The sequence below is a fragment of the Saccopteryx bilineata genome, chromosome 4 (assembly GCF_036850765.1).
Source record: "Saccopteryx bilineata isolate mSacBil1 chromosome 4, mSacBil1_pri_phased_curated, whole genome shotgun sequence".
In the NCBI taxonomy this organism is placed as follows: domain Eukaryota; kingdom Metazoa; phylum Chordata; class Mammalia; order Chiroptera; family Emballonuridae; genus Saccopteryx; species Saccopteryx bilineata.
In genome coordinates, this window is record NC_089493.1 from 255,328,953 (window position 1) to 255,473,131 (window position 144,179).

The 144,179-nt window shown below is 43.4% G+C and overlaps 1 protein-coding gene across 1 annotated transcript; it reads left to right on the plus strand.

Annotated features, from left to right (window-relative positions):
• Positions 1-2,024: 2,024 nt before the first annotated feature.
• Positions 2,025-108,275, plus strand: PRDM6 (PR/SET domain 6). The gene is made up of 8 exons (XM_066277950.1): positions 2,025-2,083; positions 2,569-3,166; positions 12,136-12,443; positions 73,081-73,208; positions 76,681-76,805; positions 90,184-90,526; positions 100,103-100,279; positions 107,444-108,275. The coding sequence occupies exons 2-8, from the start codon at positions 2,584-2,586 to the stop codon at positions 107,556-107,558; spliced, it is 1,779 nt and encodes a 592-aa protein (XP_066134047.1). The 5' UTR covers positions 2,025-2,083; positions 2,569-2,583; the 3' UTR covers positions 107,559-108,275.
• The last annotated feature ends 35,904 nt before the right edge of the window (positions 108,276-144,179 follow it).

A 144,179-nucleotide genomic window follows, 5' to 3' on the forward strand; every position in this document is an offset into this window, starting at 1 on the left:
TCTCACATTTCCGAGATTTTCAAGTGTGTTTTGGGGACGGCCAGTCCTGTGGGCCCAGCGTCGCAGTCGGATTGGGGAGAAACAACAAGGCCCGGAGCCGCGGCCGCAGCGTGTGGGCTCCCGTCCCGGTGCTCGGATCTTTCCCTGGGAACGGAAAAGTCTCTTCGTTTCTTAGCATTGAACCTGGAGAGTGTGAGAAATAGTGGCCCGACAGCCACTATTTGGCGGTTCTGCGAGCAGATGAACTGAAACGGGCCTGGAACTTCATCTCGTCCTTCCAATGAAGTTGCTCAAAGCCCGCGGAGCTTGCCTGGTTCGCCTCGGTGTCCACAGTACCGTGGGTTTTCTCTCGTGGTGTCTGCCTTTAACTTGGGTACTATCAATCTATCCAGGGATGACTGATGACCTTGTCACAACGACGCCAGTCAAAATATTTTCGGTCCAACCCTGTCCCAAACAGCATTGGGGCATCTCGCGTGAGACCCGGACAAAGTCTAAACAGCGAATTTCCCATACTCAGACGAAATTAATGGTGGCGGGAAAACAGAAACAAGCAAAAATCAGTAAAGTGTGGCTAGTAATTGCTCAGAGTGGCGTGTGCTAATAAGTTGTTTTGTTTGGGCAAAGATAAATGCCATTTCTTTGAGGTGTGGACAGAACACCCAACTAGGAGAATGTGCCTAAGTGGGTCCGTTTCACAGACCGTGTTCGTGCCCTCCCCCACCGAGTGCCTAATTTTTGGAAGTGAGACAGCGCAGGGAAGGGCGGGCGCGGCCCTAGGCGCAGGAGTGGACAAGGTGGTGGGTGGGGCCGCGCTCCCACCTTGCTCCTTGAATGCTAGGTTTTGGGGCGAGAAACCTATATCCGTGACCACCCAGGGCAGTCCCAGGCAGCCAAAGGCAAGCCTCGCCCGTGTCTGGCAGCAGTCGTACTACTAGACGTAGCTCTGGATACTTGCCTCGGATGCCAACAAGAAGGCGCGAGTCCCCTAGGAACACAACTCGAGAGGGAGCAGGCTGAGCGCAGGGTGGTGTGGGACTCCATTGCAACCGCCGTCCAGCCCAGCGGCCAGGCTCGAGTCCTGCCTAGACCCATCGCCCTTTAGAGATCCGCGGTCTCTCGTCTTCCCAGCGTAACAAAGCCTGCCTCCCCTCTGAGGACTGAGGCTTTCAATCCAGCGTGCCTTCGCCCCGCCCCCAACTCCCCGCTTCTTATCCCCCCCACCCCTGCATTTTTTGCTAGAAGTTGCGTGGCGGGCTAGGCGAATCTGGCACCCAGCAATACTTCTGGAAAAACTGAGACGGGCAAAAGCTCAAATCCGGTCCCGGGACTTGGCCCACTCGCCGGGTCGCACGCGCCTGCCCGGATGCGGACAGCGGAGCGTGAGAGGATGTGCATTCCGGTGTCCGCGTTTCCACTGCTTTCAGGCTCAGGGCAGTGAGCTGGCACCTAGAAAAGACACATCATGGGCAGAAAGAGACAACTGGCGCGCGGGAGACGTCACGCCAAAAAAAAAAAAAAAAAAAAGTCGGGGGTGGGACGGCTGAGGAGGTGCCTGTGCGGGAGAGGCGCACGGGCAGTTTGCGGATCCAGCCGAGTTAGAACTTCCTTCTTCCCTCTCCCCTCCCCTTCGTTCATCTGGCCGGCCTCCCACCTCCCCCACCCCTTACATCTCTCTCTCTCTCTCTCTCTCTCTCTCTCTCTCTCTCTCTCTCTCTCTCTCTCACACACACACACACACACACACACACGCACACACCACTCGTATTTTGTGCTGTCGTAAAACCCACGTGTCCAGCCGAGAGGCTGCCAGAGCGTGGAGCCGAAGAGCCGGGACGCGGCGGCGGCCGAGCGCAACCACACACAGCGACCCCGTCCCACGCCCGGTCCGCCCGCGCTCTCGGCAGCGCTGCTCTCGTGCCCTCCGCGGGCCCCCGCAGCCCCTGCTCGCCGCGGGATCTCTAGGTCTGCCTCCCGCGCTGCTAGGGGCATGTAGCACAGCCGAAGTGCACACGCTCCCGCACCCTCCCCGAGACACACGCACGCACGCACGCACCCGCCGGCGGCGGCTCCGAGTTTTCAGGTAAGGCGAGGCTCCTCTGGGGCTGCGGGTCTTGGGCCCGGGGATAGGAGGCTGGAGGTCCTGGGCTTGGCGGGGGTGGGTGGGGACGAGGCTGACCCGCCTCCTAGCGCCGGAGGCCAGCGCGACTCGGGCGCTGCGCCACTCCGGCTGGGGTCGGCGCCGGCCGAGGGCGGGGGCTGCGTCTGCAGCCGAGTTCTGCGGGGAGCGCCTTCGCTCCGGCTTCCACCGTGCACGGTCGGAGCTGGGCGCCCCGCGCTGCGAGGCGAGGCAGCGTGCACAGCTCCCACCGCGCTGTGCGGCGGCTTCAGAGTAAACTTTGCGCCCCAGCGGAGTTGGGAGGAAGGAGCCACCGAACCGGGCTGCCGCCGCAAAGCCAAGGGCTCTAGCTCCGGCTCCAGGGTCTCGGCCGCCGTCCTGCCCACCCCTCTCGCACCAAACCCCGGGCCCGGCTCACGCGCACCCTCCTCTCTGTCCTCTGCCCCCAGCGTGAGGCATCGGACATGCTGAAGCCCGGAGACCCTGGCGGCTCGGCCTTCCTCAAAGTGGACCCAGCCTATCTGCAGCACTGGCAGCAACTCTTCCCGCACGGCGGCGGCGGCGGCCCGCTCAAGGGCGGCGGTGCCGCGGGGCCCCTGGGCGCGCCTCAGCCTCTCCAGCCGCCGCCGCCGCCGCCGCCGCCGCCGCCCCCTGAGCGCGCAGAGCCGCCGCCGGACAGCCTGCGCCCGCGGCCCGCCTCGCTCTCCTCCGCCTCCTCCACCCCGGCTTCCTCCTCCACCTCTGTCTCCTCCGCCTCCTCCTGCGCCGCCGCTGCCGCCGCGCTGGCGGGTCTCTCGGCCCTGCCCGTGGCGCAGCTGCCGGTGTTCGCGCCTCTGGCCGCTGCCGTCGCCGCGGAGCCGCTGCCCCCCAAGGACTTGTGTCTCGGCGCCGCCTCGGGGCCGGGGCCCTCCAAGTGCGGCGGCGGCGGGGACGGCCGGGGCGGCCCGCGCTTCCGCTGCAGCGCGGAGGAGCTGGACTATTACCTGTACGGCCAGCAGCGCATGGAGATCATCCCGCTCAACCAGCACACCAGCGACCCCAACAACCGTACGTAGCCGCAGCCGGCGCTCTCTCCCGTGGCGCTGGCGCCGTCCAGGGCGGGCGCCCGTCGGGGAGGCGGGTCGGACGAGCGGGACCCCGGGTGGCGGACTGGTCCAGGCAGCGGCCCGCACTTCCCAGAGCGCAGTGGCAAAAGTTTTCTGTTGTTAGAGAAGGAAGTAGAACGGATGGGGTGTCCGGGTGGCACCTGGGGGTTACCTCTTTCCCTCCTCTCATCTTCTGCTTCGCAGCCCCAAGTCTGTGGGACTCCAGTCGCTCGCCGGCCGGGGGCTTTCAGATCTGTGCCCTCCCGGGGGGGACAGAGCCTGGGCAAGGTCGGCTACTGGCAGCGCGTGATGGGGAGTCCCGAGAAAACACTACAGGGGCCCAGAATTTCTGGGGAGCACGGATTCCAGGGCTGGGTTCTCCTCTCGACCTTACTTGAGCAGTTAACTGAGTCCGTTCGTTCTCGGGCCGCGGGACTGTCTAGGCTAGGGGAGCGGCCAGGAGCTGCGGGCCGGCCGGGCCTCACGGGAGTGGGAGTTTGGGACGGTAACTCTTTGGTCAGTTTCTCTCTGCAGGCAGGCATTATTTTTAGGTCTACCATTTATTTAGAAAAGAAAAAGAAAAAGTCAGCTGCTTAGTTAGAAGATTTCTGTCTCCAGGATAGGGTTGTTCCCTGCGGATCCCACATTCTCCTTGCACCCTCGACCCTGCAAACGTTCGCAAGTTCGCCATTCGTAGCCAGGCTTACTTATTTGTACAATTTGGGTGACAGTCATTTAGTTTAAGGAGCTTACTCTTCTTGTCTCCCAAGTAAATAGCAAATGCCTAATCAAACACCAGGTTTTATCCAACGTTGGTTCCTGTATTCCTACTTTTGAACGCTCATCACTAGCTAGTACGGTTCCATTTTGAGATTTTTGGAACAAGAGTCTCAATGAAGACCAGAAATGTACGTATATTGCTTTACACCCGATTCTTTTTTGGTAATTTCAAAAGTTATGATATGTTTACACATAATGTGTTGGGTTAAGTGCTAGATATACTTCCAGAGACCTCTGGAGAGAACATTAAATCGGGTTAAGAGAGTCAGGTTGAAAGCAATACAGGATTTGAAAGATCAGCACTCATCATTTTCTTCCTCTTATTTCTTCATCTAGCTTCTGCGTGTAGATCATAAACATTTTTATTATTCTATTTAGAATATGTCCCTTCTTGCAGAATGTCTACCACTCCATGAACTTTTCAATTCGTTGTAAAACCAAAATACCTTCAGGTTATAGTTATTGGAAGGGCTCTCCAAGTCATTACTTTGATGAAACCACTGGACATGAACCTAGTGGTTAAGCTGCCTTAATCTTTTCATAATAGTGGGAGATAATTGTTCTAATGGAGATAATTATTATTAATAAAAAAGGACAGTTGTATTTACTTTGTTCCTTTTGACTCTGGAGGTTAAGGACTGGTTTAAAACAAGGGTTTCCACTCAAGTTCTGCAGTTAAGACACTTGTATTTCAGAGTGTCAGAAAAAATTAAAAAATTATATTGCCTTAATGGAGTGCAAAAATACTAACTCCTACTGAATTTCTTGTATTGTTGCTTTCAAAGCAATTCTTTTAAAATGTGAAATGAAAAAGGTAAATGCTTGGAAAAGGCTTTTTTTTTTTTTTACTGTTAAGTATAAGTGTAGTCACTGTGCGCTGAGAATGCTTCATCAAGCTTGCAGTTTCTCTTCTGAATTGAATCAGTGCAGAACAAGACACCAGCAGTGTACCCCAAAGCCCTATACTGTTTATACAATGTAGTTTTGAGATTCAATATCGTCTGTCTCACCAGAGAAGAACCTAGACTAATCAGCAAAAGAACTGGGATAGATTCTGAATTAATACATGGCTCTCTGAACCAGTTTATTGCCCAGGTGACTTTTTTCTTCTGGCTGGAGGAAATGAAGTATGATTTATTTAAATTATTTCTATTGGGTTAGTCTTTTGGTATCTCCTTTTGAGTTGAGTAGATTGCTTCAATATACAAAGTACAGGAGAAAAGACAAGGGAAAGGAAGTCAGACTGTCCTATTAGTTACACTTTACGTTTCTCCCTAATTAAAGGGCAATTGAAAAAGAAAATAGAAAGCAGGGGTAGCTCTGTAATGCTGAGAGACCAGGTCTCCCGTTCCTTTAGGAACTTCTCTGGGCAAGCATGGACACTCATATCAAACCAAGGGATTGTATTACAAAGATGAAGTGAGAGGTGATTGAGTTTAATCTAACTAAGGGCTTAAAAGAAATCAGAAATGCAAAGGATGGGAAACTGGTTTCCCTGGGCCGGGGAAGTTGGTGTATTTGTCACTTGAAAGAAGGTGGAAATCAGAGCTCTCCTCCTTCCCAAGTCGTAGTTGGGTGTGTAGGGGGGAGGGTGTGAGAGGCAGGCAGAAGGAAAGCACTTATTTATGATATAAAGATTTCCCTAGTTTTCCTTTCAGTCTTTGGCCATCTTCCTCTAAAAGAACTATTGAGACCACTGAGAGTGCTTTATTTTGTTACTTAGTATTTAGTCATTTTCTCTTTTTCTTACAAGGCAAAGAAAGGGCCTCCTCACTTCCCTATATTCTACAGAAGAGTAGCATTTTGCTTGGGATCAGCAATGGAGTGACACTTGTGAATCAGTAACAGTAATCTCACCTTGAAACTTTATTGGCATCTGTGGTAATACCATGGTGAAAGGTCTTTTAACTCTCTTTCCCACAAAAAAAGATTTAAAAACAGCAGAAACCATACAAGCTAGCTGAGTGGGCTTTTCTATTATATGTTATCTTAACTGCATGTATTCAATTCATTCTATGATTGAAGTACATATTCCACTGAAACCCTGAATGTTTAGCTGCCTCTTCTTTCATCTCTTTAAAGCCTGGTGGGTGGGGCAGACTTTAAGATAATTGGGGGATGGACCCTTTCTTCCTCTTGTATAATTTTACTGCCCTCATTGCTGCTGGGTTGCCTGAAGCCATTGATACTGTTGGGCTCCGTGGCAGCGGCCCCTTCTCAGGTTCTGCTGTGTTCTTTGAGACCCTGTCACTACTCTTGAAAGGTAGTAAGAGGCAGCCATGGGCGTGCCTGGCATTTGTGTTTATACAGAAAGGGCTGAGCCAATTAGCTTTTCATACCTTAAAAAAATTTTTTGTGCAGCTGTTCCCCCAGTATCTTGCAGAGAGGTGAGAGGTAAGTAAGCCCTCACTGAGTCTCCCTGCCGAGTTCAGGACCTTCTGCAACTCTCCCAGCTGAAGGTCTCTCTTCCAGTGTTAGGGGAGCTCTGCTGCGGAGGGAGCAGCACCAGGAACAGCGAGGGCTCTAGTCTGTCCAGTTGGTAGTTACCACCCTTTCCAAGAGTTTGGAGACAGTGGCCAGGAGAGAGAGAAAAATCTGGGCCTAGCACTATTTTTTCCCGGTTGGGACTCAGGGAAAGAGATAAAGGAGAGTATTTTCTGACATTCCCCAATCTCTTCCAACCCAGTTGGAAAACAGGTCCTGTTTGGGAAGCTCCGGAGTCCAGTCACCCACCAGCAGGCTTTCCTGCCGCGGGAGGCACACAGGCCGCAGACCCCTGCCCAGCATCAGGGCTGTCAGTGGCCAGCTAGTGACTTTGACTTCAGACCTGGTCCCTGGTGGCAGGGAGGCCGGGCGTCAGTGTGTGGGCTTTTGTGTTGTTCTATTTTTCTTTTCTGTTTTTTCTCTTTTTGTGTGCGGGCCCAGCCCCATCCCATAACACACATGATTTAGTTATTTTACATCATTCGTTATCCTGCGCCTTGAAACTGAACATAGAGCCATATATTAGATTGAGGTTAGAAGAGGTGGCGACTGTTTATTTAAGGTGATAAAATGGTCCATCAGCAGTAATCTCCATCGATATGTGCCACCAGGAGATGAAGGATGAGGGGACAAGCCACAATTAATTGCCCTATAGTTTTGTAGGAGCGAGTGGAGCCAGCCCAGACCCGCTTCGATCTCTCCTCGCGCCTCCTATTCATCATCTCCGCGTTGTATATGGCCGCTTCGCAGGGGCAGGGCCAGCGAGGTTTATCTCCACGCAGTATTCCCTCCCCGCACACACGGCACTCCCATCTAATTTATTAATGCAGTCATCGGGAGACAAATAAAAATCTGCATTTCCTCCCCCCACTCTTTCTTTTCCTCCCCCTTTTTGTCTCTCCGGCTTAGCCCCAGGGCCCAGCCGGCAGCCTGACGGAGTGTGGAAAACCCACGCCTCCGAGATGGGCCAGGAGCTTTAAACTCGCCTAGGGAGAACCCTCCAGAAGGTTCTGCGCCAGCTGGGTCTCCAGTGGGGCCCGACCCAATCGGCTACCTTTCCTGGTGGCCTGGCTGATTTCTCCCCTTTTGCTCCTAGACCTTATCCTCAGAGCCTAGAAGACCCTTGCTGGGTAGAAGGAGAGGACCTGGTGGGTGGTGAGGCCTATGGGGTCTCCGGATTTCTGTGGCAGCAGCCACGTCTGGCCTTGCAAGCAAGGCCTACGCTGGCAGGAAAGGGGGTGAGGTGTTCCAAATGCAGACTAGTTTGGGGGCCCTCCAGCCCACAGCCTGACTGCTCACTGCAGGCGCCGTCCATCGCCACCCCTCCTAGCCAGCTGAGCCACCGAGAGGGCTAGGGGAGAGGGCTGGCTGGAGAAGGAGGGAAGAGGGAGGGCGTGAACCCTGGTGCAGGAGGCTTCCAGCTGCCCTTGCCCCAGCGGCCGGCCCCCTTCCAGAGCGCAGGAGGAGCTGCCGGCAGGCGGCACTCCTGGGGCAGCGTTACCCGGCCAGGATCGATGGGCGCCGCCCCATCGGGCTCAGCCTGCGAGACTGAGGGCTGCGACCTCAGCGGTGGTTGGGGAGGATTTATAGCCCTGCGGCTACCTCTGCCCAGGCGGGGCGGCAGGCTTTTCAGCTGCTCCTTCGTTCTGTTTCCCGAGGACTGGGGAGGGCAAGCGAAAGCTGCGAGAGGCGTTTCGGACCCAGGCCTGTCGTTCCCGGCCTGGTGCTTCCCATGGGTCCAAGTTCTGCCTGCACCCACACATGCCTCCGGGCCTCTCCAGACACCAGAAAAGCCCCTAAACGTTTTATATTTCCACCTTTCCTAGAATGCCAAATGAAAGTACCAGGAAAAACAAAACAAAACAAAAAAATAAACAAACACCTGGCCTGTTTTGCCCCCTTTACCTTAAAATAGATCTATTTTCAATTACAAAAGTAATGGATGTATGTGTACAAACATTCAAACAGTACAAAGGCTATGAAATGAAGAGTGAAAGTCTGCTCTTCGCTCCTCTTGGCCTGGTGTTGAAGTCAGTAGGTGAAAGCCTGGAACTTAATGATAACTCCTGCCCTTATTCTGGGACCCATAAACAGGAGCATGAACAGATCTACTCAGGGTAGGAAAGGGAACATGATTTCTTATATAACCCAATGCTAAAATGGCATTTCAAAGTATCTTGCTTGGAGAATATCATAATATTTGTCACAGATAGAGAAAACCCTTTATGAATAATAATTATGAACTTCTGTAAAAACTTCACCTGATTTTAAGAGAAAGTAGAGACATTCATTTACCTCCTTTTTATGATTACAGATAGACTTGTGGTATGTATTGCTTGGTATGGAATGCTGTGTGTAATATATGGATTTTATATGTGTGTGTCTAATCTTTTCATGTAGGTGTTTATGGCTTGCTGTCTAGAAAATACTCTGCTGGAGTGTTTGTCTACTTGTGCCGCATTTGTCAACCTCGAGTAATCAGTTTCTTGTTTTAGACATCCTCAGGCCTCTTTGGGACTCCCAAGACATAAGTCAGAAGCCAAATGTTCTCAGTGGTAGAGCTTTGTATATTAAAAAAAAATACAAAACAACAACCTAGCAACGTTAGGATATAACATGTATTTTGATGTAATTGGTCAACTTTTCTGACAGAATATTTTGATATACCGTGAAGTGGGTTATAAATTGGGAAGACTCATTTTGGGTGGACTAATTAAAGTGGGTTGTCCTTGCCTACTCAGCTGTGGACCTAACATGCATGTTGTCTCCTAAATATTGGAAGAGACCCAGCTTTTCACTCTGCAAAATCCTGCTAAGCTTTTTTCAACATCACATGGAAACAGATGAAACTTAAGTTGAAGAGAGCTTTAGAGAACGTCTTGGAGAAAGGACTAGCCATAATGTTATTATGAATAACAAATACCAAAAGTGTGCTTGCTCTCTGTGGGGTGGTGGCTAAGGTTGGTAATTGGGTTCCTTTATTACTGATATAGTTGGTGTGATGGTCCATGTCGTGGAGATTTTGGAAGTTGACAGAATCTCTGATATGTACTGTTAGGGGAGTGAATACTAAAGGCTTTTGCTTCTCACCCTTTGTCTCATTGAGCCAACCAGTAAGGGACAGTCAGTTAATCAAAAACCTGGGGTGATTTATTTTTACGGGGATATTGCCTTTGCTTATTGTCATTTGTTTTAAGCTATTTTTGTTGAGGTGCTGAAAGGTCATCTCTAAAGTTAGGCACTAAAGTTCAAAATTATGGACAATATTTACTTTTCAATATATTTTCTTACTTTAACTCCAGTTCAAGAGTGTGAGAAAGAACAAGAGAAATCTCTGTAATTCAGTCATACTGCAGCAATTTTTGTGCCCCCCTCCAAGTAGTGATTTCAGTGAAATATTTCAGTTCTATAGATTGAGTTATGAGTTTCGATATAAGAATATCCCAGCTTTCGTTAGTCTTCCTGGATCTCTAGGTTTGGAGGGTTTGAAGTCAGGCAGATCTGACTGTGAATCTTTCTCTACCAGTGTCGTTTCTGGTCTGTGGTCAAGTTATATTGCTCATAAAGTCTCGGTCACCCATCTGCAGAATGGGGATCATGACACTTAGATATAGTATGGTGATTGTTTGGGTCAAGATACTGGCACATAGTTGGCACTTGGTAAGAATGAGTTTTGGTCTTTCTTTCCATTCCCCCTTTATCTTGAAGTTTTTACTTTTACAGTCAGAAGCTCGAGAGGGTGTTGTGAAGTATATGTGTTCTGGAAGGGCTGACATGTTGGGAAGGGTGAGAATACATTCCAGCTAGGTCCTAAGGTCAAAAGCAGAGCCTGACATAGTTTTTCATTAGTTTGTGTTGCTGGAAGAGGGGCCCTTTTTGTGATGGAGGTTCAGAGGCATGGACCCGTCACTACCTGCAGAAACTGGTTTTTGCTTTTCACTTGAGACGCTTGAGGACCCCTGCGAGGAGTTGCAGTCAGAAGGCCCCCTCATTTCCTGGGTTCTCTTGGAAGGAATGGAGAAGTAGCTGACCCTGGAGAGGCAGAGCTGACTGGAGCCTTTCCCTGAGATGGGATGCTCAGATAGTAAACCCTCAGCTCCCCGTGAAGCAGATAGCGAAGCGAGGGGTCGCCCACCATGCTGGGTTTTGATAAAGCGTTCCTTGGGTGAGGATTCTTCACTGACTCACTTTGTCACAAGTTCCTTGGGCATTTTGTCTGCTTCAGCATGAAGAGGGCACACCCGGTACGATCCGCCAGGATTGGCTTCGACCAAGACCTGGGGACACGGAGGCCCCAAGGCTGACCCACACTCAGCACTGGCGCACACGCTGGTGCTCCGGCTCTCGCCATCTACTCTTGCTGGGACTCGCTCACTATCAGGCTCAGTGCCACGGGGCTCTGTTGCTCCAGGGAGCCGCTGCTCCCCAGGGAGGCTGGGCCAGGGAGGCCGGGTTGCGCCGGCGGGCGCCGAGGCTGTCTCCCCGAGGCAGGTCTGCAGGCCCCGGGCGCAGACACGGCGGCTCCGCCAGGCCCATTAATAACCCGGAGGGCGCTGCGATCCGACAGCGCGGTCGCCGCAGACCCTGTCTCCCGCGGCCGCCTGGCCTCTTCCCTCGGGTTTGAGTCGAGGGACGCTGGGTGTCTACAGCCCGGCCTCGAGGGTGGGAGGTCGCCTCCAGCTCTGGCTGCTCTGGGGAACGTCGGGTGAGACAGCTTCACAACTCTCAGTTTGTAACGCCAGATAATAGCATGCAGCCTGGGGAATCAGACGTCTGGGCAGGAGAAGGAGCCCCTGCCATTGAACCCTCCTGATCATTAGAGACCCATCACCCCAATCGTTAAATTTGCTCTTCGTTTCTTTTTGGTTTCTGGGGAGACCTGGCCCTCAAGCAGAGACACCTCTAACCCTCCAGGACAGCCCTCCTTTTCTCGCCAGTCTCCACCTTGCTGCAATGCCCAGCGCGGGCCCTGCCCGAGGCGCTCGAGGGACCCCCGGCGCTGCCCGGGTGGCCAATGTCTGGGGCTGCAGCTCTGCTCTGTGGCAGGGGCTCTGGGGGGCGTGGGTCCAGAGGAGTGGGGACAGCGCTCCCCAACCGACAGCTCGCCCACCTGCCCGGGTGATTTATAAAGTGCCTTCTATAATTGCAAAAAGGGGCTAACCAAATATCATGTATCTATCTGGGCGAGCAGTGTAGAGTCTCTTAAAGGTATCGTGTAGGCAAGAGGCAGGCCTTCTTGTCGGGCGTCCTTCGTGGCACTCCGATAAACCCCCTTTGAGACGCCAGGTGGAGGGAGAGCCCTCGGGAACCCGGGGAGAGGATGGGGGAGAGGGAGCGGTGGACAGAGAGAAACCGGGAGGAGAAGCCGCGAGCCGTCGGTTCCTGGAGACGCAACGCCAGCCGCACCCAGCTCGGGAGGCTTTGTGGGGCGCCCAGGGTCCCGACCCGGTACCAGGCGGATTGGGGAGCTGCAAGTTCCGAGGGGGCGGTTCAGGCTCACCTCTCCTGCTCCCAGTAGCCTCGGCGCCCTCGCGGCGTCCTCTCCCTTGCAGGTGGCTTAACGGGGCGGGGGGATAACGCTGTCGTCTCCGGGGTTTACCCGAGGGTGGGCCCACGGAACTGCGGAGTTAACCTCTCCCTCCCCTCCCTCCCGCGTGTCCCCGGCAGGTTGCGACATGTGCGCGGACAACCGCCATGGAGAGTGCCCCATGCACGGGCCGCTGCACTCGCTGCGCAGGCTGGTGAGCACGGGCAGCGCCGCGGCCGCCGCGCCCCCGCCGGAGCTGCCGGAGTGGCTGCGGGACCTGCCGCGGGAGGTGTGCCTGTGCACCAGCACCGTGCCCGGCCTGGCCTACGGCATTTGTGCGGCGCAGAGGATCCAGCAGGGCACCTGGATTGGGCCCTTCCAGGGGGTACTCCTGCCCCCAGAGAAGGTGCAGGCCGGCGCCGTGAGAAACACGCAGCATCTCTGGGAGGTAAGTTGCCAGCCGCCCAACACCTTGCCACTGGAGCCAAAGCCTTGGCCCTCAAAAAGCCTGGCCTTTGGAGGGTGTCAACTTCAGAGAGAGCCTCCAGTGTTTCCCAGAGAGTAACAGTGGAGAATAGATTCCTCTGGTCATGCAAATACTGGTGTCTGCCCCCACCTGCAATAAAGAGATGCAGAGCCCCACCTAGAAGACAGGGCCTGCAGGTTTCTACAGGTGGAATCACCTCAACATGTCTCTATTCCAGCTGGGATGGATTTGATCTTTGATCTCCAGGGATCTTGAGAGAAAGAAAAACCTGCTGAGGAGATGGAGCAGAGAGCTTGGGCATTAAAGGATTGAGCTAGGTGAACTCTGTGTCCCTTCTAAGCTCTTCGAAGTATTTCTGTGCACTGAGCAAGAAGGAGCACCAGCATGAATAGGAAGAAAAAGAGTCAGGCTCCTTTTGTCAGATAAAAACTTTTTGTAAACACTGAATCTGAAAGACTGCAGTATGTTTAATTCATAACTGTCAAAGTTCCTGAAGTAAGCAAATTATATATATATTATATATATTACATATATATATTATAATATATATATGGTATTATGAAGCAGAAATCACAAATCCTGGTTGTTCTCTGTTGTCCTTTTGTAGTACAGTGATGCAATCTTCAAAAAGATAGAAAATCAAAACATAGAGTAACTTTGAGTGCTTTGGTAAAACCCAATTGAGGACAGTGCTTTAATAGCACAATCTTACCTGAAGTTATTATTTAAAAATAACCTCTTTGAAAAATGTTAACCTGAGCTTTCTCCCAAAGCTTCATGGCTGATTATTGAGGTCCATCCCTGAAGAGACAGACCTTTAGCCTGTAGGTAAACCCTCACTATGTAGCCACCTCCTAACCATGGAGTTATTTATGAAATACAAGATGCTAGAAGTCTTACCTTTAAGGGGAATATGTAAATCCTACTGAGGCCAGGCAATAATATCGAGTGGGAATAGCCAGAAGAGAAAGTGTACTTAGAGGTCTATTAATGGGTCATTTTTACTGCAGTTGGTCCCTCACACTTGGCTCAGTGGCCTGTCAAGATGACTATTTTCACTGTGAGCTGCCTCAATATTCAGTCACTAAAACTCATGGGACTTGATAATTCACTCATATTTTTGCTGAACACTCATTCTGCTCAGCACTAGGTTAGGTCCTGGAGATACAGTGTTGTGGGAAACAGATCGGTCTCCAGAACTCTTAAGAGACTGTTGGCAATTGTGTTGTGGCCTGTGTTGCAAAGCCTCCTTTGATGGAGGAGGAGCTAAGAGTATGAGCTCACATCACAGCCCAAGAAGACTACATGGGGGACATGGACTACATACCCTACAGTTATCCTCTGGTGCCCTGTGCCTGGCACCCTGGTTCCATTTCACTTTAAAACTATTGCTGGAAGATGATACATTTTTAGTTTTTCTGGGTAGGATCCTTGAATGAAGGGAAGAAAGAATTGTGCATATTTATTTTACCAAATAGTGCTTTTTATTTTTTAACAGAAATATTTATAGGAACAGAGGACAGGAGAAAATGGCTTAGTATATAGAGGCAGGTTAGAAGTTAGAGCCTGTGGATAGAAAAAAAATGACAACTGGGAAATAAAGCGTCTGGTTTTGAAATACTTCCCGGTTGGTTTTTGTTTCTGACTAATTAGTTGTAACCTCCAATGTGGTTTAAAGTTTATAAAACACTTCTAGGCAGTTTTCATGTTCCAGCAGGGTTATTAGGAACTCGAATACCATACAGTTAAAGGCCTGCCAATACTTTTCGGAGGAAATTGTAAAATGGTTGTTCAGTGGTACGATTTGCTCTATCTGTAACTATTCAAACAGAACACTATTTTCCTCCGATGACTTGGGGAGAAAAAGCCATAAACATGAAAAAATCCTTTAGTGTATTGTTTTTCACCCTAAATGTCTTTGGATGGTTGGGATGTTGTCAGGTGACCATTACACATATAGAATATGATTGACATACTGGTATATTAATACTGAAAGTATGGAGACTTTTTCTTATACCTTTACTTGTGCTTGATGAAGTTTAAAAGCTGTTGTAGTAAAGAGACTAGGAAATTTAATTGGTTTGTTGTTGTTGGTACTTCTGTAGACATAAAGTGAGTTTTACCTGTTGTTTTGTATGTGAGTTGAGTGTGTGTGGGGGGGTGGTGGTGCATAGACTTGGTTCTGTGTTATAAAGAGTTGCTGAGTGTATGCTTGAATGATCTACAGGTTCCTTCTCCTAATCAGGACAGTCTATTTTTTATCATCTGTAGGAACAGTTAACATAATGCACAGTTTGGAGATTGAAGGGATATTAAAATGCAGCAATGCAAAATCTATCAGTCTCCTGAGAGATCATGTAAAATGTAACTGACTAGGGCCAGGTAACTTTGAGTCAATGTCTATTTGTAAGATAAAACACTCACTTTGATAGGTTTCAGGTTTTATTAGTATAATTTTTAAAATATGAAATGAGTTTATTTTTAAGCATTATGATTTATTATTTTTATGAAATGTGGCTGTTTGAATTGTTATATTTATAACAGAAGATTCTAAATGTTGGATTGTTCCTTACATTTTATCCTTTCTTTTCAAGCCTAAATTCAACTGTGAAAATTTTTTGAATCATTTTATTATTTACATTAGAATCAGTAATTGGAATATAGACTCTACGTCTATATAGGAAACTTTTGGCAATAATTATTTAATGACTCATGTAAAAATTATCCACTTTAAAAACATACTCTTTTAGCTATCTTCCAGTATATCAGATTGACATAAAGCAGATCTTTAAAAAAAATTAAAAGCAGTTGAATCATGACTATTTTATTTTAAAAGTCAACCAGAATCGTTTTTCTTCTCACATTTTTTTTCAAGTCACTTGCTGATGAAGAAATGTCTTTATATTTAGAGTTCAATACTCGGGTCCTGATGGATCTTACCAGGGTTACTTATCTTTATTTCAGTACAATAAATGGATTGCTAATCTTTTCCCGTTACTGTTTCCAAGTAGATGATGGATTTCTGTTTCAGTTTACAGTTCATTGTTTTTAGGATGGTTGTACTTTATTATACACATGAAAGCTTATTATAGAAAAATCAGATTCACCTTAGTTACTCCTTTTGTTTAAAAATTAGAAGCTCTATTTTATTTGTAGAAAAATGACTTTTTAATATTTAACATATGTCAGCTATAAAGAGCTTATCTGAGTGATTGGTTTGTAAGCATGCTATCATCTTTTAGTTAATATTTTCTTTGTGTATAATCCTGGTTCTTAAAAATACAGCAATTTAATGAAAGTTAAATATCATTCTATTACCTTCAATATGTTTTGACCCTTTTGGGTATTTATGAGAAGTTCTAAGAGGTTTTTTTCTTTCTTTCTTTTTTCTTTTTTTTCTTTCTATTTTTTAGCAATAAGTGAAGGTGATGTTTTTGTAGTTTAATAAGGAGGTTAATAAGCTGAAAGCCAAATTATTAGTCTCTTTTTGGCCAGTTTCTTTTAGTATCAGAATTTTAATGTGTCCTGAAAAATTATTAATTCAGATAGTATGAAACAAAAACATTACAGTGTGGATTAAATAATCACTTGCCTTGCTTACATACATTTATTCCAACAAGACTTGGATGCATGATATATTTCTAGCTCTTTGGACGTAATGGGAAAATTTTTTCGGAATGTTTTGCAAAGAAAACATAGTCTTTCTCAGCAATTAGGTCTTATTGATGAGAGTGAGATAATTTTATCCTAATGTGTTTTCTAATAAAGAAGTGAAAAGGCACATTTGATTCCAACATTTATGAAAACATTATCTCAATTATTAATGTGCTCTTTTCCCTTGAGATAAATTAATCTAGTTGCACATGGTTTCCCCTTTCTGCTTAACATCAGAATTTAATATGACTGGACCTGAGGAATGTACACAGTGTATACTTAAAATTCTACTGGAATAAAATACGGAAGTTTAAAATAAAGTTACAGTTTAAGATAGGCTAGAATTACTCAGTCCTTTCAACTCAGAAGTCTGATTTGACAAGAAATGTTAGCAATGGTGACAAAATAAATTGTACTTATTTTCACCTTAAAAAATTATTCTGCTAATTGAAATAATGTAGTGACTTGTTAGGATTATAGTCAGGGTACTAGAAAAGGATTTTATTTTACTGAACCTGTCTTCTCTTTGCCTGAGTAAAGTTGAGTGTCTCATTTTCATTTGTACTATGTGGAAACCTTCATTATTTTTCTTCAGAAAATCAAGGGGAATAACATAATATGGTTCTTTCTGTGGTTTGATTTTGTGCCATAATATTTTAGATTTAATAAGAGTTTTGCTTTTAAGCAGATGGTCTATTTTTCATTACTATTTAGCTCTAGTCAAAAGACATTAATGAAAGCCAATATTAAAAATATATTACATGTTGCTACATGTTTATATTTGAGAACCATCATAGGTTATTGGTACTAGAAGGAAATGAATTGATTTTATATTTTAAATGTATCTTGTATGTTTCTATAAATGACCCCAATTCCATTTATAATACCCAATTGTATATATTTAGATAAATTAAAATAATATTTAAATTAAAATTGTTTAAATATTGGTTCCAGTGATAGTACTGTAATTATAGACTCCATATTTTACTGTATAGACTTTGGCTCATTTTGGCTTGACTCATCAAAACACTAGAGGCTAGAATGACATGACTGTCACAGTTACAGTGAAGGAAAAATTGTGTTTCATAGTAATTTATCATTTAATACACTAGACTGCTTGTCAGCTTGGTTTTGAATATGTCAGTTTCATGAAATCCAAATTTCTCCTTAAAAATAAACCATAGTAATGTTATTATTATGTTTTAAATTATGTGGGGCAACAGCTGGTGTATCTCTTTGGTTTTACCTCATTTGATTTGAAGATATCTTTTACAGTGGTGCCCATTTGATAGAGTGTGAGCATTTTGTAGTTTTACATAAACTGTAAAACCATCTGCTGCCTCTTGGAATCGCTTCCAGTATTGTGTTAAATGTCAAAACTTAGTACTTAAAATTGGCTTCAAAGAAGTCTGTTTAAAGCTCTGGTCCTTTTGGCTTATGCATCCCTCTGGACAGTGCCACCTTGATTTTCTAAGTCCAGAATGACTCTGCTTAAAAAACAATTATAACAGCCATTTGGAAATTCTTATGTTAGTGCGGTTTAATCCAGATATGCATGTGACTCTGTGGTGCCTCAGTTGCAAATACTTTATAAATAGAGTGATGTGTTCTGTATCAGCAGGAGTATTTTTCTCATATCACTTCAGTATATCTGTTGTTTACAGACTTCTTTTATTGATAGCATGTGTCCATGTAAAGAAAATAATTCAGAGTATTTCTTGGTCCGTAACGGCATGTTTTCATACAGCATATAATTTTCTTTTATTTTTTTCATACTGTCTTAAAAGTGGGGTAGAGAGCAAGTCAAATCAGAATCTCAGGGGTTCCTGGACAGATGAAATCCCACCCCTCCCCTCCAATTACCGCATGGCAGCAAGCAATCTGACAAAAATGTGACTATGGTGACCCCGGGCCTGAGAAACCTGAGGGGGAGCCTTTGTATTTCAGTGTGTCAATTAAGGCAGTTTTAATTATTTGAGTAAATTTATTGTGTTGTCCAGAAATCACTTATAGTTGAAGTATATAATATTATGGGTTTTAAAAATTGAATATGTAAACTGCCTGTTTAGCTGAGGAATTATGTCCACAATATCAAAGTTCTCTTTTCTCAGAGAATGGTGGTGATAATGTTGGTTGTGTGGGGAAAATGTTTTACCATTTTAAAGAATGCTTGGGCACAGAACCACTTTGAGACTGCCTTGCTCTGTCTTCTCCTTTCTTTCTTTTAAAGAATTGTATATACTCCATGATTTCATGAGTTCAGACATTCCTTGTGTATTTACACAAGAAATACAGACTCTGGTATAACTACTTAGCATAAAAGCCAGAGAAGCCAGAACAGAATATACTTTTCCTTGTAAGCATTTGCCACCTCACTCAGATAAGTTACAGAATTCCATTATCCAAATTGTTACACATGTGTGACAGAGGTTGACCTTTCGTCATGTCAATCCTTTTTGTGTAGGCCCCAGGCTCCAGCCTAATGGCTCAAACCCTGATTTACTCACTGTAATAAGGGCAGGAGGTCGAGCAATTGTCAGGCTGCCTGTTCGTACTCTTCTTGGAGCCTGGTTGAAGGCTGTTAACACAAAGCTTTTCAAAGTGAATTTACAACCAGCACCACTGACAGAGGCCAATCAGTGCACCATAAATGTCAGGTTAGTGAGATTGAGCAGTAAGTAAAGTACTGACAGCACACTATTGGCTGGAATCAATTGGCCAAGGTTTAACTGAGAAGAGCAATCTACGTGCGGCGGGCTGAGGAAAAGAGCTCAGTGTGCAGCCTCAGTTTCCAGGGATGGCCTGTAGATTTACCTGTTAGTAGGAGCGGAAGGGTTGGACCGTCACCCATTTGCCTCAGTGCATCCAGAATCATCGTGTTGATGTGCTTCATGATCTGGAAGTTGAGAGTGGCCGAGCCTGCTGACTCTGAGGCTTGGTGGTAAAAAATAGCCCGGGATTAGGTAGAAAGGAAAAAAAGAAAAACTATGACAGTATGGGGCTGTCAGGACTGGGGACACATTCAGTGTCTTACAGTTCAGTGGAAGGTGATTTATTCAAATTCCGAAACTTATACAGATATTTATAGGAAAATGCAGACACAAATAAGCTTGGTCTTTTGCTCTTCCTAAGACTTAGCAGTATGAAACTTTCATAGTAGTCACTAATGAGTGATTATGGGTTGAGGGTCTGAATATCCATGAGATGTGGTTTCCCCACCAGACGGAATGTTTTTATCATTTTGTGCAATGACAGCCTGGACAACAATTCATTTAGCTCTGAAGGCATCAGCATTAAAATGGAAGAATCCATTAAGATGCTGTATGCAAGGATTTATAAATTAGGCAATTTCCTTGATTATTGCAATCATTTACAAAATTGATTGTTCCAGTGTGGTATAGACAGATTTCAGCAACGATCATTGACAACAAGCACATTCTCTGATATCTATAGCTTCTGGTCACTAAACCAGGTCACTGTTCCTCATCCCCCCTGCTGTTCTTGGTCTCAAGGTCAGGCAGACTTTCAAAGAAGCTTATAATCATGATGTTTCATTTATCTTCAGAGAAGACCCACCAGGCTATAAGGATAGGTGCAGGTGGTTCTAAAAGTTGTAGCATTTATTTTTCTCTTTTAATCTTAATTTTGGAAGAGGGTATTGAGAATCCTGATATGGTTCAGATCAGTAGCACAGATTTTGAGACAATGCCAACTTAAAAGGAATTAATTTTTATAAATTGCAGCTATAAATATTTGTTTGATTGAAGATCTAAAAGTCAATAATGTGTTTTATTTGTTGGTCCTTAGAGTTCTAATTATCCAATAGATATATCTTGGAGTTGCTTGATTTTAGGTCAATTAATTTTGGATGGCATAATAAAGACATTGTTACAAGTGTGAAACTCTCAAAGTGCTGCAGGTTTTCCTATACAAGAACACCCAGGACAAGTTCACTTGGTTCTTAATCACTAACCACAAACCACAAAGTTGCCTCTATTCCTGAAATAGCAGAGATGTGCATGCCAAATGTGTGTACAGAATTCTATCCAATGACAGCTAGCCATGCAGCTTATGCTTGGTACAAAATAACTGACTTTAGGCATTTACTTTTAATCTTCATTTTGTTTTTATTGTAAGTTTCTGTTTCTGCATCTCTGATACAGACGAGCTTGAAAATTTAGAAAATCACTTAATACTGTTGGGAAGGCCAAAAATTTTTAGTTTGTCCTGATTTATATGTATAATAATTTGATCTCAAGGTAGTTCTTTGGTCAAAAGGGGAAATGTTATGTTTCAGGAAGTACTGTGGCTCAGAGGCACCTTGCATTTTTATATGACTGTGTTTGCTTAATATAGTTGCTCAGTTCACTCTCATTTTTAATTAGTTGTAAAATTTGCTGCTTAAAAATTCAGTGAAAAGGCATTATTTTCAATTGTCTTGATATTAACTCATTAAAAAATTTTTTGTAGTATTTTTGGTTTCTCTTAAGACTTAAGTGCCATGTGACTAGATTTGTTTTGAGTGAACTATGAATGAGGCACTCAATATTATGTATGTTTTTGCCAGCGCCCTTTAACATTTATTTAATGCACCAAAATCTACTGCTTGCAACTGTGAAATAATGGTATGGGATTAAGCCCATTTTATTAAAATGAACAGTGTTTTTCACTCTCTGTGATCATTTTAAATGGAAGCTGTCTCAGATAATGAAGTGTTTTCTATAGAAACATTCAGTGTAATCTAATTCAGCAGAAACTTCTTAAGTGTTTTTTAATTGGAATCAAATGAAATGTAATCAGGTCATGTTTTCAGTGTCTTGTAAAGTACCAAGATCTAAGTGTTGTTAGCACATTGGGAATATTAATGTTTACCACAGAAGTAACAGTATTAAATTCTCAGATATTCATGCAAACTCCAAAGTGGTAGATCACCCATAAATAAATTCCAGATTCAAGTACAGTGCTTTTAGAATTTCTTATGTTTGTCCCAAACTAATATTAAACCTCATTTGTGATATAAAAAATGCACAGATAGTTCCTGGAAAATATTGGGCTACTGAGGAAAGCACTTAATTTTAATTTATTGCAATTAATTGCAATTTAAAATTTGACCTGAATAATCTACGAAGTGGAAAAGCTAATTATTAAGCTTTAAAGTGTTGGAAAATGAACTTTGCTATTAAAATTAATTAATGCTCATCATAAGAAATTCAAACTAGTATATAAAAATATAGACCAGTGGTAACCATTGTTGATGATTTTCATAATGGTCTTAGAGAGATGACTAAGTAATATAGTATACATTTATTTTGTCGAGTCACAGTTTTGGTAAAAGATATTTGCACTAACTCCTTCACACTGCAGAACACATTTTTAAAGCAGCAACCAATGAGACTATTTTCATAGGGTCTCTTGCAAGATCAGTAGCAAAGTTTAAAGTAGGTAAAGTTTAAGTTTGGCTCACCCATGAATAGGTTTTGATTTTGTGTCTAGTCCTGTTCTTCCCTCTCTTTATCTTTCCTGGTGGGAAATTTTATTTCATTAATAGTCCGTGGAGCCTACTGATATTATAGAAACACTTCTCCAATATTTTTGTATGTTTTATAGCATGTCTTTAATAAGACTAGAGAGCCTTTCTGGGGTCCATAGGGAGAGTTTAATGGTCCTCAGAGAGAAAGGAGAAAATTTCTGTTTTCCTTTTTTGAACATAAAGGAGTTAGGAAAAGAGGATCAATCTCTTTGAAATGCTTTTCTAAGTAGGAAGACTCATTAATTTACCCAGTTGTGAGTCTTCAGTGAAACTCCTTAATGTCTTTGCACCTCTATTTCTCCATGTGTGAAAGGGAGTCATACTGAACTGTTATGCAGATTAGACAATATTAATGACTTTTGTGTAACTAAAGAGACTTTTCCTTTTTCAACTGGGATTTTAATGGTAATTTTTTTTTTTTTAGATTTTTTTTTCTTTTTTGTGGCAGAGATAGAGTCAGAGAGAAGCATCAATGAGTCAGAGAGATGAGAAGCATCAATTCTTTGTTGCGGCACCTTAGTTGTTCATTGATTGCTTTCTCATATGTGCCTTGACCGGGGGTCTACAGCAGACCAAGTGACCCCTTGCTCAAGCCAGCAACCTTGAGCTCAAGCTAGTGAGCCTGGCTCAAACCCGATGAGCACGTGCTCAAGCTGGCAACCTTGGGATCTTGAACCTTGGTCCTCCACATCCCAGTCCAACGCTCTATCCACTGCGCCACTGCCTGGTAAGGCTTTAATAGTAATTTTTAAAGTCTCTAGCGGACTGTGCACATAGTTACAAAGAACCTCATTTGTCTGTTAAAACAAAATTATCTGCAGTAGACCATAACACCCAGTTTGGATTTAATCACCACAGAATCAGGCTTAAATAATATTTAAATGCATATTTCTTTAGCACTGCTTGTAAGTACAAAAAATTATGTGTTAAAGGGATACCACTTAAGATGGATGTAAAAAAAATGGATGGCTTTAATTTCTAAAACTGTATTTCTAATGGAGGGCAACAAGGGCAAGTACAGATATTGGGCACATGAAGAACCCTTCTTCCTAGAGGTACATGATTTCCGGAAGTGAAATCACAATCCTCACACGAGAGAACTGATTTCAAAATGAAGATGTAAGGGAAATGAGAAAAATCATGAGGAAGCTCTAAACCTGAAGGGGTTTGGACCATGGGCCTCAGATCAGGAGCATTTCATTAGGTAGGCTTGACACCAGCTATTGAATTCCGAATAGAAAATCATCTCAGTGCCTAGCACATTGCGGCTTGTCAATAAATATTAAACGACAACAACTCAACATAATGGCACATTTGCCAGTGTCCATAAAGAAGTGTGTGCAGCTGTGTACCAGTGAATACCCATGTAGCCGTACATCATACAAATTCTGAGTGTGTCAGCACTGACCCCATGAGAAACAAGCATTCCACGCGACAGTCTGCATTTAGAACATTTTAGATGAAAAAAGTTAACGTAAATACCAAAATATATTATAAAGAAGAAAAATTTAGACTAAAATGAATATTTTCCCTAATATATATTTATTTCATATTATAATAATTTCTATTATGGTATCTGGAATTTTTACTTAGATGGTAATCCAAGCAGGGGTGGTATCCAAATATTCAACGAAGAGTTCGTCTTATTCCTGCACCGTACGTTTGGATGCCTGCAGTCCTATCTGCAGTCCTAACCTTCACAGGTTACTTGTCAGCTCCAAATCTAGAGTAGCTAGTTGAGCTTTGGCAAAGCTATCAAACAGTAAGAACAATGGGTATAATAATAATAATAATCTAATATAGGTATAAAGTTTCAGTTTTGCAAGATAAAAGAGTTCTGGAGATGGGTTGCACAACTGTATAAATATACTTAACACTACTAAACTATGCACATAAAAATGGTTAAAATAGTCAATTTTATGTGTATTTAATCACAATTTTAAAAAAGAACGGTAATTTATTTTTTCAGTAATTTTTTTTCCTCTAGCTTAGCAATTTTTTTTTAAGTGAAGACAGAGAGATAGAGACAGATAGGGATGGACAGGCAGGTTAGGGAGAAAGATGTGAAGCATCAATTCTTCATTGTGGCACCTTAGTTGTTCATTGATTGCTTTCTCATATGTGCCTTGATGGGGGGGGGGCTCCAGCTGAGCCAGTGACCCCTTGCTCAAGCCAGTGACCTTGGGCTCAAGCCAGCGACCTTGGGTTTCAAAGCCAGCAACCTTTGGGCTCAAGCCAGCAACCATAGGGTCATGTCTGTGATCCCACACTCAAGCCAGCGACCCTGCACTCAAGCTGGTGAGCCTACGCTCAGGCCGGTGACCTTGGGGTTTTGAACCTGGGTCTTCTGCATCCCAGGCTGACGCTCTATCCACTGCACCACCACCTGGTCAGGCTAGCTCAGTAATTCTTAAAGTCTAGCATACAGGCACAGAGAGGTCAGTAAAATTTAATCTGGGGACTTGCCCCTAAAAGAATTCTGATTCAGTAGAACTGCATTGGGACTCAGGAACCGATTATTTTAACAGATGTCCATTGTGGTCCTGGAACTACACTTTAAGAAGCAAATGCCAGGCCCTGTCATTTTCTACCCTCCTCCTGTGGTTCTTGGCATCCATTCCCCACCACTCTCCTTGTCCTTGCTACTCTTGAGTTCACCTGGCCTCTCTTCTACTTCAGTTCCATACCTGGCCTAGTCTTGTTTGTGTGTTAATTCTAATCACAACCTTGCTTTTATTACGGCTATAATAAAAGGACATTTCCTTGGCTAATCTTAGGACATTTCCATTTTCTTCCCTTACTATCCACGCCAGAGAGCTAGGTAGGTAGATTTAAAGATAGATATAAATATTAAAGAACTATTAAGAGGTCCCGGTTGGTGGCTCAGTGCATAGAGTGTCAGTATGGCGTAAGGACCTCCTGGGCTTGATTGCTGGTCAGGGCACACAAGAGAAGTGACCATCTGTTTCTCTTCCCCTCCCTCTACCCGTTCTCTCCTCCTTTCCTCCTTCTTTCTCTCTGGCATCCAGTGGCTCAGTTGGTTCACCCTGGGCACTGATGATAGCGCCATTGGAGCATATCAGCCTCAGGTGCTAAAAATACCGTGATACTTGAGCATTGGTCCCAGATGAGGTTGCCAGGTGAATCCCAGTTGGGGCGCATGTGGGATTCTGCCTCACTATCTCCCTTCCTTTCATCTTTAAAAGAAAACTACTAAAAGACAACAAAATTGAGCCTATGACTTTCATCTTTTATTTATTTCAGAAGTTTACCTGGCCAGGTACAAGGAAGCAGCCAAAAAGGCAGCAAACTGTATGCTGCGTGTGAACTGCAGTGTATACTTAGCTCCTCAGTAAGGAAGGTGTGCTTGAGGAGGAGGTGGCCGACTGGAAAGCGTTGGGTAGTGCTCACCGGGCCTGAGTTCCGGCGCTCAGCGGGCCTGAGCGATGTGACTCCGAGCTGATACCTTAACCCCCTGGGCCCTAACCAGCTCTACATCCACCTGCGTAGTCCTCTCTACTTCCCCTGCAGTCCCTTATCACAGCGAGTTTCAACCAGTGTGCCACAAGAATTTTAAAAACATGCAATATCTGACTATTTAGTCAGGGCCACTGACTTCTTTTTCTTATATTGTCCAAGGAAAAAAAGACAGTAGCGAAGCACAATAGCCACTGGTGTGAATGAATCAAAATTATACCTAGTGTTTTTGCTTTGTTTTTTCTCTCTCTTTTTTTTTTTTTTTTTTTTGTCAAAAGTTGGCAAAAAAGATTTTTTTTGGTGTGCTGCAGAATTTTGGTAATTAGTTGTGTGTGCCATGAGATGAAAAATGTCGAAAATCCCTGCAATATCATATGGAGAGGCCATGTATGCTCCTTGCATGACATTTGCAATTTGCAGTCTCTGAATTTTTCACGATCCAATATTAGCTGCAGACTTCCTGATCCTTTTCTGTCCTCCTCCTCGGCTCCCCATTTCTGCCGGTGACGGGATGGTCTGCGAGCGAGCGTGCCACAGCCTGTTTTCTGATCTTCCTTTCTCACACCCAGACAGCTCCCCCGTTCTCACTGTTTCCCTGGCTCCCTATGAGGGATGGCTCTCAGACTCCATAGCCGGCACTGATCTCCAATTCTGTATCCTCAGTTGTCTGTGGGACATCTCTATTTTCATATCCTGACATTGTATCAAGTTGATTGTCTGAACTGCCCTGCCCTTTCCAACCCTGCCCATTTTCTCAGATGGTGTGCCTTTATCCTTAACTTAGGGTGCTCTCATAGTCCTTTTTGGCCAATGAGCTTAACATTTTGGAGTTAACTATAATGGCTTTTTAATATATTTGTATCCTAGCAACTAACAGTGTCTAGCACACAAAAGGCACTTAATAAAATAAACACTGTTGATCTGATAGCAATAAAGAGAGCTAACACAATTAAGTTGAGACCATGTGCCAGGCACTCTTCTAAGAGCTTTACAGGGGTTATCTTAATTCATCTTCAGAATAACCCAACGAGATAAAGACTATTGTAGTCATTTTTCAGATAAAGGAACTTTTCAGATGAAGGCACAGAGAAGTTAAGTAACTTGCCCAAGATTGTACGCGGTAAGGGGAGGATTTCCACTGAGGCGTTGTGGCTGCAGAGTCCTCACTCTTTTTTTTTTTTTTTTTGTATTTTTCTGAAGCTGGAAACGGGGAGAGACAGTCAGACCCCCACATGCGCCCGACCGGGATCCACCCGGCACACCCACCAGGGGCGATGCTCTGCCCACCATGGGGCGATGCTCTGCCCCTCCAGGGGGTCGCCCTGCAGTGACCAGAGCCACTCTAGCGTCTGGGGCAGAGGCCAAGGAGCCATCCCCAGCGTCCAGGCCATCCTTGCTCCAACGGGAGGGGAAGAGAGAGACAGAGAGGAAGGGGAGGGTGGAGAGCAAATGGGCACTTCTCCTATGTGCCCTGGCCGGGAATCGAACCCGGGTCCCCCGCACGCCAGGCCCAGGCAACGCTCTACCGCTGAGCCAACCGGCCAGAGCCCAGAGTCCTCACTCTTAACTAGTCTGTAGCTATGCTGCCTGCCCTCCCTCTATCAGCCCTGAGCTCCTATTATGTTACAGGGCCCCAGTCTCTGCCACAGCGCCCCGGCCTCTGCACCCGGGGGTGAGCTCTCCCTCCTTGGTGGACACTGCCTGGTTTCTCAGACACAGCCCCACCAGAGCTGGTGGGATCCTGTAGCTCAGGCCCTTGACGTGATCAGTCCACATGCGTTCTAGGACCCTGGGCTCCATATTCATTATCCCAGAATATCTCAACTCCCCAGCATTCAGAGACACACATTTATTAAGAAACTACTGTGCATGAGACGCCTTGCAGGTCACAGAGATGGACAAGGCCAGCTCTGACCTCAAAGACTATAGAGTAGCAGGACTGTGAGTAATTCCAGTTGGAAATTGTGTGCAAAAAATTGCTTTTTGTGGTGCACAGAAAAAAGAGGCGACCTTCTCCTGGGAAGACTAGGGAAGGAGGAGGACTTGAACCTGGGGACTGAAACGGTTAATACCCCAGGAGTGAGCTTGGGAGGAGAGATGCCCCTGGGGGAAGATCAGCCCCTCAGCAATGGAGCTCCACCGCCCTTCCAGGCCCTGCTATGCCTGTCTGCTCCTTCCCTCTGCGAACTGCTTCCTGCTCTTGACTAGCTCTCACTGACTTCCAGTGCTGTGATTTAGCCAGAGCTGTTTCTTTATCCAGAAGGCTCTCCTTTCTTCTTGTCAATCTATATCTTTGCTTTTTTCAAGTCACATCTCCCAATATTCATTTTGAGCCAATCCCGTTTTCACAACCCTTCCCACATTTTCTTCAACCAGCCTCCCGACAGTTGTGAAAGTTTTTGCTTTTTCACCTGATGTCGCAGCCTCAGTTTGGGTAGATTCATACTTGGGACATACTTAGACTAAGAATTATTTGTTATTTATCTATAATTCAACTTTGAGTCCCATGTTTTGATTTGCTAAATTTGGCAATTTTATTACGTAGACAACCAAGGAGAGACCTGAGGGAAAAGGAATGGACCTCGTGACTGTTAGGCAGGCCAGGGTGCCAGTGCCGGGGGGGGGGGGGCTCAGAGGAGTGTGGTGGGAGATGAGGGCAGGAGTAGCTGGGCTCAGATGAATGAGAGTGGGGGAAAGACTTGGCGTTTATTCTGAGGGAAGTAGGCCTTCAGCAAGGAGGAGCACTGACTGCTCACTCTGGGTGTTGTGTGGAGGACAGTCTGCAGTGGGGCAAGGGTGGAACTCAGAGGACGGGAGGTAGGTGGAGAAATAAATGAGGAGTTGTGAGCCCATAGCTGTTATTTAACTCCATCAGACCATCTGAGGTCAGCTGGGGAGTGTGGGTAGGCAGAGCTTTGTCTAAAGGGGGGCTAATACGTCCCCAGTTGCATAAATCTCTGTCGATTGGATCGGTAGGTCGAATGTGGATGAAGAGCCATATACAGGGTGTGGCAAAGTAGGTTTATAGTTGTTTGTATGGAAAATAATACAGTAATGAACAAATAACTCTACAAGAACAAACTCTGTGCCTCACTTACTCACGACTGTAAACCTACTTTTGCCTGCCCCTGTAGGTGGGAGTGGTTTGGGCAGCTCACTTCATTTCCCTCCTCTGCTGGGAATGGGAATGGGAACGAGCCTCACCTTTGCCAGTTTGGTTGAGGTGACAGTGAGGCAGGAGTCTAGTGACTTCCAAATGATGCCGCCACTCCTAAGTGTGTTGGACTCTGTGGTCATTATATGGTCCAGTTGAGGTCTGTACTGGAATCCTTCCCCAAAGAGGGATGTTGCATCTGACTCGCCTAAGTCTTCTACTGAAAATCTCACTTACTGTATCTCCTCTACTCAGGAGGGCGAAGGGGCATCTCACTTGTTCTCTTGCATTTTTCACAGTGCTTCTTTTTTTTTTTTTTTTCCTGAAGCTGGAAACGGGGAGAGACAGTCAGACAGACTCCCGCATGCGCCTGACCGGGATCCACCCAGCACGCCCACCAGGGGCGACGCTTTGCCCACCAGGGGGCGATGCTCTACCCCTCCGGGGCGTCGCTCTGTTGCGACCAGAGCCACTCTAGCACCTGGGGCAGAGGCCAAGGAGTCATCCCCAGCGCCTGGGCCATCTTTGCTCCAATGGAGCCTTGGCTGCGGGAGGGGAAGAGAGAGATAGAGAGGAAGGAGAGGGGGAGGGGTGGAGAAGCAAATGGGCGCCTCTCCTGTGTGCCCTGGCTGCGAATTGAACCTGGGACTTCTGCACGCCAGGCCGACGCTCTACCACTGAGCCAACCGGCCAGGGCCACAGTGCTTCTTGAGAAGGCTTTCTCTCTCTTTTCTTCTTTCTTTCTTTCTTTCTTTCTTTCTTTCTTTCTTTCTTTCTTTCTTTCTTTCTTTCTTTCTTTCTTTCTTTCTTTCTTTCTTTCTTTCTTTCTCTTTCTTTCTTTCTTTCTTTCTTTCTTTCTTTCTTTCTTTCTTTCTTTCTTTCTTTCTTTCTTTCTTTCTTTCTTTCTTTCTTTCTTTCTTTCTTTCTTTCTTTCTTTCTTTCTTTCTTTCTTTCTTTCTTTCTTTCTTTCTTTCTTTCTTTCTTTCTTTCTTTCTTTCTTTCTTTCTTTCTTTCTTTCTTTCTTTCTTTCTTTCTTTCTTTCTTTCTTTCTTTCTTTCTTTCTTTCTTTCTTTCTTTCTTTCTTTCTTTCTTTCTTTCTTTCTTTCTTTCTTTCTTTCTTTCTTTCTTTCTTTCTTTCTTTCTTTCTTTCTTTCTTTCTTTCTTTCTTTCTTTCTTTCTTTCTTTCTTTCTTTCTTTCTTTCTTTCTTTCTTTCTTTCTTTCTTTCTTTCTTTCTTTCTTTCTTTCTTTCTTTCTTTCTTTCTTTCTTTCTTTCTTTCTTTCTTTCTTTCTTTCTTTCTTTCTTTCTTTCTTTCTTTCTTTCTTTCTTTCTTTCTTTCTTTCTTTCTTTCTTTCTTTCTTTCTTTCTTTCTTTCTTTCTTTCTTTCTTTCTTTCTTTCTTTCTTTCTTTCTTTCTTTCTTTCTTTCTTTCTTTCTTTCTTTCTTTCTTTCTTTCTTTCTTTCTTTCTTTCTTTCTTTCTTTCTTTCTTTCTTTCTTTCTTTCTTTCTTTCTTTCTTTCTTTCTTTCTTTCTTTCTTTCTTTCTTTCTTTCTTTCTTTCTTTCTTTCTTTCTTTCTTTCTTTCTTTCTTTCTTTCTTTCTTTCTTTCTTTCTTTCTTTCTTTCTTTCTTTCTTTCTTTCTTTCTTTCTTTCTTTCTTTCTTTCTTTCTTTCTTTCTTTCTTTCTTTGAGAGCGACAGGAACATCGAGCTGCTCCTGTATGTGCCTTGACCAGGGAATTGAACTGGCAACCTCTGTGCTCTGGGACAATGCTCCAACCAACTGAGCTATCCTGCCAGCACTTAATTCTTTTTAGGGACAAAGACAGGAAGGGAGAGAGAGGGAAGGGGGAAGGGAAGCAAGCGTTGATCTGTCGTTCCACTCACTGTGCATTCACTGGTTGCTTCCCATGTGTGCCCTGACCGGGGATCAAATCTACAGCCTTGTTGTTTGGGGACGATGCTCTTAACCGACTGAGCTTACCGGCCACGGCTAAGTCTTTCTATTTTTATGATCACAAAGGTTAAACATATTTGTGAAAGAGAATTTGAAAATGATGAAAAAAATATATATATATTTTTGCATTTTTCTGAAGCTGGAAACAGGGAGAGACAGTCAGACAGACTCCCGCATGCGCCTGACCGGGATCCACCCGGCACTCCCACCATGGGGCGATGCTCTGCCCACCAGGGGGCGATGCTCTGCCCATCCTGGGCGTCGCCATGTTGCGACCAGAGCCACTCTAGCGCCTGAGGCAGAGGCCATAGAGCCATCCCCAGCACCTGGGCCATCTTTGCTCCAATGGAGCCTTGGCTGCGGGAGGGGAAGAGAGAGACAGAGAGGAAGGCGCAGCGGAGGGGTGGAGAAGCAAATGGGCGCTTCTCCCGTGTGCCCTGGCAGGGAATCGAACCTGGGTCCTCCGCACGCTAGGCTGACGCTCTACCGCTGAGCCAGCTGGCCAGGGCCTGAAAAATATTTTAAAACGAAAAGGAAAAGGAGTTAGAATTTGATGTCATTCTTATTGCAGTCACTATTTTCTTTTAACGTATAGATGAAAACGTGCTGTTTGCTTCATAAAATTATGAGCACCTTCCCTGTATTGAAATTTTTTGAACATATAGCCAATAAAAATGATTAGCTAGATACTGTAGAAAATGTATTGGCTCTCTGCTCTTAATATGGTCGAATTCAATTTTTGAACATTTGTGTTGATCCTCCCTTTCTCCCTTTCTTCTTACTTTGAAAATGTTACTGATCATTTGGTATCCTGAGTGTACTGAACCATGCTTGTCAGAATACCTGTAGGAAAAAGATACACACAGAGAGAAACTCTCCTTGTACCAACAAAAATAATACTCGGAATAACAGCAAACATTTGTCCATAACTTTCTACTTTAGAAGAGATTTCCCAACCAGCTCACTGGTTTTGTAGCTGCAGCCTCTCAGGCGGGCGGGGAGCTTGTCCCGCCTGGTGTGAGTGAGCTGGGGAAGCTGGGTCTGGGAGGCTGCCTGCCCTTCGGAAGCCCCGGGGCTGGCTCTCCTGACTGACCGTGTGCTCCAGGAGAGCTTTGCCTCTGTCCAACTGTGAGCCTGGCACTGAATGCCTCCTCGCAGTGATGAAATCCCTAACAAATGTAGTGACAACACTGAACATAAGGCCTTAATTTTTCTCCAATTGCTTGCATGTACAGCTAATTCACTTTGAATTAGAAGTCACCTCCATGCGAATGACTCACACACTCGTTATTATGAGCTTTGTTTTCTCAATTGGGCAAAACAGAGAGAAGTTTGTTTGCAAACTTCGCATCGCCAAGGTAATATTGAACTGGGTTCCCGCTGAGAATGCTGTTTCGTGTCTTTGCACATCTTGTATTCCAGGTCTGGAGTTCTACAGGAAAGTGGAGTATTTTCTAAAAGCTCATTTAGACCACTGTCTGCAGTGGCTGTTGGAGGGGATAAATATGCAGATCAAACTTAATTATGTAGCAAAGTGAAAAAAACACAACAAACTTTCCTTTCTATTCCAGGACATCTTGCCTCAGGCCAGCCGCAACCCTTTTCCAAGTGCAGACCTTTGTGGATCTAGAGGGGCCAATAGATTAGGCCTCGCAGATTGTGATGAAAGTGAGGAAATGCTTTCAAAAGCAAATCGCTTTCACACTTTATAAAGGGCTGGACAGAAACAGTAAGGACATGGCCAGAAAACAACCATATAAATAGATAATTGCTGAAATATTTGGATAATTTTGACAATAAATGCAGGCTAACATTTTTGGACAGTGAAATCAGCTTTTCATAATAACTCTGTCTCCAAGCCAGTAATTTCCTTGTTCTCCCTAATTTATTTCACGTCTGTGGAGCTGGCAAATTCCTATGTTCCGAACTTCAAACAAGCTGGCTTCCCAGCTACCACCTTCTGTTGTGAGACTCTTGCCCCGCCCCTGGCTTTTCTGTAGAAACTGGCTCTTGCCACCCCTCCAAGGAGCTCAAGATCTCCAGTTGGGCTTTCTGATGACTTTCCCCCTGGGGCCTCCAGGGTACCCAGTGTTGCCATAGTTCATTTAATTTTGGAGCTAGGTCCAGAGTAATTTTGATATTATGCAACTTTTAACAGTCTTAGGCAGGGGTCCCCAAACTACGGCCTGTGGGCCACATGTGGCCCCCTGAGGCCATTTATCCGGCCCCGCCGCACTTCCGGAAGGGGCACCACCATCTCATTAGCCAAAAGCAGGCCCATAGTTCCCATTGAAATACTGGTCAGTCTGTTGATTTAAATTTACTTGTTCTTTATTTTAAATATTGTATTTGTTCCCGTTTTGTTTTTTTACTTTAAAATAAGATATGTGCAGTGTGCATAGGGATTTTTTCATAGTTTTTTTTATAGTCTGGCCCTCCAACGGTCTGAGGGACAGTGAACTGGCCCCCTGTGTAAAAGTTTGGGGACCCCTGGTCTTAGGGCTCCTAGAAAGGTGGGTGGGGGTTGGGAGCGAGCAGTAAACATGCCCTGGCATTGTGCTAGGGCGCCGTGGCTGCAGGGGGCACAGCCGAGGCGGGAGGCTGCCCCAGAAAGCAGTGCGTCATTGGAGGCATCTCTGGGGTTTTGGCATTTTTTCCCCTCTGGCCAAGGGAGAGGAGCGGCTGTGACGGCTACTTCTGAAAACTCTGTTTAGTGGCCTGGCACAATGGAAATTTTCATGCTCTTGACTTTGGACGGCAGAGAATTTGTGTCTGGAAAGTTTAAAACGGACACTTCAGGGACACATTAGAAAGGAGTAGATAACTTGTAGGAAAGAAGGTGGGTTTCCTTTTGCTGTGTCGCCCTCTTTCCTTTTGGCTCGCCACCGATGGATTCTCCTCAGAGTCACCCTGTTGATGTAAGATCTCTAATGATAGAAGTCCTATTTAAGTCTGGCTGAGGTTGCCAGCCAGAGCAAGGTGTTTCATTCAAAGCAATTGTGGAGTGTGGCGCAGAGGGTGAGTGTAAAGTCCCAGCAGCTCTGCTTTGCATGCATGGTGACGATCAAACTGGGAACTGGACCAGGAATTGTGGGTATGTGTAGAGTATTCATGGAGGCAACCCCAGTTCTGGAGGTGTTTGCGGTGTGGCCGCGGACAACCATTCTTCCACTCATTCAGCATAGATCTGATAAATTCTCTTACGTGCTAGGTAGTATACAGGTCGTCGGAGGGTACTGTTGTGTTAGAAAGACTTGGTCTGTGCCCGGGAGAAGCTTACAGTCTATGAGAAAGACATCAGCTATCTGAGAAAACTATTGCAATGAAACAAATAAGGCAAGATGATGTGATAGCGCATCCGCCTGTGAAAATCCAGAGGGACAACTGTGGAGTGAATGAAGGAGCAGTGGGGAGGCGAGTCACCTGAAGCGGATTTGCACTCCCGTGTTTCAGGGAGGAGAGTGCGTGGGAGAGTAGCCAAGAGGAGGGCTGGAATTTAAGTTGGGAAAAGGAACAATGCAAAAAGCCCAGGAGAGGAGTAAGGAAGTCATTTTGTTTAAAAGGTGGACTTGGCTTGTGGGTCTCTCTCGGCGGGGTGATAGTAACAAATGAGGCTCCCCCGAGAATGTCAGTGACTGAAACACAGCTCATCTTGCACCTGAGCGGGCAGTCAGGGTGCACAGCACCTTTCGGGCACTGGAATGGTGCCATGTCTTAGTTTTGGTATGTAACTCCAAGTAACAGCTAAGTATTATATAGATCAGGGGTCCCCAAACTTTTTACACAGGGGGCCAGTCCACTGTCCCTCATACCGTTGGAGGGCCGGACTATAAAAAAACTATGAACAAATCCCTAAGCACACTGCACATATCTTATTTTAAAGTAAAAAAACAAAACAGGAACAAATACAATATTTAAAATAAAGAACATGTAAATTTAAATCAACAAACTGACCAGTATTTCAATGGGAACTATAGGCCTGCTTTTGGCTAATGAGATGGTCAGTGTCTGGTTCCATGTCAGTGCTAGCGGTAACAAGTGATATGACGCGCTTCCGGAGCCCTGATGCGTGTGTCCCGCATCGCTGCGCTTTGTGGTGCCACCATATACAGCACACAGGATGCATCCTGTGCTCTCTCACTGACCACCAATGAAAGAGGTGCCCCTTCCGGAAGTGCGGCGGGGGCCGGATAAATGGCCTCAGGGGGCCGCATGTGGCCCGTGGGCCGTAGTTTGGGGACCCCTGATATAGATAGATGGACAAAGGAGTGGGGGGGCATGTAAGAACCAGGTGACACTCCAAAGGGGATGAACAGCCTCTTTAATGTAGAAAACAACTCTCTGTTTTAGAACCATTTTTTCCCCCTCAGGGTGATTGTGTTAGAGTCACACAGTTGTATGATCTTCTGTTGGAACAAAGAAGAGTAACTTCTGCTTTGTGACAGATGATTGTGTTTTGTTAAAGTCAGGATCTAAAGTCTCTGCCTTTTTGTAGTCCTTCAACAGACAGTACTGAGCTGTGCAAATACAAATAAAAAAAAAAACCCCAAAATAAAAAAAAACAACAAAACAGAAAGCCCAGCCATCTAGGAGCACAGAGTTAAAAGACGAAGGTGGGGGGTGGGGGTGGTGGTGTTCGTATTGACACTTCCAGAAAAATTCGGATAGTATACTGAGTGGTTAATGTGTAGTGGGTAGCATGAACTGTTCCTATTTTCTATCCATCAAGAAATAAGAGAGAGAATATACTCTAAATCCAAAACTAACCTCCAAACCAACAAGAACACGAAGGAATGCAAATTTTTAAGTGAGTCCAGTGTAGTGTTGAGAAAAACAAGATGTGCGAGGTAACAAAGATGGAGGATTGAGAACAAAATGGGGGATAGAGGTTGGCAGTTGAGAAGAAGACCTGGGCGAAAGGACGGTTGTCTCCAAGAAGGGGAATAAAGCTCTGCGAGGGGGCGGGGAGGCACTGAGTGCAGCGGAGCAGCTGGGGCTCTGGTGCGCAGCACAGGTGGGGTTTCCAGGCCTGCCCCTTCAGGGCCAGCGGGCTGCTTCCCGAGCTGCGGCGCCTCCTCTCCTGCCGCGGTGACCACAGCTTCTGCGGGTGATGCCTAGCCCTGCCCCCTCTTGGAATTAGAGGAATGCATCTGTTTGTGGGCTGAAGATTAGAGTTTCAGGCTGGGGGACTACAAGGAAAGCTGGAGTCCTTGGGTGGCCTTCCGAGACATACTTCAGACCCTGAGCTGATACTTCAAACTTCCTTCTCTGATAATCTATAATTTTGTTTTTAGAACGACATTTTCAGCCGTGTCAGATCCTGCTCTCAGATGATTCAGTCATTTAAGACTAGCCGTAATATCGCTTGTTTGGAAATGAAGCAATAGAAAGGAATTCAAGGGGGCAAGCAAAGTAAAGGCATTTAAATTAAAATATATACTACCAGTTTGGTCAGCTCACTTTGATTCTAGAGCTTTATACAAGGTTAAAAAATTACATTCTAATTTATACTTCAAAATGTATTTAATTTGAAAATTTTAAGTTGAGTTAAAAATTATTTTTAAAGGTTTCCCTTATCATTTCTTCCATAATATCAGTACACATTAGGCATCTTGTAAAGAGTTATTGGTTAGTTTGGAATGCCTTTTATTTTATAAAGGGCTTTATTTATTCTCAATTCACCTGGCTCCAAAAGCAAAGATTTAGAGTGGCTCTTAGAAAGTCTTAGAGATGGAGAAATGTGTTGAGGAGGTAAAAATGGAAAATTCTAAATAGAAACAAACGTGCATTATTAAAAAAAATATTCTAGTTACTGTTTGGATGCTGGAATGTGTTATGTCCGAATAATGCTGTCTTGACACGGTTACCTGATGTCCTGTTGTTCGTAGAATGGGTGTGATGTTGCCATGGTGTGTGATGTTTTGTTCCATTACCTGGAGGCAGTGTCCCACAGTGGACAGAGCCCGCAGGTCACAGTCTCAGTCTATGGGGTGTAGCTGACTAGTGGTGCAATACTGTGTTTCTTTATTAAATTGTTGTTTTTCTTAGTAAATAAGTAATTAGTGTTTATTATCAAAAAGTTAGAAAATACAGAAAAAAATTTTAAAATTTTACAGCCCACAACATGGAGATAAACTCTGAAATTTTAAACGAATTCTTTTGTTCTAAAAAGTTATATATATATATATGTATAAAATTATTACCTAAACATGTCCTACTATCATTATTTTTGTAATAATTTTACTTACTATTATCATCACCTGAAGCCTCCTGAAGCCGAGTCAAAATTTGCTTAACTGTTTGTTTCTTTATTGTTAGACATTTAGCATCTGTGTGTTTATAGTTTGTTTCATTGTTTTAGTGAACATATTTATACATGTTACTAGATCTTTTTTGAGCCATAATTTTGACTTCTACATGTTGGGAATTATGTCTCTCCTACAGGGCTCTGATAATAATGGGTAAGGTAATATACGATAAATAGTGAGTGCTTAATTAATAAGCCCCCTCCCCCTTTTAACCTTTTGGCTTAACAGGGCTGTTTTAAGGATATGTGAGTTCATATATACAAACATAACTCAATACTATTCTCAAAATGATAATTATAAAAATGCAAAATTCCTTAATTTATACAGGAGAGAGGGTCCAGTTGCTTTACAAACTGAGTATCTTTAAACCACTAGGGCAGGGGTCTCCAAATCACTGGGATGTTTTTTTCTGTTTATAGAATTTAAAAAATAAGCAGTAGGGTAAACTACATAGAAAGAAATGGCATAATAAATCCTCCTGTATCCAACATGCATTTTGAATAATTTTTCTTTCTATTCTTGTTTCCTTTGTTCTTTACTGCCTTTTTTTTTGCTTTGTTTTTATTTCATTTTGTACTTTTTTGTTGGACTACTGTAATTTTAATGCTATGACATTTTGTCTGCAAATACTTTAGATTAAAAGATACATTTTAAAAAATAGCATATAACCACAACACCATAATCATACACAGTAATGTTAATGGTAATGTCACCTAATTTCCATCCCCTTCTTCAAATCTTTTAACAATTGATTTGTTTGAATGACAGTCAAAAAAGGATCTTTACATTACATTTTGTTGAAATATCTTTTAGGTCCTTTTAAATTTATAACAGTTTAATAGTTGGGAATGGTTTTTGTTTTTCGTAAATGAGAATTCCTGAGTCTCACCTGAAACCTACCGAATGAGAATCAGGGATGCAATCTCACAGTCTGCATTTAATAAAAGCTCTTTTGCCGATTCTGATGGATGGACAGCTTTGAGAACCCCTGTACAAAGGAGCATATTTCAGACACCCTTGGAATGAAGTTTTTAGTAGCAGAATAAACTGTTTAAAATGTAAACAATCACCCCCTTGTTCCCTAGTTTATTTATTTTATAAATGTGAGCCCTTTATTTATTGGGTTTCCTCACAATGGAACTCACTTCCTGTTTGGATGATGATTGAGAGAATATAAGGCTTTTTTCTACAATCGCTTCTTCTCCCAGTGATTATTCCTTGTTATGGGCGTTTCCACTACATGGAGAGGTCTATGTTCAGACTTCTCCATCTGTGTCCTATCTGTAGTTATCATTTGTTGGCAAAAAAGTGTATGACCAAGAATATGTGGGGAGGTAGGCAGAAATCACTTATAATCTCTCTGCTTGAAGGTATTCACTGTTAGTATTTTCATTGTATTTCATTCTAGTCTTTTCACATGGCAGTAGACTTTTTAAAAAAACGCCTAAAATCCTACTAATAACATTTTTGTGACTTTTTGCAATTTTTTTAATGACTAAATATTCTTTACTATAAGTTTAGTGGCTGCCTAGTATTTCAGCAGATGCGTATGCTTTACTTTTGATATTTACGGTATTTTGTTCATATTGTTCCCTGGTGTGGATAATATTTTATTAGAATCCCTAATTTATTTTTGCACATTTATGTCTGTTTTCTTGGTTTAATTTTTATAGTTCTGAGTTAAAATGTTTATACAACTTTTATTTTGCCAGATTTGCCTTCAGAAAGGTTGTATCAGTTTACGTTCCTCTGAGTGGATGAGCGTTACTCTGATCCTTTGTTTACACCAGGGGTCTCAAACTCGCGGCCCGCCGAACAATTTTGTGCGGTCCGCAGACTAATCCACGAAGTTCAAAATATTTTGGATAAAATTAAGTAAGCCTAGGGGCCTACTTGTATTTTTCATTTCTCTAACATCCTAGCTAGATATTAGCTTAGTTAACAGCAGTTGTGATGCGAACTACAGTTTCTGGTCGTTTTGTGACACTGAGTAAACTGCATGTACGATTGTGCTTGTTGTACTGATTTTTTTTTGTTTTCAACTGCAGTGAGAAAAGTGTTGCGTAACAGTTGCCTTTTGTAGACCTAGTGCGGCCCACCGAACGGCTGTGATCTTGCTCTGCGGCCCACATGCTGAGTTGAGTTTGAGACCTCTGGTCTACACTGTGGTCATTTCTATTATAAACCATTTATGTGTCCCTCCTTTTCATATTAGTGGTTGTTAATCTAGGACCTCAGTTATGGTTTCTGAGGTACATCATACATGATGATTCATTATTAGGCCCTTTTCTCTCTCTGAGTTTTCGGAAAACATGCTTTGGAGGTCTGGGCAGCCACCTGTGGTCAGTTCAGAAGCTCTGGCTCCCATTACTGGGATGAAGGAGAATCAGAACTATGTAGCTATTGATTTTTTTTCCCATCTAGTTTGAACATTTTAAATATTGCATTTTTGGCAGAGATAATGAAATGCTCAGGTTCTATAGGTGGTTGCATTTCACGGGTAAGCAAAATGAATCCAAAATAAATACATGTTGCCAATTATCATTAAGATCCTTGGGGTCTAAATCTGCAAACAAGAAAGTTTTACAATTGGGTATATTATTTTCATTTTTATTGCCCTTTATTCTCTTCCCATGTTTATACCAATCCTACAGTAGGCATATGTTCACTTTCTCCCCCATCTCAGATGCCACTCGAATCAAATTTGAAACTATAGTCCCATTCAACACAGACCTTGTGATGTGTCTCCTGATTTCTTATCTGGCTTTCTGGCTGCCTTTAGTCCTGTCTCCTCTCTAGGATGGGCCCTCATTACAGGTAACTGAAAAAAAGAACCACATAGAGAAGCAAGGGAGGGACAGCTGGGCTTTGGGTGGGGAAAGGGAGAGCTGGGATATTTGCGTTGTTTATTTTTTTATTTTTTATTTTTTTTGTATTTTTCTGAAGCTGGAAACGGGGAGAGACAGTCAGACAGACTCCCGCATGCGCCCGACCGGGATCCACCCGGCACGCCCACCAGGGGCAACGCTCTGCCCACCAGGGGGCGATGCTCTGCCCCTCCGGGGCGTCACTCTGCCGCCACCAGAGCCACTCTAGCGCCTGGGGCAGAGGCCAAGGAGCCATCCCCAGCGCCTGGGCCATCTTTGCTCCAATGGAGCCTTGGCTGCGGGAGGGGAAGAGAGAGACAGAGAGGAAGGAGGGGGGAGTGGGGGGTGGAGAAGCAAATGGGCGCTTCTCCTATGTGCCCTGGCCGGGAATCGAACCCCGGTCCCCCGCACGCCAGGCCGACGCTCTACTGCTGAGCCAACCGGCCAGGGCCTTGCGTTGTTTAAACTGGAGGAATCCATGGTGTGGAGTGGGTTATGGCCATTGAGCAAAGCTCACCAGAGTGGAATAAACAAGGTCAGGGAAGACAGGATCCCTGGCAAATTTCATCCTGGCTGTGGGCGTGCCAACCTTGGAGACTGACCTGCCAAACTGGGCAGCTGCTCCTTCTGTGCTGAAGGCCAGATGGGTTGTATGTACATCTCTGTTTCTTACTTCAGTTATCCTCCGCAACCACACCGAAATTCTTTGCATTTGTGACTTGTTTCTGCAGCACAACAGGAAGAGCCAATCTGGTGCTTTTCTAAATAATTATTTCAGTGTAGATGGCCAGCAGGATAATTCAGACTTAAATGGAAATGATTTTATCTTAAATTGTCCACTTTAGCCACTCACATTGTTAAAATGAATGTTGCCAAATTTCAGTTTACTTTTGTGCTGTTTAGACACACTTCATATGGTGCTTTGTTTTAAAAGACCTCCAAGTATTTTTATGGAAGTATTTACAGGAAGTTTGCTTCTCGTGGGCTAAGGCAAAAACATTATTACTCTATTGGTAAATGACTATATCCAAATCTCCTTTAGAAGACAATAAAGCCCAACTTAGAGCTGGCATTAAATGCAATGATTTGGGTCTTTCACAGATACAGTGTCTAATTCAGAAGCTTTGCTGTTTTTGGCAGCCGTACTGCCCTGATTTAGGTGGGACAGGGATCAGGGATTAAAACTCTCTACTCAGGAGGAAAGTGGGCAAGTTTGACAGCAGTAAAAACCAAGACATTGCTGCATCTGGGAAATTTATGGTTAAGACCGAAAAGTCTGAGAGTTAGACAACTATGCCATGTATTAATTTCTTGGCCTATGCAACATGTTTTACTTTAGAAGACTGATGGATGAACTCTGAAAGGATATGTCTTCAATCTCTATATTTTTTCTTCTTATAAAATAAAGGTATTCTACTTCTAGTTTTCTAAAGGAGAAAAGTAAAATAAAGGGAAAAAGAATCTATGCTTTTGCATCTAGATCTGTAAAAAATTTTTATTTTTTCTTCTATATTCATTTTCTGTACTCCAAACGTTTGATACTCGCACCTCATCATTACAAATATTTCCCCGGAGACTGAGTGTGGGCAACTTATAAAACAGTTTTTTAAAACTTGCATTTCATTTTCCTGCAGACTCTCCCAGTATGCTGCTCAGTCTTTGTAACTACACGTGTGCGTGCACACGCACCCACACACACATCCACACATACCCACACTCACACCCACGCCCACCCAGCCCAGGGACTCTTCAGCTGTGGGTGTCCTTTGTATTGCTAAGCCAGCTGGGCTGGTAGTGTATTTTAGCCCTTGATGACTCACAGTCTATTTGTTTTGGTGCCTCATTTAAATTGTGGTATCATAAATCACTCCATTTTTTAATCATTTGAGTAGCAAACACCCCAAAGCATTAAAGTTAAACAATGTTAATGGGGATTTATTTTGGATGCCATTGTTTTAATATGACAAATGGCCATGCATCAAGCTGCGTAGCACAGTTTATTTATGCAGACATAATTAGGCCTTTGAAATGAAATATACAGTGAGCTATTTGCCAGAATTTCAAAGCCTACTTGACATGGTCCCTCCTCCAATCTTACTCCATCTATGTGCTTAATAGATTTAAAGCAAAATGTAAGCTAGATGAATACTTTTGGTTGGAGGAAATTGTAATTTGGCTTCGGAAATGTTACCTGGTGTTCAGAATGGAACACTTCCTCCTCCAGGTCTTTGGGCTTTTTATAATTTCTAATAGGAAAGACTTGAAAGTTAGAAAAAGAAAGTATTTTTGGTTTCAGACATCTGAAAAGGAGGCACTCTCCCAAAATGGTCTCATTGAAGAGAGAGAAAGTGTTATGCTCTGAAGGACATTGAGACCCAGAGGTGCAGGGTCCAGAGAGAAATTGTGATTGTCCTTTCTCAGGGACCTTGGAAAAGAGCATATGTGTGCTCATTTTCAGGACCTGTCAGGGCTGGAGCGTTCTTGTCCCAATCTGTTCTCGTGTGTGTGTGTGTGTGTGTGTGTGTGTGTGTGTGTGTGTGTGTGTAGGGCTGGGGGAATAGGAGATGTAGTAGTTCATTTACAGCTGACCAGGTATTACGTACATTTCAATAGTTAGGAAGAAGGGACTAAGTTGGCATAGCAGACAAGTTCTGGGAATGAGGAACGAACCTACAAGGAATTCTCACAGATTCATTTCAGCTTTTCTTCTCATTCATGCATAACTTGGCCCAGTTCTCGTCGTTAATCTGAGAGGGTGTAGGCTAGTATCAATAAAGGGAGAAAGATGGACCAGTATTTCTTGAGTTATACCACATATGCCAATTACTATGTCTCTTGCTTGGCGTGAAATGTCAAAGAAGGTAAGTGACTGTTTACAAGTCTGAAAGCAAGGAGTTGTTGACCCTAACTGATCATGATTTTTCTGATAAAGTTTCAAATGTAGCATCTCTGTAGTAATGAAGAGCTGAGAACCCTGGCAGTGACCAGTGGATCAGTACTTTTTGGATGAGCATTTTTTTCTGGGCTTAGCTAATTAATTATGGAAATGATCTTACATCAGCCACTACCTGGGTTTTGACATACTCTCAAAATCAGCCCAGTTCTCTTAAGATGCTACCAGTTATCGGATTTCATTTTAACCAAGTTTTGTCTGTTTAAGCAAGATATATCTCCTGGACAACAGATGATACATATTCCTACATTTTTTTTTCTTAGAATGTAGGAAATAAGATTAATTTTAAGGAGAATATTTGTAGCCAATAACAAAGGTGTTATACCTGTCCCTCCCTTTGTTGCCAAGAAAGAAATCTTTTAGCTGCTCACCTGATCCTAGCCTCCCAAGACTTATTATATTGATCATAGTCATTAATAAGCTTTTTAAAATTTTTATAATGCCACAAAATGGTTTCTTCTATTTGATGTGAGGAAAGTTGACAAATGTTTATTGTTTTTGGTGCAAATGAGTTGGTAAATTTAACTGAAAACTCAGACTTTCAAAATTTACACAGAGACCACACCCTACTTCCAAAACTTATTTTCTTTTACTCCTTTTTACTGGGAATACTGGGAAAATCTGACAGTTGAGGTGGAAGGGAAACAAAATCAAGATGTAGAGAAAAAGTTCTCATGTTTAATTCTTATAACTGTAAGTTTGAGGGCAAAAGATCCGGTCGGCAGCACCACTGAGAGTAAATGGAGAAGCAACCACTTGTTTGGGGTTGAAAAAATGAAAGCATCATTAGTTATGAGACTTAATACTTCTCAAGGCTTATTAACTTTTAAATCTATGCCTGGAAAGACCTATGGATGAAAATATAGCAGATGATTTTGACCCTAAAACAGAACTTTTTAGAGAAGTGATATTCTAAGAGCTTTCTCAAATAATATGTTACTAGGAAGCAATGTAGGATCATATCAAATCCAAGACTTGGTATATAGATTATCATTAACAAACAACATCTTCAAAATCTTTAAATTTTTCTTTCTTTCTTTCTTTTTTTTTTTTGTATTTTTCTGAAGCTGGAAACGGGGAGGCAGTCAGACTCCTGCATGCGCCCGACCGGCATCCACCCGGCACGCCCACCAGGGGGCGATGCTCTGCCCATCCCGGGTGTCGCTCTGTCGAAACCAGAGCCACTCTAGAGCCTGGGGCAGAGGCCAAGGAGCCATCCCCAGCGCCCGGGCCAACTTTTGCTCCCCAATGGAGCCTTGGCTGCGGGAGGGGAAGAGAGAGACAGAGAGGAAGGAAAGGGGGAGGGATGGAGAAGCAGATGGGCACCTCTCCTGTGTGCCCTGGTCGGGAATCGAACCTGGGACTTCCGCACGCCAGGCCGACGCTCTACCACTGAGCCAGGGCCAAAATATTTAAATTCTAAGTGCAGTCATGTTCTCCTGAGTTATTCTTTAAAGCTGTAGATCTACCCTAAAACCACTGAAGATGTCTGGAAAATACCATGTATGATACACAAGCACAAAAACACTTGAAGACATTAAATTAAGGTTATTGTGTGATCTTCCCAAATGTCTTCCTTCCTTCTAGTGCTGTGCTAGGAATGAACCACGATGTGAGAGGAAGTGCATGGGATAACATAATGAACAGGGCCTTAGAAATCATGCAGGTTGTCTCAAATTCTCCCTGTACTTTGTGCAACTTTGGGCAAGTCACTTCTAACTTTACTTTGCTTCAATTTGCTCATTTGTAAAATGAGGAGTACCCATCTTTTCATGATTTTGATAAGAATTAAACTGTTACATACATTTCATAGCATGTTGGTTGTCACATAGTAGGTTCTCTGTAAATGTATCCTATCCTTTATCATGTTAAAAAATTTTTGAGTATGAAGTTCTTGTTTTATTTAGGATCTAAGCCAGAGAAAATCAGAAAAGGCAGTATTTCAAACCTAAGCAATTCTAGTTTATAAAAATAGCATCTGAACTGGCTTGGTGGCCCTCCCTCCCTTCTTCCCTCTCTCCTTTTCTTCCCTCCTCCTCTCTTTCTTTATCTCGTTCTCACCAGAACTTAGCCCTGAAACACATCTTGAAGAATCAGGAAACCCTTAAGCATGGAGAATAACTAACTTTTTAATAAATGAGGCCATGCACAAATGTTTTTAGATTAGAATCAGGCACAGAGGGTCTCTTTCTGGACTAGCTTTACTTAAATTGTCTGATTTATTTAGGGATTTTTTTAAAAAAAAACAATAAAGGTCATACATTCCATTGAAGTGTTTATAGTATTAAGAAATTAAAAATTGCATTTGAACGAAATGATAGTCAATAAGGAGTTATTCTCTCAAAAGATCGTCTGAGCAGTTTTACAGCTGTGAAGTTGCACTTGTATTTTTACACACGGTATTCCCTGCTACCATACTCTGTTTATTATGTTAAAACTATCATTATTAATATTAACAGCATTTACGGTATGCCAGGCATTGTTCTGTACACTTGCACACATTATCCATCTTAATCCTTGACTCGTCCCTTTGAGGATAGTTTAATTATTTCCATTTTATACATCAAAAACTGAGGCCCGGAGAGACTAAATCTGTTAAACACCATGATGCATTATAGTCATAAATTTTAATATCTGTCTTTCTCAGTAGACTGAATAAAAGCCACTTCAGGTCAAAGGTCATGTCTGACTTAAATGTATACTCTCAAGTTTTGATAAGTATTTGCGAATGAACACTGAGGATGGAAGTTACTGTCAATATTGAGGGCTTGCTGTGTGCCTGGTACAGGGTCGTATGTTTTGCATCTAGGATGACTTAGGTTTGCATCTCAGCTTTGTCCCCTCATGGAAGTGTGTCCTTGGGTGAACTGCTTTGCCTTTCTGTGTCTCAGATGCCTCAGAGGCAAAATGGGCGTAAGTATACTCACACTGTGTGCACATTAGATTTCTCGATGTCCTGCTTTAAAATATTTATGTAGAGAGATCCAGATGTCTTTTGTCCATGACTCGAGCTAACTTCCCACACTGCGGTCTTTTCAGCACTAAAAATCACGTTCACTAACCATGGGGGCATAAATGCGGAGCAGCCCCTCAGGCATTTCAGAAGTATCACTGGCTCTGCTTCCACCTAAGGCTTAAATAACCTCCTCTGTCCAAGAAAGTGAATTTTGTGGGGTGGTTTTTTGGTTTGTTTTCTCTACCTAGCTTATATCAAAGAGAAGTTTCCAAATCTTGGATGTTCTTTAAGTACCTTCTCTAAATGGTTTCCTTGTTTAGTTTTTTCACAAGAGGAGGTATATCATCTCCCGTATCTCTGGCTGAGCACTCTCCAAGTGTGTTGACATTTCAGGAAGCTTTGAATGTTTCTAAATGCATCAGAGGTTTGGGCTGAGTGGTTGGCCCAGACTCAGAGAAATGTGCCTACTCAAGATAGTTTCCCAGGATGAGTTCTAATGATAGAATTGTGCTTGTACACACACACGTGTCTATGCTGGTCGTTATCTCTTACACACTCTTGCCATTCTCTCATTATTTTAGAGGTTTTAATTATTTAAAAATTTTCCTCCCAGATACACTATTACTTTTTTGTTATTTTTTTTTTCTGTTTTGTTAAGATATAAGCATTATAGCTTTACAATTGTTGAAGTTTGATAAACTGTTACATGTTGTATTTAACCCAGGGGTCGGGAACCTTTTTGGCTGAGAGAGCCATTAACGTCACATATTTTAAAATGTAATTCCATGAGAGCCATACAATGACCCGTGTATATTACACATTATCCAATAAAAATTTGGTGTTGTCCCAGAGGACAGCTGTGATAGGCTCCAGCCGCCTGCAACCATGACCATGAGCGGTAGGAAATGAATGGATTATAATACATGAGAATGTTTTATATTTTTAATGTTATTATTTCTTTTATTAAAGATTTGTCTGCGAGCCAGATGCAGCCATCAAAAAAGCCGCATCTGGCTCGCGAGCCATAGGTTCCCGACCCCTGATTTAACCAATATTATCTAAAAGACCATTTTCTGATGAATAGGAGATTTTGTCCACCCAGTTCACCTAGTCCATAAAGTGTACAATTTTCCTATAACTATCATCCTAATAAAGGGCCTTTCCAGGAGAGAGGACACATTAATTCTGATGACAGTTTATGTTTTGAAAAGAAGATTCAAAGTCAGCGACACCTAGTGTGAGATGATGACTGTGAATATGGAATTAAAAAGAAAATGTCTTGGTCATAGAAATAGTGTTTATTTCCTTTGTCATAATCTCCTTTTCCATTTAAAGCAAAGTATTATTATTATAGGTCATGAATTTTGCCAAACTAAGTAGGGAGTAGTAGGAATTTCATATAAATTTTTCTTGTACAAACGTGTTTCTTCTAACCAAGAGGAAAAAAATCACCTTTGATAGTATGAGAAGTATTCTCCTTTTGAAATACAATTGGAGTCAAAGCTTCCATCATAGAAAAGGTTGAAAAAAAAATGTCTGATAGTTTACTATACTTTCTAGGGGAAAAAAAAAGACAAAAGGCTAAAATACAACCAAAATAGCCTCTTTCATTAAAAGTCAGAATTAGCATTGCAAATACAATCCAGAATTTCAGAGTTGTCACTTAGGGTGAACTGTTTGATAAAGTGGATCTTGATATTTATAAAATCTATTAAAATACAACCAATAGTGTGTTTGTTTATATGTTGACAAGATGATATACACCCTGAAGGTCAGGGGTGATGTGAACTGTTTATAGTATTCTTGTCAAAGTAGTTAAAGAATAAAAGGGAAGGGAGGCTATCTCAAGAGTTTTGATGGAATAATGGCTTCACCACAAGTGTGACGGCAAAATCAAGGATCATCTTGAAAAAGTTCAGTTGATTTGGAACAAAAATCTGTGATGTTTATCAATCAAAAAAAAAAGAGAGAAATTTTCTCTTCCTTCTAAAGCATATTAAAAAAAATTGGCAGCTCAAATGGAAAAACAAATACTGAAATTAAACAGAAAAGCACTGATTTAACTTCTTGGGTGGTTTATCAAATGCCACAATGAACTTTTGTTTCTGTCTTGTCATGTATTAACTACCCGCTTTTAATCAAACCAGTTAAGGATCACTTTACAAACTTTTGGATTTACTTCTGTATAAATAGTTCCAACAACTCCAGAGTCACTTTGTCCTATTACCAAATATATTTCTCAAATTGTCAGCGAAGTTGCAGCCCTCTCCCCTTGTGATATCTCCAAGTGTATCTGAAAAATAAATGTCGGATTTACATAATATTTTTCCTAGCCTGATTTTACCACTGCATTTTGGTTCCTTGTTCTCTTTTTCTTAATGATTGTACTGGTTTTAATTATTGGAGACTTTAGCTGTAAAAGAATGTGGATGTACTCAAAGTCAGTTCAGTTTTTCAGTTGGATCTTTATTTTAGTTCTTCAAATTAGTGTTTAGAAGAAATGGGAAAAAATGGGACATGTTAATTTCAAGATAGAATAAGCTTACTTTAAGAAAGAGGGTTGGTACTATCAGTTAATACAATCGGGGTTAGCATAAGTAGGTGGATTTAGATGTTTCCTTGTAGTCTGTTTAGGAAGCATTTTAATTTTTATATATACTAAAATCATAGTAGCACACACAGAAAGCTTATTTATGGTCACACTTGAATTTATTTTTGAAAGAAACTGGACTTTTTAATCTGTTTGCCATAAAATGGATTAATTAAATGAAATTAAGCCAGAATTACAGTTAAAAGACATAAAAATTATTAACTTCATATCTCCACCAATCATTTCTAGTCTAAGATTGCTGCTAAATAGTATGTGGTTTAGCTCCCAGGAATTTCATTCTCTGAGTATATTTCAATTAATTGGTTCATTTCCAGTTACTACTCAGTATGCTGAGGTGTATAATAGAACATTATAAGGCAGTGTTGTAGAAGGTAATCACAATGCGGGGACATTTAACCTGCAGTGATTGACACATTCAGCCTTCACAGGCAATAGGATAACCAGATCTTATAAAAATAAATGGATAAAAGGGGCAAAAAAATTCTCTAAGAAAAAAAAATCCCAAGTCCCTCTTTTTTGTGTGTGTGTTTTTTTTAAAGTAATGAAAAGCTTTTGCTGAAAAACAAATCTCTCTGGTTGTCTTGATTTAAAATATTCATGGTCATCCCAGAATTAGCCATCTTCAGATGGTTTCTATAGGCTCAAAACCATAGTGAAGTAAAGTATATGAGAGTATCTTGAAAACAAGTCTAGACGAGTGCACAGTATTGTCATGTGAGCATGAATGAAGCCACCTTTGCCTATGTGCATGTTAAACATTTTTCTCATCCTGTTCGATGAAGGCTTAGAAATCATTAACTATGATAAAAGTGTCGGTGGAGAGAGTCTTTAAGGCACTGTAAGGTTGTGAAACCCCGCACCCTGAAAAGCTGAGGCCGTTCCCCAAAACACAGAAAAGGCAGAGGTGTCCCTGGCTATAAGAGGAAATACGGGGTTTCTCCCTTGAGGTGGCTCCATTCTGTGCACATGTCTAAGGGTTGCAGTCTAGCTTTATATTAAAGACCTGTGGATTTAATAACACTTTAGGGTGTGTCCGTTAATGGTTGCTATAGATGGATGTTGGTAATGCAACATTACCCGTTAACTCCCTAGTTCAGACCCCCAGAAACTATTGCTAAGCCACTAGACTATTACTAATGCTGATTTATCACCCCTGACTACTTTGAAATAAAACAAATGATTTAAGAATTAAAGTTTCTGTGTCCCATTCTCAAACTCATTAAGTCATCTCAAACTGCTGAATTTTGGATGAATTTTGAAATTCCTAAGAATCTAGTCATGAACATTCACACCCCCAACACATACATATTTATTCGTGTAACACACATGTTAAAAGAACCAGATCATTCTATTTGGACAGCAGAGCTCAACATAATTATTTTAGAGTTTCATTTGCTAGTTTTGTTAACCGTCATACTACTTTGGGATTTTTTTTCCCATTTTTATTACTTTTCGCTCTCCCTAAGTAAAGGAAATTAAAGTATTAAAATTATATTTCAGATGGTCCAAGATTGTACAATAAAAACGAAACTTTCTTGTTTGGCCAAGTCTCACTGTTCTGCTAGACGTGCATGGATTTAGCAGAGGTCTCTGTGAAGGGAGATTGACTAGGTTTCTTGTGAGAGTTTTAGGGAGAACTTCAATTATAAAGCTGTATTTCCAGCTCCGTCCCACTCTGAATTCAGACTTTTATTTCCTTCTGGAAATCATTCCATTTACAAGTTTTAAGACTATGATCCTGAGACTACAACTTTGAATGTACTTTTTGGCATTTTGTATGGTGTAACGTGAACTACGTAGGCCTAAAGTGAACATCACTTCTATTTTATTTCTGCCCTGTTTTATTGTGTTTATAGGGTTCATGTTGGCCGACAATAGCGGTGAGCTATACAATGTTATTCACCCAATTCAGATTTTTTTTACAAAGAAAAGGCCAAAGTGTTTCTAATTATTATGATTTTCTGCTCTTTTGTAGGAAAAAATGAAAATATAAAAACAAAATACCCTAGTTAGAAACTATTCAGTTAGCTAGTAAATATAACAAATTACAACTGTTGGTCCATATATTTTAGTACATTTGACTCTGTTTGGGGAGATTTTGGCCATAAATTTTCTTTTTAATTTCAATCCTTTTATTTTGTGGGGAAGAGGATAGGTATGTAATGTTCTTTAGATTTTTTCCCCCCCAGTTTCTTGTAGTGCTATTAAAAAGCTTAATATTGTTGATCTTATTTATGCTAAACATAAGCAAAAGAATACATGTTGCAGTGTATTTCTTTGTTCAGTTTCCTTATCGTTTTGCAGCCATCATTCTCGTTGTTTTCTGGAATTTTCTCTCTGTTCATCCCCACCGCTTTCGCATGCTCAGAGTGCTGCCAGCAAATGTGCCTGGGGACCTTAGCCCTGAGAAGTCCCCCGCATGCATGGTGTGTTGTGACAGAAGCCCACATGCTGCAGTCAGCCTCCTGGGGTTGCGGTTCCCACCACAGCACTTTGCAGTGCCCCCAGCATCTTGTGCAAGTGACTTCTCTTCATGCCTCAGTTTCTCATCTGTGAAATGGGTAACTGAATTGTTATGAAGATTAAGGGATATAATATATGCTGCATCCCTGGAACCATCCCTGGCACAGGGTCATCACTAAATCCACGTGAGCTGCCACTCGCCACGCTCACTGCCTGGTCACTTGCACATATGTGTCCACAGTAGGGTAAGGACGAAGGGGGACACAGTCGGGAGTCCCGAAGCCCAGGGTCTGGATCTGGTATTGCTCTGGTTTACTGTGTCAGGTATCTGTGCACATCACCAGGAATCCTGGGATCGTCACATTTTTTTTGAATTAGAAAAGACTTTTTGGCATTACCCTGCCATTTTACTTACGGAAGAGTAAGCCAGAAGAGCCACGGAGCTTGAAATTACTTGCATTCTAGTACATCAAACCTACGATTTCATAAATATATATTATTGCTTATGGTGAGGCTAACATGGAAAATTGAGTTAAAATCATTTAAAGAAAAATATTCAATACATAATGGTACAGAGAGTGTAAAGATAAAGCAAAAATCATTTATGTCAATGCTGAGGTAAGGGGAAGCCTGCCTACTCTGTGTTTACTCCGGCCCTTTCGAACACTGATAGAGGCCAGAACTGCGGGACCGCATGGTTTTCTGTAATTTAAGAATTTTTTATTCATGAGTATATGTCAAAGATAAAAAAACCCCACAAACCTTTGTAGGCCTGAGTTTCTCCTATTTGAATACTTTCTAAAAGATATCAGAGCACAAGAGAATATTGGTTCAGCCTCCAAAATACTGTTCTGGAATCCTAAGTGCAAGGAAGACCCAGTAGTTGGCAGTTGCACCAAGTTGAGGGAAGTGTGACACGTACTTTAGAAGAAAAAGGCAGATATGAAAACCAAAATGTCAGGAACGGTTCTGATAGCGGGCAGGCTATCTTATCACATGCATATGAACATTCACTCATTCATTTTCAGCCCAGATGAGCCAGCGCTGTAGCATCTCTTTATCTGTATATACACACAGGTAAACCCTACTTCACACAGTAGCTGTATTTTGGATACGTTATAAATTCTTTGAATTTGTTTTTTTCGGGTCATACTTTAGGGCTCTGAGGAAGGAAAACTACACTAAAGCTTTTTGTTCAAGAAAAATCACTACTTTATTTTTTGTAGATTTGGATTTCTATATATCATAGAAATCCAAATCTACAAAATTTGTTTTCTTTTTTTTTTTAAAGTCTTAGTCTCTTTTTTTTAAAATTTTATTCATTTTTTAGAGGGGAGAGAGAGAGAGAGAGAGAGAGAGAGAGAGAGAGAGAAGGGAGGAGGAGCTGGAAGCATCAACTCCCATATGTGCCTTGACCAGGCAAGCCCAGGGTTTCGAACCGGCAACCTCAGCATTTCCAGGTCGATATATCATGTTTTCTTAAAGCAAAGCAGACAATCAAAACGTTCAAGATTTGTGCGATTTAGACAAGTGCTGGGTTGTGTTTCCATTGTTTGTGCTGTGTGTTGTTTGTGTCCGAAGGCCTGGGGCACAGAGGGAGGCCTCTGGGAATGCTGCTGCTCTCTTACTGACCCTTGTTCAGTCCCTGTCCCTTCCTCCTGCTTTTTAAAGTGTACCAGGTCCTTTATTAAGTGAATAAAAATTCTAATGTTAAGTTGGCAGTTTTTGACAGATGAGAAAAAGGAGAGGTTGTTATTATCCCTCAAAGTAGGGATCTAGCTTGTCCCAAATCAGCTTTAAAGTATAATATGAAATCTCTTGGTATATTCTAAAAAAGCACCCTTTTTTACATGATCTGTGAACTCATCTCTTCATGGGGACAATCCAGAAGGAGTATAGCTCGTAATGTACTGATAATATTTAGGGAGGGCTAGGTCTTGTTATTGTGTTATTAAATTAGCATCTTTTTTTTTTTTTAATTTTGTTTTCTTGAAAGGGTCTTTGGAGAGTTCTTTCTTTATTGGTACATACTGAACCCATCTTTGGCAATACAGGCTTCACACAGTGTGTGCGGGCTGTGCCGACCCTGATGACTTAATTCTATAAAATCACTGCATCTCCTGTGTTGATTGTATTGACTGATCCGACCTGTACTTACAATGTGGGGATTTGGGGACTTTGGGTTTATTATAGGCACAGAGTTGAAGTGAAAGAAGACAGAGATTCTGGAAGCAATATGAGTTGAACTTTATAAATAGGAGAGAGAGGGCCGCGAGGGTTAGTCTGGGTGATGGGGGAGGATGGCCTGGAAGGAGGAAGGATGGGAGGTAGACAGGGTGCTGCAGGGCTGGCCTTCATGTAAACCACTGGAAAGTGGGTTATGGAACCAAGAAGGTAAAGCCACGGGAAGCACAGAATTTGTACTTTTCTCTACCTCAACAGCAACCTTTCGTTTCTATAATTACCCTAGTAGCAACTACCAGAATTAACCCTAAAAAAAAAAACAACTAAATTCGTTTTTACAATTTGTGAAAAGATGCTGACAGAATTGTAGCTCTTTTTGCAAACTGCAGTAAGCCCTGCATTTAATTATTTTTAAAAAAGAAACTGTGTAATTGGTAGTCATAGTTGATAACAAACCATTCAAAATATATTCTAAGCACTATTAAAAGCTCATAGACTTTCTTTTTAAATCTTTTATTTATTTACTTTTTTATTCATTTTAGAGAGGAGAGGGAGAGACAGAGGGAGAGAGAGAGAGGAGAGACGGAGAGAGAGAAGTGGGGAGGAGCTGGAAGCATCAACTGCCATATGTGCCTTGACCAGGCAAGCCCAGGGTTTTGAACCGGTGACCTCAGCATGTCCAGGTCGATGCTTTATCCACTGCGCCACCACAGGTCAGGCCAAAAGCTCATAGACTTTCTAAGTGACATCAGAGTGTCAGATCATAATTATATCATAATGACTGTGGCTAATGAAAAAAAAAATGGGTTAAATTCTAAGAGGCAGTAACATCTTCATCCTGAAATTATCTATACTTGGCCAAATTAGCTTGCCTGTATTTTCTTTCACAAAACATTTGGTCTCAATTGTAGTTTACTTTCTTAAAAAAAAAGTTCAGAAAAAGTTCAAAATGACATGATGAAATATATATTTGTTTGGAAAAATGATCTGGTTATTACCCTGGCAGCTATCTTAAATTTTTAGGGTTTTGTGATATAGTTTTTATATTAATACCATCTTTGAAATTTATTTACATGATATAATAGCTCCAATGGTTACATTACCCTTGAAAGCAAAAATGTGCAAACTAGCCAAGATTCATGCAACTTCTAAGCAAGACAAAATTATTCAATTTAAATGAAAAGATATTTGTTGGGTTTTAATTATGCCTTTTAGAATTTGACATGTATTTAATTTATGGCAAAAGAAATGCAAAGATGGCTTACAGAAAAAAAAAGACTCTGACCTAATAAAAAATGGCACAGATCTTTGTAAGGCTACTTAGTTTTAGTTTCTAATGAAAGTGAAGATCTGAGCAATGGGTTCTGTGAATGAGGTGGAATCTTTGGGTTCAGCCGTCCTGTTGGCGCATGGAAATAATATTGTATTTACTCTTGCTGGGACTTTGGTTTGCAAATGCTTTACTGGTCAAGAAAAAGCAAATTGTTAATTCTTAAATATAGTTACAGGTAATTATTGTTTCTAAAGTTGTTTATTGGCCTAATCTTCCATCAGACATGTCTCCCCTTTTAAATTGAACCTCAAATTCAAAGTTAAAAATTTTTGTAAAAATAAAGTCCGTTACTTTTCAGGGTCATTACAAGGGTGATTATAGAAACTATAAGTATTTCTGTCAAGCTAGAGAAAAGTTCTAAATTCTGTGAAACTTCTCATGATTGTACTCTCTTGGTTTTATAACCCAGGTTTGAGTAATTATCTCCCAAGCCCAGAATTGTTTTGTAAAAAGAAATAACACATTTTGATTGTTTTGAAGGTATAGGAGTAATACTATTTTTCCCTTTAAACTATTACTTTTGACTTAAAAAGAAATCTGTGATTCAATGAAATAAGTCTGAGATGATTGGAAATTTATTTTCAAGTTTAAATGTGCCTCAATTAACATTTTCTTTAAAAGATTTTATTTATTGATTTTAGAGAGAGGAGAGAGAGAGAAAGACGGGGGGTGGGAGAGAAGAGTGGAAACACCAACTCGTGGTTGCTTCTCTTGTGCGCCTTGACCAGGCAAGCCCAGGGTTTCAAACCAATGACCTCAGCATTCTAGGTCGACGCTTTATCCACTGCGTCACTACAGGTCGGGTCAACATTTTAAACATAATCACATACCTTGATGTTTATATTTTTAATTCAAAACTATGGTATAGAGATGTTTTAGAATTTGTTATTATTTGACCCTTTTAGTATTCTCTGTTGTAGCTACATCTTAGTCACTATTTTCTGTCCTTTATATGCCTTTTCTGTAAATCCTTGCACACCCTCTTGAGTTACTATTCTCTTTTTACACATCAGAAAACAAAATGGAGATATTAAGTAATGTGCTTCAAGTCACGCCACTGAGGTTTGATTCCCGCCCTGTTCGATTCCACTTAACACACAACATCCAAGGATTGAAAAGTCTCTGTCATTTTCCTCTGTGCTTAGTTTTTCAGAAATACTGAAGCAGAAGGCAATTTGTCTTGGAAAGGAATACCCAAACCCACTAGTAAAAAGCAACAATGCTGGGGCTGTTTGTTGAGCACTTACTATGTGTCAGACACTTACCCCGATTATCTCATTTCGTCCTCACAAAAACCCTTTGAAGTTGCATTAACGTTTTTCTCATCTTACAAATGAGATAAGTGTTTTTGCCCAGGATGACACAGCTGCTAATTGCTGAATCCAAGGTTCAGACCCAGCCAGTCTGATTCTGCTCCAATACCATGTCTCCATTTCACTGAAATCTAAGTTTATACATTACTTATTTGTATAATTGAGTTCACTATCAATTACATAGAATTAAAAAAAATAACTTCTTAAGAGTTTAGTTTTGACTTATACTCTATAACTTGGAAGGTATAAATTATAATTACATTTGCACAGGTCTAATGAAAAAGTATGTGACTTATGCTATTCTACCCCCTTTATTGGGCATTGGAATAGTTTTATTTATGCTTAAAATGGTTATGTTATGGCTTTTATCCTTCTGGATTCCAGCAGCCATGTACATATTTTTAAGATACATTTACATAGTCATCATCAATTCATAGCATCATAGAAGTTGAGCAGGAGGAACTGAGAGATCATCTTATTTAATGTTAATGTCCGTACTTCACATTGGAGGACGTGCAGAGTCAGGTGAACTGACTTACTGCTTCTCAAAGTCAGCTGCCCTCGTCAGAATAGAACCTAGGGTTTCTGATTTGTAGCTCAACTACCAACGAATGAACTAGGAACTATAAAGGCATAAGCTAGAGAAAGATAAAAAGTGCTTCAATTTATAAAACATTTATAGGTTACGAAGCAAGTGGCTCTCTTGGATAGACTGATTGTATGTGATTAGTAGGAAAAAATGGTGCCCTCAAAGGGTTTGATCAAAGCTGAAAGGGGATGCTTCGGGGTATTAATAACTGTTGACTCACTAAATCCAGAATAGGCCGTGGTTAATATTCACAGAGCCGAAACACTGAGCTGCATGTTGTAATCCAGCCCGCTTACATGGTCTCTAATCTAAAAATACCTGTTTTAGGAAATAAAGCAACCAACGGACTATAGTCCAGTTTACTTTTCTAGTGGTCCTGGAACTGTGGTCAGAGATTTAGGCACATTCAGTACATCAAAAGAGTTGCAATCCAATACAAAATGAAAATACATTGAAAGTAACATAGGAAGCTCAGAAATTATGATGAGATCAAGTAATTCAGAGACCAGAGACACTTGTCTTGAAAAGCACCTCCTCAAACGTACATAAAACACCTCAAGAATTCTAGCTTATCCACACATGTTTTTATCTCCTCTTCATTCAGTACCGTCCAGCTGAACGTGTGGAATTTTGCAGTACTTCTTAGACTCAGTGTGTGTGTGTGTGTGTGTGTGTGTGTGTGTGTGTGTGTGTGTGTGTAAATATACCTGCTTTGAAAATCTACTAAAATCTATGGACCGTCTTTCTAGAAGATTACTTAGATGCACATACATTATTTTCTTGAGATTTTTGTAGCCTTCTCTGAAACCTTTCTATGGACCCCAGTGTAAGAGATCTCTTTCCTTCTTCTAGCCTGTGGAAAGTGAATCCTAGGTCTTGTCTAAGACTTAGGAAGCATACAGGTTACAACAATGTGGTGGTTAGGTGCTTGCTTTGCTTTGGTGTTGACATTAGTCAGCCCTCTGCTAACCAGAGGATTTGCAAACCTCAGGCCCCAGACATTCAGGTTTACCGGATCTCTTGGTTGGATTTCCGGAGAATCATGCCCTGTGGAATGGAGTCGCCTGTCCAGGAGCACAGGACTGTCTCTCAGTGGGTAAGCTCCGTGTTCCAGTGCCGGCCACACACTGGCCAGCCCTCCGGCCTGACAGTGAAAGGAGCTTTCTCGGCAAGCCTGAGCGAGGGCTGTTGGGGAGCCTGGGCCCCTTCCATTTTCTGAGGCCCTTGATATATGGAAAAATGAAAAAAAAAAAAAAAGGCAAAACAGGGTTGCAAAAACAGGGGTATACTTTAAATGTTTACCTTTAACAACTTAATACTTTTAATACCAGAAACATATAATTGTGCTATTCATAAGTTAATTACGGGATTTATAAAAATGTTCGTTTATGGCTCACTACAGGCGGTGTGGTCCAGTCTCAAGACCCAGGTTTAGAGTGTGCAAAGAAGGCTTCCTTTTAATCCTGTCAGTCTGTCTGTGCGATTGTATGCATAGCCTCATTAGAAAATGACTCCAGAGGTCTAAACATGAGCCCTTTGTGGAGGGGCCCTGCCGGCACATCCTCTGAAGTTTCCACAGAAGACTTCTGCAGGAGGAGCGGGGGTTGCCGCGGCATCAGAATCCTTCACCTTTTCCTCTGAGCTCCCACCTGAGCTCAGAGCTCCTACCTGAGCCTCCGCCTGTGGGAGGAAGTCTGTGCTCTTGTCCTGGAACTGCAGCAACACAGTGCCAGGCCCCACCTTGGGTCCCTACAAGGACAAAAACAGCCAGGCAGGCAATAGGAAGAGTCCCGGAACTTGGCCATTTGTTCTCCCAGGATAGCCTCACCTGCTAGGGTGCTTTGAATTTCTTTTGAATGGCATTGTGCCGCCATTTTAGCCTCACCTGAATGGGGTAAAGCTCAAAATGCAAATATTCTTTCCAGGATTAGCACCTTTCCCTAGGTTTATAGCTAGGAGTAAAAATGCCGGGATCCTGATGCGAGTGAACGCTGGACTGAAGCACGATGGATGGAGGGTAGAAAGGGAGTCCCCTGCAAGGAAGACTAGGGGTAGTGACAGTAACCCTCAGCAGGAGACACTTGGGGGGGTATTGGGATGGGAGGTGGGACCACTGGCAGAGAGGCAGGTGTGTTCCTGGCCTCGCCAGTGACTGGTCTCCATCCAGCTGCCTGGTAGCGGCCTCAGCAACGCAGAGACTGTTGAGCATTTTTACAGTTTAAACTGTTTAAACTTAAATAATCTCATAAAAAAAAGATAATTATGTGAAGGTGATGGATATATTAATAATATGGGAAGGGTTTTTTTTCACAATGTATAACCTATAAAATCACCACAAGGTACAATTCAAATATCTTATAATTTTATTTGTCAATTATACCTAAATAAAGCTGAAAAAAACCCTAAAGAACTAAGAGAAAAAAATAATAAAAGAAGTGTTAATTTTAGCCAATGAGGCAGAGCACACTTTTTCAGGTAATGTTGCAATCCTTAATATTCTCCCAGTTGGCCTGGCTTGTGGTGGTGCAGTGGGTAAAGTCAGCCTGGAACTCTGAGGTCACGGGTTCGAAACTCTGGGCTTGCCTGGTCAAGGCATATATGGGAATTGATGCTTCCTGCTCCTCTCTCGTTCTCTCCCTCTCTTTCTCTCTCCCCAAAATGAATAAATAAAAATCTAAAAATAAAAATAAAAAATAATGAAAGAAATAAAAAACACAATCTCCCTGTTGGATTTTCAGCTCTGCCCTAGCTGTGTTGACCTGCCCAGAGAACAGAAAGACATGGTCTAGCCCTTAGTGCTTGGGGACCTAAAAGTTATTGTATCCTTTCATTTCTATTATTGTGGCCATCTATCTTTTTATCTTCCTATCCATTTAACCAACTCACCAACCAGCCAACCATTTACTGAACACCAGGTACTACAGTAAGCTAAACTCTGTTAATTACCAGGAATATTATGGCAAACAAGACAAATTTTATCTTTGCCCTCATTGTGGTTATAGTCTGGCAGATTCTTTTTTTTTTTTTCTTTTTACAGAGAAAGAGAGAGTCAGAGAGAGGGATAGATAGGGACAGACAGATAGGAACAGAGAAAGATGAGAAACATCAATATCAGTTTTTCGTTGTGGTACTTTAGTTGTTTATTGACTGCTTTCTCATATGTGCCTTGACTGTGGGGCTACAGCAGACCAAGTAACCCCTTGCTTGAGCCAGTGACCTTGGGTCCAAGCTGGTGAGCTTTGCTCAAACCCAATGAGCCCACACTCAAGCTGGTGACCTCGAAGTCTCAAGCCCGGGTCCTCTGCGTCCCAGTCCAACGCTCTATCCACTGCACCATTGCCTGGTCAGTGCTAGTCTGGCAGATTTTAATCAAGCATTTGTTTAATGCTGCCTTCAACAGTCCAGATATGCTTAAACAACTAGCTTTAACCTTTTAAGTTCGGATATTCTTTTTGTAAAATTGTGATGGATGACCCTTCCTACACCTAGCAACCCCATTCTAGATATCATATGTCCAAAGTTTAGATGGGAAAATCTACAGATTGTGGTGCCAGAATAAATGTCTTCAGATTTATTTATGTCGGTATCTCTCCTATTGAACTGTAAATGATTTGAGGATAGGGACTGGGTCTTTAGTTTTACATGCCCTGTTAGGCATGGCGGCTGGCACATACTAGCTGCTTACTAAATGTTTATTGAAAGAATGTCATCAGGAAGGTCAGAAGTCCACCTCGAGGCTCACCATTACCGCCATCACCTTCTTCTACCCTCGGTGCCTCATCTTCTAGATCTTGATGGGGAGGAGACCTGTGGCAAATGAGTGTATCGTGCAGTCCTCTGTACAATTGTGCAACCCTTCCTTCAAGAAAAATGGTTCGGAGAGGCCAAAATGCATCCCTGTCCCGTGTCTCTCGTTCTAGGACAAACTTGGAATTTCATTAGGTTTTTCCTGTAAGCAGTTATCTTGGGAGGACAGCAACTTCCGGGGACTTTCCCTCGGGACCATGGCTGGTCTAGGTCAGTTGTGACCCTCACACTCCCACTTTGGAAGCACTATGACTATGCAAGTTGATAACATCTCTGCTGTTGTCCCGGGACTCAGGGTGGCAGACTGGTGTCAATTGGAGTGCATGTTCAGTGCTATCTCGCCTTGATGTAAAGACTGTCTCCTAAGTTACTTAAGATCTCAAAATATGTTTTGTACCTTGAATAGATAGCTGGTCACTTTCCCTCTAATAAAGTGTGTCTGGCAATCATACTTTATTGGTGTGGTTAGGAAAAGAATGTCGTAGATTTAGGGAAACATAATAATTTAGAGAGTGACACATTTGAGTGAAGAAATAAAGCTGTAGTCTGCTCTGAAAAGAAAGTAAAACCATAGGAAACCATTACTTCATTGGGACAAATATTTTGTGTCTTCAGAAAGTTCTTGCTAAAAAAAAAGAGGGCGTGTGTGTCTGCACATACATGGAAGTAGCCTCTGTCTGATTTTTTTAAATGGGTATTCCCTGCTTGCTTCCTTGTAAGCATTTAATACGATTGCTGTCTAACATAGCAGTTTGCAACTAGGCTTTGGTCCACGCTGCTTCTTGGAAATCGTGTTCTTCATTAGCTGCCATGTTGAAGTGTAAAATCAGTAATAGTTTTCACCAAGGTCTATGTAGTGTTACACCCACTAGAATTTGTAAACCAGAAATTTCCTCTATAGTAAGGGTTAAAAAGTACTCCATAAAGAATATCGCATAAACCATATGGAGAATTCAAGTGTGTGCAGTAACTTTAATGTGGTATTTTCTAGTTCTCTAGTGCAGAACTCCTGGGTATACTATTGTTCATAAGGTGCAAATCCCATTAGCTCACAATGATAATATTTCTAGAATTATTTTCACAAAATTATGGTCCCCTTTTCTGTTTTGTCTTTTCCAAGTGGAAGAGCACGTTAACTGAGACCTTCCTCTGGTTTCTTTTCCAAAATTGATCCTTTCTCACTGATAGCGTGTCTCTGTTGTCTATTTTTTCTCAACCCGCCTTGACCGATATGGGAAAGGAGGACGAGGGGTTGTGTGTTTTTTCTGGTCGGCCCGCGATCAGGATCAGTCTGAACGCAGGATTCCCTGCCTGCCCCGAAGTGCTGAGGTCTGGTTCCACCGGTCCCTTCCCACCTCGGCAGGAGTGAAAACGAGGGAGAAGAGCAGAAGAGGCCAGAACGGGAGGCTTGCAGGCGGCTGCGGTGTTCTCCTCCTCCATCTTTGCGTATGGAGAAGAACGTGGCCCTAACCTGAGCTGCCCTTTGTTTATCACACACACAGTGCATGGCAGCAGCCTTTATAAGCCCCCAGTGGCACTTAACAAATATGAGAAGGTACAGGCGTTCTGGGTTACTTTGATCTCAGTGTTTATTCAAGCTTTCGTGAGAGTTTTTCTTCATTTACACAGATCTCTCTCCACTGAGCCAATGTCCGTTTTTGAAGGTGGAGTTGGTGCCTAGGAAACAAGCTTTCACAGGCTCCAAATTCATTGCATTTGTAAATATGTGTAACAGAAGTCAGGACTTTTGGTTACTTTAAATAAAAACCAGGTTTTCAGTAAACTGAATAAAAGCAATGTTTAAGTGGGTGAATTGCGTCAAAGAATTTTACAGTTTGTGAAAGACATTAATGAGAATACTAAAAAAAAAAAAAGAAATGAAAAAAATAGCTACATGGAAATATTTCTGAGGCTGTTCTTAGCAATGCAGGATTAGCAGTCTTTTCCTTTTTGGTGTTGATGTTGTGTAGACCCTGGAGACAGTTATGCACTGTGGATATTATTTCTGCAACGGAGGAGAGGGGAAAGATAGGTTTGCAACCGAGCCTGTGGATGGCACCAAGCCAGTGCCCTGAAAAATGGCAAACATGTCACAGCTAGCAGCTGGGTGCAGAAATATTTCTCTTTAATTTGGACGGATAAAATTTTTTTCACAGCAGGGCACTCTCCAAAGAGTGCAACATCAAAGAGGGTGGGTCTCACCAGTCAGACATCAGCTGGCTCCAGGATGGAGCAAAATGAATGAACTGTCAGGACTTTTCCAGCATATATGCTTCTGCCAAGTGAGAAGTTAAAGGTTTTCTGGCTTGTACAGATCACAGACAAAATCCTGATAATGGAGACCTAATTCCCCAAAGTCTTCCTCTGATCAACAGACAGAGGATGTCTGAAGAGGACTCCAGATTGATGGATGGCAGGCTTCGCATTGATGGCTGCCGGCGTCCTCGGAGATAAGTGGGACTCACCAAATGCTCAGCAGCTCTCAGGAGTTCCCAGGTCCCTGCGCTGGAATCCTGAGTCACCCTGTCTCTTCTGCTAGCCTGACACATAACAGCAGCTGACCCACAGTGTGACCAAAATACCCATTTCCATTTCTTCACATGGCCGACTCCCTGATACAGGCTTCACAAACCCACCCCGGGTGTTTTACAGTTTATTGACACTTTTCTACTGTTTTTCTGATGACCATATTTTCAGTCTTGACATATATGTTAGTATTCTCTGCAAGCTCAACATAAACCTCTAATGATTTTCTAATATTTCTGGGACTTGATGAATGGGAATTGACAAAGTACAGTATATAGCTTTATATCAGCATTACTGAAAATACAACGACGCTATATATAATCATTACTCATTTACTTTATGGGGTGTTTATTACTTGGACTTTGAAGCCTTGTCTCAGAATCTTGCCATTCTAAACATTCCAAAATACTCCAAACCAAAGTAAGAGGTAAGAGGTTTTTTTAAAATGAGAAATAACGGCCCTGGCTGGTTGGCTCAGCGGTAGAGCGTTGGCCTAGCATGCGGAGGACCCGGGTTCGATTCCCGGCCAGGGCACATAGGAGAAGCGCCCATTTGCTTCTCCACCCCTCCGCCGCGCCTTCCTCTCTGTCCCTCTCTTCCCCTCCTGCAGCCAAGGCTCCATTGGAGCAAAAGATGGCCCAGGCGCTGGGGATGGCTCTGTGGCCTCTGCCCCAGGCGCTAGAGTGGCTCTGGTCGCAACATGGCGATGCCCAGGATGGGCAGAGCATCGCCCCCTGGTGGGCAGAGCGTCGCCCCATGGTGGGCGTGCCAGGTGGATCCCGGTCGGGCGCATGCGGGAGTCTGTCTGACTGTCTCTCCCTGTTTCCAGCTTCAGAAAAATGCAAAAAAAAAAAAAAAAAAAAAAATAAAATAAAATAAAATGAGAAATAACAACAAAATAAGTTAATTCTAGTGGAGGGAGGAGGAAGAAGATATTAATTGAAATGAAGAAAAGAAACCAATAGTATTCTATAATTGAGAAAAAAGTTGAAAAACTGAACACAAATAAATATGGACACAGTAGCTAGTATATGCTATAAGGAAGAAGTTTTCATTGTAAAAATGCATCTTTATCCACAGATGTGTGCCTACCCCGGTTTCAATGTTCCTGGCCGTTGTGGCACATCGCCAGGGAAGGGAGAACATTGGGGAGTTGTATCTTTATCTACTGCGAGGTTGCTTTCTGTAAATTTTACTGACAGATTAAGTAATTCTCACCAAATTGACATTTACTCGGAAAATAGGGGTTTGTTTTATAAATGACATTATTAATCATTATGAACATTATTATGGCCCTCATTTGGAGAATTTCAGATGTTTTAAAGAAAAAGCTCTACTATTTCCCCCCGTTAGACAGATGGGATGTGATGAATAAAGCGATAACACGATAGCCTGCTGTTCAGGAGTGTTTCAGCCGTGTCACGTTCACCAACTGTATGACTGTGGGACGGTCATCTGACCTTCTCAGTCCAAATTTTCTTACCTGTAAAACAGAATAATGTTTCAGCCTACCTCCCAGGTCAGTTATAAGTAAGCTTGTGAAAGTACTTTATAAACTAAAACCCTACACAAATGTGTGTGACTTGCTGGTTTTTTTTTGTTGTTGTTATATTAAAAGGTGGGGCAAATGCTTTCATTCATTTTTAAAGCATTGTTTTAGGGTCTCTCTTCTCACGCCTTGCTTTAGCTTGATTGGAAAAGTTAAAAGAGTCAGGCAATCACAGTGGTGTTCTTGCTGTCTTCCTCTCTACCTTGGAAGCGACACCCAGAACCCTTGGCTAGCTGGGGTCTCTGTTGAGCTGATGCTCCAGGCTACCATCCACAAATGCTTCCTGCCCCTCATCCAAGTGCACCGGATTACGCAGGCAGCTCACCTGCCTTGAACACGTCCACTGTTCATGTAGAAATGAGGCACTGTAAGTTGGACCCTTCTCCGGCCAGAAGTGTCAAGTGGCTTCAGAGGTCAAGCGATCCTGCATGATAGGAGATGTTCAGTGAGAGTCTGTTGGGGTCCCAAAGCCATAATGAATGAAAACACATGTAATAGCTAGCTGTCAGTTGCAGACATGAAATACTCTGAAAGGTATGGTGGGTGCCTGTGTCTTTTGGATGACTTTTGCACAACTCTGTATTAAACCAAAGACTGATTCAATTTAGGAAATGGAGACTGTAGGACTGAAGAAGTGCTTCTTTATTATTTTCTAGATAGTAGTCACATTCATCTAGCATTTTAAATATTTTATTTATTTATTTTTTGATAGACCCATCTGGGAAATAAAACCATGAGTTAGAATGACTGGTTTATTCCTACACCTCACTTATTTCATCTCCATTTTTTTTCTCTTCTCCCTCTCTTTCTCCAAAGGGAAGTTGATTTCCTGGTATGTACAAAGCCTTGTGTAAGGTAGCTATGGGTTTGAAAAATATCTGAAATGTACTTCTGCTCTCGTTGAGCTTATGGTGTGGTGACTTTAGCAATCACGAGTTTGCATACAGCTGCACATATTATCTCGTGGCCAGTGTTCCCGAGCAGGTTAGCAGATTGTGCCTGGGCTGACATGTCCCGTATAATTATAGTGATGGCTTAAAAGCTAGTTAATGCTCTCTGGACTTTTACTGTGTGCCTAGTGCCCGCTTGAGTCATCTGATTTTCCTATCAGTCCTTTGACATAGGGACCATCATTAGCACCATTTTTTCCCCCAACAATGATATCAGCTTCCTCGAGGAGTTAGCAACTGCCCCAGGTCACATGGTCACCTGAGGCGGGGCCAAAGCTGTAACTCACAGTATTGGAGCTGACACCCACACGCCTGCTTTTAACCTCTGCACTCCGTCCACTCCGTTCAGTTGCATCTCACGTTTTCACCGGTCATACTTAAGAAAGTCTCCACTGACAACCATACTATTAAAAAGTAGCATCTTTTATTTAGCAACCTAGGTATTCTGGTTTTAACTTGCCACGGTCAAAGCAGTATTGTCGCCTGTAGCTCTCTACGGGCCCACGCAATATTGCACCCTGACCTCCTGACTCAGAGGAATCTCACAGTAAAACACTTTTATCCATCTTGGCAAACAGTATATTTTTCAATTGAGTTTCTCTAATCGCTAATACGTTTGATTATTGAAACCCTAGTTTTCTGAATTGTACAGGAAGGTGGAGCCCAGGTAGAGGAAATCTGAGACTCCATCTTTATCTATCCATTCCTTAATCCCTGAGAAGAACAGAAAACAGTGCTGGGTCTTCAAAAAACCTCTCCTTAGCCCATTTCTGTGGTACTTGCTTAATGTGTTTTAATCATCCTATGAAACTCACCCTTGAATTTCATAAGACTTGAAAGAAGTTAGGTTCAAGGAGGATGTCCTATTTTCCTGAAAAAGCCCTCTTTGGTAGTGCTTAGAATGCAGTTTTAATGGTATTTAGTGGTGATTTCTTCTAAAGCGTTGAATAAAGTCTGAGGGCTTTAAGAGAAGCTTAAGAATTATTGTGAGAATTCAGCCCAGTTCACTTCAGCGTGTTTTGAGTTCCTCTTATGTGCTGGGCCCTGTGTTAGATGTTTGGGCATGAAATGCACTCCCGCACATCAGCTGCTCAGCGGAAGCTGACAGAGGCTGGCGTTTTAGCACAAAACCAAAGGCTGGAGTCTGGGGTGTTGGCACGGGGCCACGCCCATGTGTGGCGACCTAGGAGAGGGAGCCTGAGATGTCTCCCTGCTCCCTGAAAACTGGCTGATCCTGTTCATAGAAAACCTTCCGGTCCTTTTCTTTTTTTCATGATAAAATTCAGGGATCCAGGTTCTGGGAGGAGCAGGTTAATGTTTTAGTTGTAATTCAAGTTCCTTTTGTTAAGATCACTGACTCTCTTCTGGGTGTCTGCAGAATGAAATGAGGAAGGCAGAGGGCTGGAAGGGGACGCCTGGGGACGGGACTGCACCCCGCCGCGCCGACCAGCAGTAGTCCTCCTTTGTCCAAGTCACCAGCCTTTGGAGACCCCGTTTCCTTCTGTATAAACTCATCAGGTTGTGGAGCAGGTGGCCTGTGAGGTCCCTTCCAAACCTGATTTTCCTATGCCCTCAAAGTAGCCAAGGTACTCGTGTTCCAGCGGAAGACTTGGTGGCTGGGCTCTTCACGGAGGTCTCCCTCCTGGAGGAAGTGTGCTGCCTGTGGTTTTCCAAACAGGGTCCCTCAGTTCACCGCAGGCCCTGGCTGATGTTCCAGGAGCCACCTCGGAGAGCAAAGGCGAGGTTCGCTGAGTGGTGGGGTGTTCCTGATGGACTGACCTTTTATCCATTTTGATAGTAGACCAGGGTAACTTTTTCATCTGTTTTTCTAGTAGAATTACATTGAAGACTTCTTTGAACTAAAGGGGATCCCTTGATTAAAAAGATCACTGAAAGACTCTGCCAGTAAAAACGGAAGAAATGAGTGCTTCTCTCTGCACTCCCACACCCTGGAAAACTACAGCGCAGAGAGCTGGGCTCTCGCTCAGCGGGTGTCTTCTGGGCAGCGCAGGAGTGATGAGTGTTTGCAGTCTTCCCAGGCTATCAGTTCAAATGGTCCCCTCAACAGGGGCCCCAGCTGTAGCTGGCTGGCTTTAAGGGGTAGCAGTGATCCCTTACAGCTGGGATCACATGCTTAGTTGCTTAACGAGGCCAGGCGGGTAAGTGAATGAGTGAAGGACATTGGGACAGTAGGGAGTGGCAGGGACTGTGGAGAACTAGAAAAGCACATGGCTGATCTGAAGGGGCCACCTTCATTTTCTCGGCTTCAGTGGATGCTTGCCAGAGAATGGAGACCCATATATTGATTTCCCCCCAACAAAGTGCGACAGTAGGTAACATTTTCAAATTTTAATAACACCGTGGAGGAAAAACAATATTGCTCACTGCCTGAATTTAACCTGAGAGCCACTAGTGCACAACTTTAGAGAAATAGATTTCTCAGAGCCACCAATGTACACACAGTTTTTATCATTCAGAAGATGGCTTTCTTGTTTTTATGTTAAAATGGGCCCAAATCAGTCTCTGGTTTTCATCGTTTCTATGGTTTATTATTATTACTATTATTAATGTAAGTTGGCAGCACTCATAAATGATAAAGCCGAGGACAAGCCACTCATGACCAGGGTTGATAACATACAGCATTTCTTAGTCATACTGTCTCATTTAAAGTAGATTCTTGTTCTAGGAAAATAGATAATGGGAGAGAGGAGAGTGGAGCTTCATGATATCCAGGATGACACTGAAACACACCTTCTGCATGGTGGTTTTCAGTTAATGCCATGCACAGTTTGTCAGGAGGAAGAATTTGTGATCATTATTTCAACCTCATACGGTGCATCCCAGTAAATGTTTTTGGATTGAAAACTGTAAAAATTCCCTTAAAAAGGTAAAAATTAGCTCTTTCCTTTACTTATGTCTCTGTTGCCATTGATAACAAATGAAAGAGAAAGCATAGACCAAAAACACTGGTTTTAAAACAGCAACAGCAATGATTACAGAACAAATCTGCGGGCTGTAATGTAGTGATAGGTACTACAGCTGTTTTTCCCAGGAGGATAACGCAGGTCTAGTTTTTAACCTTGGGTAAAACAGTCAACTTCTTTATTTCAACAGTGTGTGCAAAAACTAAACTACAATGTAAAAATGATGGCTAGGTTTTCTTTTTATTTATTTCTCCTTGATTTTTTTTTGGGGGGGGGAATCGGAAAAGCACAAAGTATTATATATAAAGGCCACAATGTAGAGGCGCCACCAAAAGAATGTTAACAGTTTACCATATTGTTTCAGATTTTTTTTAAGGAAAAATGAAGCATTTCCCTTTGTTTTTCTCCCATCCTCTTCTTTCCCAAGGCCAGCACTATAAGGAAGTTATCAGGAATCCTTCCAGTGTGCCTTTTCAGAATTTTATAATATGTCTACAGATAGATTACTATATGTATATCACAATATGCACTATCACAGATGATGGAGAGTGTTTTTGGGTTTGTTTGTTTTTTTCCGAAGTGAGAAGCAGGGAGGCAGGCAGACAGACTCCCGCATGCGTCTGACTGGGATCCACCTGACATGCCCAGCAGGGGGCAATGTCTGCCCATCTGAGCTGCTGCTCGATTGCAACCGAAGCCATTCTAGCACCTGAGGTGGAGGCCATGGAGCCATCCTCAGTGCCTGGGCCTACTTTGCTCCAATCAAGCCTTGGCTGACTGAGGGGAAGCGAGATATAGAGAGGAAGGAGAGGGGGAAGGGTGGAGAAGCAGATGGGTGCTTCTCCTGTGTGCCCTGGCCGTGAATCGAACCTGGGACTTCCACACGCTGGGCAGACACTCTACTGCTGAGCCAACTGGCCAGGGTTGTATTTTTGAATATTTTGAAATATTAATAAATGGTAGTCTATGCATCAATCTGCAACCTGATTTTCATAGTCAACATATATTTTTGATATTTATCTATATGAACTGGATCTTAATACAAACAGAGCTAGTTCAGTCATTTTAAGTGCTTTTAAATAAACCACAATTTATTTATTCTTCTGATGATTCTAGTGATTCATTATTATGAACAACGCTACAAAGAATGCCCTTGAACTTGTCTCCTTAGGCGCATGGATCAGAGTTTCACTGGAGTAACTTCCTAGAAGTGAAACTGTTGAATCATAGGATACATATTGTCAACTTGTAATTAGTGCCAAAATGTCCTTCAGTGTGACTGTGCCATTTTATACTCCCTTTCAACAACGCTGGAACCAGCATTCTAAAACAAATGTGCCAAATATATTTTCTATGGTTCTGAGGGTTTTCCCCTGCAGAGTTTAAAACCCTTTTCCTCCCAAGTGTCCCGTATGTTTCTTTGTGTGTATTTCCCTCCCCTCTGAAGGATCAGTTGTTCAGTTCCCTTAGAAAGAAAAGAGCAGAAACTAAAACTTTGGTTTTTCATGTTCATTCAAGATAAAATCCACAGTTTTCAGAAAAACTGTGCCGTATTCAAGTGTTCTTTCAGAACGAATGTTTCCTTGATCTAAATTAAACTCTCTTGCCTTCATTCTTGCTATTTGAATTGGTAGAATTTCCCACCTTTTTAGCATTTTCATAGATCCTGAAGCAGTGGTCTGAACACTTTGTGTGTGATTTTCAGTATTTTCTGCTTTTAAATCTTTTGAAAGGTGATGAAAACAAAATAACTCTTGGTCTTGGCATTAATTTGTCTCCTTAAAATTTCTTAGATTTTTTTTAGATCTATTAGGTATCTAACTTAAAATTTCCCTTTAGTGTCACATAAACGCAGATATTCATGGATCCTCCAAGAACAATTTCCTGAACATGAAATTGTTGCTGCTCCTCTGGACTGAAACCTGTTGAAACATTTCCACTTGTAGCTCCTTCTCACCTAGGAGGCAGAACACCAGCCTCTTTCTGGTACAGTCCATGGATACAGGCACAGTGTCCTTGTGTAGTTTAGTTACTTGCAGCATTTTATGCCCATATATATACTTTGAAAACAAATCTTAAATGGAAACAAAGTTGAGCTAGTGATGGAGAGTAAAGACAGAGCCCAAAGTAGTAGTAGTTCCTGGAGCCTTTTTGAGAAGTCCCTAATTCCTATTTAGCACTTACATTTGGGTGTTTTCCCAATTTTATTCTCCTTTAATCAGAAGAATGAACAGAAATAGGCATCAGTGTCTTCTGGCCCATCATTTCTCTTTTAAGAAACACTGAGTTTAGGCCCTGGCCAGTTGGCTCAGCAGTAGAGCATCGGCCTGGCGTGCGGGGGACCTGGGTTCGATTCCCGGCCAGAGCACATAGGAGAAGCGCCCATTTGCTTCTCCACCCCCCTCCCCTCCTTCCTCTCTGTCTCTCTCTTCCCCTCCCACAGCTGAGGCTCCATTGGAGCAAAGATGGCCTGGGCGCTGGGGATGGCTCCTTGGCCTCTGCCCCAGGCGCTAGAGTGGCTCTGGTCGCGGCAGAGCGACGCCCTTTGGTGGGCAGAGCGTCGTCCCTGGTGGGCGTGCCGGGTGGATCCCGGTCGGGCGCATGCGGGAGTCTATCTGACTGTCTCTCCCCATTTCCAGCTTCAGAAAAATACAAAAAATACAAAAAAAAGAAAAAGAATCACTGAGTTTAAATGTTAACTCTTAACAGCAAGAGCCCAGGATTATCCTGAGCCAAGTGCAGAGACACACGTTTGGCCTCTCTACAGAACTGATAGGGGGTGCTGGCGGTATGCGCACGATGAGCTCCCCACATGCTGTGAATGTACATTGTTATGCCTTGACATTTTATGACATTTATGAAACTTTATTTTGGGGAGAATTGGATGATGCAGAGTTAATCAGATTTGTGTTTAGAAAGATCACACTGGCTACATTTAGAAAAGAGGTTGGAGAAGGTCTGGAGAAGCTGTTGGGAGATCAGTTAAGAGACTGTTTCAGTACTTCCGGTGAGAAAGGAAGCTGATTTGGGTGAGGAAGGTAACTGGAGAGGGAGAGATGGGTGCGCATGGAAAGTTTAGGAGGCAAATTCAACTGGATTTGGTGATGACTAGGCTCGGGGGCCTGACAGAAAGAAAGAAAGGTCAGTCAAGGTCAGATGAGTTTCCTCAACTCTCAGTCGGTGCATGGTTATGGGCTCGGTCAGGTGCATGGGCATTTCATCACAGCTTCCTGTGAAGTAGTTTAATATCAGGATTAGCTGAAGCCAGGGGGCTCCCCCTCATGCCATGTTCTACATTGTGTGACATTTGGAAAAAGTCTGACAAGTAGCCATCTACTTTTCTTTCAGGCAGGTAGCAGTTTCATCAGGCAGGCAAAAATTGTAGGATGCCTACAGTCACAGTATGCTCAATTTAAGGAAATGATTGCTGAAGCAAGAGTGGAGGAGGAAGCACTTTTTATACTATTTGTTTGCAAGACTCACTGGCTAGTGTCTGGTGTTCAGATGAGCTAACACTGAAGGTAGCACCCACCACATATAAATGTCAGAGTTTTCCTTGCTGTTGGGGACATTGGCTAGAAGCACAAAGGAGAATTGTATTTCTCAGATGCTTCATAATTATTTTCACCAGCAGCGCTCATGGAAAGGTTTGTTTGTTCATGAGGAAAGGACAGGGCAGAGGGCTGGGCCATCAACATTTTTGGCTCCATTACAGATAAACAGTGGCATTTAAGGAACTAATGGCCTTGTTCAGTGTTACATGGGCTGTCAACAGCAGGCTCAGGGTTGAGACCTTCAATCTTTGAACCAGTGTCTTAAAACAAAAACAAAAACAACAATAAAATAACTACATTGTAATCTGACCTAAATTCCAAGTCTGTCATTAGATCGCTCATGTAGCAGATGTGTCCACCATGTGAAATGTTGCCATCCTCTGCCATCATCCCCAATCTGGGAATTTAAAGAAGTCATTTATCTGAAATATAGTGTGATCTAGGAACTTATTCATTCTTCTTAAGTTACATTGATTATCAGCTGTGATCATTCTGGCATGCCATGCAGTCGTACCTTCTCAAACAATTGTCTTTATTAGATTGATGTCTATCTTTTATTTGTGGGGGTTACTGGAAAGGTTGGGGTAGAGACAGATGAGTTCAAGAAAAGCAAAAAACAAAACAAAAAAATGCAGCTGTTTTAAAATGGTGGTTAAAAAAGGGAGAGAGACTGTTATCACTAAGCCCTTCGGCCCAGTGAATAGAAATACTAAGCTAATGAATGTACATGACCATACTACTTTTAGGGCCCCCCTGTAAGCAGTGAGGCTCTCTGTAAGACTTACTCTCCGTGACTATTTAGAAAGAAGTGGAGAAGCTGGTTAGCAGGAGCAGGAGACGCGATTCCTCGGGATGCTCTGGGAAATACCTTCGCAGTTGTCAGATCCGACTGCTGATTCTATTTGAAAAGGCCCGATTTCACAATGGTTCTTTTGAGAACTGTACCACTGGCTTCCTGAATGCCCTGGGATGGGGAGTTACCTTCTAGAACTGCTGTGCATATGTAGCCCCTGGTCTCCCGATCCTCTGGACCACGTGCTCCCAGGTGCCCAGGCTGGACCTGCTTTCTGGAAGTGAGCTCATTGCCCCTGCTATCCACACTGACTCCACCTGTGCCTGGCTGGCTGGTTGTTTGGTGTAAGCCGTGTTGTCCCGTGCTCATCTCCTGGTTGGAAGCAGATTTCATTTCCTTGAAAGCAATCTTGAAAGAAAATCTGTTTTAGATGACCCAAGGCAGTAGTTATCAGACCAACCTCAGTTAGGACATTTAAACCCGTAGAACACAGTTTTGTTTTTGTTTTTTGTTTTTTTTTTTCTCTTTCTCTTTTTCGAGGGTCTCTCTTTTTTGATGACTCCTCTCCTAATAGTTTCAGGTCCGGACAGCTGAAGTCCCACATCTTCTGCGAGGTGAGAGTCCATTTATTTCATCCAAACCCGAGTCTGTTTTACCGGTTCTCTGTAGCGCCATAGCTCCCAGCTGCCTCCTGCTAGGTGTCACCCAGCCTACTGAACAGCGGTGCTGCCTCCCAGTGCCTTAGAACAGAGCTGTGTCTGGGACCAGGGGCCTTTCATGTGGGGCTTCAGCCATGTCAGTACGGCCTTTCCTTTCAGCTTGCTCTGTTTATCCAGCAGCTCATTACTTAAGAGAAGCCTGTCAAAATAGGTTAAATATTCTTTGGGAAACATGGTCACTCACATCCTTGAGATACCACAAATATGTTTAACACAGGGAAGATTGGCTTGATAAGAAAAGTGGGATTGACTTGCATCACCAAAAAATATTTTCCTGTTATTCTGGTTGAGTTTCCACAAGCATCAGGAAGCACTAGCAAAACCCAAGGACGATAAATTTCTGCAGCCAACACATAAAGACACCAAGGGAAGCAGGGAAAATGATTGCTGATGATTCATTCTAACTACTTGACCTTCTGACCTCTTCTCTAGATATATGACCAAGATGGGACACTACAGCACTTTATTGATGGTGGGGAACCTAGTAAGTCGAGCTGGATGAGGTATATCCGATGTGCAAGGCACTGCGGAGAGCAGAATCTAACAGTAGTTCAGTACAGGTAAAGTATATCTCGATTTACCACTTACAGAGCGGAAGCCCTTGGGCTTGCATATACAAATTCAGGCTTGCTGCTAGTTTTGAAACAAATCTGCAGGAATATTTGCAGAACCCTCTGCAAGGACTGGCAGAATTTTGGGGGGTAGGTTTCTGAAATCTCCTTCCGTGATTTCATGAGAACTCAGGAGTCAAGAGCCTCGTAAAAGGCCTCTTTCCCTCATCTCCACATCCTTGCCTGGACTTCCACACTGGCGGAGTGCGCCCAGCAAAGCCACTGACTTCGGCTGAGTCCCCCAGCAGACGGCGGCACACACAGACAGGAGTAGAGATTCAGCCCCTTCTCCTGCTTTCGGTCACCGTCGGGCCCTCTTCCCGGAGGGAAGTTTCGTGTGCACAGAGGCCTGGGAAACCAGGGACTCTCGGCCTTCCCGGGGCCGCTTTTCCAAAACCATATGCTCAGCAGCAATCTCTGAGCCAGAGAAACCTCTCCTGATCCCTGGGAAGGAGCCAACGCATTGGGCTTTGGTCTTTGGGTGATTCAGAACGTGTTTCAGGGGGTTCCAGAGCGCAGGGAAGCCCCTTGGTTTCCCGAGGTGTTTGTTCAAAGCCCAGAGACGAGGCGAAGCCACCTCCTCTCTCAGAGTCTCACGGGGCGGCCCCTGGGGGCTGAGAAGAGAGGCTAAGCCACATCTGCTTGGTGCACCTGTTGGTCAAGCTTTTCCATTTGGTGCTCAAGAAGGCTGGACTGGAGACAAGAGGGCAGAAACAGATCACATAGGAAAAAAGCCCTACCACTAAGCCTTCTTTTCTCCAAAATCCCTCGAAAACATGTGCCATATAAATATATGACCTCAGTTATAAACAGCCATGCTCCCTTTAGAATCAGAAGCAACTGTTTAGCTTTATTAGGCACCATTGACACATCAAAGCAGGGGCCCTGTGCTCGGCAACTTGGAGCCCTGCCTATGGCTATTTATTTTTCCTTTCCTTTTTTTAAATGTTTTTTTTTAAATGAAGCCTTTAAAAAAAAAAGTGAAAGAACTTTATTCCCCTTATAGGTTAAAGGCTACCCAAATCTGGCTTGCTGTCTGAAGGTCTCTAACTCAAAAGGAGCCTATTTGGGCAGCAAGTGACTTTTCGCTGCCTTGCCTTCCTAGGCAGTTATATCTCATGGAATAACGGTTTTAACGACATGGTGCACGACAGTGTTTGGTTGCGCTGCTGTGTACAGGCTTGGCTTACCTTTATTGCTGCTGCATTTCTGTCGAGTTTTTATGAAACTCGGAGGGAGAGAATTAGTAAAGATGGTATTTGTCCATTCAGGGAGAGATAGTTTGGCTGGTTCTGTAACGAGCACCCAGGGAGCTCTTGAGGCAAAGTCTGAATTTGAGGAAGCAAGAAATCCCTAAAAGGGAGGTGGGCATGAGTAAGTCATTACCTATCTGTCAATATTAAGTGGATTTTATAGCTCCCCTTTCATGATGGCGCTGAAACTTCAAGTTCTCTCTGCCGATCTGTTTTCGATTACTTCAGATCTTTATAAAATGAACTACAAAAACACAATTTAAAAAAACTGGCATCCATCACCAGTGACCACGTCCAAGAGTAAGAAAATAGAAAAGTTGGACCTCGAAGAGCCAGCCTAATTTTTATTGTACATGAATGTCCTCTTCACAAAAAGTCAGCTGGTTTAGATTCATTCTGTTATGATTTGTAATATCTAAATGGAATTTTCTTCAAAGCGCCCTTGATTGATTGACCCTTAGCTGAACGTTTTGTTTTTATTTTGAGGCTGACAATAATGTTTGTTGGCATGTGTTCTGCTTCAACTGTGTTGGGACGCCATGAAGCTATCTTTATGAGTCATCCAACCACAATACTAAATACATGTCAGCAAAGGAAATATTATCTGAAAAGGGAAAAATCCCTTTGATGTGCTTCAACATGCAGAGATTTCTGCGAGTTTTGGAAGCTCCGTCCGCTTGTAAGGAACGGTGTACGCTTACACATTTTTTTCCCCCTTCAGCCTGCTCCGTGCCTCAGAAGACCACCCATCGCTCGAAAACAGTTCTGCTCTTTCAGCGGCAAAGTGTGTCATTTGGTTTTAGCACATTCATTTGCCGGGCGCTGTGTTTATATTAAGGGAAGCCAAACCGAGAGATGAAATGTTACAAGGGTGAAGTACAAAGTAGACTCAATTTTTCTCAAGTTAGGAGATGCCAGTGATTTATAGCTCGGCTCCAATTTTGATTTTTTTTTTTTATGTAGCGGTGGAAAGAATTAATAAAATGCACAGCTCTTTGGGATGCAGAAGGGAGGAAGGGTAGTGAGGTCCGGACAACTGGCTGGAGTTTTTGTCAGATATTCATAGAATGTTGGGAAAAAACATTCTGCTTAGCTAGCAGTGCCCTCGTGAGACAGAATGGCAGCAAGTAAGGAAAATAACAAGATAAATGAAATTTTTGCAGCTGCAAGTAAAATATTGAGAATCTGCACTTTTTTATTGATCTTTATGATCCTATTGCCAAGAGCCACTTTGCGGTGACAAAATATGTTGACAAGTGCATATCTCACTGCCATGAAAAATGTGGTGAAGGACTCGCCTTCTGTCTGCAGTGTTGTACAAGGAACAAATTGCCCTGCTACAGCCAATTCCTTACAGAAAGGCTGAATTTAAGGCCCACCAACCCTAAACACTTTTATCTTGAACTTGAGGCTAATATTTGTAGCAATTTTTCATTGAGAAAACCAGTTGCCGTCTCATTTTTTTTTTAATCTGTAGATTTTTCTTTACAGTACCAAAGCTGTTATAGAAAATGTTTATTTCTTGGTACCTTCACTCTATCATTTTGGAGTGTAATCTTTCAGCTAGAGAGCAAAGTGATCCTCTTGTATTTATTGAATTGCCATCCACTTCACATAAGAGGGGTTTTTCTCCTCTCCTGTCTCAAACTTTAGAAGGAAGGCAGTGGGAAAGGTTTTTGTTTCTCTCAGTGCTCAGACCCCAGAGCTGTTGAATTCTATTACAAATCTGAGACCTCCCAACGCCAAGTTGCGAGAATCCACATAATGCTTTTCCTTCAAATAACAAATCAATAGTATTAATTTATATACAAGGTTGAAGCACCAATGTCTGCAGTTTGCCAAAAGAGAGAATTTTCTCATCAGTCTGAGATGGAATTTTTTTTTTTTTAATGAGCTCTTCCTTTCTGCTGTCTCCTGGGCCAAATATCTGTCTCTTCAGCCAAGATGCTCTAGGAAGGGACACTGTGGAAATAAACTGTGAGCTGTTTATCATACTGGGTTACAGGCTCTAATTGGTTGCTGGGAACGATAAGGTGGGTGCCGATTTTATTACAAACAGTAACTGTTTAGGTGGAGCTGGGCAGAGCTTTTTTGGGGGCAATAAAAATGTGGATGGGGCATATGAGTCCTACATATTACTAAGCTGGGTTTTCTTTTGTTTTGAATAGGTCGAATATATTCTACCGAGCCTGTATAGATATTCCCAGGGGTACCGAGCTTCTGGTGTGGTACAATGACAGCTATACGTCTTTCTTTGGGATCCCCTTACAATGCATTGCCCAGGATGAAAACTGTAAGAATTTCTTTTAGCTCTGAATTTACGTCTCGCAATCCCTATTTTATAGCTAACTTTTTAAGAGTGTTGTTTGAAACCCTTGAAACGCGGTTCGCTCTGACATATAACAGAAATGTGCTCAAGTCTGTTCCATCCTTTTCTTTTCCCTGCATTGCCCTCTGCTTTTTCACAGAGCATTTTGACTCGTGGAGGCCAGTCCTCCTCCACGTCTGTTTTCAGCATCCAAACCTTTGTCAGAGTCTTTCATATTGGCCGGCAGCAGTGTGAAGGCAGCTGGTCTTTACTGAGCGCCTGCGGTGTGTCTGGTTCTGTGCTTGCCCCCTCTCAGGATCCAAGAGCAGCGGAAGGTACAACTTCTGCCCCGAGGGGAGTGCAGTCCTGCTGCAGTCACACTGTATGTGAAACTGAAACCACGAGAGAAAACTGTACCCTTTCATCGGGAGGCACGCCCAGCCAGCCGAGGGGGTGTGCCTCCTCCCCAGTAGTCACTGCAGTGAGGGATGGTGGGGAAAATCGTAGATGTGACCAAGGAACCTGTGTCTCTCTGAATTTCTCAGCCTCAAGGAACCACGTGGTGTTCTTCTTTCTCCCCGTGGCAGCCATTACCTTCTGAAAAACAATCTACCATCTAGGCAAATGCAGACACAGCAATTTTCACTTGAACTTTATAGTTTTTGTCTTATCAGTTCTTTGGAAAATATTTTAAGGTGATTTCCAGTATTTGGAACAAAATTAGGTAATTCTGATGTGCCTCAGTGAGAAACAATGGTTTTAAACGATGCTATTTTTTTGTCTTGTCACAAAATTGACTAATCTGTGAACTGATAATTTGGGATTGTGTAAGAGAAAAAGAAGCTGAGAGAACAGATCTTTTTTAAGAAACTTTATTTTGAAAAACCATTTTTGTTACTTTATCCTTCTCCACTTAACTTTCTCTCTCACACACACAAGGGCCAGTAAAAATGTCTGTATCACTACTGAACAAAATGCTGATGATCAGGTATTTCTTTTCCATGTTGCTTTTATTTTCTTTGTGAAAAATAGAATCCTCAAAAGGCGTATTACTATCAGCTTTCCTTTTCTGCTTTAACCCCAAACCAATCTCAAATCAAAACACGAATCTTTGGACATACAGTACATTCCTGTGACTTCCCAAGTTTCCACTGGAAAGTTTCCTTCCTGCAGTGCTACTCCTGTTTGGGGCAGTGTCTGTTTGCACAGGAGAAAATCTCAGTGTTGGACAGGAGTGTACGGTTGGTGCAGATATGAGCATGGAGGCCAGTATGTTCTGTCTTCCTAGAATGGTCCCATGCCTCATGCAGATATGAGCATGGAGGCCAGTATGTTCTGTCTTCCTAGAATGGTCCCATGCCTCAGCTTCTCCGCAGCTAGCTCTAATTTCACAGACAGAAAAGCACCAGCATCAACGCTCCCCCCATCTGCTGACATGGGCCTGTCTGTACATAAAAACTTATTTTTAAGTGAGAGGCAGGGAGGCCAAGAGACAGACTCCCGCATGTGCCCCAATCAGGATCCATCCGGCAAGCCCCCTATAGGGCGATGCTTTGTCCATCTAGGGCTGCTGCTCAGCAACTGAGCTATTTTTGCACCTGAGGTGAGACCATGGAGCGATCCATGTACAGTACGCAGGGCCAACTTGCTCAAACCATTTGAGCCATGGCTGTAGGAGGAGAAGAGAGAAAGAGAGAGAGAGAGAGAAGGGGGGAGGGGTGGAGAAGCAGATGGTTGCTTCTCCTGTGTGCCCTGACCAGGAATCAAACTCAGGACTTCTACATGCTGGGCTGATGCTCTACTGCTGAGCCAATAGGCCAGGACCCATAGAACCTTGACATAACCTCACCTTCTTAAGTACAGAATTGGATCCAAAAGGATTCCAGAAATCCTTTAATAAAACCTGCTACACACTCTGAAAATGTTATCATGCTGTGTGTATTGAAGATTATCTGCGAATAAACAGCAAAGCCCAGAGTTCTAAAGTATAGAGTGCACAGTCCAGCTAGCCATTTGTTTGCTCATTCATTCATTCATTCATTGCTTAGGTGTTTATTCAACACCTACTATAGGGCAGTGCCTTTGCTAGGTGCTGCAAATACAGCAGTGAACAGACAAGAATTCCTGCCTTCATGGAGCTTACATTCCTGTGGAGGGAGAGATTATCAACAAATAAATGAGTAAATAGTTTGTCAGGTGGTGATAAGTGTTGCAGAGATAACAGACAAAACCGAAAGGGGTAAGAGAGTGAACAAGAAGTGTGACCTTTGGGGCAGACATAAGGAGGTGGGAGAACGAGGCATGTAGTATTCGTAGAAGAGCGTTGCAGGTAGGCTATCTAGAGTGCAAAGGCCCCAGGACGGGAGGGCTCCTGGCTTGTTGAACAAGCATCACAGAAGTTGGCATAGGTTTGGAAGTGAGTGAGATGGGGAGAAGTTAACTTAGATATTGGGGGGGTGATCTTGTAGGGCCCAGGAGGCTCCTGTCAGAACCCTGTTTTTATTTTGTGCGGGCCAGGTAAAAGGGGGCAATTGTAGAGTTTTGAAGAAACTCCAGAGTTTGAAGAGTAATATGGTCTGACTGAATTGTAATAGGGTGACTCTGGCTGCTGAGTGGTGACAGTAAGGGGTGATGGTGGAGCAGAGAATCCGGTTAAAGGCTCTTTCAGGAACCCAGGGGAGAAAGGACAGTAGTTTGGACCAGTGTAGATGTGAGGGAGGTGGTAAGAAGTGGTTGGATTCTGGATCTATCGAAAGTAAAGCCAACAGCCTTGCTGACCCATTGGATGCTGAGTAAGAGAGAAAGAAAGGCGTCAAAGAGAACTCCGAGGCTTTGGTCTGAGCATCTGGGAGGATGGAATGACCATCTACTGAGTCATGAGTCAGAAAGGGAAACTGCTGTGGAATGACGACTTAGGGAATGCATTTTTTTTTTTTTTTTTTTACTGTTGACCTGGATCTTTGGGGCAGAAGTCACACATCTACAGCATTGCTTCTGCTTCGTGGCATTGCTACATGATGAGAGGGACTTAGGGGTTGGGCCGGAGGATTCCTGTGTGCTATTCATAGCCACCTGAAAATGAGTGTCTCTTGTCAGATTCAGTGCCATAGCATCATTAAAACGTGTACTTTCTGGAAACACCATGGGCTTGGCTTTTCAGTCCTTTTTTCTCTTAGAGTCCAGCCTGTATAAAGCATTGCTGATTAGAGTACTGTATTAAGTAAACTCTACCAGGCCATGTTCTGTCATTTAGCACCAGAAATCCTTGGAAGAAAATTCACAAAGCCACAGCCGCTTGAAGTATTATGGATTCAGTAGGTAAACTAAGCAGCTCTTCTGAGCTGAGTTCAGAGCTCTAGCTGAGGTTGGAGGAAAGTTTCAAAGGAATTAAGTCACTGACTAAAATGCTCAACAGTGACGATCCTCTCCCCCCCTGTGAGTATTACAGGAATTTTATTTCAGTTCCTGTCTCAAAGTCATATATCTGTCATGTGACTGGCCACCCAAGAAACCAGCAGAAAGCTTCATTAGATAGTGTGGGGGAGACAGATATATGACTTCGACTCTAACGCTAAGATGGATTCTCGTCCCATATGATTCACTGGCAGACCTGGGAATGCTTATAATGAGGGTTCCTTATTCTGTACTGAGAAAATACTCCATGTGATTTAAAAGCACAAATGTGTGAAAGGGCATGGACAGATAATTTAACAGAGAGCCTGCCACAGCCCTAAGTAATTCAAATCATCTCAACTGGATTCGCAATTCTAAGACAATTTTTATCCTACTGAGTTAGCCACAAAATAAATTAGGTCCCTTAAAAAAAAAAACAGCTTCTTGCTCTCAAAGCCTTACTTGACAAAATGCCTCCACAGAGCCTCCTCATAGTGCTATGCACACAGTAAGCAATTAATAAACTCTCACTGAATAAGTATTGAAACTATTGTCATTAAATATTGGGGGATTAAATACTTCAGCCAGTTTTTTCTTTGCTGATGAAATTGAGACTTGGCTCAAGACACGAAAGGAAAATATGATTTTGCTTAGTGAATCATACTTATTAAACACGTTCATTTATAAAAAATATCATTTTCTTCCCATGGTTCTTTCAACGTTGAAAGTACACGTTTCCTATTGAGGGTGTGCGGTAGGTTCGGGCTCCAGTGACCACCCCGCCCCCCCCGCCCCGCCCCCACACTGGCCGTGAAGCCGTGGGACCCACGTGCTGCCCGGACGAGCCACGGAAAGCCGCCTCGCCTCAAAGAGAAGGCTGAGTTTCACACAGGCGTTCGGGTTCTGGAAGCAATTCCTATGTTATTTTTCTTTTTAAAAAAGCCATCGTTTTAAATGTAATGGAGCTCCAAAGAGAGAGCCACCACATCCACTGTGAGGCTCTCAGAAGAGCCTGCAGGAGCCCCATGTCGACAGATTGCATCCGCACGGAGGGCCGAGGTCCCCCAAAACTTCTAGGGGGGCTTCGCTCCTGCGGAGTGTAAAGACTATGGTGTGTTCGTATTCATTTCAGAGGAAATTAAGAAAAAAAAAATCTGGGAATAAATGTCAAACAAGTCTTCCTGCTGCTTTTTTCTGCCTGGACCTCTGGAGCTGAGGGGGCTGAATGGAAACGCCGGGGCAACCCAGGCGCTGCCGCACCGGAGCGAACTCTCCTCCGGGGACCGGCCTTTCTCTTCTGATTTGAAAGAGCAGAAAGTTAAGCAGGGCGTCTCTGGGCAGTGCTCCTCAACCTCGCCATCCCGCCAGTAGTGAAAAACCCGGCCCTACTTGAACCTTATGTCCATGCACATTGCGGAGATTGTAGTTCCATCCAACATGAACATCTGGGTGCAGAGCCCTGTGGGAAGCACTGTGATGGGGCACAAACACGCAGGCCCCCCGTCTTCGAGTATCTCAGTCTAGGAGAGGCGCATAAGAATGCACTTAAGAATATGCAACCAGGGCCCTGGCCAGTTGGCTCAGCGGTAGAGCGTCGGCCTGGCGTGCAGGAGTCCTGGGTTCAATTCCCGGCCAGGGCACACAGGAGAGGCGCCCATTTGCTTCTCCACCCCTCCCCCTCTCCTTCCTCTCTGTCTCTCTCTTCCCCTCCAGCAGCCAAGGCTCCATTGGAGCAAAGATGGCCCGGGCCTGGGCGCTGGGGATGGCTCTGTGGCCTCTGCCTCAGGCGCTGGAGTGGCTCTGGACGCAACAGAGCAACCCCCCAGAGGGGCAGGGCATCGCCCCCTGGTGGGCGTGCCGGGTGGATCCCGGTCGGGCACATGGGGGAGTCTGTCTGACTGCCTCCCCGTTTCCAGCTTTGGAAAAATGAAAAAAAAAAAAAAAGAATATGCAACGATCAGGACTTGATAACTGACTGGATAGAAGGGTAAGGAAGGAAAAGGTGTCACAGTTTCTAGAATGAGCGACTTGAAGACTGGGGGTGAGAGTCCCACAGCTACAATACAGAACACGGTTTGCGTGCCAGGTGAGCTGGCTGTCGCAGTGAGCCAGAGCTGGGTGGGCTGTGGTGTGAGCTGAGGATCTGTGCCCTTGGGAGCAGTCAGCATTCCAGGCCCCTGTATATAGCGGGGAGCTGGGATTGGGCTCCTTACATAAATCCAGGGACTGGAGGTTACATTTCGTCCCTGAGCAAGGACTAGGAAAATGTCAACCTCAAGCCCTTGAGCCACTGGGCTAAAACAGAATGCCCCAGTCTATAGAGCATCCCTTGCTATGGCATGGTGTGGGTTTGGTTTTGTTCTACCTACCAGACATGGGAACCCTGGGCCAGGAAACCAATGTAAAAATTGGTCCAGAGGTAGAGAACCCTGTAGAGTCCTAGGAGAAGCAAAGAAGAAATCACCCCATTGGGATGCCTCTGTATCTGTGCAGGACTCCAGCAGAAGGTCACTCGCTGGAAATGCACTCAGACAAAGAGCTGAGCAGACAGGGACACCTGCTGTCCTGTGAGCGTGGGCCTCTGGGTGCTGTGGTGTGCTGCCTCGATCTCAGCCCTGGCACGGCCCCGAGGCACTCCTTCCCCCAGTCCCAGGTAGAGCAGGCGCGGACAGCTCTCAGGTGGCTTTGTCTCCGGCAGTTACCTTGAGCCTGACAGCCACTTTACCTTGGCCGGGCTCTCTTCCCAGGGAGCCCGTGTCTGCTGATGGTCAGTGTAGGGGATATTAAGGACTGGTTTCCTTGTCCCAAAGCAGGGCAGCTCTGAAGGACCTTTCCAGCCCCAGACTGTTAGTCTCCTTTCTCAGCAGTGCCCTCTTGCCTCACTCCCAGCAGGAACTGAGTCAGGAGCACTTCCCAGTAAACCTCGGGCACACACAACTCCAAATCTCCGTTTCAGAGTCTTTCCCAGGAAACCTGACGTAAGACGAGCATACCCAGGTTTACATTTCCAATCCAGACCTCTCCACTGAGCCTGACTCCTCCACATCCTCACTTGCGTGTCTAACAGGATCTCAAATGAAACGTGTAAAACTGAAACCATTCTGCTTGTCCCCACCAACTGTCTCTCCCCGAGTTCAGCCACTCTCACTCGAAGTCACGTCACCTTTCCCATCCTTACCCTTCTACTAGTCAATTATCAAGTCCCGTTGGTTGCATATTCTTCAATGCATTTCTCTTCACTTCTGCTGCCACCATGCTGGTCAGCGTCACCACCCGCTTTGGTGTGGACCACAGCCGTAGTCTCCTGCATGTCACATTTTTCTCTTAGTCTCACAGTAGCCAAAGTTTGATTGATTTGCTTATTTTGTTGTTCAGCTTACTCACTTGTTTTGTTAATAGATAGTTTGGTTACATAGATCAAAATCCAAAAGGGACTGTGGACTTTACATAAGTCTCCTTCCAAGAGGTAATCAGTTTTAACAGATTCTTAGTTGTGCTTCCAGACATATTTTTTTGCCCATTCAAGCATCAAGCATATTCTCCCACTCTTTCTCTGGCTCTTACTCTGTTACTCCTCCCTGTGTACAAATAATAGCTTACTATATATGTTGTTTTTCACCTCACTTTTTCATTTAACAATATAGAGTGATGAATTTAAAACCTAAATGTGATCACCTCACACCCTAGCTTTAAATTCCCTTTGGCTCATAATAAACCTCAAGTTCTTTAATATCTGTGGCCTTTGGGCCACAGATAGTCTTTAGAAATACAATGTGTCCGTGAAGTCACGGTGCACTTTTGACCGGTCACAGGAAAGCAACAAAAGGTGATAGAAATGTGAAATCTGCACCAAATAAAAGGAAAACCCTCCCAGTTTCTGTAGGATGATGTGGCAGCATGTGCGCATGCACAGATGATGACATAACACCGTGTATACAGCAGAGCAGCCCACGGCTATGCCAGTCGAGATGTGGACGGTACAGAGGAAAGTTCAGTGTGTTCTGTAGCTCGCTAAATTCAAATCCGTGACCAAAGGGCAACGTGAATATCAGCATGTTTATAACGAAGCGCCACCACATAGGAATCACATTACTTGGTGGGATAAGCAGTTGAAGGAAACCGGCAGTTTGGTGGAGAAACCCCATTCTGGTAGGCCATCAGTCAGTGACGAGTCTGTAGAGGTTATACAGGTAGCTACCTAAGGAGCCCTAAAAAATCTGTGTGTGAGCCCACATCGAACTGCACCAAATAGGTATAAGACTGGGAGAGTTTTCCTTTTATTTGGTGCAGATTTCACATTTCTATCGTCTTTTGTTGCTTTCCTGTGACCGGTCAAAAGTGCACCATGACTTTACGGATAGACTGTATTTTACATGGATCACATAATGTTTTACAAAATTGGAATCAATCATCCTCAGACGGACTGTGCCCTGTTCAGATTGCTGTAGACCCCAGCATTTATTGTATCCACTTGCCCTCCACCCCTTACTCTGTTACCTGCCCAGCTCCCACAGGCATTGGTGACTGCACTGCCTCCCTCTCCAGCCCCTCCTGCAGCCCCTTCTACTATAGCCCCTCCCCCCTTCTTTCTCTGGCCACGGCCACCTTAGCCTTCTTTCTTTCTGATTATTTGGACATTTGATTATGCTGTATACCCCTCACCCAAAGTCAAATTGTCTTCTGTCACCTTCTATCTGGTTTTCTTTGTGCCCCTCCCCTCCCCCACCCCCTCTCTCCTTCCTCACCCCATTCCCCCCCTCCCCCACCCCACACCCCCCTTGCCATCACATTCTTGTTCATGTCTCTGAGTCTCATTTTTATGTCCCATCTATGTATGGATTCAAATAGTTCTTAGTTTTTTTCTGATTTACTTATTTCACTCTGTATAATGTTATCAAGGTCCATCCATGTTATTATAACTGATCCGATGTCATCATTTCTTATGGCTGAGTAGTATTCCATAGTATCTTCAGTGCCCTGAGTGCTTTCTCACCTCCGCACGACACATAGACTCTATGGCAAAGCTGTTGGGATTTCATCTCCTTGTACTGCCTTTTCCTTTTCTCGCACCTGTCTGGTCTGGGTACCCTTCAGGGCTCACATTCAAGGTCACTGCCTTCGGGAAGCCATTCTTCACACCCAAGGTTAGCAGTTCTGAATCCACATTTTCCTGGCCTCTCTTTTTCTTTCTCATAGCGCTTATCACACTTGTATCAACTGTTACATTGTCAATTCTAAAATGCATGTACTTTTCACATTTTACTCTCTCTGAACCTGGAAGATATCTTACAAAGATGGTGACTCGCAGTGAGTGGTAAAACTTGCCATTAATGAAATTTTTGATTTGATGAAACTGAGTAAATATTTATTTGTAAAAACATTTGTTTGCCGTCTGTCTCTCTCACTAGAGTTTAAAGGGCCTGAGAGGGCAGGGGCTGGGGCTTTCTTGTTCCCCCTGTGTCCGTAGCACCGAGCACAGGGTCAGGCATGGTGTAGGCACTGAGCAGCTAGTGGACGGGATGAATGGACTAGGGAGGAAAGCAGGACTTGGTTTTGGAGATCCTGAACTGGCCTCTCAACGTTTCAGTTTTCCAGGGTTTGATGAGTTTATGTTCACCCATACCATATCCTTTAGAGTTTGCCCTCTTCCCATTAATCTTTGTCTTGGAGACCAAAGAGATTTTACTAGCTCAATGGGTCTTCAGGTAGAAACTACATAATTTTTTTGGTCATTTTAGTTAGTCATCTCTGGGCCTTTTGCAGTTATCTATTCTGTCTTGAGTTGGGTTGAGATAGTGTTTTCTGATTCATTTCTTATTCTCTTTCGGATAATTCCCTGCATGTTTTTTGTTTGTTTGTTTGTTTTTTAGAGAGGGAGAGAGAAAAGGGGGCAGGAGCAGAAAGCATCAACTCGTAGTGGTTGCTTCTCATGTGTGCTTTGACTGGTCAAGCCCGGGATTTCAAACCAGGAACCTCACTCAGCATTCCAGGTCAATGCTCTGTCTATTGTGCCACCACAGGGCAGGCAGATTCCCTGAATTTTGTTAATGCTTTTGGTTGTTGTAGCCAGTTAGGCTGGTATTTAGAAAAATAATCTTGTGTCCTTTAGGTCCTGCTTTAAAAAAAAGTTATACTTTGTAGATCTCCAGGGTCTCATGGAAGTATGTAGGAGCTCTGCAGGACAGTTTAGAGATCAAATATAATTACTTATTTCTCTCTTTTTTTCTCCTTTCTAAACTATGTGCTAATTTTATTCAGTAGGATTGAATTTATTCACAAGTACAATAAAGGGTCATGCCAGAAGTAGAATACAGAGTACAGGCATTGCTACCTGTATCTCAAAAAAGAAATATTACATTTGTTTTGAGGTGTCCTAGAGAAGAAACAATATGACAGAAAGTAATTGCACTCCAACCATTTTCACTCTTATTCCTTAACTACTAACTACTATTCTCATTAACTCAGATTGCGACTATCCCAGATTAGTATACAAACTGGTCTGACTTTCCCTTTGTTACCATTTTGGCATTTAGCATTAAACTTAACAAAAATTCATTGGCCCACAAATTCTTTAGTTTAATAGAAAGTTTGTGTGACTGGAACAGTTTTTGAAAATTAATTTATTAGGTTCTAACAGGAGCGTGAGTGAAAGACAGAATTTGTAATCTGTACTTACAGTATTGTTTGTATTATTTCCTTCCCAAAGGTATCAGATCCTTATTCCCAGCAGTGAAATTGTGGCTGGATTTCCTGTTCTCATGCATGTTGATGACATCTTCATCCTACAGTGTTCCCACCGTGTCCTCCTTCCTATTATTGTGGCATTTCCCAAATTGCAGGAGCTTAGCGCTGCCTGAAAACTTGTGGGTTTCTCGGTGTTCTCTCTTCCGGATTAGGTATAAGTGGGCTAAACAACATGAATTCTACGCTGATCTCTGATGATGCCGCTGTTTTTATTTTTTATATAAAAAAAAAAGTGCCAAAATATGATAAAACATTCCTCCTTATCTTTTAATACCTATTTAAAAAATAAACAGTCTGTGTTTAAGCAAGGATTTTTTGAAAGTCTAAAATGTATGGGCAAATTTTATTTGATTATATACTTTTGCCCCAGAAGTTGAAATTATACATCAATATTCATAGATAAAAATGCATATGTACATAACCCTGTATATATGTATGTGTATAGGTATATATGTTTTTATGGCATATGTTCATGTGAGATGTACTAGCTATAAAATGTCTTTTTTTATTTTTGAAACACAGCTAGGGAGCAGAGACAGAGGTAGAAGTGTGGTCAGAAAAGAATTCCCTGGAAGTCAGCAAGCTAAAGCTTCTAGCTCAGCTGTGTCCTTAACTGATTGTGTGACACTGGGAGAGTTATTAGACCTTCTTGAACTTGAGCTGTTTTTATGAGTACGATAAGATCACTGATTCTCAACCCCAATTATACAGTAGAAGCACTTGGGGAACTTTAAAGAAGTGCAGATGCCCAGAATCTACCAAGTGATTCTGATTTAATTTTTTAGAAATTTCCCCTGTGAGTCTCAGGTGTAGTCAGGGTCAAGAACCACCAACTAGGAAAACTCTAGGCTCCCTCCCGGCGTGTGAGTCTCTCGCTTTATTTTTCCTTTTCAGGATTGGATGAGCCATGCCAACAGAGCCCTGTAGACTGAGCTGTATTTTTTGTTGGATTTGTCTAATTACTTGTGATGATACAGAATGCTCTGAGTTGAAGAGTCCTCAGTGGCAACACATCAGCCCCTTTGTGTCCCCACACTTGGTGTCTACCTGTCCACTCAAGCACGGAGCCTCCTTGCAGTCATGATCCCCTATCATTCTCTCTCCATAGCTGAGCACGCTTGAGTTGTCATGCTACATAGGAACCTCAGTGGTGGTCTGTGTCTTGAAAGGCTAAGAGCTCCCAGTTCACATGTTTCCTTCCATGTAACCTGAAATAATGGCCAATAGCCATGATTTACTTCCCATCCCCAATCTTTTTGCCAGTCAACCTTTTGAAATGTTTTGGTCTCCAATTTGCTTCTTTTGACCATCCTGGAATCTAATCTTTTTGAATTCTTGAAATAACAACAACAAAAAAAATACATCTATTGACATAGAAGTTACTTTAAACAAAAAAGAATAATAGTGCCTGTCCAGGCAGTGGCGCAGTGGATAGAGCGTCGGACTGGGATGCGAAGGACCCAGGTTCCAGACCCTGAGGTCGCCAGCTTGAGCGCAGGCTCATCTGGCTTGAGCAAAAAGCTCACCAGCTTAGACCCAAGGTCGCTGGCTCGAGCAAGGGGTTACTCGGTCTGCTGAGGGCCTGCGGTCAAGGCACATATGAGAAAGCAATCAATGAACAACTAAGGTGTCACAACGAAAAACTGATGATTGATGCTTCTCATCTCTCTCCGTTCCTGTCTTTCCCTATCTATCCCTCTCTCTGACTCTCTCTCTGTCCCTATATAAAAAAAAAAAAAAAAAAAGAATAATAGTTTTTAAGTATATTGGGTTCTGATCATTTCTGAACCTGTGGGTTGACCAGTGACTAAATGGTATATATTATTAACACAATGATTACTTAAAAAAAGAAAAACAAATTTCAAGTATATTAGGTTTCCTTCCTTAAAAATATTCTTCTAGTTTTTTTCTTGCTCCCACTGCCACCACCCCAGTTTAGGGCCATCTTCGTTCAATCTAGTCTCTTTTTCTTCATAATAAAAATTGGGTATTGTTGGTGGTAAGCTCTGGGATGAGTACTTCCATGTCTCATTTAACTCTCCTAAAAGGGGGTTGAGAGAGGAAGAAACCAGGGCTCACAGAGCCCAACATCTTTTGAGTGGTAACTATGGCATTTATTAAATGCTATTTGTGCATGATCTCACTCAACCTTTTGGGTGACCATTTTATATTTTACTAGGAACTAAACACGCATTTGAATGTTCCATATTTTCTACAGTCACAGGCTAGTGAACAGCAGAGTTAAATCTAGGCCACCTCAGCCACTAAACCATGCTGCTATTACTTTTAGGATTATTACTACCACTATCTTTATTTTACAGATGGAGAAACTAAGAGAAAGATTAAATATCTTGCCTAAGATCACCAAGCTAATAAAAGGCAGAGTCAGGATTCGAACCTAGGTCTTTCTGGTTCCGAAGCCCAAGTTGCAAGCTCCATTCTCCATTGCCTCCTGTTCTGGCTTGGTCTGCAGCACTGTTTGTAAATCACGCCTCACTCAAGCCCTCCTTGAACACTGATTTTTTTTTTCTTGCTATTTCTGCTCAGAAATAGCCTGCATCTACTTTCTAGGCCTGAAGTCTTTGTTTATTTCTTTGGAGTTTAAAGGTCCTCTGAGATCTTGCCTTCCCCATCCCCTGCCTTATTCCCACAGTGTCAAGAAACCGTGGCCCCGCTTGGTCAGTGTTTCTCTCACCATCTCACCAGTGTGCCAGACTTCTGTCTCCAGTTCTGTTTCATTTCTTATTGTCCCCTTCCTGTCTTCAGCCAGTGTTTCTTGAATACCTGACTTGTTCTGGAAAGGTCTGGTGGGAGGCCTGCACTTCCCTTCCCTGCACCACCCTTTCTGGGCACCCCCACTGTTCTCTTCCCCTCTCTTGCTGTGCCTCCTATCTGAACTCCCTCCACACTTAGGGTGCAGTGTGGAGCCTCACTATGGAGTCTTTATGTCTAAAGTCATAAGTGGACCCTGTGAGGGCAAAGACCATGTGCGAGCCATCCTGAGCGTATAGTAGTTGCATAATAAATAGGCATTGAATGAGTTATTAATTTGTGATAACAATGCTTCCCCCTTAAATCAAATTGTCGGCTGTTAGGTTACTTCTGATCACAGAAAAAACAAAGTTTTAAAATGTCGATTTATGAGAATTTTTAAAAACGTGCACATTAATGTGCTTATTTTAAGAGCTAATAAACTTGACCCTCTGAAACTCTGTTGTTCTCCCAGTAAATGTGCCCTCGACGGTAATAGAAGCCATGTGCAGACAAGACGCCCTGCAGCCCTTCGGCAAGAGCAGCAAACTCTCCCCCGCCACTCAGCAGCGCTCCGTCGTCTTCCCACAGACCCCGTGCAGCAGGAACTTCTCTCTCCTGGATAAATCTGGGCCCATGGAGTCAGGGTTTAACCAAATCAACGTGAAAAACCAGCGAGTCCTTGCGAGCCCGACATCCACGAGCCAGCTGCACTCGGAGTTCAGTGACTGGCATCTTTGGAAATGCGGGCAGTGCTTTAAGACGTTCACGCAGAGGATCCTGTTACAGATGCACGTGTGCACGCAGAACCCTGACAGGTAACCTGACTCTTCCTGCTCGCGGGTGGGGGGGGGGGTTTGCGCAGTGAGACCCCCTGCTTCCCTTCCTGACAGGTTCCAGTCCTGTCCCCCAGCCACCTCTCCGTGAGCACCCTGCGATCAGAGGTGTCTGCCTTCGGGACGGTCAGCGTCATTTGAGGCTGCTGCTTGACTTCATTGTTTAAAAGAGCTGCACAGACAGTGGTTATAGGGAGGGATCTGCTCTTGCTTTCCAGACAGTTCTGTCCGCGTCTAAAGGGGAGCAAGAGAGAAGGAACAGTTATGAATATCCTAGGTGGGAAAATGAGGTCAGGATAATTAGAATCCTCTCCGTCTTCCAAAGATAATGCCGCTCGCTGCTCCGCTGCTGTCCCAGCCGTGTCAGGGTTCACCTCCAGTGTGCCGTGGGTATGAACTTAATTAAGTACTGAGAGGTAATGAATTGGAATTTTTTGCTTAGTACTATTTTTCTTCAGAGCATGCAAACCCATAAATCCTGCGAAACTGTCAAAAGGCAGTACCTGCCCTGCTAGTGATGTGGAGGAAAACAGATGCCAGTTATTCAATAAACTAATATCCACACAGAAGAAAAATGTTGACTAGATACCTCGGAGTCAAAGTTGGTTTGAAAGTTTGTCAATAAAGAATTTTATGGCCATGAACTGAGGATGAAATTTAGCTGAACAAGTGAATTAAAATTTCAGGTACTCTGATGAGTGGCATAGCAGATATAATGGAACTATTATTTATGAATCAAAACTGGTTTATTCGACAGCCCTGATAGCTGGGAGCGCAAAAGACAAAAATCAAATTAATTCAGAAAGAAAAGGTTGTGTTTTATCTCTTCTTCACAGCCTATGAAGATTTGATTAAACCCCAAATACCTAAGAATAGCAGTTGAAATGCACTTTGAATTATAAAAGCAGGAAATAATTTTTGGAAAGTAAGAAAAGAGACTAGGAAGCTGGACTCCTGAATAATTTTTTTAATTTGGCCACTGGATTAACCTTAAGGCACATGGCTCTCCTTGCTTTATAATGGACATCCAGCTGTGCAGGTTGTGACAGTGAGCCAGGTACCGTGCAAGGAGGATGGGGGATGCTGGATGGGGTGTATGTGTGTGTGTGTGTGTGTGTGTCTTTTTTTTTTTTTTTTGTATTTTTCTGAAGCTGGAAACGGGGAGAGACAGTCAGACAGACTCCTGCATGCGCCCTACCGGGATCCACCCGGCACGCCCACCAGGGGGCAACGCTCTGCCCACCAGGGGGCGATGCTCTGCCCCTCCAGGGGGTCGCTCTGCCACGACCAGAGCCACTGTAGCGCCCGGAGCAGAGGCCAAGGAGCCATCCCCAGCGCCCGGGCCATCTTTGCTCCAATGGAGCCTTGGCTGCGGGAGGGGAAGAGAGAGACAGAGAGGAAGGGGGGGGTGGAGAAGCAAATGGGCGCTTCTCCTATGTGCCCTGGCCGGGAATCGAACCCGGGTCCCCCGCACGCCAGGCCGATGCTCTACCGCTGAGCCAACCGGCCAGGGCCGTGTATCTTTTCTAAAATAATAGTAATCCATTTTAGTGTCCACATACACACTTGCGTGTGTACATGTTTTTATTTGTGCCATTCTAGAAATCACTGGCTTATCGCCAAGCGTTGCTGTAACTAATTAATGTTGAGACATTTGCTTTAGGGCTGTTAAAACCGCTGTGTCTTGACAATCTTTTACTTTCAATGGGAGGGTCCTTCCACCCTGGTAAAAAAAACTCTTGGCTTTAGAGGTGGCACAAACATTTTGAAAATGTTTCCTTCACTCAGAATTATTTTGAGTCTGTTTTCCTTGCAAATATACCTATAGCCCAAGATTTATCTATTCAAAGTTGGAAAAGCATTTTAGGAGGTTAGTAGTAACAAGATGCATCAAGCATTATAAACTGGCTTTTTGAATTGAGTGAGTTCAAATGGGTAGATGTGTTACTTGCACAGATTTGTTGTCCTAATTGAACACGCAAAGTAAAATGAAATGATAGTTGGAAGTTTCTGGATTTCCAAGCTTAGCTTTGAGTATGATATACTTCCATGCTGAATGTCACCTAAAGCGATAAAAATATGCCATGGTAAATAGGAAGGATGCCAAAGCAGACTGATAGGACTGACCCCAGTCACACTTAGAAAATCATATGTGTATTATGGTTTAGGTCCTTATGAAGTCTGTCTTGTCAAATAATACTGTCGTAACTTGTAACACATCTATGTATACTGTCAGAGAAGTGCCTGACAAATTAGAAAACTTACCTGTATAAAATACACTCCCATGAGAGACTGTTAGGTCAGTGCCCATTCCCAACTAATTTAGCGTTCTTGGCAAGGATCCAAGTGGCATGAAACTCCTGCCCTGTGCTCAGTGTTAATGGGTTTCTCTGCCTCAGATGCCCTAGTGAAGTATGACCAGGCCTTCTCTTCCCAGAGGAGCTGCGGGAGTGGGTACTGGAGAGCCAGTGAGGGGTCCAGTTCCTCAGTCTGTGGTTCCTGCTTCTCCCTTCCCTGTGCTTTGCTGGTGACATGAGAGGCAGTCATCATCACTCATGAATATGCTAAATTGAAGACTTCTGAAAATTAGTCCCTTTATAGGCAAAGTAATAAAGTACAATACTCCTTAGTAATGAGGGGATGTTTGAATCGCTCCATCACATCTGAACTGATTATTGGCAGGAGAGGGAAAATAGGGCGTGCCCAATCACTTCAACCCACTGGATTCACTCTAGAAACACAGACTGGAATAGTTCTTTTCAGTTCCAGAACCTAGAATGTTTTCTTTGTACCAGCATGTTTGGAAGTAAAAGATACTCTCTATAGTTCTTAACCACATGGGTGCTAAATTAAAGAAACCTACAAAATAAAATGGAACATCAGATTTGTGCACGATGGTTGCAAAATTCGGAGCCTTTTCTCTTACTGTCCATGTGGAGAGAAGGACAACTGCTGAACGTACGTGTTTTCTGTAACGAGTGACCATAAATCAAGTGGTTTTCAGTCTTTGGCAGTTTGTGCCGATTCAGGCAGATCCAGTGAAAAGGCTTAGGACTCACCAGTCAGAAAATTCCCCTTTGATTTAAAAAAAAATATTCAAACGCTTTTATTTTGATAGGAAAATCTTGCTAGAACCAGAGGCAAGACAGGGAGACACCGAAGACAAAGTCAGAAGGTAAACAGGTTAGAGTTTCAAACAGGCCCCTGAGCCTTAGGTCCAAAAGGTTTTTCACTCAACAGACTGACTATTTGGCCATGAAACCTAAGACATTGGAACCTTCATCAAAGAGACTTTGTGTGTCTATATTTTTGAGCTTGTTCATGTGAGCAACCATCAAAAAATCTATGCCTTGATATAAAGAAAAGAGATGGAAGGAAACCCAGTAGCGTCATCACTCCTTTTTTTTTTTTTAAATACATGTTATTTACCTTGAACACAGAAAAAAAGAGAGAGAGAAAAAGAGAGAGTCACACCCATGAGGTTCCAAAGAGCCACAGAATTATTTTTTAATTTTGTTCTGTTAATATTAAACAAACTCCAAAGTCTTTTCTTCCTTTTCCCCAGTCGACTGACCTTTTTTTTTTCTTTTTTTTTTTTTTTTTCTTTTCCCCTAAGCAATTTCAAAGGGAAGAAGCTGTTGGAATCTAGATCAGGATTTTATTTAGGGACTTCATAAACATTTGAGGTTTTGCATAACTTTCTGACCTAGGCCAGGGCAGCCTGACTCAGTTTTGCTTGAACCAGGAGTTAGAAATCCCTTTTCTGTTCTGGTTTCCTGCTGCAGAAACGCTTCACAGTTCCACTGCGGAGGGGGCTCCAGAAAGGGGTGAGCAAAGGCTTCCATCGCAGTGCATTGTTTCTTGATGCACACGCTCCCTTCTATTTTCTGCAGAAAGTGTCTTTAAAATGCTTATCTTCATTTTGCATTCTTTTCCTTTTCTCTCATTCGGTTGTTTGTGCCACTTGGGGAGAGTTTGCCTTTAGCCTCCCCTGGGTGCACCATCAGCTGCTCACGTTTGTGTTTTGAGTATCACTGTTTGTATATAAATGTGTTGGTACCGGAGGGGAAAATGACTCTGGAGATGTGTTTGGTGGGAGGAGCCTGGATATAATCCATCATCCTAATAGTTTCTGTGGAGTGTGCAATGCTCTTGTGTTCCCCTGCTCTCCTCCCCGCAGGTGGGAAGGTGATCTTTCTTTCTTTCTTTCTTTCTTTCTTTCTTTCTTTCTTTCTTTCTTTCTTTCTTTCTTTCTTCCTTTCTTCCTTTCTTCCTTTCTTCCTTTCTTTCCTTTCTTTCCTTTCTTTCCTTTCTTTCCTTTCTTTCCTTTCTTTCCTTTCTTTCCTTTCCTTTCCTTTCTTTTCCTTTCTCTTTCTTTCTTTCTTTCTTTCTTTCTTTCTTTCTTTCTTTTTCTTTCTTTGGTATTTTTCTGAAGCTGGAAACGGGGAGAGACAGTCAGACAGACTCCCGCATGCGCCCCGACCGGGATCCACCCGGCACGCCCACCAGGGGCAACGCTCTGTCTCGACCAGAGCCACTCCAGCGCCTGGGGCAGAGGCCAAGGAGCCATCCCCAGCGCCCGGGCCATCTTTGCTCCAATGGAGCCTCGGCTGTGGGAGGGGAAGAGAGAGACAGAGAGGAAGGAGAGGGGGAGGGGTGGAGAAGCAGATGGGCGCTTCTCCTGTGTGCCCTGGCTGGGAATCGAACTCGGGACTTCTGCACGCCAGGCCGACGCTCTACCACTGAGCCAACCGGCCAGGGCTTGATCTTCTTTCTAATATTCCACATTTCCCAGGTCCTTGGACTCTGCACGTTTCTGCTTTCCTGCAATCCTTTCCTCCTCACATAGAACTAAGATCATTCCTCACTCGACACAGCCCACACTGACCTGAGTAGCGCTCCCTTTGAAGTCTTGGGAGGTTTGCACTTGGGCTGACCAACGTGGGACAAGGAGACGAGGTGGCTCCAACCCAACAACTTTTGTCCTGGAGGCTTTCAGGCCATGAAAGAAAAATCTTAGCAGTATTAATAATATTTTAAAACAAACCACACTTAATTTTGTTAAATGTTTTATCCTTTTTCTGTCTGTACACCAAACCAATTACAGACTCTGAATAAATGGCCTGCACATTTTGCCGCAGTGATCTTTGGTGGGGCGGGGCCAGCTGCAGAGAATGCCAGGGGTGCACAGAGTCATCTTGCTTTCTTTGGGCTTCAAATCTTACCAGCATTGATGCACACTAACTAAGTGGACCTGAGCTTTGTCTGGTTTTTTTTTTTTTGTTATCTCATCATTGAGTGTGGAGCACCTTCTAGTTTTTCATGCAGCTTGATATTTCTGTGGAAACTAGCCACACGAGGCTGTTTAAACTAAAATGAATCAAAATTAAGTAAAATAATACTTCAGTTTCTCGGTTGTCCTGAACACATTTCAAGTGGCAAGCGGCTCTCCTACTGGACAGCGTAGGTAGATACAGAACATTTCCATCACTGGATCATGTGCTAATAACGTTTCCAACACTCAAGCAGTAAAGAAGCCAAAGCTGCTTCTGGTTGTGAGATGTTACCCGTTCGTGAGGAATACTCGTTGCACGCATTTGGGAAAGAATCAAGTGCTGTCTCTGATGGCTTGGGAAGAATCAAAGTATATTAGAAAGGAGATTTCCGTGTAGCTGTTCCATGACACAAAGAATTAAAGCTGAATACAGCACTTGACGATGTCAGTCCTTTGCTTCTTCTAGTATGGCTCACCAAAGGGAGACTGAACTTTGGAGTTGAACTTGATTGTGTTCAAAAGTTTAATCCATTAAATCAGGGGTCCCCAAACTTTTTACAGAGGGGGCCAGTTCACTGTCCCGCAGACCATTGGCAGGCCGCCACATATAGTGCTCTTCTCACTGACCACCAATGAGAGGTGCCTCTTCCAGAAGTGTGGCGGGGCGGATTAATGGCCTCAGGGGGCCGCATGTGGCCAGGCCATAGTTTGGGGACGTCTGCATTAAGTCTTACCTTTTTGACAAGACCTTTGAAAAGATAATGGGAATGTTAATGGCAATTAATCATGTGTCTCCAACAACCCCCTTGCAGTAAATTGAGAGGTGAGCCTCAGGGTATGCTAATGAAAACATGTGTACAGGATCCTAACTCCTGTGGCCAGTTGTCCCAAAAGAAGTGTGGTTTCTGAGATTTCACAGTAGTGTAGATGTTTTCTAGGCCCTGCCCCAGGGCTTGATGGTTTCATTCTGTCTTAAATGTATTCCTATATCTTTAGATCAGTGGTCCCCAACCCCCGGTCTGCGGACTGGTACCGGTCCGTGGGCCATTTGGTACTGGTCTGCAAAGAAAGAATAAATAACTTACATTATTTCTGTTTTATTTGTATTTAAGTCTGAACGATGTTTTATTTTTAAAAAATGACCAGATTCCCTCTGTTACATTTGTCTAAGACTTACTCTTGACGCTGATGTTTGTCTCGGTCACGTGATACATTTATCCGTCCCACCCTCAAGGCCCGTCCGTGAAAATATTTTCTGACATTAAACCAGTCCATGGCCCAAAAACAGTTGGGGGCCACTGCCTTAAATGACACCCTAGGACATAATCCGAGTTAAAATTACTTTTTGATTATTTCCTTTTATTTGTCTTTTAGGAAATATTGACAATCCAGGAAAAGAAGGAATCTTGTCTACTCGTTGTGTAACTTCTGTGCTTTCTTAGGGATAATTTCTAGGCAAAGAGAGACAATCTGTTTTTAGACTGGCAAGTGGAGGACACATTTTAGTTCTAAATTCTACGTAAAGTCAGCTTCTGCAAAGGTGAATGTGACCTGATAGTCTACAATTTTATTCTTAAAGGTACCTAGGAAGAAAGGGCTATCACCTTGTTTTTTTGGAGATCAAATACAATAAAGTTTGGTCCTACACTTTTGTACTAGGTTTACTTGCTCTGATTTGCAACTGTTTACCAAATAATTTTAAATGGTCCACACACACACACAGACACACACACACACACACACCCATAGGAAGCTCTTGTACAGGAAACTGGCCAGTGCACATGATGGAAGGTGGAGATCATCTTGTTGATGCCATGTCCTATGAGACTGTGTCGTGGACAGATCTCAGGAGGCACACACCTGAAAGCAGGATGACAGGATACAAGGGAGTATCTAGTTCAGGCCATCCCCTTACTGGAGAGGTAAGAGGTGAAAACACAGAGTCGGGGAAGTTGAGTGACGTGTCCAAGTCTCACAGCTGATTAGGGTCAGAGGCTGAAATAGGACTCACGGCTCCTCTTTTCCCTGTCCTAGACCTTTCCACTCAGTCAAGCTAAATTCTGCAACGTTTTAAAACCTGTGGCATAGGTCAGTGGATACCCAGCAAACACCTCTCAGGCTGGAGCTGGGTGAAGGTGACATGTCAGAATCCCATCTGCCTTTCATTGGTATTACCTTGACATAAGAATTCACCCTAAGCCTCTCTGTGGTCATTTCTGCTCTTCTGTGTGTAAATCTTTGTGACTGTTAACGTAAAAAGGATGGATTGACTTCTGACTGTAGGAAATAAATCACCCCAACTTTTGACAGCTGAGTTAGAAAAAAAAAAGAAAAGATTAATTGGTTTTATTTAGTGGCTTATTGTTTATTGTGATAGCTATTAAAAATAGATAACCAGAGGCTAATAAATGTTAATGGTCCCTTCACTATTAGAAAAATCAATTGTCAAGGGATATAGCATATATTAATGTATTATTTTGTTTATGATCTTCAGTAACATTAAAAACAATTCATTCCCGAGAGAGTGATTTCTTGAAGAATTCTTTAAGGTTAACAGTTACAACAAAGAACAGATCTGGCAGGAGGCCGTTTTTGTCTACATATAATTTTAATGGCTGTCAAAGCATTATTTTATAATTATAATAAAATGCATGTGTAATTTGTCAAGATTGATAAACTCCTTATCAAGGACTCTTATATATTTCTTTGAAACCTGTTTGAGAGCAGTTAAGTAGATTTCTAAATGTAAGTAATTAAAATTGTATAGTATTGAGTTATTGATCAATCCTAGACTATTAATCAAGCTAAAAAATTCTACAATCAGTGCTCAGTGTGCTGAAGTCTGGTAAAATAATAGTATTTGTGTTCAGTGAGGCAAGCAGCCACAATTAAGCACGTCACTTGACAAATGAGAAGGTACACTTTATTTTGCACTTAATTGAATTGTTGTACACGCTCGGTCCTCATTGTCTCCTGGCCCCACATTTTGTTTTCTGGACGTCGGCACTTATGTATTTGTTAAAGGGAGAGCAATTAAGTCTGCTTTCGCCAGCGGCTTTCTAAACGCAGCCAGAGATGTCTGGGCCGCAGACCAGGGCTTTGTGAGTGCTCGTAATATCCCTTGCAGCAGATTCTTAATTTTCCTAACAAATATTTTGATAAACAAATTAGAGTCCTGTCCAAGAATGATATGAAATAGCTTCAAATAGGGAGAACTCCCCACGTTTTATATCACTCAGCCGATTTTGCTTCAGTAAGCAAAACTTCTGTAGGGAAGATAGAATTTTAATCTATTTTATAAAAGCCAAAGATTGATTTAATTCTCACGAGCTAGAAAGTACGTTGTCTGATAATCCGGCTAATTATCAGGTATTTGTCACAACTTCCTTCCGTGTGTTTTTGCATCGCGGTCATCCCTCTGCGAGCACAGTGACATCTCGTCATTTCTGTACGGCTGGCTACAAATCATTGCTTGCTACCGGATTAAACCGGGGAGCTGAAATTCAAGGAGAAGGCCCAATGGATAAATATTATTTGAGGGTGAGGGGACAGTAGGTAGCCGTCAGGCTTTATTTTGCAGACAGACAAATCTGGGTGCATCCCTGTGTTCCTCTGTGCAGTATCCAACGACTCCCAAGTTGAGGTTGTGCTCTAGACAGATCCCAGGACAGTTTAGGATTTATTAAAACAAACGCACATGCAGCTTCCTAACTTGCCGGCATGTTTACCTGGCCCTGAGAATAAGGTCCAGATGCCCTAGCGTGACCTGGGGACCAACGGCTTGTTTCCTGTGGGGACAGTTTCTTCTCGGTTTTCTGCACTGGCGGAGATAATAAGGACCGCTTTCCCTGCCGCAGAGAATTATTGTAAAGATTACACTAGATAAGTGATTTTAAAGCCCTTTGAAAACTTAAAAGTGCCATGGAATTATGAGAGACAATTACATGTTTTCTCTCGTTACATTCTGGTTAATCAGGTCCCGTACTCTTTATGCTCCCAAAATGCATTAATATTTGTGTGGGGGAGGGGATAGAAAGAAGAAAGCAGGGGTTCTTGAAATGATAAATACCAGAAAAAAGTAACCGTTTGGGGATTAATGAATGTCTCAGCCGTTCTGTCAGTTTTGTTCCTGTGGCAATAAGTAAAGGGATGGAAACCCACTGACCAAAGTTCTACGCAAAACCGAGTCTGTCACCCAAACAGTTGTGGCTTTGCCTCGCCATGCTGACCTCCACTGAGTAACATAGAAAACAATGACCAGGCAGTCTCTGTGTTTGTTTCAGACCTTACCAGTGCGGCCACTGCTCCCAGTCCTTTTCCCAGCCCTCCGAACTGAGGAATCACGTGGTCACTCACTCCAGTGACCGGCCTTTCAAGTGCGGCTACTGTGGTCGTGCCTTTGCTGGGGCCACCACCCTCAACAACCACATTCGAACCCACACTGGAGAAAAGCCCTTCAAGTAAGTAGTGGCTGACCTCTCCCCCGACTTTCTCCTAGCCTCGTCCCTGAGCCGCAGACGAGGTAGGTCAGCGCTGGCCAGCTCCGCCGGCTGGTAGATGAGGCTGTCTGGTGGCCAGTGTCCAGGCTGCAGGACGACCTACTTATTTAGTGGCTGACACTTGGAAATGAAGTCGGAAAACCTATACGTTGATCCTTGCTCGAGCTGTTCAACCGTGGACACGAGATAATATTTCTGGGCCTGTTTTCTGATAAGTAAAATAAGGAAGTAGGGGTAAGTCCTTTTAAGATTCTTTCTAGTTCTTGAGGACCTATGCTTCTCGCATTGGAGCTAGGAACTTGTGTCATCTTAGGGCCACCTGCAAGCCCCATGACGGTCAGTGAGGCAGCCACAATTTCAGGGCATCTTTTGCGGAACTTGAGCCCTTGTCGGATTCTGGCGAACTATTTCCCTCCTCTTTCCTGTGTGTTACAGAGGTTTGAATCCATTATAGTGGCCAGCCTGCAACTTTGCAGTATGCCTTTAGGATCTCAGAATTACCATGTTGGTGAAAACAGAAAAACAGAACCAAACACAGGGCACGTCTGAGCTCTTAGAAGACTAAAGGAACGTGGAAAGAGGTGGAGCTGCACCCGAGGGCTTTGGCTGAGCGAGAGGGGGCGTTCCTACACACAGCACAGTCCTGGAAGCAGTGGACGTCTGATCATGCAGGACGGCCTGTTCACTTGCTTATTCCCTCCCTCCCGCATTCATTTATTTGTGTGTTCATTCATTCAGCAGATACTTACTGAGCACTTTTGTTTGTACTAGGCACCTTGCTAGGCACAGATACAAAGGTGAGTGAGACTCAGCCCCCAGTCTTTGAAGACCTCATAGTTTGCAGGGAAGCCTAACTGATAAACGAGTATTATCACGTAAGGTGAAAGTGCAGAAGTGAAATACAGGAAGATGTGTGTGCACAGCGCCTCAGGGGAGCCCAGCGGGGCAGTGATCAGTGCCATCTGGGGCAAATGACGTCTGTGTTTTTGTTTTCTAAATTTTATATTTCAGTTACAGTTTACATTCAATATTATTTTATTTTAGTTTCAGGTGTCCAACATAGTGGTTACAAAGTCATATATACTTTACAAAGTGTTCCTCTCGATATTTCTAGTACCCACCTGGCACCATTCATATAGACTACAATATCATTGACTCTATTCCCTATGCTGTACTTTACATCCCTGTGACTGTTATGTAACTACCAATTCATACTTCTTAATCTCTTCACCTTTTCCACTCAGCCCCCCAAACCCCCCCTCCTCTGCTAGCCATTAGTTTGTTCTCTGCCTCTGAGTCTGTTTCTGTTTTGTTTGTTTTATTTTGTTTCTAAGATGGGTTTGGAAGGATAAGTAGGAGTCTCTGAGGCATACAGAGAAGAAAGAGAGTTCTGGTAGACCTGTCAGCATATGAAAGGTTTGGAAGTGTGAAGTAATGTGTATAACTGGCTGGCCATCTCAAAGCCATTTCTACTGGCTGTGAAATACTCTTTTCTTGTCAACACTCTGACATCTCTCTTTATTCAGCTATCACACTGGCTTTCCCCATCCTGGCTTTTCCCTGTTAAGAAGGCAAATAAAGGCCCTGGCCAGGTGGCTCAGTGGACAGAGCATCGTCCCAGCACACTACAGTCATGGGTTTGATCCCTGGTCAAGCCATATATGAGAAGCAACCAAAAGTGTACAACCAAATGGAACAACTAAGAGGAACAATAAGTCGATGCTCCCCTTTCTCTCTCTGCCCCTCCCCCCAGGCCCTCTCCCCTCTGCTCTTTCGAACCAATGGAAAAATAAAAAAAAAAATTAAAAAAAGAAGGAAGGAAATATGTACAGCTTACCTACCTTCTGTAGGACAAGATCAAGCAAGAAAGGAAGTGATTCAGGCAGCAGGAGGCGACCTTGCTCAGTGTCAGCCAGGGAGTATCCCAGACTCTGAGGACGCAGACTTGCTCTGGACCTCTGGGCGTGCTTGTGGCCGCTGGGCTCAGCAAGGCCGGCCTCAGCGCAGGGTAGCGAGCCCTGCTGGTCGGCCCTGCACCTCTGTTCTGGCCACAGACGCAGGAGCTCACAAAAGCCTGTCATCTTCATTCACCTCCCTATGAATAAGTTACCTTTATTTACTACTCTCCATTGTGGTTTAATTTAAGATATTGATAATAAAAATAGTTTTAGTTTTTACCTTTGTTCATGGGTACAGCTTGTTCACTGCATAAAGACATTTGGCTGAGGGGACTGGCTGGGTCCGAAAATCAAACCTGCGTGAAAGCCAGCCAAGCCGTGACCTCTGGGTTTGAGATAGTCCAAAGGGGCCGTTCCATTCCCCCTAACGACCAGATGTGTTAGCACAGCCCTGGAGTGCCCTGTTGCAGGTGTTTGTGTCCTGCAAGGTGGACTTGGTCATTGCGCTCAGGCCTGACCCCCAGGGGTTCTCAGAATCTGGTTTCCCCGCTGCTCGGGATGCGGAAGACCAGAACCACAGTGGCAACTTTCCCCAAGCCTTTGAGCAGGGGAGCTTTTTAAAAGAGATGCAGGGCTGATAATCCTTCTGGCCCTTGTATTAGAGAGGGCAGCCAGAGAGGCGCAGTGCCAGGAGTCAGATTGATTTTTATCTTGTTGCTGTGTAAATAGATTTTAGTAATTAATTGAAGAGGTTTCAGGGTCAAAATGGGAAATAGATTTCTATTAATGTTAAGGTGTTACTTATGTGTAACCTCGTTGACTCCACTCAATTTTTTTTTTCTTTAACATCCTGTTTTTGTCATGTTTCCAATAGAGTTGCCATTTTAACTTACTTTTAATTCATCAGATTCCTAGTTTGAAGGACTTTATCAATTTTATTTTATTTTATTTTTTCTAAAAGTTTGCTTTTGTGACCATAACCTAATTTTACCTGGAGGAAAAAAACAATTACCAGAGTTGTTTGGATTAGATTCTATGTGAAGGTTTTAGTTTCTTCTGCTTCTCCTCTTATTACAATTAGCCACATGCTGTGGGTATTTTTTTTTTTTTTAACAAATCAAATGTGTAATCCTGGGGGAGAACTGAGTGTACACTTATTTTATAAGTGCAAGATTTTAACATCTTCTAGGAAATGGAAAGCCAAGTCCTTCAATGTATACAAACAAGATGGGTCAGGATTGAACCATCCCAAGGGAGTTCTGGGAATCTTCCAACCATAGCTCATGGATATCCATCCCATGGACGTTTGTAAATATTATGAAGATACCCTTTTACAAGCTTATAAAACAAACATTCAGAAAAACTTTTGTTGCAGATTAGTCAATAAAATGTGTTTCACCACACAGTTAATCTTATTACTTCAACTAATGGGTGTTGGCTTAAACAATGTTGCAAAGAAGGACAAGAATCTTATAAAAGATGCACAACCCTAAATGATCAGCCTTGGGCAGCTTCCAGATAGATGCCCCAAATGACTCAGTCACCAAATTGCCCGCCCCCCTGCCGCCAGTTCCCAGGAGCTTTCACAGAATTCTCAGGGGCCAGGAGAGATTGAGCTGTCATACCTTTCCAACCTCTAAAATCTTCTGCAGAGACATAGTGTTTAAAGGCAGGGTGATATTGTTGCTGGAAATTTGGCACTAGGAGATCAGTTACATTTCAGGCTTTGCCTCACCTTCCGATTGGCTGAATTTCCCCTGAAAGTCTCCATCCCCCAAGTTCTGGTAGGTCATGGGCCTATCGGTAGCTGTCTTGGCTGGAGACTTAGAATTTCTAAGGTAAAGGGGCACTCAGGGAAAATGCATATCAAGGATCATGTGAAAGGTCTTGGCTCTCAGTTTGTACTGTGAGACTAGAAGTGATGGAGAAATGGAACAAAAGCAAGACGTTCCATTGAACAGCAATGGCAAAGCACTTGATCACAGGAAGGAAAGATGAAAGGAAGGAAGGGAGGAGGGGAGGAAGGAAAGAAGGGAGGGAAGAGGAATGAAATAAAGGAAGAAGGAAGTTGGCAGTCTAAAACTTACTCTTTGCCATCAGAGATCCTTTCTCCTTCTCTTTCACGAAACATAATCTTTCAGGAGTTCAAGGAGGTTGCTCTGCCTGGGAGGATCTGAGTGATCTGCCTCGTGCCCGCCTCTGTGCTGGGGACGGCCAGGACTTTCCAAAGGAGAGCTGCTTCTCTTCAACTGTTATAAGAGGGGAAAATACTCCTCATGACATTTTTGTCTTAAGTAAAGACAGTTTGGCTCAGATTTAAAAAAAAAAAAAATCAAAGGATATTCCAGAGAACATCTACTAGTTTAATAAGATCTAGGCAAAATCAAAGCGAAGGAAAATACACATTCATAAATATGCACCGAGCACATTATATGTATGAAGCGCTGTGCAGTTTGGTTCAATTCGAGAAGTATTTTTTGACAGGTTGTAGAGGCACAGAAAGTAACAGAACTTGACATTATTTTGCATCTCTGTCAATTTCAGATGGTAATTGTTAAACTCCCTGTACCTATAATCCAGTCAACCGTCACAGTAAGTAAAGAATGATTTCAAATCTAAAAGGAAATCAAGTCTAATTAAGATACCCATATTGGTAGAAAGTTGGGGACTCATTCTTTGCTGAAATATCTGGACGACTTTCCACTTCACTGTTCCTGCGACGTTCCTTTCAAGGCTGTGATGTCATCCTAGTCAAGAGGACCCTGTGCGCAAGATCATTTCTTTGCTCCCAGCTCCTTATCTGCATCTCTCTCTCCTTCTTATTCCGCTCCCCTGCATGAAGTCCAGGCTTAAAGGTACCCACGCGCAGTCTTTCGTCTGGGATTGTAGTTCAGGGTTCAGTGCCAACCCGCCCGATGTCCAGATCTGCTAGAACCTAGGTATTTTGCATTGAGTCTGTCCTTTTGATGAGTGTTATTAAGCTATGAAAATAACGTGTGAAGGAAATTTTTCTAAAATTAAAGATGATATACATAAAACTGAGGTCCTTCCTTTATTAAAAAAAAATTTATATCTAGCTGTCTTTACTTCCTCAATAATGCATTTGTGTTCTTTTAATTTCCCGACCACATAGCTATTTCCAGTAGCCTGGTTCTGCATGTGTTTTTACTCGAACTTGTGGGCAGATGGCACTAAAGATGAGTTTTCAGTAATGATCTCATGCCATGGTTATAGCTGACATAGTAAATTTCCAATCACAACAAATTGCTCCGTGAGTATTGCTCCATGAGTAAATATCTCTGAGGCATCTAGGCAAACCCTTGAGAAAAATGTAACTCTCCTTTTAATGTCTGTCCAATCTGGATATTTAAATATTACATGTACACATGCTCCCTTGCCTTCTATGGAACACAAAACTGCCTACTTATGAATTCTTTCTATTCTAACACACGAGGTGCAGAAGTATGACCCAGGTACATAGTCATCCCTTAGAATTGTTCAAACTGTTCTGCTCTCATTGACATTGATTCTAGAGCTTCAAAATTTTTAAAAGGATTATAATAGTTTGAAAATCTGTCAAGCAGTGAAAGGTAGTATATTTTGACACACTAATTCAGTAACTAATCAGTTTCCTAATAAACAATCAGCAATTCACTAACATGTCATCAGCACTTCAGGAGCTCTGGAGAGGGGATGAGCTGCCCGTGGGCCTTAATGAATGCACCAAAAATCATTAGCTGATCAATACTTCTGAGTTATTTTCATTGAGCTGATAGGTCTGATACATTAAATCTGACATTATACATTTGTCAAGATCACAGTGCAGTTTTTAACAGTGGAACGGGCTGCTAAAAATATCCCCTGAAAGACAATCAAAGAAACACAACTTCTTCACCCTGACACTCTCAACGGGCACCGAAGCTCTGAAAAATCCAAGCCTGAGTGGCAAGCGCTGGCTTCCCAACGTTCAAAAAACGTGCGGGCATCTCCAGAGAGGATGGGTGTGTTCTATTTTTATAGGTAATTATTCCTAAGGCAAGGGACTTTACTTAATGTATGGAAGAGGAGGAAGAGAGGCTTGCTCACCAGAGAATAAGACAGGGGCACCTGCAGGGCACTATGGACTTTCTCATGAGGGTTGTTGCCACATTCCCAACAGTGCAGGGACCCAGGGACCCAGGGCGGTGTTATGTGAAAGACTCTTCTCTGCAGCTCTCCTGAATATCCTTCTCTTCAAAGGTTAGAAGAGAGGACATTAAGGGAATGGTGGAGGGAGCTATTGTGCCCTAAAAGGTGCTCGGCCAGTGCTCCAGGGGAGTGACAGGGAAGTCACTGTGCCCAGCTTGCTGCCAGAGTTCCTGTGTGTGTGTCTGTGTGTTGTAGGTTGAGTAGCCGTCAAATTAGTAAATGTGTGTTGCCTGAGATATAGGTCAGGCTCAGTGTTTCTAGATTACAATTTCTTTTTTTAAGTTAAAGAGAGGAGATACTCTTGAAGTGTGAAACCAGTGTTCTCATCAGACACGCTATCCCTTAATTATGGCCCACAAGGACGTTCTGTCACTGTACTTTTTGGAAAGGTGAACTTCTTGAGCAACGCAGTTGGTTTATTTAGTTCAGGTTTTTATACCCCCGCCCACCCAACCACAGACGCTGTTTGCACTCCGAGTTTGGTCGGGCTGCAATACTACAACCAACTCTCGCACAAAAGCGACTCCTGGCACCCACCCTGCTTCCTCACCGCAAACTAATGCATTGCTTCCTCCGGTTTCCAAATTCCGAGATGATTGCTCCTCGGCTGCTGTTTTAAGGGGAGTAGCATTCCCGATTTTAAATTAGCAGCAGGTGAAATTCTATTTGTCATCAATTTCTCTTTCGGGTTACGGAGCAGAAAACTGCAGACAAGCTGCTGCTTTGATGGCTCACTCCTAAAAATCTCTTTGTTCTTTATCTATTTGAACTGACAGTGATCAGAGCTGCAGCAGGACAGGGCTCTCTGGAGAAATCGCCTTCCCCCCTGCCTATTGACAGATCCCTCTGTTCTGCATCAGACGGGCTTTGTCCCATCACAGGCATCCAGGCCTGGGAAGGAGCCACCAATTAAACCTCTTGAGCCGGGAGAATCTGAAGCCACTTTGGAGTGTCTGTTCCGATTAGGCAGGATGAGAGGAAGCCCATCACCCTGCGGGCCGCGCTCCCTGGTCTCAATTTTCTCTCTTGCCTCCACCAGGTGCGAGAGGTGTGAGAGGAGCTTCACGCAGGCCACCCAGCTGAGCCGACACCAGCGGATGCCCAATGAGTGCAAGCCAATAACCGAGAGCCCAGAATCAATCGAAGTGGATTAACTGATTGACTGGTTGGAATTAAACTGCAAGGAAAGTCATGATTAAATGTCACGGACACTTAAGCAAAACCAAAGATTTCCTCTGAGCAACTTTCAATCAGTCCCAGAAAACCAAAAGCAGTAATAAAATAAGTAAGATGTTAAGAGATATTGATCCTGGCGTGGAAGTCAGACCAGGAAAGAGATTATTTATTTATGACTAGGGATGAGACTTTATTTCAGTGGACAAACTAACCTGGGATGGCCAACATTTCCGGTTCCACCATGTATTTGCTTTGTTTCTAAAAAGCTTTTTTTTTAAACTGTTATTTAATACCAAAGGGAGGAATCATATGGGTTCTTCTGCCCACAGTTGTGACTAAGTATGCACAGGGACCCGTTTCTCGTTGCACCTTTTTTTAGTAGCATGATTCAAGGGGACCCGTTGTACAGCCCTGCTTCCTGCTGTTGCAGTCGGGCCGGCCTGGCGCGGGCTGCCCCAGGGGACCGTGGACGGAGAAGCGACAGCCTTCACTCGGCGGGTGCTGCGTCTAGCCCACGGGCGTTCCATGTCTGTGTTTTCCACGCTCACTCCTCATGCACTTTTCACGTGGTTCCTCCCACCCAGCAGCCTGGTCTCGATGCAGAAGAGCCTGGAAGCGGAAGAACATGGTTTAAATTTTAAAATTCAAGGGGGAAAAAAAATGGGGGACTTCCTTTGTCCTGTTTCAAAAACATTTAAAATGTACGGAGCTTCATAACACAGTATATTGTTCCGAAGCAGCTAGTTGAGAAAATTTTGTTTTCAATAACATTTTAGCTTAAAAAAATAATAAAAATAAAAGTTCTTCGGATTGAGGCTGAATATGAGGTATTAGGCTGCAAGTGATTATTTTGTTGTTGTTTCTGTGACAGTGTTGAATATGTGAGCAGAAATAGTGCCAAGCCCCAGTGTCAAGGCCTCTGAGGCCATTTCATCTTCCGTCCTGATTTGGCGACGCCTGGGAGGCCCTTCTGGGTATGCAGGGATTGTGTCTGCAAAATAGGGGGAAGTAACCTAGATGAGGAAACGTCGAGGGGGGCACGGAGCGGGCTGTGGTTAGAACAGGCTGCGCAGGAACAGCTCATTTGAGCAAGAGGCATTACCTTTCATCTCCCGTGGCTCTTGGTGATTCTCTTAGCACCGATCCATTGAAGGAAAGAATTATGTCCACAATTCCACTGTGCTTTGGTTGAGCGCCAGGGAAGCGAGTTTAACTTCAGCGAGCCTTTAATGATGCTCAATAAAATTGGGTCACATTATACAAAATGATTCAACTTCAGGAAGAAACCATGGTTTCTGCACCTTCATTCATTAGGTCCCAGCAAGCTCTCAGAGACTGATGGCCAGGGTAGATAAACCTGTTTTTATCTAGAATGCTTAACGAACAGCAGCAATCTCTACTTGTAGATTTCTTGGTCGCCTGACACCAGGGCATTGCCTTCTAAGGAGCGCCCTGTCTCTTAGCCTACCTGTTCTCTTCCCTCAGCGAAAGTCTGAGCCGCACCGCTGAACTGACCGCTCAAAGGAAGGAGACTGCCTGGTTCACTTGAATGGGTCATCATCTATTTGGGTCTCAGGAAATCTTCTTCCCTTTTCAATTTTGCTTCCCCGTCCCTTAGTGCCACTGCCACATTCAAAATGGAGTCAAACAGGGCTTTGCTAATTGTGTTTGTAATTTACACACACACACACACACACACACACACACACATGATTATAGGCCCCAGAGAGGAACTTGGGTAATTCTGACTTCCGTTGTCCAATCTCATGTCGCTCACCTAGAACTCTCTCCGCTTCCTGTTGGCAGTGCGCTGTCTGTACTGTGTAAGTGTTGCTGACTGAAGGCATTCTCTCTGGCACACGTGGATGTGTTCCGATGTTGCCGTTCCTTTCCTGAAGCGATGGAGATGTTTCCAACAATGTGCAGCAGTGGGAAGGGTGGAAAGGGTATGCAGCCATATCCACCCCTAACCTGCAAGACACGGGCAGATTGGCTTCACAGAGGAGGTCAAAACATTTGGTTGTACTTTTTACAGAATAATAAGGGACTCACCTGTATGTTTCTAATACTTTTTTGTTTTTCTGTGAGACAGATTAGCTCAGTCGTTTGCTGCATTTCATAATTGAACACAGTGCACCCCACTGAGTTTTCATGAGCTTCTCCCCTTGCAAGGATGGGATGCCTTCACTTTGCCCTTGATATCTGGCCTGGAAAGACTTTTGATAACAATAGTCTCTGTCGCTCTGATAGCTAGGTCAGCTGATCCTGAACTTCCACTTAATATGGCAGTAACCTCTGTACCACAAGATTCTTCTAGCCTTCTGGCCCATAAAGTAAGATACATTTTTGGCATGTATTTTCCACCCAATTTGGTTAGAAAATATACTCTACGAAATGAATAGAACATGGGAGATAATCATAACTCTCACGTTGCTGAGCTGTTGCAGATTCTAGCAGACCAGCCGAGGCCCACCTGTCCACGAGACAGGCCTACACCTGCAAACTGCCTTGGAGCCTTGCAGCAGGCACTGTTCCGGAGAAGGGGGTTTTCCTTAAAACCTCCCAACAACTTGCTTTAGCCTTTCTCATTTAAAATTGACAGGTCTTCCCTTGGGACACTGTAAATGGTGGTAGGAACGATAAAGATTTGCCAGTCTCCCTTCTGAGCAACTTCCTAATGACTCATGGGATAGAGAGAATAAAAGCTCTGAGTCACTGAGGAGAGGGGAAGGTAGCCAAGTTGAGAATGGGAGTCTGTCAGGGCCGAATCAATGTGTGGCTCTTGAAGCGATCTCTCTTTGCCCTTTTTATCAATGGAGACAAGTCCACCCCCACCCCCCAACCCCCACCCCCCAAGAATAAGACCTACCATCCATCCCAGCACATGCTCTGTGGTCTAGCTATGTGGTCTCAACCAAAGTGTAATGCCATATAAAAGTCCAGGTACAGGGGACGAGGGGTGGGGCTGCAGGTACCTCATTTCTAAAAATACCTCAATAACCTGGGGCAAAGCTGAAGATTTTCCTCAGGAAATGCACATGATTTCTTTCTTTCCTTTTTTTTTCTTTGAGATTTTTATTGATTTTAGAGAGAGGATAAACAGAGAGAAGTGGGGGGAAGAACAGGAAGCATCAGCTCAGTAATTGCTTCTCATGTGCCTTGACCACGCAAGCCTGGGGTTTCGAACCGATGACCTCAGCATTTCCAGGTCGATGCTTTCTCCACTGCGCCACCACAGGGCAGGCACACATGATTTCTTAAGACAAGCTTTTCATTTTGGTTGTCTTTATTGTTAAAAATTACCTTTTTTTCTGGGTACTTATGCTTTTTTAGAGTTACTATGTGGGTAATTAAAGCTGTAGTACTAAATCTTGTGTAATTTATATAATTTGATTCCATTAGTAAATATTTACTGAATGTCCGCCAGATGTAGCCTTATGAGATAAACTTTTCATTAACAGAAAAAGATTCCGAAACTGCTTCTGTCCTCACAGGGCTTACAATTTATTGGATTATATCTTGGAAAACCTCATCAGAGTCCACATATGCAAAGATATACAAACATACCAACTCATCAAATTTTCTCACCAATTAGTTGTTCCGTTGTTTTGTTAATTTACTCAAAACTGTATTGAGCTTTTTTGTGTAAGATCCCATTTGAAGTGTTCGCTATTATGCAGCATTACTTGAGAGACTGTTGGTGGGAAAGTAACCTTCTCCTTGTCAGTGGCAGGCTCACAGCATGAGTATTTTAGTCCCAAGACCGTTGTCTCAGTGGAATTCCGGGGTTTGTTGCAGTTGGAAGAATCGGAGGGATATAAGCTCAGCAGAGGACCAGAAGGTAGCATATTTCAAAACAAACTAAGATGCACAACTTGATTGTTTTTGGTTGACCACTAGGCTGTAGGTTCTCAGCAGCAACATCAAGAAGCCAGGATTAGGGTCAGTGCTGTAGGGTTTTTATGGTCCTGTTCTCATAACTAGGAAGCACATGGGGACAGGGCTGGAGCTGCTCAGGGAACGAATTCTGCGACCCTGCCTGGTGCTGCAGGGTCTCCTGTGACAAGGCTTGGCAGGGCGGCCCCTGTCTCCAGTGTGTGGCTGTCTATGGTGCTCTTGGAGGTGGGAACCCCAAAATTGCACTCGGGTGCTTCGGAGACCACCATCAGTGGGTATTGATCACTGATTTAAAAATAGCAGCTCTGGTTAAGTTGTTGCTTTTGAATCTCACTATCAAGCTCTCTATACGCTAAAGCTAGGGGATCTTCCTCTTCAGTGGCATTACCCTCTGAGAACCCGGGTCTCCGGTACATCATTGCAAAACTGATTGCTAGTCACTGGTTTTAAGAGTTGTTCATGTAAAAAAAAAACGAATATTTAATTGCTTTCTGTATTAGAAGTAGCATTATTACAGTAATTGTTTTTGCATGAATTTAAAGCAAAATGCAAGTATTTGTTGAGTTGTATACAATGGGGAAGATGGCACAGAGTAGGGCATTTCCAGAGTAGCCTGGGCTCAGCGGGTCCGTGGGTCGCTCTCAGCAGGCTCAGCAGCCCACCATTCTCATGTGAAGACTGCCTGTTCCTGCACAAACCAGTCTAGCAATAACAAATAAACGAAATAAGCACATTGTCAAGAAAGTTAGATAGGTTCTCTACCTCCCGTCATTACTTTGAATGTTCATTCTATTTCCCACAGCCTTTACAAATTCTTGACACCAAATCCTGAAAGATACCACGAAATATGCTTCTTTAAGTGATAACAGTAGGCCCCAGAAAAGTCATTTGTTTGGTCAGGCTCTTTTCAAGGTGAAGGGATTTGGGGACATTTTACGAAGTGACTAGATGTTTGGGTCCTTATCCACCCAAGGGTCCGAGCTTTTCCCACCTCTAGCACTTATCTGAGTGACCACAGAGACAACAAACGGAGTCCTGAGAGAAGCCACATATATCAGGGCTTCTCAAGATTACGTTCTACAAACCCGGTGATCAGCTGTCAGGTACAACTGACCAAAGAGACCCAAACGAAAAAGAACGTGGCTTTATTTGTGGAAGCCTGGCCGCATATGTTCAGCCTGCAACCCACAGTTGTGTTTAACATTTAAAATATTTATTTCGTTTCTTCTTTTAAGTAATGAATGTCAGATGTTTCATCAGATCAATATGAAAAATGATTAAAAATGTCAATCAGAAAACAGCAAAGACATAAAACTATTGAATCATCTTCCCTGTATATTGAGACGCTACCATTGTATTTAGAATTATGACAGAACCTGTTGAGTAAATTTGAATGAAAAAAATAAAGTCTGAGCATATTCCCTCAGATGTTGAGGGGGATGATAATGATAGCAACACATCTGTGCAATTACTGTCAGAAACTCTTCTTACTGCTTCGCATGGGTTATTTTATTTAACCCCCAGTTACTCTGTGACAAAGATACTGTCATTATCCCTTTCTCATATATACTTAATCTTACCTTAGCTGCTTCTTTACTTTTTTTCCTCTTCAAAACTGCCTGACAGTAATTTTTTTAAAAGGGAAAATATCTCCTTATTCCAAGCTATTTTTCCTGAGAACAAGAGCTTTTAAAAATGAACACAAGTATAATTTATTTATAAAATGTGTTCATGGAAACAATACTATTACTAATGCTAAAATACTCTTACAATATACATCATTGTAGTTGCTGATTTTGTAATCTCCGAATCTGTGCTTAGGACAACAGAGTTTCAAATACTCTATTGCTGGCAGATACTGTTTTTATTTTTCTAAATATAAACGTAAAATTCCACATTAAAAGAGGGGAAAAAAAATCCTCCCCGGGATGTGATGCCCATTAGGAGAAATGGCATCAGGGAGGAAGGCAGGTGATGTCGGGCAGTGGCCCAAAATGAAGGACGAGGCTTGAACACTATTGACAAGTGGAAACGCATCCTGATCAAGGCTAAGTTTTCTTTCTTTGTTCTGACTGCGTGCTAAGTGAGTTACTTTTCAGGCATCGGTGGAGTAACTGTGCAGTTGTGTCCATTAAGAATATGAGCTTATGCGGTTAGCCTGTTGGTTTACAGCAGCGAGATAGAAACAATGGAGTTGGGTTTGGTTTGTCAAAGGCACAAATTATTCAGTTCACGCATGAGGTACTCAGGGAACCCCGTTCAAGGTCTTAGGCACAATCTAGATGAGACTATTTGTAAGATGTGTTCAAAAAGTAAGTTTACAGAAAATAAGTTTACAGGATTGCTTTCTGAACTTTGTCTTTATTATAAAGCAGTTCTTGACCATGGTATTGAAACCACAATGTATGCTACGTTTTTCCAAATTCAGATTCTATCAGGCACATTTGTTTACGAAATTGATGAACAGGGTTTCCCTGTCAGTCAGACCCGGTAGGATCCAGTTGGTATTTCCTGTTTCCTGCCTTGCAAACATCCTTGCTGCTGCCTTCCTCCCCCAAAGCTTGGCACATCGCTCCCAACTGAAAACAATCTTGATATAAACTTCAACAAGTTGGAGGGTTGGAGATACATTTCTACAGCAGAACTCTTTGGAGTTAAAAAAGGAACAACAAAGAAACCCTGTCACAGCAGGTGATCACCACATGTCGGTGAGAGCAGCCATTTCAGACCAAATGTCCAACTCACAGTCCCTGTTGGTCCCCTTTCAAGCATTATCTAATGTGAAAAGACAACCCTTGTAGACTGACTTTTCTCTGAACAATCTCGTACACATACTCAAGTTTCTCCTAACTCGGAGAGAATGAAATAGCAAAAATAGAGGCATAATTCTTTCTCTGGGAAGTTGTAAATACTCTACGGAAGAGGCTTCCCCCTGGTACGAATGCAAAGGCCAAGGTGGTGACTCAGATACTAAGAAAAACTTGGGCTCAGATAAGCAAAATAATTTGGGAAAACTGATGACCCCAAGTCTATTTATTTTGTTATAGTAAGGGAAAGGCATCTAGCTTTGCAGTATTGCTAATAGAAGTATGGCATAGAGATGCTGTCGAGGTATTGTGTAAATTTCCTTAATATGCTCATTTTAAATTTACTGTAAATGATCCCCTTTGGAATAGAAGTGTGTTTCTCTCCATCTTGTTACCAAAGCAAATGGTTAGGGTTAATGCTTAATTTCAGTTCTTTGAGGTTTGGAAAGTTTAAACACATCAGTCAAGAGAACGAGGAGAAGCTCACTGTGGGTGGTGAGCAGCGTTTGCTATAAGGGCCCCTGATGTGACAAGACTGATTATCCTGCAGTTACAATGGTAAACAATTTGCTTATGTTTTTTAGCTTTATTAAACTCACATCTTAAAAAAAAAACAAAAAAAACTACAAAGGACCAATGAGATCATTCATGCAGCTGTACTCTTATGATAGAATTTACCGGCATTACATTATGTTTAAATGAAAAACAGGCACACTTTTAGAGATAATTGACCAAGAAATGTAAATATATTTGATTAATAAAACATTCCTATGCTGACTTGATCTGCCGATGCTATCTGTCCTTCCAGCCCCGTGTTGGTTGATTTTCTGTTAGATTCCAGTGTGCAGCATAGGTAGCAGGAAGTCAACAGACTCTCCTTGGGAAAGCGTAAGTTGGACAAGAAAATGCTTGTAGCACTAGTTAACAGAATGATGGTGAAAACGCAGCCCCGTGGTTGATCCAGGTGTGTTGGAAGAGGCTTTCTTCCTGGCTCTTGTGCTTGCGTGCTCCCCTCCCAGCTGGGTCAAGTCCATCCGCAAGGAAACTTACACGCAGAGGCCCGGCCACAATTCCGTTGCAGGGTAGACTTGATATTCGATCTCTGGCCCCGGTAAGACTTGGAGAAAAGCAGAAAGCTCTTACTCTAAATGTAGCCTAGGTCTGTGACCCTTCTGAACGTCCAGGGCCATGGGACTCTCAGAAAGCCAGTCAGCCGTTGGATTTACCTCTTGTTCTGTTAAGATAATAAAATTCCACTTTACTCTGAGAAAAAGTATTTGACTTCAAGGAACAGCGGGGAGGACACGGAGGCTGGAGTGGATGGAGAAAGGGGGCAGTTGTGGGAGGTGAAGTCAGGGAGGAACAGTGGGCCAGGAGAGCCTGGAAGGCCACTGCGAGAAGTTGGCTGTGTCCTGAGTGGGGCTGGTTTTCAGCCTCGGGGTGGGAACTGTGCTAAGTAGCTTTAATGTGGCTGCTAGCCCTCAGACAACTTGTGTTTGTTGTCCATCCACTCATCCATACATTCACTTAACGAATACTTTTAAAAGTCTGTGTGCTAAGATGCTTATTTACAAAAATAAATGGGACATGGTAGGTAATAGGCACTTCTCTTCCTGTTTATGACTTGGTATGAGGTCCATGGAGACCTAGAAAGAAAGCCCAGCCAAATCCATAAGTTAGAGAGGTCATTTTGAAATCAACAGGTTATAGAAATCATTTTGTTATCATGTAAAAGGATAACACAGCCAGGCAGAGATTTTTTCCACCTGTTATTCCAGATCATTCCCTTTTCTCATCCCCAAATTAAAACCAGACCTGTGTGTGTAGAATTAGTACATGGCATGCATACAAATGTAAGGAAATACTAATTATTTGCAATCCCAGTCACAACCAAATTCAACTATTTAGTGTCTATCAGAGCAAGTAAAACAGACCTGTTCGTCACGAACTCAACGTATAACAGAGGAAAGAGTGCGCTTACAGGCCCTCCCTTCCATTTTCTCTGCTTCCAAGTACTCAGTGCACACACACATGCGCATGTGAAAACGCATGCACGCACAGGCACACACACATTTTAAACAAGATAACAGTCTATTTTACTTTTTATATCCTTCATAAAAAATTTGAAGCCTCTGTTTGTATTCTCTTCTGACTTTTTACCATCCTCTTTTCCCCTTTGTAGTGGATTGGATGGTACCCCCGCCCAAAAAGGTATGTTCACCTAGAACCTGTGAATGTGAACTTATTTTGAAAAAAGGGTCTTTGTGGATATAATTAAGGATCTTGGGGTCATCCTGGATTATCTAGTTAGCTCCTAAATCCAATGATGTGTACATATAAACAGAAGAGGAGAAGACACCAGGAGATGGCCATGTGAAGACAGAGTCAGAGATCAGAATGCTGTAGCCACAAGCCAAGGAATGCTTGGGGCCACCAGAAACTAAAAGAGACAGAGAGCATTCTGCCCGAGAGCCTTTGGAGGGACCATGGCCCTGCTGACGTCTTGATTTCAAACTGCTGGAGCCTCCAGCTCCGTGAGATAGCACATTTCTATTGTTTTAAGCCACCAAGTTCATGGTAATTAGTTAAGACAGCTGTAGGAAACTTAACACACCATGTAGTTTAGGTGCCCAGCAGCCTGCAAACAGTGAGTGAGCAATGAAATTTACTTTGAGGAAATTCTCTCCACTGAGATAACTTAATTTGCTCTTACTCTCATTGGTCAATAAGGCTTTCCCTGTGGCTTTTGCAATGCAAAATGACTACATTCCTAATGATAAGGTATGTTCACCTAGAACCTGTGAATGTGAACTTATTTTGAAAAAAGGGTCTTGAATCAGTTAAATGCCAGGATCTATACAGAATCTGTATTCTGCTGACTGTCAGGGTTGGCAAGCTCCTTTTCCGACATTTGCTAACTATTACTTGTTTTTCAAACTTTTATTGTGTGCAGACAGTATAATGGCAAAGAGCATACATGTAGCCTGCCAATTTTAGGTGTATTTTAAAGGAGTTGTCATAAGTTTTAAATAATAAATAGAACACTTAAAAGTTGACCATAATTTTTTTTCCCATGTAAACTATAGGAATGACAGTGTCTGTAATCTTTTCCCAAATTATTTTCCTGAAAGGTAATCTCATCATCTGGCTCCAAGATAAATAGCTTGAGTCATAGGTCTGTTTCGACACCTCATCAATTTCTTTTCTTTTTCTCTATTTCTTTTAATTTAGAAACACTTAATTTCCAATTTTAAGTTATTGGCAACGGCAGCAGGTAGCTCATGGGTTTGTCAGACATTCAGGTTAGACACAAACGCAGGAATTCCAAATATTTTCACTGAGAATGTCTTTGGCATTGTGTCAGACTCTAACCTGAGGAACATACAGTTTTTCAAAGCTGGATTTTTGAAATTTCATCTCGAGGGTTCAAGGTTGGTTTTCTAATCTACTCTGGTTGCATATGGCTGTAAAAGGTATTTTTTCCTGTTATGCTGTAATATTTGTTTATGGTTTTAAAATATGTCCAATATTACATCATTGATTTTTCCCCCCAACAAATGGCAAAAATGATCAAGTATCAGAAAAGCTCTTGGAAGTTAGACTTGTGCATTCCAGTTTTGTCGTTAAGAAATTATGGTTTTAACTTAAAATTTATGATGTTGTAGGGCGTATTGTAAAATCATAGTGCATTATGAGCAGTTCGTAAAAATACAGCCCATCAATGTTAGGTACATTTAATAAACACATTCCTCAAAGAAGGGGGGCATATTCTGAATAATTGGATGGTCTTTTACTTTGCCTTTCTTTGTTTTCATTCTCTTTGCCATGTGAGCTTGTAGTTTTGGCCACAAGAGGTGGAGTCTGTTTCTCCATACCTCAAATATGGTTGGCATTTAATTTGTTGGTCAATAGAGTGTGTAAAGTGACTGTGTTTCAGTCCGGAGCCCTGCCCTCAAGAGGTCTTGTGTGTTTCTGCTTGTTCTCTGGTACCTCCTTCCTTGCCATGAGAACAGGCTGGGGGGTTGGGGGGGGAGGAAGGAGAGACACTTGGAACTGAGCTAAGTTGCCCCAGTAGCTTTAGCTGATACCCAGCCAACCCCTAGACGTGTGTGTGAGGCCAGCCAACTTCAACAGGGCTAGATTCCCTGACCCAAGCAGCACATGTAGTGTTGCATACCACAAAGATTTTTGTGATTCTTTGTTAGTAGAATAACTGTGTCAATGGATAGCTCAGTGCAGAGAACGGGAATTCTTGTATTGCACTGCCTTTTCCTACAGTGCTCCAGAAACACCACCAGTGGCTGTGACTTTGATTATATATATTTACAATATTCATTATTTCCTTCAACATTTAATTAAGATTTGGAGGCATATTTTTGGCCACTCACTGTTCTTGGTGAAGAAAGCGGGATATGGCTTGACACTTATTTGATAATTGACAATTATTTTACTCTTGTATTCTTGGTGCCCACATAGCTTAGCGCCCCATTATTACCCAAATTGACTTGCCTTTTCAATTTATGTCATAGCTCATCAAATAATTATTACCTTAACCAAAATAATCTATTCTTCTCTGGTATTAGCTTTCAGTGTTAATTAGAACAAAAGTCATCACACATTTCTCACCTCATATGTGCATAAATATGTATGGCATCATATACCAGTGGTTTTCGCCAACTGCAGGGTGAATTCTCTGTTAGCACACATTTTATTTACTTATTTGAAAAACATTTATATAGTAGGTGCCCTGTTCCAGACACTGTCCTAAGTGCTTTACAGTATTGCCTTACTTAGTCCTCTTAGCAGCTCTGAGGTGGCACTATTATCGCTGTTTTATACATGAGGAAACTGAGGCACAGGGAGGGTCAGTACCATTTCCAATGCCACACTGCTAGCAAGTAGCACGATTTAAGCATTCTGGCCCTGGAGTCCATATCCTTAACCACTACACATGATAATTGTTCTTCAACACTTTGTGTCATTGTTATGACGTGACATCCACAGTACCATTTGAAAAGGGAGTTTCTCTGATAGGTTGTTCTGCCTTCTTGCTAAACATGATATCGATCAGTAAATATATAGCCAGCTTTCCAAGCTTATTGGCAATAGTGTGACTTGTTTTACTGTAGAGAGTGCCGCTTTAAATGATGGCCCTTCCGTCTCCCTGTGCCTTTGCAGCGCGATTGGAAACTTCTTTATGGAAAGTATTATTTTTCAGCTCTAGAAAAACTTTGTTGGTTTTCCATGAAGGTTGTTGTGGCATGCTTAAACAATAAGTGGAAAAGCTTGAGTTACTTCATAACCCTACATGATAAAGTTTTATAATGTTTCATAACTAGAGACAAGGGATAACTGGATAGATGATCTTATAAAATCTAATTTTCATGTATCATATACTTGGATTCTTACTCATCCCAGCCCATATCATACATATTTTACATTTGCACTTGAGTTCTGGTGATCATTGACACTTACAACATTATCACAAACTGTTATTACTTCTTTTGTAGTTCAGTAGACCACATTGGAGTTCGTGTGTGTGTGCACGCGCGCGCAAGCATGCACGCGCATTTCAATTGGGGAAAAAATGATGCATCATTGAGACACAGCAGAGGGTCAAAAAGTTCATGGACTCAAGCCAGATTACCTGGGTTCAAATTTCAAATCCAACACTGAAGAATTATGTGACTATGAACTAGGTACTTGATCTTTGTAACTTAGTATTTTCGTTGATAAAAATGGGGACAGTGAAAATACCTACCTTCTAGGATCGATCTGAAGATTAAATGTATTCACTTGAAATATAGTAGTACCTGGCATGTAAGAAGTGCTTTGTGAATATTCACCATCTAACTAATAAAAATGTATATGTAACAAATATGAAAAATATAAATTTACATGCCAATATAAAGGAGAACTGTACCCCGTTCACTGAAAGTTCACCGTGACAATCTGACTATAAGTAATTTTAATAGTGCATATATAACTTTTAAAAGTATAATGGTTATTGAGGACAGAATTGGATTTTTGTAAAACCTACAATCAACCTAACACTAAAAATCTGTGACACGTAAATAAAGTGGTTTCCTCACCTTTTCTGCTGAAATCACCAAACTACCTAGGGACCAGGCTACTGTTTCTCCATAGCCAATAAACCCAAAACTTAGTGACTTAAAGTGACTTTTTTCCTTTGCTCACAATTGTGTGGATAAGGAATTTGGGAAGGGCTCAGCTAGGTGGTTCTCATCTGGAACCTCGCGAGAAGTTGCTGTCAGCACGTTGATGGGGCTGGATCATCCGAGACGTGATGAGGGCTCAGCTAGGTGGTTCTCCTCTGGAATCTCGCGAGAAGTTGCTGTCAGCACGTTGATGGGGCTGGATCATCCGAGACGTGACGAGAGCTCAGCTAGGTGGTTCTCCTCTGGAATCTCGCGAGAAGTTGCTGTCAGCACGTTGATGGGGCTGGATCATCTGAGACGTGACGAGACTGCATGTTCAGGATGGCGCTCTGATGTGGTTGGTGGTTCATGGTGGCTGTCAGCTCGGCTGGGGCTGCTGACCAGAGTTCCTAGACATGGCCTCTTCAGCATGGCAGTCTCAGGGACATTTATATATTACATGGTGGCTGGCTCCCCTCAGAGTGAGCATCCTGAAAGGGTCATCGCTGGAAGTTACTTAGCATCGATTCCACCCTCTTCAGTAGATTGAAGTTGTTACCTACCTGCCAGATTCAAGGGAGTGGATATTGACCCTTGACTTCTCAATAGAAGGAATGTCAAAGAATTTCGGGCCCGGCCATGTTTTTAAACTGCCACAGACCACTTGATAGAATCCAGTAACTACCGAAGATCTGCAGAAACTTTCTTCTGCAATGTGTATATATAGATTATTCAGTCCCAGGTTCTCTATTTTTTTTTTTTCTTAAAGGTCTAATGTTTTAACCTTTGAGCCAGTGACAGATTTTTGCTTTTCAAAATAGCAGTAGCCCAGGGTCAGAGCAAAGACAACTTAGAAATCAGCTAAAACTTTGAAAGTGTGACGAGAGTCTTTTGAAGTTTCTTGAAAGTCCTTGACAGCAATAATGCCCGTCTCGCTCAGGGCTTGGAGAGCCCACCAGTCCTGCAACCACAGGACATTGAAATAGTTCCCTTTTTTTTTTTTTTTTTTGTATTTTTCCGAAGCTGGAAACGGGGAGAGACAGTCAGACAGACTCCCGCATGCGCCCGACCGGGATCCACCCGGCACGCCCACCAGGGGGCGATGCTCTGCTCACAGGGGGCGATGCTCTGCCCCTCCGGGGGCGTCGCTCTGTTGTGACCAGAGCCACTCTAGCGCCTGGGGCAGAGGCCAAGGAGCCATCCCTAGTGCCCGGGCCATCTTTGCTCCAATGGAGCCTTGGCTGCGGGAGGGGAAGAGAGAGACAGAGAGGAAGGAGAGGGGGAGGGGTGGAGAAGCAAATGGGCGCTTCTCCTGTGTGCCCTGGCCGGGAATCGAACCCGGGACTTCTGCACGCCAGGCTGACGCTCTACCACTGAGCCAACCAGCCAGGGCCATAGTTCCCTTTCTGAACAGCCCCAGATTGACTCAGTGTCTAAACATGGCCTTTCCTTAGGCTTGGGATATGAATTGCTGTTTCTTGGCTTTTGTACATGACTCTGGAGAAAAACTTCTTCTTCACGCTGCACTGTTTTGTCCCCCTCATAGACTGCCACCCCTCAGGGGGCACTTCCTATATGGAGAGTTTTCATACATGACTCTGAGTGTTAAAGGGCTCTTGGTTGAGCACTCACTTTTAGGAGCAGGAAGGGACCTGCTCCATTGTGTCCCAAATATGAGGGCACCGCCCACACAAAACAGATCAGAAAGCAACTTCTGTAAGAGGAATTACTCTTAGATGAATCTGTGTGCAAATACGCCAAAATCTACAGCTGGATGAATTCTCTTTTCAGGTTTAGAACTAGCTTGCTTTCTAAAAGTGGACATTGTCCATGGGACAAGTATGTTTGGTATCTCCCTTTGCTGTTGACTGGGGGCAGCTTCGATAAGTTTGCTTTGGGCCAGAAGGCCACTGGTCCCTCAAATGAGGCAGAGAAACTGGATTCAGTGTAGAGGTTCCTCGAATCTCCAGCTGAGGTATGGAGACTCCTGACTGGGCTTGGTTTACTTTTTTTTAAAGACCGTTTCCCACAGTTAAGAGCATCTCTGCAGCATCCTGGTCTTCCTTCTACTTTGTAGCGTGTTTTCCTTTTTAAAAATTAAATTTATTGGGGTGACATTGGCTAAGAAGATTCTGTAGGTTTCAAGTGCACATTTTTGTGACACATGATCTGTACGTGGCATTGTGCTCCCGCCACCCACAGTAAAATCATCTCCTGTCACCATGTATCTGGCTCCCTTTATCCTTTACTACCCCCCACTCCTCTGCCCTCTGGAAACCACCATTCTCTTGTTTGTGTGTATGAGTGAAGGACTAGTTCCCACAGTTAGGAGCATCTGTTCAGCATCCTCATCTTTCTCCAACTTTGAAGCTTGTTATCCTTTTACGATGGCTTTCCTGGACTGAGTCATTTTCATGCGCACACTAGGCATTAGCTTGGTGGGGCCCATTACTCTTCCATAGACTGTGTCTCTGGGAACATGAGCCAAGCAACCAAGAGGCAAGGCCTGGATCCTGGCCTCCCGCCCTCTCCCTGCTTTTGGCAGGGGAGGCCATAAGGAGTTAGAGCTCATTGCATCTCAGTTTTCTGGTACCCAGAGTTCTGCAGCTTTCATTTGGCAGCATTTCCTTACAGTTCTTTACCTTTGGACCAAGTTTTGATAGTGCTTGGACTCCATAGGCCTGAGCTTTAGATATGCATTAGGGTCTTACTGGCTTTGTAGTCTTCTGGCCAATCACACAGCCTCCTTCAGAGATAAGACTAGGCTAAAGTTTTCTTGCACATCGACAAAATCTTCAAAGCAACATTTCAAAAAGTGCTAATGACTCAGACCAGATGGAGTCCATTTCCCTGAAAAAGAGAGGAGCATGTAACGAAGCAGGAAGCGAAACTCTTGCAGACCAGTGTCCTTAGATTTTCCAAACTCCAGCCTTGTTCCAAACCCCAGCAAGCTGTATCCTGCCTTCTCTCCTCACCCGTCCACTTGAACTGACACTGACTGTCCTTCAACCTTTCCAAGAACCCTGACTTAACACATACAGGATAATTTCACACTTCAAACCTGCTCAGACTCTATTCATTACCAAAATGCTTTTAGTTCAGAGTAAATCTTTAAATTTATTGTTTTAATTGTGGTAAAATATACATAATATAATATTTACCATTTGTAATCTGTGGTGAGTGTCCAGTTAAGAAGCATTAAGTAGATTTCACATTTTTATACAGCCATCAGCACCTTACATCTCTAGAACTTTTTCACCTTTTCAAACTGAAACTCTGTCCCCATTAACCAGTAACTCCATTCCCCTTCCCCTACTCCCTGGCGCTGACCATTGTACTTTCCATCTCTATGAATTTGACTACTCTAGGTGCTTCAAATAAGTAGACACATACAGTATTTGTACTTTTGTGACTGGCTTACTTCACTTAGCATAATATATGTTCCAGCTTCATTAATGTTGTAGCATATGTCGGAACTTAATTCCTCTTTAAGGCCTAATGATGTTCTATTGTATGTACTTCATTTTCTTTACCCATTCATACACTGATGGGCGCTTGGGTGGCTTCTGCCTTTTGGCTATTGTGCATAATGCTGATATGAACATAGGTGTACATATCACCTATGTGATATGAGATTCTGCTTTGAATTCTTTTGGGTATATACCCAGAGTGAAATTGCCAGATCATACCAATATTCTATTTTTAATTTTTTTTTTAAATTTTAGTTAATTAATTTATGTATTTTTTACAGAGACAGAGAGTGAGTCAGAGAGAGGGATAGACAAGGACAGACAGACAGGAATGGAGAGAGATGAGAAGCATCAATTATTAGTTTTTCATTGCGTGTTGCAACACCTTAGTTGTTCATTGATTGCTCTCTCATATGTGCCCTGACCGCAGGCCTTCAGCAGACCGAGTAACCCCTTATTGGACCCAGCGACCTTGGGTTCAAGCTGATAGGCTTTTGCTCAAACCAGATGAGCCCGCGCTCAAGCTGGCGACCTCGGGGTCTTGAACCTGGGTCCTCTGCATCCCAGTCCGACGCTCTATCCACTGCGCCACCGCCTGGTCAGGCTCTATTTTTAATTTTTTGAGGAAAATTATTATGTTGTTTTCCATACTGACTGCATCCTTTTACATTTCTACCAGCAGTGCACAAGGATTACAATTTTTGACATCATCTCCTAACATTATTATTTTTATGGGTTTTTTAAGTAATAGTCCTCTTAATGGTGTGAGATGGGATCTCATTGTTATTCTGATTTGCATTTATTTCCCTAATGATTGGTAATGTTGAGCATCTTTGCATGTGCTTATTGGCCATTTGTTTTACCTTCTTTGGAGACATGTCTGTGTAAGTACTTTGTCCATTTTTAAATCAGGTTAGTTTTTTTGTTGTTGAGTTATGAGAGTTTGATATATTCTGGACATTAAACCTATATCAGATATAAGATTTGCAAATATTTTCTTCCATTCCTTGGGTGGCCTTTTCACTCTGTCGATAGTGTCCTTTGATGCACTAAATATAAGAATTTTAATGAAGTCCCAATTTATCTATCTTTTCTTTTTGTTGCCTATGCCTTTGGTGTCATATCCAAGAAATCATTGTCAAATGCAATGTCATGAAGTTTTTTCTCTTATGTTTTCTTCTAAGAATTTTATAGTTTTCGTTCTTAGGTTTAGGTCTTTGATCCATTTTGAATTAATGCTTCAATATGGTTATAGGGGTTCAAGGTCACTCTTTTGTATATGGATATCCAGTTTTCCCAGCACTATTTGTTGAAAAGACTGTCCTCTATTTCCATTGAATGCCCTTGGTTCCTTTGCTGAAAATCATTTGACCTTGTATGTGAGGGTTTATTTCTGGGCTCTCAAAGTTAAGTCTTGACTCATTAGATTTGTTGATGTTCACAGAATCGCTTCCTGCTCGTCTGGAGCAGAGGCTGGATGCTGAGGTCCCCAGGATGTCATGGAATACTTGGGTCACCTCACAATCAGTTCTTTTACCCATGAGCAGCTTTCTAGGGGCATAGCCATTCTTCTTCTTTTTTTTTTTTTCTTTTTTCTTTTTTTTTTTGTATTTTTCTGAAGCTGGAAATGGGGAGGCAGTCAGACAGACTCCCGCATGCGCCCAAGTGGGATCCACCGGGCATGCCCACCAGGGGGTGATGCTCTGCCCATCCGGGGCATCGCTGTCGTGACCAGAGCCACTCTAGTGCCTGGGGAGAGGCCAAGGAGCCATCCTCAGTGCCTGGGCCATCTTTTGCTCCAATGGATCTTTGGCTGTGGGAGGGGAAGAGAGAGACAGAGAGGAAGGAGAAGGGGAGGTGTGGAGAAGCAGATGGGCGCTTCTCCTGTGTGCCCTGGCCGGGAATCGAACCCGGGACTTCCGCATGCCAGGCTGATGCTCTACCACTGAGCCAACCGGCCAGGGCCGCCATTCTTCTTATATAAAAGATTTTACTGTGCTTTCCACGTGAATAGGTTAACACATCCCTAAACAATAGCAGGCTGGGGTGGGAGGGAGTATAAGGAACAGGCCATTAAATATGGAAGAGTGTTCGAAAGTGGGAAACATGGGATGCCTGCATCATGTGTAAGAGCTTGGAGTTCGGAGAACTTTCCTTGACCAAGTGAAGCCCAGTATGAAAGCTGAAGGATAGGAGGCGAAGCTTTGGCGAAGACTTCGAGAAAGATCTACCAGGAAAGAGAACAGTATATTTTCAAGTCTTATCTGGTCTTCTGAACATGCTTTGACGATACCAAGAACACCGAGAATTAAAATGATGTTTTCTATGTGTCTCCTTCTCTGGACTTGCAGTTCCTTGAGGCAGTACTGTGTGATACCCACCCCTGTAAAGTCGGTACCTGGCACTGAAGCACCTGGCGCAGTGGGAGTTCAGAACATGCGTAGTTTATAGAACCAATGCACACCGAGCCTGCCCCTTTGGTTTCTGACAGCTTCTAAGCCAGACGTCACCATCCAATGAAACATTTTCCTGTGGAGTTGCTGATTTTGCCCTCATAGCTACCTTGTGAGATAAGCATTATTTTGTTTAAAGATGAGAAAACCAAAGCATATAGAAAATAATTTGTCCAAAATCACATAGCTAGCGAGTGGAGAAACTAGGATCTGAACCCAGATCTAACGGCATCAAGTCATTTTCTTGTAATTATTACTAGCTGCTTTATTTTGGAGAATTCAGAATTGTGACTAGGGAAATCAGCTTTCATTGAGTGCCTAGATATCGTACCAGTCACTTGGCACGTGTTATGGTAATAGCTAACTTTTAGGGAACGCTTAGCACATACATACCTGTCTATTCCAAACACATTGCATATTTTTTCGCTGTAATGACCATTCTATCTATCTATCTATCTATCTATCTATCTATCTATCTATCTAGAGAGGTGGGAGGTAGAGACAGACTCCCACATGCTCCCTACCAACCGGAATCCTCCCTACAAGCCCCTGACCAGGCGATATTCTGCCCAGCTGGGCTGCTGGACTACTAGGCCTTTGCTCGGCAATGAGCTCTTTTAGCACCTGAGGCGAGGGCATGGAGCCATACTCAGCACCCAGGGCCCACTCTGCTGGGGGAGGGATGGAGAAGCAGACGGTCGCCTCTCCTGTGTGCCCTGAGTGGGAATCGAACCCGGGACTTCCACATCACATGCCAGGCCGATGCTCTTTCACTGAGCCAACCGGCCAGGGCCCTGTAATAACCATTTTACAGATGAGAAATATTGAAGCACAAAGAGCCAGGATCTGACCTGGGCTGGCTGGCTGGGACACTGGTCACTGAACAGCATGCTGGACTGCTGCCCTTGAGTCCTCAGGGACGCTAGGGAGCAGTTGTCATCTTTATTTTAAAGAGGAGAGAGCTCAGGAGGGTTGGTGTTTATGTCTTTGCTCTGGCTTAAGAGCATCTGTATTATTTTGAATGATCTCTTCTTCCTCCTTTGTCAGTCCCTCATCTACCTCCAAAAAAAATGAGAAAAGTCACTTGCTTCAGGGCAGAATCTCTAAGAAATTCTTTCTCTCAAGCAGAGGCTGTCATTTAAGCCACCAATCCTTCTCCGACATCTTAGTTGTTTGATGTTCTTTCTGCCTTTGGAGGGTTGATTAAGAGCCTAGCAAAGAGAGAAGCTTCAGAGCTTCTAAATTCTGAAAGGGTCCCTTGACCCCAGGCACCCCAGCGGCTGGGTCAGACGTGGTGACCATGATTTATAGACCAATAAACAGAGCCTTTCCAAACCATGTTTCTCTGCCTTCAGTGGAGCAAGCGATGAACTTTCTGAGTATAAAAGCTGCTTTCCGTAAAAATATTTTGTGTGAACTACTGAGAAAAGCCTTTATATTTGAGACGGTTGTGGGGATTACTGGGAGTGAGAATGAGGGATAACATAAAGAAATTAGACAGAAAAGCGAGGCTCAGAATCTTCACGGCACCAACACCGTTCTGACTGACGAGGTTGGACCCAGCTGAATGCTGTTTGTGTTCCTTTTGTTCCCCTACACACCACGTTTGCAGACAGCGACTGTTGGCTCGTGTAGTCCCCTAAGGAGAAAAATTACACATGTAGGAAATGAGATTCCTCCCCCTCCCCCAAACAAACTTTTTTTTGAACTACATGATGCAATGTGATATTTTTTTTTTTCTGGACAGAGAAGCAGCAGTTGTTTCTTTCTCAGCTAATTTTTGTTCCAAGACCTCACAAGGCGTGAGGAGAATAACTTCCTGAGGGAAGAAAGTGTCTGCATCTAGAGATACACAAATCCAAGAACTTAATGGGAGTAGGGTGGAGACTAGGGGCAATGGAAGGCAGAATAGTCATTCCTGCTACAGGGAAGTTAGAGACCAAGACTGCTCTCTCGCTCTCTCTTTCTTTTATTCCTTATGTCTCTAAAGAACTCTAGAGACTTTAAATACTGGTAAGTTGTTTTTGTTTTTGTTTTTGCTAGAGAGAGAGAAAGACAGACAGACAGATAGGGACAGAAAGGCAGGAAAGGAGAGAGATGAGAAACATCAATTCTTTGTTGCGGCACCTTAGTTGTTCACTGATTGCTTTCTCATATGTGGCTTGACTGCGTTGAGGGGTCCAGCAGAGTGAGTGACCCCTTGCTCAAGCCAGCGACCTTGGGCTCAAGCCAGAAACTTGAAAAAAATTCTAAGGCATCCTTTTTTCTTTCTTTGAAGAGTCTCAGTCACTGATTGTGGTAGTTGGGATATGGCAGATTCTTAGGAGATGTTATTCCAATAAATCCTGGTCTGAAGTATTGGATTGTTAAATTATAAATTCTAGTAAGGCGTATTTTCCTCCCATTTCAACTTCATCAATTTTTAAAAAAAATATAAAATACTCAGATTACACACAAGTGAGCACTAAAGTGGAGACGGCTGGAGGAGGGTAGATAAGGATTAGGCGTCACATCCAGAAAATTCCTATAGCCATGAACCTTAGGGGTGCACAATTAGCAGACTTCCCAGGAAGGTTATACATCACGTCCAGGACTTTACATTAAAATGACTTTTCACTTGAGTCATTTGTTAGTCCATTACCAGTTCTCATATCAGATTGCATTTCATCTTGTATTAAATCAAGGTAATCTGGCATGTAAAAATAGGCTCCTTCGTTTCACTTCCAACTCTGGGCAAGAGTGGAGATTCCTACAGCACTTTGCCTCACACTCTTCCAGGAAGCCCAGAGAATCGCAACCTTTCGTAGAAACTATTCTTTGTTGATCGAATCTCAGCTTCTCCCTCAAAGACATGAAATGAGCAAAGGAAGGCTGAATCACATACTTCCAACCACAGTTCGAAAAGGATCTGCACTTGAGGGACTCCTGTTGCTAATCCTGTAATCATTGCAGACACAAAACACAGGAGCTCCAGAACTAATTACAAAGGAACAAAGAAAACTTGCATCAAAAAAGTCATGTCCTTCTATTCTGGGGCCAACTGGATCTTCCTTATGTGATGGCTAGCTCCATTTCCAAGCTGTGTGTCCTGTTATGTGGATACCAGGGGTGGCTGATTAATTACCAGGACTTCACTGGTAGGAAAACTGAGCCTTCATAGAATTCACTCTATTTGTCGCACGAAGGTACTGTTAGGTTTTTGTGCCACCCGTGACAGGAATGGCTACAGTGTTGGCATGAAATCCTGCCCTCCACAAGCTAGGACCACACGTGTCACATCAATTATGTTCCTAACGCTCTTCCCTGGTACCCTTGTGTTTCCAAATGCTTAATGCACCTATGAGTAAATGATTTCTTTCCACTACTGCTTAAAGTGCCAGAAGGCAAGAGAAGTTTAAACAGACCTAAGATCAACATTGTGAGTTTACTTGGCCTCTCCATCTAGCAACACTGCCATAAATTTCTTCGGCTTCTTAGTTGGGAATTTAAAAGGCCTATAGTCTTGGCAAGATTTATATAACAACGTTTCTTCTGTATGGATTATAAACTTGCAAAATCCCAAACAGCAGCGGGCTATGTTTGGTCAGTGGGTCAACCTGAGAAGGCAACAGAAAAACTCAATACCATGTCCAGCCAGACCCGTTTTCTGGGTTTGGCCTGGTGGGTAGAAACAGCTCGGTCAGCTCCATCTCTGCCAGGGTCAGGAGCCTGGCTCTTGTGGGCTTTGCTGGAGTAGGGGCCTGTCTTCTGTGGCCCTTGCAGAGCCAGGGGCCCTAAGCCATGCTGTTGCTGGCAGAATCCTCGAGGAAGGCTCTGTTGGGGAAGTTCCAGCTCCCCGAGGCTCTCTCAGACAGCCACTCCTCAAAGAGCAGGAATCAGTACCTGTTTGTGCTGAGTGTGGCCCTGCGAGGCCTGGGGTTCATCAACCAGTCAAGTGTGCTCGATTCTATCAAAGGGGCCTTTGTGATAAGATAGCCGCCCTCCTGCTCTGCCTGACCGCATTTTCCTCTTCAGAATGACCTGCTCTAGCCGTTCCCTACGCATGCCTCTATTCCCAGGTGCGCGGCAGTTGGAACGGGACATTCTTGAAGGAGGCTGGTGGGTGGGTCTTGTGAGCGACTGAGCTCCCGGGGGCAGTGCAGACGTCATCCCTCACAGAGCCAGAGAGCACGTCCTTAATTAGAACTGGTCTCCTCCAAATGAAGCTCTTCCCTTCAAACAAGTATCAAGCTTTCTGCCTCTCAGGAGGTCACTCAGTAGAACAATAAGTCTCAACATTGAACCTGACTCCTCACGGGCCCAGAGCAATGTGTTAGAAGCTAAAGGCCAACAGCGGTGTAAAAACTGGCCAGCAGGGGGGTGGCTGCCCTCTCTGACCGGCAGGGCGGTGAGGACACACGCTGGCAGACCCCTGTCGCTCCCTGCGGCCAGGGAGAGGACAAGACCACACAAGCGACTCCGACTTAGGAGGGACGTTTGAGTTTTACTCTGGGATGGAAAAATTGTGAAGACTTTTCTCGTATATCTAATTAGCCATCTAAAAAGAGCTGATAAGAGAAGTTTCTAAGCCAACAAGGCTGACAAGCAAGGAGGGAAGCCCAGGAAGTTGTTGGATTGATAAGTAGAAGGAGGCTACCTTTGTATTTTACCAAGACTTATCTTATTACAAGGAGACTCAAATAGACAGCAATGAAAATGATGCGGAAGACCCACTGGAAGTCCCCAGTTTCTGGTACTGGGCCAGAATGAGACATGTCAGGGGAGAAGTGACAGACAGCAAAGTGATGCCGAATCACAGCCACACAGGTGTTTCTGGTTTGTTCTCTCATCATTCAAGGCCCAGACAGTATTAAAGTAAGTGAAAAGGCTTTCATTGAAAATTGATTCAAGGACACGAAGTCTATGCATCATCAACCTATGAAACTCATTACCTGGAGGTATTATTTAGGTCCAAGGGAAAAAGAAAAAAATTAATAGTTTGGACTACAGTTCAGATGGGTAATTTTTAAACTTCTTAAAACAGTGGAACTTTTAAAACGTGAAATCTCAAACCAAATCAGCATCTATCAAAGAGATGAAAGTGGCAGTGTTTTGGTAGAGGGGGTCCCACTGACCTTCTCTGTGCCCCTTGAAACACTTACGACTCTATAGAAAAGAAGGGGAAAATTTGCGTTTTAAGTCGTTTTTAAAACCTAATCTGTGTGTGCAAGCCTTGGACCGAGTACCCTCAACCCAAGGGGACCTAGCTGGTGAGATTATAGCGTCAGCATTTCTGGAGATGAAGCTTCTGGGCAGGGGTCCCCAAACTACGGCCCGCGGGCCGCATGCAGCCCCCTGAGGCCATTTATCCGGCCCCCCACCGCACTTCCGGAAGGGCAACCTCTTTCATTGGTGGTCATGAGAGGAGCACTGTATGTGGCGGCCCTCCAACGGTCTGAGGGACAGTGAACTGGCCCTCTGTGTAAAGAGTTTGGGGACCCCTGCTTCTGGGCTTGGCTTTGCCGTGCATGTTGATGTTAGGCACAACATGGACGCCACCAGCTGCCATCGTTTGCCTCCTGCCTTTCTTCTAACAGCAAAGTTACTCTGTGCGCCGACCCCTGAATGGTATGAAAAATGTGCAGGTTCCATTCTCGCAAGTCTCTCCTGGGCGAGGAATCCCTTTTACAGCCCCTCTCTAATTCCAGAATTTGCAGTCCGAAAGGTAGCAGAAAAACAGATTTCATCACAATTTTCCCTGTTGCAAATACCAATAATAATTTCTTCATTGTTCTTGCGAAATTATTCTTACCAAAAATTCATCTGGGTCTCCAGGAGACTATTAAGCAAAAACAAATAGGACTTGTAAGATGATCTTTTGACTTCCTGCAGGTGTTAATCCCTTCCTGAGGATGGCAGGTCTGCCTTCCTACTTGAGGTTGTGATTAAAATGGATCTGTTTTCCAGTTAGATACCTCTGCCCTGTGTCAGGCCTTGGTTGTGTGTGTGATGCCTTACTCACTTATCTTCTGTTCCCCTGTGAAGCCACCGCCTCTGCTTGAAAATACAGTGTTAGCCCTGGAAGTGGGTTAGCTGTAAGTGAAATAAACAGGTTAGCAAAGGAGGTACGAAGGTCACCAGAAGGTCTGTAGGTCTAGTATGGATATTCACTTCCCAGTAAATTTGGAATCATTATACCTTTCCAAATGTAGATAGTATAGATAAGATTATTCTGCCTTAGAGAGTCGCATGACACTTTCATATTTAAATTTTATTCAATTTGACAGGAATTGACAAGATCTGTAATAAAGTTCCATTTTATGTGGAGATTTAATTCCAAATTCAGTATTTAAGACAAGAAGTGTGACCTGACCGGGTGGTGGCGCAGTGGATAGAACATCAACCTGAGATGCTGAGGACCCAGGTTTGAAACCCCGAGGTCACTAGCTTGAGCACGAGCTCACCAGCTTGAGTGCAGGGTCGCCGGCTCGAGCGTGGGATCATAGACATGACCCCATGGTCGCTGGCTTGAGCCCAAAAATCACTGGCTTGAGTCCAAGGTTACTGGCTTGTGCAGGGGTTACTCACTGTGCTATAGTCCCCTGGTCAAGGCACATATGAGAAAGCAATCAATGAACAACTAAGGAACCACAACAAAGAACTAATGCTTCTCATCTCTCTCCCTTCCTGTCTATCTCTCTCTCACTTAAAAAAAAAAAAAAAAGACAAAACATGAACAGTTGATCTTGGCTGGTTGGCTCAGTGGATAGAGCATTGGCCCAGCATGTGGAAGTCCCAGGTTTGATCCCTGGTCAGGGCACACATGAGAAATGAGCACCTGCTTTGCTACCCCTTCCTCTCCCCTTTTCTTCTCTTCCCCTCTCACAGCCAGTGGCTCAACTGGTTCAAGCGTTGATCCCAGTCACTGAGAATAGCTCGGGTGATTCGAGCATTGGCCCCAAACAGGGGTGCCGGATGGATCCTGGTCAGGGCACATGCAGGAGTCTGTCTCACTATCTCCCTTCCTCTCACCTAAAAAAAAAAAAGAAAGAAAAAAGAAAGAAAGAAAAAGAAAAAAGAAAGAAATGTGTGTAGTCTAATAATTTTGAAAACACCCTGTAATGCATATGAAATACAATAGTAGATATGTATCAAAGTTTCATTATACAGTAAAACACAATGTATTATAGAGATAACATATGCAAGAAACAATTTTATGATACAGGTATATCTAATTGTACAAAAAAGACTTCGTCTGAGGCTATGGGGCCTCGTCTCACAGGCATGCGTCTCTGTGGGCCACATGGGCCTCGGGGACAGTCCTGGTTGATTCTGTATTCGCACACTGCCACTCCAGAGTGTCTGTCCATCCCCAGGCCTAGCACACTGCCACTCCAGGGTGTCTGTCCGTCCCCAGGCCTAGCACACTGCCACTCCAGGGTGTCTGTCCGTCCCCAGGCCTAGCACACTGCCACTCCAGGGTGTCTGTCTGTCCGTCCCCAGGCCTAGCACACTGCCACTCCAGAGTGTCTGTCCATCCCCAGGCCTAGCACACAGCCACTCCAGAGTGTCTGTCCGTCCCCAGGCCTAGCACACTGCCACTCCAGGGTGTCTGTCCGTCCCCAGGCCTAGCACACTGCCACTCCAGGGTGTCTGTCCGTCCCCAGGCCTAGCACACTGCCACTCCAGGGTGTCTGTCTGTCCGTCCCCAGGCCTAGCACACTGCCACTCCAGAGTGTCTGTCCATCCCCAGGCCTAGCACACAGCCACTCCAGAGTGTCTGTCCGTCCCCAGGCCTAGCACACTGCCACTCCAGGGTGTCTGTCCGTCCCCAGGCCTAGCACACTGCCACTCCAGGGTGTCTGTCCGTCCCCAGGCCTAGCACACTGCCACTCCAGAGTGTCTGTCCGTCCCCAGGCCTAGCACACTGCCACTCCAGAGTGTCTGTCCGTCCCCAGGCCTAGTCTGTGTCGTCCTCGTTCTTTTTTTTTTTTTTTTTTTTTTGTATTTTTTGTATTTTTCTGAAGCTGGAAACGGGGAGAGACAGTCAGACAGACTCCTGCATGCGCCCGACCGGGATCCACCTGGCACGCCCACCAGGGGCGAGGCTCTGCCCACCAGGGGGCGATGCTCTGCCCCTCCGGGGCATTGCTCTGCAGAGACCAGAGCCACTCTAGCGCCTGGGGCAGCAGCCAAGGAGCCATCCCCAGCGCCCGGGACATCTTTGCTCCAATGGAGCCTTGGCTGCGGGAGGGGAAGAGAGAGACAGAGAGGAAGGGGGGGGGGGGTGGAGAAGCAAATGGGTGCTTCTCCTGTGTGCCCTGGCTGGGAACTGAACCCAGGTCCCCCGCACGCCAGGCCGATGCTCTACCACTGAGCCAACCGGCCAGGGCCTCGTCCTCGTTCTTTGCAGTACCTCTTCCAGCATCTTGCCCTCTAATTTACTTTCCACAAAATAAAATGTAAGAAGATTGACATCTTTTATTTAGATTAGTCATCATCTCTTTAATACATTCTTCTCATATAAAGGACTACTTTGAAATAACTATTTGGATGAACTACAAATACAATAATACATATTTTGAGGGGTTTTTGTGGCATTTTGGGGGAAGGTGGGCTATGGAGAAATCATGCCTTCCACACTTAGATTTAGATGTGATTAAAATCATTGTGCTGAAAATAGTCAGACTACCAACCGTTCTCCTAATGTGCCAGTTAAGAACTATTTGAAATCTCAAGTGAGCTTTTTGCTCCTTAGATCTTGAGGGCAGATCGTTAGAATAAACAGTCCGTGCCACCCAGGATTCTTGTTGAGTCTTGGAACCAACCTCTCCATGTTTCTGTTGCTCAAAAAACAAAATGTGAAAATATCTAAGAGGAGCAGTCAACATGCTTTTTCTTAGTGGACCTTTACCATGATTCTTTGCAAGTCATGGTGGAGTAGAATAGAATTATTTACAGATGAGGAAACAGTGTCTCAGAAAGCCCGGGCGCCTCACCGGTTTCCATGGCTAGTGAGTGGTGAGGCTGAGACTGGAGCCCCGGCCACCTAGTGACTTTCTGCTCACCAGGCAGACCTTTCACTTTTGAACTTTTGTCTCTGTTTGCTGCTCAGTACGTTGCTTCTGTTTGTGCAGACAATAAGGAAAGTATTTGTTTCACGCTGCACTGGTGGAGGAGGTACATTCATCAGGCCACCAATTTGTAAGAATCCTGGTTCCAGTCCTGAGATGAGATTTCTTTCTTCATCTGACAGCCTGGACACCATCTCGTCAATTCTAATATTTGGTCAGTAATTTGAAGGTTAGACCAGCTGCAGTCGTGGGTTCCCAGGCCACCTGCACTTCTGACAGTTTGAGGATTCCCACTACCCCCTTTTCCTGTGAGAGCTTATAGGTTCAGGGGGCCTTTCCTTTAGCAACAAGGTATCTGGGGTGGTATGGGGGTGTTCCTTAGTGATAACACAAGCCGGTTGATTTGAGAGTCGTCTTTAGCAACATGGTATCATGGATGGGGTTAGTGGGTGAAATATGGAGGAGGTGTGAGGAGCGAGGCCTCTATATCTATAGTTTCTGGCTTCTGCTAAGATCTGCCACGTCTTCTGGGTGTTCGCCGGTCTTCAGCTCTTCATGTTGGCATCTGCAACAGGGAGTGATGCATCACCAGCTCTCTGGCTGGAGAGCCCAGGGCAGACCTCTTGCTGCAGTGGCTGCTCTGCTTGCCCTGGCTCAAGACTTCCTGAACAATTTCTTTCTCATCCCCCTCTCGTCCCCACTGACTGCTGCCTCCCATCTAGCTTGCTCTCCAGAGGCGTGGTGAAGAAAGGATTTGGGGTTGGGGGTGCTGGCCACTCCTCTAGACCTGATTACCCAGTCCTGCAGTTTGGCACAGTATCCAACCCCACCTTATGGCCACACACGAACCTCTCAGCTCTCATTCCCTCTCATCGGCTCTGAGGATCACTCTTTTAGGTGGAGATGAAGGAGAGAACCCCAGAGAGATCCCTTCAGGCTGATTGCCACCACTTCTTCTGTCACACTCAAACATAAGCAGCTTTTTGAATTTAAGAACTCATAATTTTTCCTTTTGTTCATGCATCCCCTCTGAAATTGCCCTGCAGTGGAGGCCATATGGCTAATGGTCCTAATGGGAGATGCTCACGGGATCACAGGGCTAAAAAATGCAAAGAAAAAAAAAAAAAACCTCACTTAGTTAATATATCAAGTTATTATTCCATCACACGAAGAAGTATATAGAGATTTGATACATGGCCATTAAATAGAAAACATATATGATCACATAAGTTTAGTTCCCTTTTCCAAAAGCCAAAGACAAATGGTCCATCAAAAGGTCTATAAAGTTACAACTGAAACAGCCTTGCAAACCATGTGCCTGAGGTACTATTAAAACATGCATCATTTAAATGGCAGCATAGGAAGTGGAACCCTCAGAAGAGATTTCACATTTGGTGAAACCTCCATTGTAAGTTGAAAAGTGGGTAACTCGAAATGTTCAAGCTTCAGTGGTAATCAGTTTTGCAATAGCCATGTTTAAAAATTGTTAGTAGCTTATCAACCATTGCAGTGGATTTTTTTTTTTTCTTTCTGAAGCTGGAAACAGGGAGCGACAGTCAGACAGACTCCCGCATGCCCCCGACCAGGATCCACCCTGCAAGCCCACCAGGGGCGACGCTCTGCCCACCAGGGGGCGATGCTCTGCCCCTCCAGGGCATCGCTCTGCCGCGACCAGAGCCACTCTAGCGCCTGGGGCAGAGGCCAAGGAGCCATCCCCAGCGCCCAGGCCATCTTTGCTCCAATGGAGCCTTGGCTGCGGGAGGGGAAGAGAGAGACAGAGAGGAAGGAGAGGGGGAGGAGTGGAGAAGCAAATGGGCGCTTCTCCTATGTGCCCTGGCTGGGAATCGAACCCGGGTCCCCCGCACGCCAGGCCGACGTTCTACCGCTGAGCCAACCGGCCAGGGCCTGCAGCGGATTTTTAATGTTCTTTCCCCCAACACTTGGAGGTGAAATTTATAATATATATATATTATATATATTATAATATTATATTATAAATTTATAATTTATATAATATTATAAATATATATAATATATTATATATATTATATATTTATAATATATATATATTTATAATATATATATATCACTAAATTTAAAAAATGCAGAATGTCACCTTTGAAGCATACTGAATGATGTAAAACTGATCGGATAAATGCAGTCTATGGTGCGATGGCTGTCTTCCAGCAACAACTTTCAATGCTACGGAGTTCCATACAATAGACTTCCATTTTCAAAATCACATCCGTTTTTACTTAAAGTATTTTTGAAAACAGGTATAGCCATTTCCAATGAGTCACCTGGTGATAATTTAAGATCCTTCTTGCATTAGTTGTAAAAGTGTGACCCTCATATGGCAGAACTTCATTGATTTGGTGTCCTGATCTGGAAATCACTGTTGCCAGGGCTGCCAAGGATTGTGCCGTCAGTTGTTGTGGGATAAAAACAAACAAACAAACAAAAAAACCACCCAAACTTTTCTTGGAGTGGGAGCCACATGATTTGGAAAAAAGAGATAGGTCTTGGGCCAAGCTTCCTTCTATGACTACATATTTGGAACAGGAAGCTTCTCTGTGGCTGGAGAATTGATTGATTGCTTGATATTTATTGAGGACCCGTGGTGGGTTTGGTTCTCAATATATCTGAACACGTCAATATTTTCTTTGTCAACCAGAAACATGATGCTTCAAGATGCTGCTTTGTTTCCAAAACAATCCTACCTGGAGTCCTTCCTATGTCCTTTAAAGATGGTTATAAACAACAAATTAAGTAAGCATAGCTTTTTCTTTTTTTTTTTTGTATTTTTCTGAAGCTGGAAACGGGGAGAGACAGTCAGACAGACTACCGCATGCGCCCGACCAGGATCTACCCGGCACGCCCTCCAGGGGCAACGCTCTGCCCACCAGGGGGCGATGCTCTGCCCCTCAGGGGCATCGCTCTGCCGCGACCAGAGCCACTCTAGCGCCTGGGGCAGAGGCCAAGGAGCCATCCCCAGTGCCCGGGCCATCTTTGCTTCAATGGAGCTTTGGCTGCGGGAGGGCAAGAGAGAGACAGAGAGGAAGGAGGGGGGGGGGTGGAGAAACAAATGGGCGCTTCTCCTATGTGCCCTGGCCGGGAATCAAACCCGGGTCCCCCGCACGCCAGGCCAACGCTCTACCGCTGAGCCAACCGGCCAGGGCAAACATAGCTTTATCAGCAGTTTCTTGTCCTTTACTTATGGACCCCATATATTTCCCATACAGAATCCAACCTTTGACTAGAATTAGAATTGCCTTTTGTCATCAGTGAAGTCTGTGGAAGCCACTTTCTCCCTGACCTCCATGGCAACTATTGGTATATTTCAGAGCAAAGGTCATCGGAATTGGGAAGAATCCTATCATTTCTATCACCAGCAAGACTAAAAACCTCAGGCTTGGCAGATCTAGTGGAATGGTCTATGCTTCCACAATGACTGCCCAGAAGGCCTGCTCTCCTCTGGGCAAGATGATTTCATTAATTGATGTCTAACTCATAAGCCTGAGTTATTTATTGTAAAACCAAATAGGGACCATATGACTTTGAAGATCTGATCAGACCAGGCTGTGTGGGCCAGATACTGAGCAGACCAAGCCTCCCAGCATTAATCTGTCACAGTCCATTTTTCACTTGCTAAATCAGCTTTATGCAAATATTTCCCTAGAGGGGCTCACCTATTCAAGAACTCCTCTCGCTCACCTCCAACATCTGTGGATGTTTTGGAGATCTGGGAACATAATCTTAAGTCTTTAGATATGCACTTAGAATGTTAGAGTGGAAAGAAATATCAGCAGTCATCTTGTTTAAGCCCCAATTTGACATATGGTGAAACTGAGGGGAAATGACTTGTCCTAGATCACAGAGCCAAAATAACACCAACAGGAGAAAATTGTTATTACGTGGTTATGCATAAGAAGTGCTAGAAAGAGCCCAACGCCTTATTTAGCCTTTGGAAAACATTCTTCTATTCCCAGACACTTGCCACCACCCTCCTTCCCATAACTAACCTTATTTTGTTAGGTTATTAAAGCAAAACATAATGTAAACAAACCAACAAGCAAAAAGTAATATATATTTTGGAAATTTTCAACTCTTCTACTTGGAAATAACTACTATTAATATTTTTGCTGCATATATTTCTACACTCTCTTTCTAACTTAGGCATAGAAGGCATATGGATTTTTTATAAAACTTTGATTACATTAACATTAGTGAAAGTAGTAAGACTTCTTTACTTCATTCAGCAAACACAGATTAAGATTATGCACTGGTTATATAGGGAACCATAATGCTGCTTCAGACAGAACCCTGCCTCTGGCATACATAAATATGGAGTTAATATGGGAGTCTTTTTTTTTTTTTTTTTTTTTTACAGAGGCAGAGATAGACAGGGACAGACAGACAGGAACGGAGAGAGATGAGAAGCATCAATCATCAGTTTCTCGTTGCGTGTTGCGACTTCTTAGTTGTTCATTGATTGCTTTCTCACATGTGCCTTGACCGTGGGCCTTCAGCAGACCGAGTAACCCCTTGCTGGAGCCAGCGACCTTGGGTCCAAGCTGGTGAGCTTTTTTTTTTTTTTTTTTTGCTCAAGCCAGATGAGCCCGCGCTCAAGCTGGCGAGCTCGGGGTCTCGAACCTGGGTCCTTCCGCATCCCAGTCCGACGCTCTATCCACTGCGCCACCACCTGGTCAGGCGATATGGGAGTCTTTTATGGGAAACTCATGTCTCTAGATTTAGGAGTAGTGCCATTCTGTTCCAAATCTTGTCCTGTGGATGTCTACTATCCTGCTTCTGACACCAACTACGTACCTGGAATTAGACTTAACAGTCGAAGGCACAGTCCTTTGTAAGACGACCCTCGTTTTAGACACTGCAAACTCAGGAGTCCCCAAGCCACTTGCACTTCTGGTCCACTGGTTACAAATTAGAGGGTTCCCATTACCCCCTCAGATTTGATAATTTGCTAGAAAGGCTCATAGAACTCAGGAGAGCGCTTTCCTTATTATTATATACTGCTCACAAAAATTAGGGGATATTTCAAAATGAATATGAAGTGATAAAATATCTCCTAATTTTTGTGAGCGGTATAGTTTTGTATAGTTCAAGGATACAAATCAGAACCAGCCAAAAGAAGAAATATACAAGGTGAGGTCTGGGAGGTTCCCAAACGCAAAGCTTCTGTGTTCTCAGTGAGTATCTATCACCTTCCAGTCCATCAAGGTATGACAACCAGGGAAACTCACCACAGGGTCCATGTCCAGAGTTCTTATTGGTGTTTCATTATTCAGGTGTGGTTGAGTTTATCCACATGGCTTGATTCCTAGTCCCCATTCTCATCGACGGGGCTGATTTCACATGGCTCAAAGCCCTGACCCTTTAATCACATGCTTGGTCTTTCTGGCATCATTAGCCCCATCCTGAATCATCTCATTGGCATAAACGTGGGTGTGTTCTGGGGTGCCCACCACGAATAACAAAGATATTCCTGTCAGGCTCTCTTCCAAGAACCAGAGACAAAGGCCAGCCAAGGCCTTCCTAAGTACCATTCCTTCCCTTTACTGGGACCTCACCCCCTAGTATACTTTCAGCACTGAATAAAGAAATGGTTGTAATGGACAGGACATATATATGGATATAAGTAAACATTAAGCCTTCGAATCATATGGGAAGCCAGAGATCCCAAACTTTCAGTGACTCTCAGCATTATTCCCCATCTCTGGCGAGGGAGGGGATGAGATCTTCCCACCCAGGGTTCTCATTCAGGGTTCTCTGCCGTATTCACTGTAGCTTTCAGTTGGGTAGCCAAGCCCCCAATTTTCTAGGTTGCCTGGAATGCCTAAGGGCTCAGTGTTGGTCTCATCTAAGTCTGTATTATCTTCCTTCCAGGGTGGCCTTGGTCATTTAATTTTCCAAATTGGCCACTAAGCAAAATAAGTCCTTGGGCTGAGCAGATGGCACAGAGAAAACTCTTGCAGCTTTATTCCTGAGCTACTCCTGTTTTTTTATTGCCTTTCCAGTTTAGACCAGCAGCCCGCCCCACCTCCTTTTAGAATGCTAAGTGGGAAAAAGTATATATTTTAGAAAAAGGTAGTATAGGGGTGATGCTGGAATGGGGCAGGGCACCAGGAGCACCAAGACACACAAACTCTTATCTCTGGAATCAAAGTCGCCAGCAGGCCCTGGAACTTTCCGTTCTTTCTGTGTAGCACTCCCTCTAGTGACACCAGAATTCTCTTAGGTTATAGTTGGACACACAATAAAGATGACAAGCATCTTTAAAGAGGCCTAATGTTAGAGAGAGAGAGAGAGGAGTGAGTGATTCCATTTGGAAGTAACAACATATGACCTTGAACTCGAAGGATGATTACAGTTTGGAAATGCTGAAAGTGCAAGAGAAAGATTCACACTCGCTAAGACCAGAAGGAAAGAGAATTAGGCGAACAAAGAGTGAACCGTGGTGATTGAGATTTTGAGTTCATAAAGAGGAATATGGAGGGTACATCTGAGAAGGTTCAAGTTTTGGGGTCTGTAGAAGGCCAGGCCAAGGATAATGGGGGGCCAGTGAGCTGTGTTCTGTCCTTGCGTGGTACTTCGTCCTTCCACTTCTGAGGCGCGCGGGCCTGACCCTGTTCATTCCCCGTCCACTGAGTAGGAACATATGCAAACTGTCCTAGGCAGATGGGTGTTTATCCAGTGATCTCAAAGTTCTTTAGGGAAAAAAAAAGTACCATTTGATCATGTGCTCTCATGCTTTGGGTCTGTATCTGAGCCTCCATCTGTGCATGGGAAAAAGTGGTATAAAATAGAGCACTGATAACATTTGGCCATGCTCAAATTCTGATGTGAACATGAAAAACAAGGTTTCACAGACTTAACTCAAAATGCCTCCTCTGTCTATGCAAAGAAAAAGTGGCCAACTTAATTCTGTTTTGATTTTTCTTGATGTGTGACTTGATCTGTGGGCTGGATTTCCAGAGCCACGGTTGTGCCAAACCCCATTAGTGTTTCAGGCATACTCATGCCCAAATATGGATCTCTCGTGTTTTGTGTTGACCATGTGCCTGGGTCCAACTGTCCAATCCAGGACAGAGTCCTCGCCAGGGCTCTCACAGACACAACATAGACTAGCATTATGTGATGTATAAACAATTTTGCCTGAAATGACAGCATGTGAATAGCTCAGCTGGTAGATTTGTGAGCAGGAAATACGATGTCGGCCGTGAATGGCTGCCCCTAAAATTGCATTCTAATTGTTCCCTGCCAGCTTTAATCTCAGCCTCCAAAGTAAAGGCAAGGAGGTACTTAACTCCTCTTGGGAGCCTCTAAATTCCACTGTCTTCTTGAGAGAGACTAATAAAGAATAGTATGACAGAATAGAGACTAACAAAGAAGATATATAAAAAGCAGGAGGAAAGGATGGGGGGGGGGAGGAAGGAGAAAGGGAGGGAGGAAGGAAAAAGAAACAGACTTAGAAAGAAGGTAATAGAATGGAAGTAGAGGAGAAGGGGAAGGAGGTGACCGGAGAGGAACAGGAAAGGACGTAGGTAGGGACAGGAATGAGGAAAACCCTATGGACAGGGGCTGCCCCTGCAGAGAGTCACACGGGGCTCGTGGCATCTATTACCTGGTGTGTCTATTTCAGAGAAACATTGGAAAGCCCACAGATTCCATGGACTTGAGAAAGGCTGGCTGAATTATCTTTCCGCCCACCCCATGGTTATGGTTGTGCTGAAATCATGCCAATCCAATGGAACATCTGCCACAGCGGATGTAAGAGGATCCACACCTGACACCGTGTTAAGTTTGGATCTTTGTACTGGGTTTAAATTCAGCGCTTCTAGAACTGTAGTCCATATATTTACTTCATGATGCTGCTGGCCTCAGTGTGTCTCAGGTTCACAACACCCAAAGAAACTAGTGAGACTGTCGATCTGTGTATTGCTGGCATGGGTCTGTGTGTGTGTTTATTTGGATTATTTATCCTTCTCCTTTGCCATGCTCCCTCAAAAGTGTCTCATATATAGTATCCACCTGATAGAAGCTTTTGTCTAATGGAAAGTTTTATAACTGCCCACTGAGATCTACATTCATTTACTCAATTTAACAGAGAGTATGAGGCACTTACTCTACGCAAGGCAGTGTCCAGAGGGGAAAAGCTCTTTGCTTTTATAGACTCGCAGGCTAGCTAGTTTGGGCCCAAGGTATCTCATTGGTAACTTCTTTCTGCTTCCACTATTTATTTAAATGGACTCTTTTACTACATAGAAACCCTCCTGAAATAATACTGTTTCATATTTAAAATGTCTTAAAACTTTTCCCTCCACGTTTCACAGTGCCAGTGGATGGTTGTGAGGATTGAGTGAGACGGGGTGAGTAAAGCACCTCGCACAAAATATGTGCTTAGAAAATGTTAGTTCTACTTTAAGGGAAAAAAGTGGACATCCTTATTAACTCCCAGTTCAGATCACTCAGTGATTAGGGCCGATGATGGGTTCCACTCACTAACCGTGCAATCTTCATGTCCCTAAAACTGATTTTCCTCATCTGTCAAGTGGGCCTGAGGAAAAGTTTGAATGAAGAGAGCACATAAAGTCCTCAGCACAGTGACAAGTCACAGTAAGAATCCAAAAATACTGCTTCTCTCACAAAGCTGATCCCATCTGAGTGTGGGATAGTCCCAGATCGGGTAGTCATCTGGATGATTCTAGAAAAAATGTGAACAGGCTAGGACACTAGGCTGAAA

Excerpts from the sequence above, each read along its gene's own strand:
- PRDM6 (XM_066277950.1), top strand. The coding sequence starts at position 2,584 with ATGCTGAAGCCCGGAGACCCTGGCGGCTCGGCCTTCCTCAAAGTGGAC. Across the intron at positions 3,167-12,135 it reads CACCAGCGACCCCAACAACC|GTTGCGACATGTGCGCGGAC; the intron begins GTACGTAGCCGC and ends TGTCCCCGGCAG. Across the intron at positions 12,444-73,080 it reads ACACGCAGCATCTCTGGGAG|ATATATGACCAAGATGGGAC; the intron begins GTAAGTTGCCAG and ends CCTCTTCTCTAG.